General features: G+C 27.4%; 5 protein-coding genes and 1 long non-coding RNA gene across 12 annotated transcripts in view; 4 read left to right on the top strand and 2 right to left on the bottom strand.

Moving 5' to 3' along the window:
• Positions 1–4,401: 4,401 nt before the first annotated feature.
• LOC135922756 (uncharacterized) lies at positions 4,402–26,057 on the bottom strand. Its single transcript, XR_010571025.1, has 6 exons — positions 25,963–26,057; positions 25,821–25,909; positions 25,704–25,764; positions 25,601–25,643; positions 14,855–14,999; positions 4,402–4,662 (listed from the first exon to the last, which is right to left on the bottom strand). It is a non-coding gene; the product is annotated as an uncharacterized LOC135922756 (long non-coding RNA).
• LOC135922754 (p21-activated protein kinase-interacting protein 1-like) lies at positions 16,153–41,772 on the top strand. 4 transcript variants are annotated; one of them, XM_065457209.1, is made up of 9 exons: positions 16,153–16,355; positions 17,354–17,468; positions 37,379–37,497; positions 37,541–37,661; positions 37,707–37,834; positions 37,877–38,022; positions 38,065–38,162; positions 40,464–40,677; positions 41,104–41,770. In XM_065457209.1, the coding sequence occupies exons 2-9, from the start codon at positions 17,437–17,439 to the stop codon at positions 41,302–41,304; spliced, it is 1,059 nt and encodes a 352-aa protein (XP_065313281.1). In that variant the 5' UTR covers positions 16,153–16,355; positions 17,354–17,436; the 3' UTR covers positions 41,305–41,770. The 4 variants fall into 4 exon arrangements, with proteins under 4 accessions (XP_065313281.1, XP_065313282.1, XP_065313280.1 ...); XM_065457208.1 differs by lacking the exons at positions 16,153–16,355; positions 17,354–17,468 and adding an exon at positions 37,158–37,289 and having other exon boundaries at positions 37,332–37,425; positions 37,486–37,497; positions 41,104–41,772; XM_065457210.1 differs by lacking the exon at positions 17,354–17,468 and having other exon boundaries at positions 16,154–16,355; positions 41,104–41,769.
• Positions 41,694–52,080, bottom strand: LOC135922755 (protein arginine N-methyltransferase 1-like). The gene is made up of 10 exons (XM_065457211.1): positions 52,029–52,080; positions 51,844–51,987; positions 51,648–51,803; positions 51,529–51,592; positions 51,286–51,431; positions 49,697–49,784; positions 49,533–49,648; positions 42,780–42,930; positions 42,138–42,256; positions 41,694–41,931 (listed from the first exon to the last, which is right to left on the bottom strand). The coding sequence occupies exons 1-10, from the start codon at positions 52,029–52,031 to the stop codon at positions 41,848–41,850; spliced, it is 1,071 nt and encodes a 356-aa protein (XP_065313283.1). The 5' UTR covers positions 52,032–52,080; the 3' UTR covers positions 41,694–41,847.
• Positions 52,081–58,189: 6,109 nt separating this feature from the next.
• LOC135930862 (uncharacterized) lies at positions 58,190–94,031 on the top strand. 3 transcript variants are annotated; one of them, XM_065467658.1, is made up of 12 exons: positions 58,190–58,419; positions 58,462–58,601; positions 88,106–89,812; positions 89,935–90,936; positions 91,326–91,378; positions 91,454–91,552; positions 91,715–91,865; positions 91,926–92,034; positions 92,508–92,817; positions 92,923–93,001; positions 93,064–93,218; positions 93,913–94,031. In XM_065467658.1, the coding sequence occupies exons 1-12, from the start codon at positions 58,205–58,207 to the stop codon at positions 93,976–93,978; spliced, it is 4,086 nt and encodes a 1,361-aa protein (XP_065323730.1). In that variant the 5' UTR covers positions 58,190–58,204; the 3' UTR covers positions 93,979–94,031. The 3 variants fall into 3 exon arrangements, with proteins under 3 accessions (XP_065323730.1, XP_065323728.1, XP_065323731.1); XM_065467656.1 differs by having other exon boundaries at positions 88,106–89,869; XM_065467659.1 differs by lacking the exon at positions 58,190–58,419 and adding an exon at positions 65,529–65,574 and having other exon boundaries at positions 58,426–58,601; positions 88,106–89,869.
• Positions 94,032–98,625: 4,594 nt separating this feature from the next.
• Positions 98,626–99,956, top strand: LOC135931894 (mediator of RNA polymerase II transcription subunit 30-like). Its single transcript, XM_065469205.1, has 5 exons — positions 98,626–99,215; positions 99,262–99,354; positions 99,398–99,553; positions 99,595–99,720; positions 99,765–99,956. The coding sequence occupies exons 1-5, from the start codon at positions 98,823–98,825 to the stop codon at positions 99,867–99,869; spliced, it is 873 nt and encodes a 290-aa protein (XP_065325277.1). The 5' UTR covers positions 98,626–98,822; the 3' UTR covers positions 99,870–99,956.
• Positions 99,957–109,136: 9,180 nt separating this feature from the next.
• Positions 109,137–109,494, top strand: part of LOC135922166 (uncharacterized) — a 5,211-nt gene continuing 4,853 nt past the window's right edge. Inside the window, exon 1 of one of the 2 annotated variants that reach the window (XM_065456592.1) lies at positions 109,137–109,471. Coding sequence is in view for 1 of the 2 variants with exons in the window: in XM_065456591.1 (XP_065312663.1) it covers positions 109,402–109,476 (75 nt within the window). In the remaining variant the exon portion in view is untranslated. Of the gene's footprint in view, positions 109,477–109,494 lie in introns of both variants that reach the window. The other variant, XM_065456591.1, reaches the window with a different exon arrangement.

Raw genomic sequence — 109,494 nt, 5'->3', positions numbered from 1 at the left:
GCATAATTTCCTTCTTTTTTCTTTTTTTTCTCCTTAGCTTTCACCTTTTCTGGTGGTAAGCTCCTTCAACATCTCTCTCCACTTTATGTTATTCATACAATCTCTTATATCTAATTTATACTTCTTTATATTGGCTCTAACTTTATGGCCCCATTGAAGTTTTGGCCTTCCTCTTTTACGTTTGCTCATCACTTTCAAGCTCTCAACCTTATTTCCTATGTAGTTCATAGGCCTTCTCATTGTGTGCCCATACCACTTAAGTCTGTTTACCATTAACTTAGTCTACCTTTAAACTACTTAGTATTCTTGTACTGCGCACTTTATCCTTTCTTGTTACCCCAGCATCATCCTCAGCATTCTCATCTCCATAGTTTGTAGACTTCTCTCGTCTGATTCCTTGGTTGGCCATGTTTCCGAAATATATAGAATAGTTGGTTGTATTATGGAACTGTAAATTGTTCCCTTTAATTTGTGTGGGATTCTTTTGTCAAATAGCACTTTTAACCACCCATGATTAATTTTACTCTTTATCTCTTTTTGCCACTTGTTTGTATAGTGGAGTCCAAATATTTGCAGCTTTCAATTGCCGATATCTGCCATTTATTTATATCAATACTCTCTGTTTCATCTCCTCCTATCACCATATATTCCGTCATTTCTCTATTTACTTTTATTCCGTGCTTTTTTAGGATATTTATCTAATTCACTAATCTTTCTTTCATTTCATCCTTGGATTCGGCAAGTATCACAATATCATCTGCAAATATCATATTCCACGGGACTGTTTGAGGTATAGATTGTGCTAATACATCTATTACTGTAATGAAGAGAAGTGGGCTGAGAGCCGATCCTTGATGAATTCCTTCGGCTATTATGAAGCCTGCTGAAGTACCAGTTGTGCTACGGACCATTGTTGTATGGCCCATATACATATCCTGTATTATTCTTATATATTTTTCGGGAACCTTTTGTGGCGTAGCGCCCACCAGATAAATTTTCCGGGATTCTATCGAAGGCCTTTTCTAGATCGAGAAATTTTTTGCAGCTTTCTCAACTTATTTTGGCCAGATGAATTATTCTGTTTCACCTAAGCATCCATCCTTAGAATCTGATTCACCGACCTGGATTTTATTTGATTTCAATGAATTAAGAACAAGAAATGTTGGCTATATTATTTCTACAATAAATCAATGTATAAAAATGTAATATAATGAATTAATCAAAACTTAACTTTCACTCTACTCAAACGGAAGCGTTTTTACTTCATTTGAATAAAAGCAAAGAAAAAAACGAGGTAATGATGTATAGCATCAAGCTACGTTACTGGTATTTTATGCATTAAATTATAGTAAACGACATGACAATTGTCAAGGAATGTGATATTCAAATCATAGAGATATCATTAAAAATAAATAAATGATAATAATAAATAATGTGAACATAATAATATATTTTTTTTCTAATCGGCCTCTTTTTTGATATTTTTCTCTGATCGGCCTCAAAAATCGACATTTAACGCGGCCTCGTGGGCAAAATGCCCACCTGGTCTTATGGCCAGTCCGCCCCTGGTTGTGTCTACAAAACAAAATTTTGAGATCAATATTTAAAATTCAAAAATTTTGAAGCATCTCTATTTTTAGCATATACACAAACTAACTAATTACCCCTTCTCATTCTTGACGGGTTATTAGCTAGTATATATATATATGCATGATATTTTGAATTCAGATTATACATCTTTTCCAATATCCTTGGCCTAATTACAATAATTATCTCGATTTTGACTCCAAACAAGTGTCAAAATAATTTATATAAAAATATTATAATAGATTATCGAGCCAATACATATGCATTTTCAATTTTAGAAAGTGAAGATATCATGCATTTGAGCTATTTGACGTTTACAATAATGGCAATACAAATTAAAAAATTACAAGTTTAACTTATTGTCAAGAACTATCAAATGAGATAATATTTGTGATTAATATTACTTAAATTATCATTTTCAAATCAATTATATTTATATTTTAATCTTTCTAGATTTATGCATAGATAAGGGCTTATCCCAAATACTTTATTGGATTAAATCTCTCAATTCCAAACCATAAACTGGGAGCAATTTTTAAATCTGAAAAACCTTATTTGGAAAATAAATTCCAGTATAAATAAAGTAACCAACACTGTAAATTTCAGACAATTTTTCCAAACTTTTAAACTAATCTTAATTTATATTATAGACTTTTTATATGAAAAAAACATATGGCGGAATTGTCTAAAATTAATTATGTGCAGTAATTCAAATCTGAAAAACCTTATTTGGAAAATAAATTCCAGTATAAATAAAGTAACCAACACTGTAAATTTCAGACAATTTTTCCAAACTTTTAAACTAATCTTAATTTATATTATAGACTTTTTATATGAAAAAAACATATGGCGGAATTGTCTAAAATTAATTATGTGCAGTAATTCGTTTCAGTAAGGTCAGGGTTTCTTACGAATTTAAATTGCATTCGGTAATGGTTTAAAATAAGAGGAATCACCAGATGATTCCAGATTATTATAGATTATTTGTATTATAAGTTCTTCTAAAAGTAGAAACAGTTGTTTTAGATATGAAAATTATTATACTATTTTCTCCATAATGCATCCCGATTATATAAACTCTAATATAATATCCTTTGATAAAGATTTCACTTAATGAAATAATTTAAAAAATAACTAGTATCATATTTTGAAAAAATAACCAAGAAATGTCAGTTGCTTCAGAACTGAGAAATATATTTTGAAATAATCTTTTTATCGAAGAATTAGTGGAAAAATTTGGTCGATAATGGTTTATTGAAAATAAATATCCAGAAATATTATTTTTATCTATCATTAAAAAATATTTCAATACCGTCCTCAGAGTGGAAATTCGCAGCAAATTGAGTTTTAATTATTTAAACATTTTTGCATATTGAATCAAAATCTTAAATAACAATTTAATATTAATAGAAATTTTGTTTTAAATTAACTAGTAATATATTTTAAGTCTTAATTTATTGTTCTATAATGTGATTTTAATTTTAACGCATTCATTATGTTCCATTATAAAATGAAAATATTAAATGATTGACTAAATTGGTGTTTTAGATTTTATCATAATTATGCATCATGTTTATAATTAAATATATTTTTTTAGATATGAATGAATGCAAACGAGTTTACGAAATATAGGGCATTCCTCGCAAATAGTTTAAAACAGAAATTTATTCAATTCTTTGCTAATGAGCAACAAACGTGAACGAATTAAAAAATTTTTTAAAGTTTGCAGGCACTCAAACAAGAAATGGCGTTTAGAGAAGTTTTTTGAAAATTTGTGTTGAAGTTTACGCAACTCAACATATATAATAGAAAATCCATGACATTCTTTTTTTGCAACAAAAAAATAATGCCAGATCATATTCAATGAATTTTCCTAATTTATAAATATCTTTATTAAATTAAATACAACACTACCCTCAATTATATTATTATCAGTTATGATCTGTAATTTAGCATAACTGAACCTATATTTAGCAATTACCCCTGTATTAATAAAATAAGTCGTTTATATATCTTTTCTTATTTTATACAAGTCACTAAGGAAATTAATATATTTTGGTTAATGTATCAATTCCAATTTTTTAAAGATATTTTACAAAATATTTTTTATAAAGTAGCGTAAATTAGCGAAAGCTAATTTTCTAATATAATAGCTATTAGCATGCTACTTTTTTAAAAAATTTGTAAAAAATTACTAAACAATGGTTTTTGAGAAAATAACTATATTAAGCGGTGTTATTTTTTTTATAAAGTAGTTGCACCAATAAGGGCTAGGTTTTTTAAAATTAGCACTAAGAGATTGTTGATTCAAACATTTTTATAGTTATATCTCTTACAATTTTGTTATTAATAAATCATAAAAATTAATTCAGAGACAGATTCATCTGGGATTTTTTATAAAATTGTATTGGTGATTAACTATTATTTAAGAAATTAATGATTATTTATATCTGATATTTTGTTCGGGACATATTTCCCACCGATATTTTAATGAAAATATACATATAATAAACAGATATAAAAAAATTAATTATAACTTAATATATTAGTAACTCGCGGACTTGATAAAAAAATGGAAAGACTATTTTATGATTAACTGGCTATTAATATGATCATCTAAAGCAGGAGAATATGATTCTTGATCAGTGTTTTTTATAATAAGTAATAAACCGTTAGTTATTCTATGTTAAAAAGCTATACACACATTTAATATTAATATAAAATGATTGTGAATCTCATTAACTGATCATTATTTTATGAATAATTATTTATTAAATAATTATAAAGTTAAGGAAATATTCTAAGCGTAATAATAGTAGTAGTAACATAAAATTATTGATTATAAAATATCATATAAACTAATATTCTTCGTAATCTATAATATAATTTAAATGCTAACGTCTATTATATCAAAATATATTGTAATTAATTATAATGGAGAAGTTAGAGTTGTTATGCGATAATCAGTGTATTCTTTGACGTTAAATACTTTAGATTTATTTTTTGTATTTATTGCGTTGATTAGGTACCAGGGCGTTTTCTTTATGTATCTTATCTCGTAGTCATTATCAAAATCTTGTCAAAAGATAAAACAAAAAATCAGTGTCTATATCTATATAACGAATCCTAACTCTAGTTAATAATCTTCATATGAGCGAAATAAATATTATTAAAAGCATAAATTTTAAAACCCTAAACTAAATCTAGGCTGAGACGGTCCAACATGAATAAATATCAGTGTTTTTAAGAAATATAAACTACTAGATGAAATATATTAAATTGTATCAATTCACTAGTTGATGAATTTCTTTATAGATTATTTACATTAGTTCGCCGATTAATGTTCTATAATTTCCTTTTTCAAATCATCTACAAAATATAACCAAAAATGATGAATTATAAAAAAACTGAGGGCCCTTAAAATTAACATTTTTAAAACTCGAATTAGCCGCAAGATAATTAAATTTAAAACCCTAGTTTCAAAAAGTTATAAAAAGCTAGCGAGGTCCTGTAAGTCTCCGATTTGGAATAAATCATATATCTATTTTTTTGTAAAGCAAGTGCATATTCCGTAAATTATTAAAAGTCATGAACTGGACCTGCTTTTTGATAAGGATAGAACCAAAGACTGGGCTGAATCGCAATAGTTTATAATATAAATTTTACTTCCAATATCAAATAGAGTATTGTTCGGTTCGCTTTAAATCATTTCTAGCTACAGTACAAGGTTCAAATCCCGCTTTCTTTAAATTTGTTCTTATTTTCGGATCGGCATTTAAATTTTATATAAAAAATTATTTTATTAAATCCATATCTAGGCTGACTATTGCATTTATGAATTATAAAATAACACGTAAAATTGAAGGTCATTTGATTGTAATATATATGTCGTATTGGGATCTTTTTTTAAAAATATTTAAAAAATATTCCGAATCCCCATGATAAAAAATAAAATAATTTATCTTTTTCTTCTCTCTTTTTGCGGCTAGCACCATATAATTAAAAGGCCAAAATAAGGGATTTAAAAAGAGAATTTAAAAAAAAGTAAATAGTATAAAATTAAGGCATATAATGAATGAAAAGGGATGAGGTTAAGACATTTTTGTTTTAAAAAATATTAATAAATATATTTATAAAAAATCCGAATTATTGCAACAATTTTCGTTGAACATTAAAGCAGGGACGGTTACGGTTCAGTATGTAAAAAATTATAATAGTTACGTTTTGGTTACGGTTCTTAAGAAGAAATTTATAAAGGTTCGGTTCGGTTCAACTAATTATAAAGGTTTAGTTCATTAAGGTTAGAAATTTTTTTTTTATTGAAACCATCTTCTAATTTATTTATATTATAAGCATCTATGAATTATATATAAAAAAAATATATAAGATTCAAAATAAACTTATTTTTAAATATATTGAACTTAGCCCTTTCTACAGAAACTTGTGTTGCGGGAACCGCCAGTACTATAAGAGAACGTTTATATAATTCTGTATATTCAAATTATTTCTCTAAAATATAAAAACTGAACCGGTTTAACCGTTTTTTCTAAAGTTTCTTTTTACTCCTTCAAAAAATAATTATTACAAAAATATTTAAGGGGATTCGGAATCTTTTTTTTTAAAAACTATTAAATTATATTTTTTGTCGCCTGGCTGGCACCATAAAATTTTATTTTTTAGAGATATTTAATATGTATTACTTTTATGCTTTAAATCATTAAATACTCGAAAAAATGGATTAGTTTTATAGTAGTTTTAAATTTCAAAAATATATATCTAATACTTTTTTCTGGAATTTTTTTTGGGAACGAGTGAACCCTACCCGGGGACCAGTGGCCCCTACAACGGTGAGGGTCCGAAGCAACTGCTTCTAAAATTTTGAATGGGGGTACTTAAAAATTTTTTTAAAAAATTCTTTTATTGTTTTACTTCCATAACCAAGTGATTTCTGGTTTATGATATAGGACTCGACCTCGTGATTCCGTATACATATTAAATTAAATAATAAATGGGGGTTCTTATTACATTTTAATAAATTTTGGTCGATGTTTAGCAAATTAGGTTGATTTCTTGTCATGAAATTATTTTACCAATTTCAAAATATGCCTAAAAATATTAAACAAAATAGTACAAGCTTATTTAATAATTGCACATGAGCCTTTCCATGTCAAATCGATCAAAAAAGGCACATTTTCGGTCAACCCCTTTTAAAATTGTTAAAAATTTCTGGAATTATTTAGATTTGTATATAAATGAGAAATCCGTTTATTTTAACTAGCTAGCACATCTGGTTCCCGAGATATAGTTGTTCAAAAGTGCAAAAAAGAACCACTTTAGAATCTGTAAAAATTTTAAAATGCTTATATCTCAAAAACTATTTATAGTAAAAAAATGTATAATATATCATATTGTAGGTAAAAAAAGTCTTAAAGGGCTATCAAAAATATAATACAAATTGGCGCCGATTTTAGTCTTTAACCTCCGGTTTAACTATCTTGCTTCACCTGTATTTTTAATCAAAAAGTAGAGTTTGTTTTCGAAATTTTCTTATTGCTTTTTATTTAGACACGTTTGCTAAATATATATATGATATCAAACCCTTGGCGACGCCATCGACTCCTTGATGAAAGAAATAGATGACAAATTACGGATTATGGTTTAAATTTTGCTGCTAACTTATCAATAACCGGATATTTTCACTTTTTATACTAAAAAATTTTGAATTTCTATTAAATATACTAATTAAACTGAGGAGCAGAGTGGGCATATGCCCATTAGACACTTAATAATGTAACAAATTTCCAATAATAAATATCTTTCATATAATTTTTTTAATTTTTAAGATATCTAGAATTTCATCAAATTTTTCATCATTTGATGAAGATAATGGTATAAATTTATTCGTCAAACTTTTTTTGCTCTAGAATTTTTTTTCTTAGAATATTTCTTTTCACATAAGGGTTTTCTTTAATGAGAGATTTCTCATTTGATTGTAGGGATATATTAATGTTATCAATAGTAATGAGAGCAATAAAACAATGGTATCAATATTTAACACAGTTTACTACACTGGTGTTGGAGAGCGGAGGAGACCGACCCTTTACAATAATTCAGTCTAATTAACTCTGAAAAGAGATTCTAAATAAAGGGGGAAGGGGATGTATGAGATGACTATCGACACTAAGACAAAGAATGAGAGCAATAAAATAATGGTATCAATATTAATGGTCGTATTTCGGAGAATTAGTCGTTTAGCTAAAAAGAATGCGTCACAAGAGATCGTTATACGTACAAGTGATCGATGTAGCTAAAAGAAATTCGTTATAAATTTTTATTAAAGATATACGGTTGACTGTTATTTAAGTTGATAATATTTAGCAAAATATCAGGTTGTTGATTAACCAAAAAATCTTCATAAAGAGAAACGGCTTTTCGTCATTAGAAAATTTATGCCGCAATCGAGCTCAATTAGAGATCGGATTTTTTATTTTGGATCAAAAGAGACAAAAAATCATTATTGTATAAGAGATCTTAAGACAAACTTGACAAGCGACTAGGTAGAACAAGTGGTCAAGACCAGGATGCTATCGTTAATCGTTGACAAATTATCGCCAATTGCTTATCAAAACTTTAGTATAGGATAAAAAATCGAACAAGAAGGCGTGGAAACAATCGTTACTCGCAGACAAATTATCGTCAGTGGTTTACCGTCATTAGTTACTAGAAACCGTTAGAAACAAGCAAAGACTAGGATAATGTGGGAGTAAAACGAGATATAATTAAAAGAGCTAGAAGAATGTATCGGGAACCATGATAACAGAAGTGAATCGAGTTCGTCAATGGCCTATACTCGCAGAATGGTGGGACTAATCTAAGTGGAAGGGTGTTGTAATTGTTAAACCAAATTACGAAGCCGAAAGATATTCAAATCTACTCAAGAAAAAAGAATTAAATTTCGAATGCAAATGATTTAAAGAAAGATGAATAAAAAAGAATGATTATTCAAATTAAAGAAAGTTCAAGATTTTTTTCAGTTTGTTTGTAAAACATTATATAAATGAATTATAGAAAAGTATATATATATTCGAGGATATTTGTATAGGGATAGATCATGATTTTACAAACTTAATTATAATTTTTAATTTTAATTTTTGATTATTTTAATTTTTTTTAATTAATTTAGTTTGATTATATTTTATGAAGGGAAGAATCAATATCTACATTGTCATTTGAAGTATAAGGAATGTTTGCTAATTTTTGTAGGCATGAAGAGCATATTAACATATCTAAATTGAATGGTAAATTTTTTTTGGGTCATCCAGGGTAGAATCTTTCTTAGATTCTTGCGATAAGCATGTCTCTGTAGATTAAATGGGTTGCAATATTTTAATATTTGGTACGTCCATCTGTGATATGGAATAAAATTTTAATTGATCTGCACCTATAATATATGTTTTTGCACTCTCCAAATCCAGAATGTTATTGGTAGACAGACGATAAAATAATTAGCTGCAGACGAGTTGAATTATTTAAAATTAATCTGAACGGCAAGTTAAAAATATTATGCAGGAAGAGAGATCGTTTTAAACAGTTTATTTTGTAAAATATAATCGATAATATGCCTAATAAAATATTCGTTTTTACTGCGGCTGTTATACATTATCGAGCTAATAAGTCATTCGTTATAGTAGTAAGTAAAGATCTAAAAAATGTAAAACATTTTAAGAATAATGGGGGGGGGGGGGGCAGAGCTGGAAAATTTTATCCCATTTCTTATAAACGTATTTATATTTTCATGAATAATATTTTTCAACCATTAGCGCCATCTACTTTTTTCTTCAATTTTTGGTAAAAAAATATATTTCGGAAAAGTCGATAGCGTCGCCAAGGTTTTGACATCCTATATATATTTATAAAAAGTGTCTAAATAAATAGCAAAAAAAAAATTTCGAAAACAAACTCCCTTTTTTGCTTAAAAATACAGGTGAAGCAAGATAGGTTAACCAGAAGTTAAAGACTAAAATTGGCGCCAATTTGTATTATATTTTTGATAGCCCTTTAAGATTTTTTTACCTACAATTTGTAATATTATACATTTTTTTACTATAAATAGTTTTTGAGATATAAGCATTTTAAAAATTTTACAGATTCTAAAGTGGCTCTTTTTTTTGAACCTCTATATCTCGGGAACCAGATGTGCTAGCTAGTTAAAATAAACGGATTTCTCATTTATATACAAATCTAAATAATTCCAGAAATTTTTAACAATTTTAAAAGGGGTCGACCGAAAATGTGTCTTTTTTGATCGATTTGACATGGAAAGGCCCATGTGCAATTATTAAATAAGCTTGTACTATCTTGGTTAATATTTTTAGGCATATTTTGAAATTGGTAAAATAATTTTATGACAAGAAATCAACCTAATTTGCTAAACATCGACCAAAATTTATTAAAATGTACTAAGACCTCCCATTTATTATTTAATTTAATATGTATACGGAATCACGAGGTCGAGTCCTATATCATAAACCAGAAATCACTTGGTTATGGAAGTAAAACAATAAAAGAATTTTTTAAAAAAATTTTTAAGTACCCCCATTCAAAATTTTAGAAGCAGTTGCTTCGGACCCTCACCGTTGTAGGGGCCACTGGTCCCCGGGTAGGGTTCACTCGTTCTCAAAAAAAATTCCAGAAAAAATAACATTTTGAAAAAAGTATTAGATATATATTTTTGAAATTTAAAACTACTATAAAACTAATCCATGAGTATTTAATGATTTAAAGCATAAAAGTAATACATATTAAATCTCTAAAAAATAAAATTTTATGGTGCCAGCCAAGCGACAAAATATAATTTAATTGTTTTTTAAAAAAAAGATTCCGAATCGCCATATTTTTTTTAAAAAAATTTATTTTTGTTACTATAATTATTTTTTGAAGGAGTAAAAAGAGCCTTTAGAAAAAACGGTTAAACCGGTTCAGTTTTTATATTTTAGAGATATAATTTGAATATACAGAATTATATAAACGTTCTCTTATAGTACTGGCGGTTCCCGCAACACAAGTTTCTGTAGAAAGGGCTAAGTTCAAATAATATAATTAAAAATGAGTTATTTTGAATCTTAAATATTTTTTTTATATATAATTCATAGATGCTTATAATATAAATAAATTAGAAGATGGTTTCAATAAAAAAAAAATTTCTAACCGTAATGAACTAAACCTTTATAATTAGTTGAACCGAACCTTTATAAATTTCTTCTCAAGAACCGTAACCAAAACGTAACCATTATAATTTTTTACATACTGAACCGTAACCGTCCCTGCTTAAATGCTCAACGAAAATTGTTGCAATAATTCGGATTTTTTATAAATATATTTATTAATATTTTTTAAAACAAAAAAGTCTTCACCTCATCCCTTTTCATTCATTATATGCCTTAATTTTATACTATTTACTTTTTTTTAAATTCTCTTTTTAAATCCCTTATTTTGGCCTTTTAATTATATGGTGCCAGCCGCAAAAAAGAGAAGAAAAATCTATTAAATTATTTTATATTTTTTTCATGGGGATTCGGAATATTTTTTAACCGAATAAAACGTGGTGGAGATTCCGAATCCCACATGATTCCATATCCCAATACGACATATATATATTTTATTTATTTAGTTGGATATCTAACAAAGGTGTCTAAAACCACTGATATGAATAATAAATTGTTTAGATGACTATAATTATTGATTTTTAAGCTATCTGCTCTCATGATGAAGTTGAGAAAAGGATCTGAACGATCTAAGCTAGTATAATCCCAAGCAAGGGGTATACCATTATAACTATTTTTTTTCAATTTTCTGCTTTGGATATATCATTTAATAGCTGAAGTTATTTAGGATAAATTCTATAGATAATTTATTTAACCAAGGTAAAACTATTAAGCTATTTTAATAATAATACTGTTTATTATAATAATAAACTTTCGTTGATATATAACCTATTTCTGAGTATATATGAAATAAATTAAAATTATTCATAGTATTTGTTGCGTTCGGGTTTAAAAAATATTAATAAGTCAATTTATTAATATTATGCTTTTTACAATCCCTTGATTTTTTTGTAAGAAATTCTAGGTACTGTAACTTGAACCTCGTATTTTCTAGTATATATTTTTTTTTATTTTTAAGTTGATTTTTATTTTAACAATTTTTTTTAACAACGACATTATTTTTTTTTACTATTCTTCGTCTGTTAGCTTTAGTTTTCTCTTTGCAATTTATAGAAAAAATTTGATGTTTCAAATTATTTTAACCATTTATAATTGATTATTTTTTATAAAATAAGGTAAAAGTTAATTTTTATTTTTAACAATAGAATATTATTTTATTTTATTACTGTAAGATTTGAATAAAATAAGTTATAGGATGGTTTTAAAAGCATCTTATAAAAGTGTTAAGTTTAAATAAAATTATTTATAGGTCTTTTTGAGACTATATTTTAATAATATTAATTCCACTAGATGGGGTATATGTATTTATAAAATTTTAATAAGTTAAAAAAATTAGTTAATTACTCAAAATCAACATTTAATAAAATAAAAACACTTTGATAAATATGGGTACGTCTGCTATTTATTTTATGATGTATTTAATTATTTCTTTTATATACTAAGTTCGGTTTAAGATTTGCTTATAATTATAATTTTTTTATAAAATGATAGCTCAATCAGACTAATTAGAAAATTAAAGATATTATAAAAAAAAACCCAAAATATCGATAAATAATAAATTTTAAAAAAAATCTTAAAAACATATTCTATTAATAAAAAACTATAAATACTCAGATTAATCAACTAAGTATATACTATCAAGCATATTGACCTAGCGGAGCCAATATTGTCATCAAACACCATACAAAAATGTCTCAGATACAAATTACCCATTTTTTTAACGTTCATCGATTTCAGTGAGGCATTTGACAGCATTAAACACTTTGTCCAATGGAAAATCTTATTGGATAGAGATATTGATAAAAAACATTGTAAAAATGTTGAGTAACTATTATAGCAATCTAAATTCCAGGTTGGCTCCACTAATTCTCTCTTTTTTAACATATGCAAAGGGTTGAGCAGGGTTGCGTTACCTATCCTAAAATTGTAGCCGATACCTTAGGCGCTTTCAACCTATTATACATATCTTCCCATGATAATTAACACATTGTATTATTTCCTATGCAGATGATTTAGTCATGATCATACAATCAATAAAGAAGACTTCTAACTAACATACTAGACATATTGTATATAAAAGTAATTATGCCATCCCCTAGCTTTTGTTGACTCAAACCAATCCCTATCCACGTTAGGAATTAAATTAGTAGAGGAATTTAAATATCTTGGTGTTACTATAAATAATAAAGGACAAATAAAAAACAAAATAGAATTGAGACTGAGACATGTTAAATTTATTTTCTACAAATATTTTAAACTTTGGCACACGAAAGAAATTTTTCTTAAAATCCTACTACAAATTTTTAATTCAATGCATATCCCAATTCTTCTATTTTGGAGTGATACTTGGGATACGAATGAATCTCTAATGATAAAAAAAAGTACAAGTCTTCATAAATATGTGCCTGGGATTAATAAATGACTTCGAGTATCCTAAATTATATTAAATATAGGATTGGGGAAAATATCAAAACACACCGGTCGATACTCTTAAGAAAAGAAGAATTCAACTCTTCGGCCATATTATGAGGAACTCTGAAGAAAATCTAACGTTTGAAGCCCTAAATTGGCTTCCAATGTACAAAAATAAAAACATCTGTAATTACTAAATATATTGGCTAAACAAAACTAAAGATATTCTAAGTTAGAATATAAGCTAGCACAATTTATACCTGTCTAAATAATAATAAATTCGATAAAACTACTTAAAATAAAAATGAACTATATAATAAATCATTAATCCCGTTATCTGAATTCAAAATTCTGGCAATATATTTATTTTCTAAATTGGATTACCAAGTGCATTTATATACTCCCCTATACAAACCTCATTAATACGTCCAACTTATCCAATAATCTTACTAGGTCTTCCTATATCATTTATTTAATATTACCTAATATTAATTTAAATTGTAATTTAACAAATTTATCCTTGCGGTTATTTACATATTTATTAATAAACTATATTTGTATTGCCATAAATTACGATCTAAGTTCTGTTACGGGAACAGGCAACTGAGGCCTGCCTAAAAAATATGGATGGTCCTTCTCATTATTAATCCCTTAAAATCTTGACACCCAATTATATGGGTTTTCCTTTTATTTGAGAGTACCAAGTGTTGCTCTGTTGTACATATACTTGTGTGTGAACAACATTATAGGGGTAGGCGCTTAATTATCACGTATCACGTAAAAAATATTCAATATTTTATCATATAAATATTCAAGTAGTCATTTTAAGGAAATAAATAATTTTTCTATATCTCAATCTTATGGCCTTCAATTTTACATGGTGTTTAACTCTGAATAGTTAGCCTATAGGCTTTATTAATGTTAACGATCCATAAATGTCACTAATATTTCCTTTTTGATATGGGAAATTTATAGATTTATAATATAGTAAATAATTATTATATTGACAATAGAAAAAAATTAATATATTATAGTTTTAAGTTTTTTTAGTTTTAAATAATATCATAGGAGTAGACAAATTTTTATGGAATTTTCCCAAATAAATAGTATTATAGTGCGCACAAATTGAGCCTTTCAAAAGCTGTGTTGCAAATCATGTATTCCATATAGTAACGACAAATTATCACTTGGCGTTAGAAACCATTTTAAAAAACGCAAATAGGCTTGGTTTTTTCGATATTTATTCTTCATTTTAAAATATTTTATAAAATGTTAAAAAAAAATAACTTACTTATCTTTTAAAATGGAATATTGAGATAAGGGCAGACGTTAATAAAATTTACAAAAACCAATTCATTTTTATTTAGTAAAAATTTTGAATTCGACGATACTAATAAAGAGGCAATCTCAATTCAAGGTATGCGTTACGTTTTTTTATTATAAAAGTACAATAAAACAAAGCTCAATTGCACTTTTTATGCCCCATATTGTTTATCTTTGGTCAGGGCATATTTTTCTTATAAATAATTTTGGTTTTGCACTTTCTTTATATTAAAATAAAAATTCTTTTTTTTCTGAAATTTTTCAATTTTAATCATTATTTAAAAAAATAATTAATTATATATTCATACCTAAATTATTAAGGTTTTCGTTATCTAGAGGAATATAGGAGAATTTAATGATTTTCTCCGACTCATTAACATTTATACGAGGAGATAAAACTGTTCTTTTACTTCTTAATTGTTTGAATACTCTCGATCCTGCATAATTGATAAGCTATGAAAAAAATATATATACTATATAATATATGATAAATTTTAATTTTAAACAGAAGGAGAAATATCATCTTTAAATTTTGATTTGTAAATTGGTCAAGAGTCACACGATCTCGCGATCTTTGTCACTCCAAAAGTTTAATCAAATATTCACATTATATTGAATTTTAATATTTTAAAATAAGAAAATGGTGAAAAACGCCTATCGAACTTATTCACGTGATATTTGTTATATCATAACATCACTAACAGAAATTATAGACACCAAAAAGATTTTTTAAACCTATTTTTTGGCTCTACAATTTCATCATAGACCTTCAGATGCCAAAATCTCCCTGCCTGGATTTTAAAAAATTGATTAGATCCTATTTTTTTTCCATGAATTTTTAAAATTAAATTAGTTATTTGGAATAATTTACACTGTATTTTACAAGTTTAAAAGTCAATTAAAAATATGAGCATTAAATGAATATAAAATGCTCCATCAAACATGATTTTCCAACTGATTGATTAATATAATTTAAATTTATAATTATTTAAATCGGCTCTGCACGGATTATTTTTTTTATAAATATATTCTCGGCCTGGATTTTTAAAATCATTTCATCTTTCGGTCCGAGCCTAGTCTAGCCGTATTCCAGTCCGGGACTGCAGGTCACTGAATATAATAGTTCACTTTTAGCTATATTTTTTTTTAAATATTAGCCTGATCAATATTTTATAACATTAATAACCCTATTAATTCATAAATCATCAAAATAATCATAACCATTATTTGTCAAAAATTGTGTAATTATATATAATATTTTTATTTTACTGTTAGGATCAAAATCCATACCAACAAATTTTGATAGATATGAATTCTCATAATTTTCCTTTCTAATATCAATTTAGAATTAAACAAAAAAAGTAAAAAAAAAAATTAACATATATTCTCCATCTAAATCGAATGTGCAATTAAAAAATATTTCGCATATGTAAAAATCATTTTGTAATAAATTTAATAATAATTTAAAATATTTTTATATAACAGAAAGAAAAAAAAACATTTTACGTTAATTAAGAAAAATTTATCTGATTATTAATAAAACTCGGCCTTATTCTTTTATATTTTTATAAAATAATCTGTTTTCAATTTCAATGTAGGAAAATTTTTTAAAAAGGTTTCAACTTCAATGAAATAATTAATTCTACCCTTTCATAAGTTCGAATTTATTGTAAATGACCTTAAAATTAAAATAAGTTTTATTTTGAATGCGTGATTATTTTTTTTAAAAAAACCAAGTGTAAAATTTCGTATTCGTTGGCATATGCCGAAATGAGGAATTCTTTAAAATTATTACAAATTAGAGATAAAGTAATTAATATTAATCTCTTTTTAATTTAACCCATATTAATTTATTAGATAATACATTATTTTATCACATTTTTATCTTATATATTTTCGTTAACTCAACCCTTCAGTACTGAATAAAAAAAAAGGAAGTTCACTCTTGCGGGGTCTGACATACAGACCGCATTTTCAATTTGATACATGAATCTATTCCTATGCAAAATTTTTATTTTGACACACAAATCAAACCTTAAAATTTATAAAACATATTTATTTTATAATTTATTATATTTAGATAAAAAAAAAAATCTTTCCGATATTTATAATTAGACTTAAAATTTTCGTTTAAAAATATTTTTATTAAGAACAAAAAAGTTAATGTTTATTATTTAATATAAAATTATTTTTAAAATAAATTCACTATAATCTATGGGGAAGTCTCATCTAATACTGCTTTCCCGGTTTCCTATAGCAAATGACAACCATTGCTATAGAATTCTTTTTATTTATACATTATAAGTTTCGATATTAATTAAATTTTAGCATTTCATTTATTTGTCTGCTGGTCATAATTTTTAATTTATCACACTCAAGTTAATACAGTGTTGTGATGATTTAATGAAACATATTGACGATTAAATTAAAACCAATCCATATAAAAATATTTGTTTGCAAAAATCAATTAAAATATAGACAAAGCATTATTGAAAATTGTTTTATTCCTCCTTTTGTTATTTTAATTATTTTTGCAAACAAAAATATTTATATGGATGTGTTTAATTTAATCGTCAATATGTCTCATCAAATCATCACAACTGTACTAGGCACACGGACATGGTCGTTTAAATAATTATTAAATAATACATTATGGCCAGTTAATATATAGTATATGGAAAAAAAACTTTTACATAGCCTCATCTAGTTCATAATCAAATTTATTTTACTTATTAATAATTGGGCTACACATTGATATAAAATTTATTTAGTTAAACCCAAATCTTAATATAATATTTTGAAAAAAGCAAAAACATGTCCTTTTATGGCACATCTCCCCTATGACCAATTTGAGGGAGCAAGATGACCTCGAGTATCTAATTGTACACCTATGGATCCAAAATTTTTAAATCCACGTAAGAAGTATGTTGAAATTATCGTGAATCAATTCTGATATAGATTTTAATAGAATAGAATTATAAAATTTTTTATAATAAATAATCTTTTGGTTTAAAAATAAATTGCAATTTCTCAGATTATGAATATCTTAATACATTATGTATATATAATAAAATATACCACTATCTATGATCATATTAATGTCTTTCTAAGCACATACTATAATTCTAAATTACGAAAAAAAAACACAAAATATATAATTATAATTAATCATGCCGATATTCAGCATTTTCAAACCATTTGTTCTAGTTTTCATATAGTTTATGGGCCTTCTCATCGTATGTCCATCAAAGACCTTAATGGGCCCTGCCAGCCCGCGACTTAATATTATATCTTCAAGCGGCCTGCGATAGGATTTTTAAAATCTTTTTAATTGGCCATAAAAATTTAATTTATATTTTATTATATAAAACAGTTGTTAAATTAAAAAAATACTGCAAATTTTTTATTCTATCTAATAACGATAAATTTAAGTCTTGTAAACAAAATTATTGCTTATACACTTAACCCTTTAAAGCTCGACTTTTTAAAATAAAACTAAAAAAAATTTTTTATAAAAAATCTTCATTTATATACCAAGGATGTAAAATTTTTATTTCGACTTTTATTTCATAGTACACACAGGTAAAAAAAAATCATGATACAATTTGGCATCATTGAGCGAAATGCATGTATATAAAAATATATTTATTTATATATTATGGAAAATTTTTTAAAATTTATTTCCTAGTTATAGCATAAATTTTTTCAAACATAGTCCTTAAATATGCGATAACACATAATTTACACCTTTTTAGAGTCTTATAAACTTCTGGCCAATGCCCTAAATTATCATATCTAACGTCAGTTATTATCTGAGGTAACTTAGATCCTTTTTGCATTTTAAGATTTTCATTTGATGGTCTCCCTATTTTTCTTTTACTAATTTTACCTGCCATGGCAGGAACTAATTGAGATTTAAATGTTATAAGTTTTATAAAAGATTTTTCATTTTTTTGAAGTAATGTCTTCGATACAATAACCATGCATTCACAATACAAGTATCTATCAAATGAAATATTATTCAAAGTGATATGGTGTTGAAATATTATTTGGGGAATTAAAAATTTTTTTTAGAAAATGTTGTATCAAATGATTCAATATTTTTTAACACCCAATTACTACTGAGATAAGGAAAACTAGGACCTTCATGAACATTATCAAGCTCCTTGTGGAGTGCATTTATGGGCGAATCTGTTATATCTATATTGTCAATAGTATGATTAAAAGGATTAAAATTATCCTCACTATTATCAATATCTGTTTCCGAAATATCACCTTCAATTAGAATTTATTTGATATCTATAAAAAATAAAATTTATTCAATGTTAATAAAATAACTTATTAAATTCCTAATGAGTTAATTTGTCATCATAATTTTAAAATTATATTTATAAAAATAATTAAAATTCTAAAAAAATATAAATTCATGATAACATATTTGAATATTTTGTCTTCTTTATAAAATAAACAGTTTACAAAATTTTTCAATTAAAATATATTTAAATAATATGTAAAATCAAGTAATTCTAAAAAAATCGAAACGGAAATATAGTCAAAATTTACATGATAATAAAATAAAAATAAAGCATATTTTTTTATTATTGATAAAATACGATTGAATACATTTGTATATTTATTTAAAAATGTTAAATTAAATCATTGAATGGTTTTAAACGTTAAAAAATAACATTCAATATGATGATGTCAGAGTTGGACAGGTCCTCTTGAAAAAGAATCTAAATACAGATACAGATTCTTTGTGAAAAATATCTTTTTCAAAATATCAAAAAGATACAATATAAAAGAAACTTGTATCTTTCACTTAATTATAGTATCTTAAATATAAGATACTTTTAAATTATCATTACCGATTAAATCAGAATAGCTTATAAAATACAGTTTTTACTATTTATTTGTGAAGAACATAACATACACATATAATAAGAATGAATATTTACAATAATTAATAAAAAATTTAATGATGAGTTAATTATAATAATCAGGCATTTTAATATTAGTATTAGCCATTCATAGCATAGATTAAGAAGGGAGACTAGTATTTTTAATGGGAGTTGAAATATTAATTTGTAAAAGAGTATTTAAAATACATTCATTATAAGATAATCAAATTTTCCAAATAATTTATCATTAGACCTTTGTCGTTTCGGCGTATTTAACATTTTTACCAAAACTAAATAACCTTTCAATTAGAGCTGATGAAGGTATTGCAGTATTATATGTATAAAAAATTTCCTTAATAGAAGGATAAAAATTAAGCATTTATAATATATTTCGACTTAATATAATTTAAAATCTCCAGCCATTGTTATTTGTATTATTGAACTCAGCACCATTTGTTTCACCAAAAGAAAAATAATTATCATTTTCTTTATTAGATGTTAATCATTGGTTTTATAGTTTGAACTTTATTATTTATTCTGGTACTACATTTAGGACTTCTTTTATTAATATATTTTGAAATTTTTTTTTATTATCCAACTCAATCCATAAGTTCTTAAAATATGGATGTGATATTGATGTCAAAAAAGCCACATTATATTCAAATCATAGGAAAATATTTTCTTAAAATCTTTTACCCATACCATCTTGGGCAGCTTTTAAAGGTAGCCAATATTGTAAACTTGAATTTTTAAGATAACCTATGCCCCTTTTAACTACACATAAATAATATACTATATGTTTAACAAAATTTGTGTTTAACCCTTTATTATTTTTTTGATTATACAGGTTTTACATTTAGCCTGTAAATTGTCTTTTTTAACTTATATTTAAAAAAAAGTTCCATATAAAATTTTAAGATTATATGATTCAGGGGAACTTATTTCTATAATTTAAATTTCACTACCATGAGTGTTAATTATCCTAAAATTAAAAATATTACATAAAATTGGTAATGATATTCTATCGAGTTACATTTATATATAAAATATAATCTATACATATTTCGTTTTGGTGTTGTTATTTTTTATCTTTCTACCTTAATATGATTTGTAAATTTCCAAATAATTTTGGCTGTCAATATATTAAAATATGGTGGAAAAAATGAAGAAATTAATTCAAGATTCTCGAAGAAAATAAAGTATATACTGTGATATGTAAAATTTTAAACATGAATATTAAAAAGAATCTGTATCTGTATCTTTTGTCAACAATATGAAAATGAAAAAGATACAAGATTATTTTTAGAATAAAGAATCTTAGATACAGATACTAGTATCTTATCAGAAATGTCAAAAAGATACTGAGTACAAGATACAAAAGGATCTTGTATCTTAGATACAAGTATTCGCGGTACTGCCCAACTCTGGATGATGTCAAATTAGCTCACAGGACTTTAAAGACAATGTTTATTTTCATTAAATACAATAAACTAAATTTTTGTATGGGCTTGAGACAACTTGGAAAAATTTTGATACTTATTATGGGCTTAAAATTTTTTCTAACATTAAATATGGCCCGTGCCGGGGTCTAAAAAATTTTTTCACTGCGAATCTGGACAGGGCCTTATAAATTAAGGTCCATGAAGGTCTCTGATGTCCATACCACCTTAGTCTGCTTACAATTATTTATTTATTTTAATGGGTACTTTCCTAGTAATCTATAGCATTTTTCTATATTATCAGTAAAATTATCTCGTCTTATTCTTTGCCTGATTATGTTTCCGAACTATATAAGATAGTTCTCTGTAGTACTAAACTGCATATCTTTCCCTTTAATTTGTGTTTCTTTTGTCAAGGGCACTCCTGATAATTTCCCACCTCAACGATCCTTGATTTATTTTATATTATTTTTTATTTCCTTTTCGATTGCCATTGCTTTGTAAAGTGGAACACAAATATTTGCAACTTTTAATTGCTGATATTTGCCATTCATTTATGTCAATATAATCTGTTTCACCTCCCTATTACCATATATTCTGTTTTTTCCTTGCTTAACTTTTATAGCCATAATTTTCTAGGATTGCATTTCGTTAGTTTTCTTTCATTTCATCGTTTGTTTCGTCAGGTATTACAATATCACCCATATATATATTATCATGAAGTTGATTCTAAGATAGGCTCTGATAGATCTACTACTGCTATGCACAGCAATGGGCTGAGAGCCATCCTTGATAAACCTTATCAGATTGGAAAGCTTGATGGTGTGTCATTTGGGCTATAGATCCATGTCGTATGGTTCTTATACCTGTCCTGGCTTTTAATATATATATCAGATATCATCGGTGTGGCCTAGTGAATAAGATATATGCCTAGTAAAAGGAGGTATCCAGGTTCATAACTCTGAGAGGGCCGTTTAATTTGTAAGATTTTCTTTGATTGATGAGCAAATACGCAATTTATTGACTTATTTATCTTTTTTTCAAATTTTATTTTGTTTTTTCCTAGCTTGGGTAGCTGGGTGCTATGATATATGTGCGAACAACTAAAAAGTTATCTAAAATGTATCATGAATATGCATGCTAGGGCATTTCATACAAGCGACGAGCACTTTGTAGACATACATCCTGTGAAAAGTAAAATTAACGTCAAAACTAAAAAGTCACCATTCTCAAGTTGCAAGTTTAAACATTGATACTCAAGGTAATACAAGAGGATTGGCATCCATATTGCACAAACTAAGAGGTTATAAACTCTACTATAATGAATTAGTGAACAACAAAAATGATGTCAGCATCATCGTTAGCCATGATCTAACCTCGACAGTAGTAGATGTCAGGAATCTCTAATAAAATAATGGCAATAAAACTCCTCATGGCCAATCAATTCTACACATCCTCTCAGAATATTTCTCAAAGCGGTTGAAAAGGCTTAGAGAATGAAAATGATATTCCTAAATAATACTCTGATGAAAACCCCTATAGGTGGCATTTATAAAAGGAAGCGAATTAAATGCGCATGTAGAATAGTAGGAGAAGGCTATTAAAGATACCATGTTGAATATGGAGAAGTAAATGAAGGAGGAGAGTATGTATTGAAATTTACGCAAGCCTTTGATCTTGCCTTAAACACCTTCTTTAAAAAAAGGTATAACCATTAAGTGAGAGCGAAAATCCCAAATAGATTACATTCTCATCTTGCGCAAAAAGTTTAAAGACATAATGAAAAGTCATCCCAGGTAAAGACATTGCAATGGATTTATGCCTTAACAGCAAATCCTCTCAAAACAAGCTAAGGCTAGAACTTAGCATCAAATGAAGGAAATTAAAATCAAAGACAGATGGTTCCGTAATAAATGTCTATATTGACACACTTGAATCTTAGCAGAATAGTGAAAACATCAAGATTAATAGATATTGCTACACTCACCCTCAGTTTTAACAAGGTGATAATAAATTAAGCCATAAAATCTGATGGTGGAATAAGGTTGTACCATTAGCTTTACTAACTAGGTGCAGGGGGTCAAGTCCGCTGAAAAATTTGAAGAGCCTCCTCAAAATTTTGAAATTTTTTTTTGAATGTTAGCTAAAAAAAGTAATTTTGGAAATAATTTTAAAATTTTTTTGAGCCCTCTGAGATTGTAAATTCTAGTGATGCCCATAGATAGGCTGTCATAAAAGGTCATAAAATATGTATAATGTAATTTATATTAACACATTTAGATAAAAGATCAGAAGCCTCGACTGAATCATGAGTGGAAACCTCTGAGTTAAGAGTTCTATTAGAAAAGTAAAATAATACTTCACCAATAGCCTCAAAATTCTTATAGATTGAAACGAGATGTTTAAATGACTAGTACACCTTAGTAAAAGTCTCTTAAGAGCATATGCATAGCCAAGGGAGGGGGCAAGGGGAAACCCCCCCCCCTTTCAGAAATTTATCACTTTTTGTGAATATCATTTTAAGCTAATAAGAAAATTCCCCCTTAGTTCTCCCCCCACTCCCTGACCTTCGAAAATGTATGCCTATATCTTAAACAATAATTTGAAAGAAAGAATGTAAAAGTTGATATTTTTATATAAAACTATTCATCATAATTTATACATTTTTGGAGCATTTATATATATAAAAAGTGAACCAAAAATGTTTTTTAAGAAATGGAATATAAGCCAAAGATAAGTCTTAAGGCAAAAGTGAAATGTATTATAATTATTAATAACAGATCCATAAAATTATTAAATAATCTAATATCAAATATAAATTTTTATAAAGTGAGTAATTTTAATTTATTTATTTTAATAAAAGTAAATTATAATTATAAAACTATAGATAAAATTAAATCATAAATTAAATAAAAAATTAAAGCACAATACAAACATTGGAATATTATATGTCGTAGATTTAAAGTATATCTAATTTTATCAATTATCATAAGACAATCAAATAATTTTTACCAATATAGCGAAATATATATTTTACAGAAAATTATAAAATACTAGCTGATAGCCCGTCAAAAATGACGGGTAATCCTTTATTCAATGATAAAATAATAAATTTTACCTTTATTTAACAATGGATGAAGAGGTGTGATTTAGAAATTTATATTTTTTAGATGAAGGGATATTCTAAAATTCATTATTTATATGAAGTATATGGTTAGTTATTTTCATTTATGTGCACAATAAAAAATCTTTAAAAATATTTCTTATTCATTTGTATTTGTAATTTATAATCTGAAAAATATATCCTTGCTAGATGAGAGCATAACTTATTTTCAAGTAACATTTGAAACAGATATTAAAAATGGACAAAAAAATTAAATAAATTCAATGATTTATTGAATGTATAGATATAGAATTTTATATTTTGCTCTCTAATCAGAACCTTTATAAAAAATTGGAATGTTTCAAATGGATGAAAATTAAAATCTTCTTAAGTCAGATTTAGAAAAGTCTATATAGATAAATGTTTCTTTATATGACTCAAAGTTGTTGAGCCAATTTTGCAACTTTAATTGTTTATTATAAATAAAATTAGACGTGTTGAATATGCAAAACTTGCTCTTCATCAAAAATGGATCTAATTTCTTTTATATCCCAATCTTTCACCAATGTAGTGAACTGCTATTATAGCATGCTTTTTTTTCTATATCAGCTCATAATGCCAACGTTGAAAAAATCTTTTCTTTAATCAATAATAAAATGAGAGGAATATATTATCCATATTTATTCTTCCATGATTTCTATTAATTTTTAGAGAAAAGGTCAAATATATTACGGAAAATATGGAATAAAAAAAATATGATTTGTAAGTTATGATATTTGTAACAAATTTTTTACTCAGATACAATGGTTTTTGTTCTCACTTCTTATAAAATCTGCACTCATTAAGAATCATTTATAAGCTTTTAAAACCTTCCTAAATTAGAAAAGACGCCATCATAGATTAAAATCAATTATAGGGCCAAACTGATTATCTTATAAAACACTGAGTATACGTATCAATTAGGATTTGGAGTTAAGGGAGAAGGCAAAATAGCTTCTCATGCTATTTGTTTATATCGCCGAATTGACGTGGAACCATAAAAATTACTTTTTTAATATGTTCAGAAATTTAAAGAAAAACAAAAATATATAATTGTATTATCACCAGAGGTCTGCAAATGACAACATTTTTAGTCCCATTAAGAATTTAATTAATGCCCATCCCAAGTTTTGCTTAACCTAATTTCAATTTTTTTACTAAAGTTGTCTGACCTTATTTTATATATATATATTTGCTCTGATATTTCATAGAAGTAATAATTCATAAAGTATAGTGTTTATTTAATCACTCTCCAATATTATAAATAGTGTTTATTTTGGTGTACATCAACATATATTTTGGTATAGGCCTTGATTTAAAAAAAAAAGCAAAATGCATGATATAATAATGCATAAAAATTATTTGTTAAAATTTATACTTTTGAAAAATGAAAGATAAATTGGCTAATATTACTAATATCTCAACATCATCTGATATTGATATGGCATCTCTGAATATTGATTAATTAGGTTTTAAAAGGTAAAAAGAAATTTTTTTAAATAAATTTAAAATATAAGAACTTTTAGCTTGGTATTTGTGATCTTATCAAAAATAAAATAATTGAAATTTAACTTTGAAGCCAACTCTCCTTGATTCAGTCCAGATGTCATAGGTTCTAATGAAAGTTTACACATCAAAAATAAAATAATTGAAGATTTTAATAAATATTGTTTACTTTGGTGTTGAGCAAATATTTATTACTAATATCTAAACATCATCTGATATTGATATGGCATCTGAATTTTGATTAATTAGGTAATTTTATATAAATTTAAAATATAAGAACTTTTACCTTGGTATATGTGATTTTATCAAAAATAAAATAATTGAAATTTAACTTTGAAGCCAACTCTCCTTGATTCAACCCAGATGTCATAGACTCTAATGAAAGTTTACACATTAAAAATAAAATAAATGAAGAATATAGTGTTTACTATGGTGTTGAGCAAATATTTCAAAAATATTATCTAGATAAAATTTGTTGAAAAGAATATTTTACATGCAATGGCAAATTTGATATGGATATTGTGTTTCGCCATATTATATATCACATGGGAATTACTAATGGCTTAAAATTTCTATGATGATTATCATTGGATAAATATTTTTTAAAAGAACTCTATTGGTTAAACTTGATTCACGTTTTTTGAGGATTATTATAATAGATTGATAAGGACATCAAATATTTTAAAGACATTGTGAGATAAATAATATGAAGATTATTTTTTAATATCATTTTTTATTTAAAATAAATAGATGGTGTTAAATAATTGAATGCTTATGTTGATATATTTATTATCAAGAGCATTGATTAGTAAATTTTGTAAAATATTAACTGTAATATATTCTCTAACTGTCAAATATGTCTGTATAAGGATAATTTTACTTAGTATTTTGTAAGAAATTCTATATAATAGAGGAATATCAACTATATGTCTATTTACTTTTTATAAATAAATTTTTTATACTTGTTTGGAATAAATTATTACCATGATCTTATATTAATGTATATACAAGTAATTTATTATATTTTATATAAACTAATAAAAATGAATTTCATATTTGTTTTAGGTTTCTTTTTTTATTAAAAATAATCTCCTCTCTTGTAAAAATATTTTATGACTATATATAGACTAAAGTAACCCGGCCGAAGGCCCGCCCTAAATGGGGTCTGGGGGCTTCGCCCCAAGAATTTTTTAATTCTTGATCGTTAATGGTCAATTAAAATTTAATAACTAAATCATTTTTTTTATATTTGGGGGCCAGAAAATATTTGATAGGTCAGGTTGGGAGCCAGGAAATTTTTTTGGGAAAGAGGGAGGGGCTACTCCCAGGCTCTTTTGTGGCTATGGCCCTGGGGTAGAGTGTAATTATTTAGAATATTGTCGTGTTTTGGACTTTTATTTTAATATGCATTTAGGTTTTATTACCAAAAATGTTGTTTTTGTGTCCCCCATCATCTATATTATAATTTTCCGATGTCCTCACTACGTCATCGTGACGTCATGTCATCGCTACGTCATGTCATCGGTACGTACTTATTTTTATTTTTTTATTGATTTTATTTTATAGAAAATATTTTTATAGAACATTCTCTTAATTATCAAGTATAATATTTCTCAAAATTATATTGGGATTTTTTAATGTTAAATGTTAGTCTTAAGTTATTATTTTTATAAAGTAATATATTTTACCTGTAGAATAATTGGTAAATTAGAGATTTCCTCTTCATTAATTATAAATTTAATATCTCTGGGCTTGGTTTCAAAATTATTAGGGAAGGTGGGTTAGAGAAATTCTTTTTAAATATTAAGATCTTGGATGCTTTTTTCTTGAACCTATATTGGGATTTTTTAATGTTAAATGTTAGTCTTGAATGCTTGGATATTTTTTCCATGCTAAATGTTAGTCTTATGTTATTCTTTTTATAAAGTTATATATTTTACCTGTTGACTAATTGGTAAATCAGATATTTCCTCTTCCTTAATTATAAATTTAATATCTCTGGGCTTGATTTCAAAATTATTAGGGAAGGTGGGCTTGAGAAAATCTTTTTAAATATTAAGATCTTGGATGCTTGGATATTTTATCCAGTTTAACCTATATTGGGATTTTTATTATTAAATGTTCGTCTTGGATGCTTGGATATTTTTTCCAGATATTGTAGGGTAGAACCTATATTAGGAATTTTTAATGTTAAATGTTAGTCTTATGTTATAAATTTAATATCTCTGGGCTTGATTTCAAAATTATTAGGAAAGGTGGGCTTAAGAAAATCTTTTTAAATATTAAGATCTTGGATGCTTGGATATTTTATCCAGATATTGTAGGCTTGAACCTATATTGGGATTTTTTAATGTTAGTTAGTCTTGGATGCTTGGATATTTTTTCCAGATATTGTAGGCTTGAACCTATATTGGGATTTTTTAATGTTAAATGTTAGTTTTATTTAATATCTCTGGGCTTGGTTTCAAAATTATTAGGGAAGGTGGGTTAGAGAAATTCTTTTTAAATATTAAGATCTTGGATGCTTTTTTCTTGAACCTATATTGGGATTTTTTAATGTTAAATGTTAGTCTTGAATGCTTGGATATTTTTTCCATGCTAAATGTTAGTCTTATGTTATTCTTTTTATAAAGTTATATATTTTACCTGTTGACTAATTGGTAAATCAGATATTTCCTCTTCCTTAATTATAAATTTAATATCTCTGGGCTTGATTTCAAAATTATTAGGGAAGGTGGGCTTGAGAAAATCTTTTTAAATATTAAGATCTTGGATGCTTGGATATTTTATCCAGTTTAACCTATATTGGGATTTTTATTATTAAATGTTCGTCTTGGATGCTTGGATATTTTTTCCAGATATTGTAGGGTAGAACCTATATTAGGATATTTTAATGTTAAATGTTAGTCTTATGTTATAAATTAAATATCTCTGGGCTTGATTTCAAAATTATTAGGGAAGGTGGGCTTGAAAAAATCTTTTTAAATATTAAGATCTTGGATGCTTGGATATTTTATCCCGATATTGTAGGCTTGAACCTATATTGGGATTTTTTAATGTTAGTTAGTCTTGGATGCTTGGATATTTTTTCCAGATATTGTAGGCTTGAACCTATATTGGGATTTTTTAATGTTCAATGTTAGTTTTATTTAATATCTCTGGGCTTGGTTTCAAAATTATTAGGGAAGGTGGGTTAGAGAAATTCTTTTTAAATATTAAGATCTTGGATGCTTTTTTCTTGAACCTATATTGGGATTTTTTAATGTTAAATGTTAGTCTTGAATGCTTGGATATTTTTTCCATGTTAAATGTTAGTCTTATATTATTCTTTTTATAAAGTAATATATTTTACCTGTTGACTAATTGGTAAATCAGATATTTCCTCTTCATTAATTATAAATTTAGTATCTCTGGGCTTGATTTCAAAATTATTAGGGAAGGTGGGCTTGAGAAAATCTTTTTAAATATTAAGATCTTGGATGCTTGGATATTTTATCCAGTTTAACCTATATTGGGATTTTTATTATTAAATGTTCGTCTTGGATGCTTGGATATTTTTTCCAGATATTGTAGGGTAGAACCTATATTAGGATATTTTAATGTTAAATGTTAGTCTTATGTTATAAATTAAATATCTCTGGGCTTGATTTCAAAATTATTAGGGAAGGTGGGCTTGAGAAAATCTTTTTAAATATTAAGATCTTGGATGCTTGGATATTTTATCCCGATATTGTAGGCTTGAACCTATATTGGAATTTTTTAATGTTAAAGGTTAGTCTTGGATGCTTGGATATTTTTTCCAGATATTGTAGGCTTGAACCTATATTGGGATTTTTTAATAGCTTGCACCTGACTTGGGAATATCTTATACAAATTATTATGGGCCGGGCTAGGAAAAAATTTTCAAAATTATTATGGGTTGAGCTAGGCTTGAGAAATTTTTTTATAAATTATAAGGTCTTGAACGCTTGGAAATTTTTCCCAAATATTATGAGCTTGGACCTGGCTTGAAATTTTTTAATGTTAAATGTTAGTCTTATGTAACCAGTATTATATTTACAAAGAATTTTGGTATTGGGTACAAGCTCATTTAAATATATTTTGACTCAAATAATAGTTTCCACTCTTAGTCCTAATAGGTTGGACTCAATGACATTGCTTGGACTTGACATAAATGGGGAGGGGGGGGGGGTTTAAAAATTATATAAATTGGATATGATTTTTTAATAAAAGTTAACATCTTTCTTAAAAAACGAATAAAATTCTCATTCTCCGTCATTTTTGACGGGCTATCTACTAGTTTTTATAAATTTCTAAAAATATATACGGGTTCTTTTGACTTTTTATTCTATAATTGTTTTTATATTAATTTATTTTAACAAAAGAAACATTCCCATCTAGACAGGTCCCATTCTAGGCCTTAAAAAAATTTGCATCTGCCCCCCCCCTCCCCAACCCCCCAAAAAAACAATCAACAATTTTTTAAAAGTCTTTTGGTTCCTAGAAAATATTTTTAGGATAAAGAGAAATATTGTTCATCTACTATCGGTTAAGAAAAACTATTTGTTCATGTGTGCTGAAATTCCTAATAATGCCAAAGCACGTTATATTGTACTGAGGAAGGGAATGTAAATATAGTTAATTTGGTGGAAGATTAAAAATGATCAAGGTGCCAAGATTCAGAATAAGAAAAATGAGCCTGAGCTTCCAAAAACAAAATGGATAGGTAAGATTTTTTAGTTATTCTTATTGTAAATATTTTACAACTGATTTGATTCAGATTTTGGAAAATAGGCCACCGAGTGGTGTTAAAAAGTTTGATTCGGCCAAAGACATTATGTCATTGGATTCGACTCGATTTTAAAAAAAGGCTCTATCAAAATTATAACGACGATTTTATGTAAGTCTATAAATTTTGCTCATAGATGGTAGAAAGGTTTGGATATCTATTTGCCAAATGACGAGGCTTACATAATGTTATTGTGGCTAAGATCTTAATTGGGCCGTTTTTAAAAATTGACCCAAATCTGGGCTTTAACAACAATATCAATATCACTCAAATCAAAAAGAATGTTACTAATAATGGAAGAAGTTTTTCTTAAAGGTTTTATAAATACGTATAGGTTGAATAATAGCTAGTCCAATTTTTTGCCTTCCATGCAAGATCTATAACTTAAACAATGGTGGATCAATCTATACCAAAACTGGTTTTCCCAACTGAAAGAAATCAGTTTATCATCCACATCGAGTTGTGAGTCAACTTTGTTAGCATTCAAGAGGATTATTAAATCATATAATCGGTTGAGTATGCTATAATAAAGGGTGACTTTTTTATTAGTACATGGAAAAACATAAACCATTAATATTGGAAATTTTTTAAGGTAATTAAAATACATCTCAACCAAAGTTATATTGTAATGATTTATTTTTAGTAGCTTTGCACTGCATTGCTCAATTATTAATCATAATATCAATTGTATTAAAGTTATAAATATTTTCTTATTACATATATTTTATAATTAAATCCCTAACATATTATACAAGCACAATTAAACCCTATCAACTTTATTATATAATATTTGAAAAATTATTAAATCAAATTATTTCTTTTCAGCTATAAGTCAATTCATATCTTCCTAATTTTTATAAACATATTTGTTCATTGTATATTTTTTATGTGGTATTTTTCAAATAAAATCGTATATTTCAATTTTGTGTTAAATAACTTAAATATTTTTTCAATGCTGTTAAAATAATTTTTTAACTGCCCCTCCAAAATTCTTTTCTGTTCTCCTAAATGGGTGTAGAATTGGGGTTACTAGGTTACTTAGTCAATCTGTTGTTATGTTAACATAATACGTTTTGTAAAAATAGTGAGGATAAAAACGAAATTATTCATTATATTTTTGATCTAATTTTTACATGGTATAATTCATTTTATTTGAAAAAGGATGTGAATTCGGTATAAAATAAATTCTTTTTTCATTTTACTAGAAAATAAGTTGTAAATTCTACTAATAAAATAAATTCTCTTTTTATTTTAATTGAAAATTAATTGTAAATATGTTTCGTACTATGACGGTAGATCGGCCCCTTATCCTCCCCTAAATTATATTTAAATGAAAGCCGCACTATTACTACGGTGCGGATAAATCAGCTCTTTTGTTTCCAATTTAACCCTTCAATACTCCGGTGTGGTGTAGGAAACCCCAGGCATGCTGGAAATGATATTGCATAAAAACGGTTAATTATCATGATCTGGATTCTTCAGTAGCTTCATCAAATATATCTTAGAATCTATATTCCAAATTTCACATATTTTGGTTGAGTAGTTTTTAGCATATAAGCATTTTGTGACTGCTTGGGGTTTGTGAGACCCCACCGGAGTAAATTCGTAATTTTTTAAAAAATTTTTTTTTTAAAACTTTTATAATTATAAATATATACCACTATATTATAAAATTTATTAAAACGAAATTTGAATATAACATATTTCAAATGAGATATATGAAATTGAAAACACAAATATTTTTTCTGGTGGAGTTATTTTATGTTTATTTTCTCCAACAAACTCATTTTTTAAATTATTTCTATCATCTACTATGATTTTTGCAGATTCTGAAAATAAATATAAAATATATAAATGTAATATTTTTTTGAGGTGATTTGGATAATATAATTAATAGTGAGGATGAAGATTTTATGTATGATAGTGATCATGATACACAATCTGATGTAGATGAAGAAGAAGATATATTAGCTGAAACAGATAATAAGCTTAAGTATTATTTAGGTAAATATAAAATCATTTATCATAGTATATTTCTCTTTAAAATTAGCTAAAAATAAGGTTACTCAATGGGAAAAGGATTTTCCCAATCAGAGAATAAGAACTCGTCAGCAAAATATAGTTATTGATCAGCCAGGAGTAAACGAATATGGGAAATTAGCTGACACTCCAGAAAAATGTTTTGACTTGTTCATAACACCATAAATGATTGAAGAGATAATTTATCATACCAACCAAAAAATTAAAATTGTAAGTCAAAATTATAATCAATATGAAAGTTCTACAAAAGAAGTTGATATAACTGAATTCAAAGCATTATTGGGAATTTTTTATTTAGCTGGAATTTTTAAATCTAACCATCAAAATATGTCTGATTTATGGAAATCTGATGGGTTTGGAATTGATATATTTAGAGTAACAATGCCTCTTAAAAGATTCAGATTTCTAATTCATGCAATGAGATTTGATGACATACTAACAAGAGAAGAGAGAAAGGTGGTAGACAAAGCAACACACATTAGAAATATTTTTCAAGATTGTTGATAACTGCCACAAATCTTATACAATATCAGAATATGCAACCCTAGATGAAATGCTTCCAGCATTTCGTGGTAAATGCCCATTTAGACAATACATGCCAAACAAACCATCCAAATATGGCATAAAACTATACTCCTTGGTGGATGCCAAAATATATTATACTCTAAATCTTGAAATATATACTGGAAATCAACCAGAGGGACAATATCAAATAAGTAATAAACCAGCAGATGTAGTCAATAGATTAATTCTTCCAATATCAACATTCCATCATATTAATTTTCTCTCTACAAAAATAAATATTTACCCTTATTTATATATTTTGGTTTTCTATTTTTCTATATTTTTTAAAAAAAAATCAAACAACTTTTACTTTTTATTTCCTTTTTTATTTAATCAATAACATATATCGAAAAAAAAAATATAATATAAAAAACATTCTTGTTTGTTTTTCTTTCCACGCTTATATACTTGTTTTTTTTTTACCAATTCATCCTTTATTTATTATTTTTTTTTATTACACGTCAATTATCTTTTTTCTTTGTTTAATATTATTTATTCACGTATTTTTTTTTATATTATTTATTCACGTATGTTACGCTATTATCTTCCTCTCGTGCTAAGTTTAATGCTTGTTCCATTAACACATCATAATAAAAATATTGATAATAATAACCAACAAAAACCTGAAATCATAACTTTTTATAATATGACTAAAGGTGGTGTAGACATGGTTGACCAAATGACAGAAAATTATTCAATTTCAAGAAGGTCATATAGATGGCCCTTAACCATTTTTTATACACTTTTAAACATAACAACCATAAATTCCCATATTATATATACTGCAAACACAAACAAAACAATTACTAGAAGTAGTTTTATTAAAAAATTATCTATGGAACTTATTACTCCCCATTTGGAAATAAGAAAAAATTGCCTCAGATTGCCGCGAATTCTAAAAGAATCTATTTACAATATATTAGGCAAACAACAAAGTGAGAATATTAAGCCTTCAATAGGAAGGTGTGGTGTGTGTCCTAGAAAAAAGGATAAAAAAACTAAATATTTTTGTCAAATATGCAAAATAAATTTATGTTTAGAACATATTAATATTTTATGTAACAAATGTTTTGAATGTCAAATTTAACATATTTCAATGTTCAATATTTTTTTTATATTTGAATTTATCAGAGTAATTTTTTTTAATATTGAAGAATAAAGATCCATGTTATGAATTATCAGGATTATATGATGGATAAGTTATTTTTTTAATTTTTAATTTCCAATTTAAAAAAAGTAAGCTTTTTTTAAAAAATTTTGGCACAAATTATAATTATCCTCACCATCTTTAATCTGAACTTAAGAAATAAAAATAAATAAATATTTTATCAAGTTTAAGGTTAGTTCTATCTTATATTCAAATATTAAATCAAAATAATGAATATAACTGGACATATATACATTTGAAATTGGGGTCTATTAAACCCCACCGGAGTACTAACGTCATTTTTTTCACCGGAGTATTGAAGGGTTAATTTAAAATAAAATCCGCACTCATACTGTGGAACGTCGGTTGCCCTCTCGGTTATAAAATATGGAATCTATTTGCCAATAAAGAATTAACTTTTTTAACAATGTATTGATAATATATTGCTATAATGATTTTAATTTAATTATAGACCTATTATAATATAAATAACTATCAAAATATTATGAATGCAAAAGAGTTATTTAAGCATGAATTGAATCAAAAACCTGTTCATTTCTAAAAATACATTATTATAGTATATATTGTTTGCCATGAATATGAGTTTACTGATAGAATATCTACCCTTTTATATTGATTAATAATCCAGAAATCGTCTTATTTGGAAAATAATGATTATGTATATAATATTGGTCGAAATTTAGCATTCTATTTATATTATAATAGGTCTATAAAAATTATTATAGCAGTATATTATCTATACATCATCAAAGAGGTTAACAGAAAGTTTATATAAACTGAGCCTCGATAGTAGGCTAAACCTACCCCCCGTAAATGACGACCCCCCCCCCCTTAACCTCTTCAAAAAAATTGGATGCAAACTTTTCCTACCCCCTCCTCTCAATACCCTTATTATTAAAAACGTGTTAGTAATAATGTAAAAATAACGTCCCAGAAGGCGATAGATTTTTTATAAGGGAGGGGGGTATTTGGGGAGGGTTTGGTTTCAGTGAATATCCTGTCATGTGGGAAGAGCGATTTAATTCTTATTATTGAAAATGATCCATATAATTGTCAAAATTACAGAAGTATAAACTAATATACTATTGTCCAAAACTTTACTAAACACTGAAAAATAAAAAGTTAAGAGCATACTCGAAATATGAGAGATTCAAATAAGCTTCATGCCTGGAAGATCAGAGATTTACGAATTTCTCACAATTATAAAAATAAGTCAAAAATACTTAGAAATAAACTTGTCTGCTGGATTTTTTAAGCAATAAAAAGATGCCTGAAAATAATAAATTAGAATCAACAGGGACTAAAATTATATAAACTAACAACCAGGGGCGGACTGAAGATACTGCTAACTCGTGGGTATTTTTTCTAACTGCCTCATATTTTTGAAAGGCTTTAATTATATCATTATAAATCTAGAGTCAATGGAACTTTTTCGAAGGAATTAAAAAACTTCTATGGTTTTGTTATATATTTTGTCTATTTAGAAAAGTAATTATCCTAGCATAATTAAATTTAAAGTTTCAGAATATTATATTTAATTTTTATAATATCCTTCATATAATAAACCATTTAATACTCATTTGCTACTTATATTTTTATTTCTCTTTAAAATAATTTCAAAAATGCAACAAAATAATTTTAAAATTATTTAAAATTTTAAAAATCAAGATTTAAGAATCCTGGCTGGCCTTAGAAATAAAGAAAATAGGAATCAAATATGGCTCGAAAATTTTTTGTTTTAAAATCTGGGCAAGTAAAAATGTGTGATCTATATAGATATCTCTGATATTTATGTTGTAATTGTATATATAATAATACACTTGCTTATCCAGCAATCTTTCAAATTTATATTTTTATTAATTATGCGTCCATTTTTTACAGCTAACTATTGCGACAAAACTGAAACCAAAACTAACTACAGCTATAACAATTATCCTTCTATAAACAAAAAGAATTATAACACTGAAATACGATAAAATAATCGTTAAATAAAACTATGATACATCAAAGTCTTAAATGTTTTTTTCAGATATATTATTGTCGATACTTTAATAATTCTGAAATTTTTTGTATTTATCATACTTTATATGTATACGTAATACTTTAATCCGTGAAGTAAACCTATCACTTCCCTCTTTAGAAATTATGATATCATTCTTTAGACCATCATAATTTTAGGAATATTCCAGGTTGTTATACTTTTGATTTACAGGTGAATGTATTCTAAAAAAAATTCGTAGGGTTTCTAAAGTTTTGCTCACATATGAAAATCTCGAGAGCTAAATAGTTTTAATCTTAAAAAAACTTGAACGTAATAATTAGTGGAAATCTTGGTCTTTTGCTATCCGATGAGGAGCTGAGGGTGACCATAAGGCATAGACATGGCTGTAACCTAGTCAATGTAAAGGGTGCGGGAAAGATTTCGATTCTAATGGTGGATATGGTCTAACCTGTTTATATTCTAAAGTACGGTTCAGTTGACATACAGGTATTAACTCTATGATCTCGAACAAATTAGGGTTTACAACTATCCAAACCTCCTGGAAGCAGATGGGCTCACAAATATTCCTTGGTTTAGAGGAAAACTTTTTATTTGGGATTTCACTTGTGTCATCCTATTTTCCTCTAGCCCAGAAGTACTTATGATTTTCACTTTATCCCAAATGTTATTTCTACCAGTGGGTCTTTAGACCCCCTAGGCTAATATTTAAGATTTTATGTAAAAAACAAATTAATGGTGATCAGAGATCCTCTTTTAAATTGTTACAATAAACCCAAATCACCGTGTTCCGAAGCACCTATATTAGTCTTCCTAAGGCTTAATGAAAGCATTTTTTGCCACTCCCTCCCGTTTCTATATTTTCTTTATAATTTACTTATAACTTTCGTCTTTTTAAATGTTTATTTAATTTTTTTTAAATGTTACTTTTGATATTTTTTAATATAAATGAAGAAATAATATTTTTTAAGGAATTGGAAAATAGCAGCACAAAAAAATGCCAGTTTTGCAGTGGCTCATTTTAATATATTATAAATTTTCGAAAAGATCTATTTCATGGAAAATTATTTTTTGAAACCTTCATAAGTTAGGTCAGTGAGTTTTAATCATAATTTTTAAGATGGAAATAATTGTTGGAAGTTATGAAGGTTTATTAATGGGTTATAGTATCAAAAGTGGAACAAAAACCGTACAAGTATATTTAAAAAGGGTTAATATATTTTCATTAATAAATAAGAATTGCCGTTCTATTCCAACTTTTATTGATAAATCTCATTCATATAGTGTGAAATGCATAGATGTGTCTTCAAACAATATTATGGCTACAGGAGGTATTGACGAAGTTATTAACATAGTTGATTTAAATAAAAGAATCTCGATTGGATCTTTAGTAAAACATGAAAGTATCGATTTTAATTGTGCATTAATTTAAAAAAATATTTTTAGGTGAAATAACTTCCTTGAAATTTTTAAACACTTCTTACTTATATGCATGTGGAATGGATGGAAATATATCAATATGGAATTTGAATAATTGGAATTGTGAAAAAGTTCTATTAGCTCATCAGTTATAAATATTATGACCTATTTTTCCATCTTTCTATTTATATAGGGGACCTATATCATCAATTGCGATTCATTATTCTGGTAAACTCATGCTTTCTATAGGCCAAGATAAAAAATTAATAACATGGAATTTAACACAGCAAAAAAAAGCATTTGTAACAAATTTAGACAAAAGTGAAATAACATTATAATAAATTCTATCTCATTATAACTAAGATTATGATCAAGTTATATGGTCAATAGGTGGTTCTTATTATGCTTTGTTTTCCTCACAATACTTACAAATATATCAATTGGAAACTGCTAGTTTGTATTTATCATTAAAGTTTGGTCATAAAGCAACAACTTTATGTTTTATAGAAGTTAGATGCAATTAATAATTCTTTAAAATTAAATCCATATAGGATGATTTATTATTAATTGCTATTGAAAAAGGATTCCTTAAATTATATAATTTGTCCAAAAAATGTACATTGGCCAAATTTAATACCAAACAAAATAGGTAAAAAAAAAATTTATATATGTTTAAGCTAACTTTCTTTAGCACACTTTTATCTTATAAAGTTTTCACTTTATTAAGAGAAAAATCTCAATTTTTAATAAAAGTGTATTTATTTTATAACTCTATTACTTTTAAATAACATAAACCAATAAGATTAATTACCCGATCTATAATAAAATTGTTGAATTTTGATAAAAAAATTGTTCATCTATTAATCTATAGGTAGTTAAAAAGATTACACAAGATTAGTAATAGATTGAAATTTTTTTTTAAACTTTCATCACAAGAGCATCTATTTGATTGCCTGAATGAGAAAAAAAAATTTCCTATTTAAAGAGATAAAATTTTAATTGAGTAACAACCCTTAGAAATTATAAGCCTCATTGGTGAGAGAAAAATTCTTACTCTGCACTGTGTTTCTTAGGGCTAAATTGTCTCAAACTATAGGTATAATTGAAAAATCAATATACCTTGAATCCAAATATTTTTTCTACCATCTTCAAGTTTAAGTTATATTTTATTCAAAAACTTAGAGGCTGAAGTCCTAGTTTTTGTTGGTTTAGCCATTTTTGGAGTTGGCTAAAAAATGGAGCAATTTATCTACACACCTCAAGTATTTTTATCTCAACAAAATATGTCTGAACACCTCCATTGAAAAATTAATATTTTTCTTCCTTAAATAATATTTAACAAAGCCACTGTTACAATTACTCCATTTATTTATCAAACAATATATTATTATAGAACTCCACTTTCAATAATTCAGATACCTGCAGGCCTGGCCTGGGTCCAAGGGCAGTGCCATATTTTATTGCTATCATTAGTTATAGAAATTAATAATAAATATAATATATTTTAAAAAATCTGGGCCAGACCTGAAAATATTGGGTCAGGCTGAAAAATATTTTAAAAAATAATCCGAGCTGGGCCTTGTAAATGGTAACCCTGCAGGTCTCTGCAATAATTTAATTATGAATTATTTTTTAGATACCCAGATAACAAATTACAAAAGTGACAGTGTTAAGGTTAGAGGAGACCGATACCACTTTTTGGAGGTTGATCAGATATCATATCTGATACAAATACTTATGAAATTTGAAATTTTTTTTAAAATTAAGACATCATTTTATTGGATCAGAAAATTATTTAATATAGTCCGACAGGCGATAAAAAGGATTAAATATCGGCCTGATCTGATAAAAAATAACACATCCCTAGTTAAGGTAGTGCATTACTTTTTTTGTAACTTTTGACCTTGTTTGTTCACTAACCTTCTATATTATGCTAAGCTGTGTGCATTTTTATTGAATGATTTTTAAGATATAAACATATTTTGGAGGCAAAGGTACATTAAAAATAAACTGAATAAAATTTTTGCATCTTTTTTATTTTATGGTAAAAATATATGAATTGTAGTATTTTTGTAATTTAATTTATTTTTAACAATATTTTTATTATATAATAAATCTTCAAAATTTTTATAATTATTTAAGATTAACTTAATAAATGTCTAAAATATTGAAACTTAATTTAGAAATTTTAGTGATTTTAAAATAAGGGAACTATATCCAACCTCTCGCGTTATTTTTTCCCCACCTTACCTAGGGTTAATCAAAGAAAAGATATTACAAATAAAATGTTACTTTGGTCATAATTATTAAGTTATTAAAAAGATGTATCAAATTTTAGTTTATTATTTTTGTAAAGTATGTGGTCTGTCCCTGTAACTGGATTCCATGAGCCAATCAACTATTTTATTTTTTTAAACGGCTAAAGGGTACGTTCAAACTCAAAAAAATAAGAAAAGGTTTACATATTGTTACTTTACGTGTCCACTGTACAAATGATGTTAAAACGCGTAAAGCGTTTATTATTTTTTAGTTTAGATATGCCCTAATTTATCTAGTATCAAATTTTATCCGGTTTTTAAAGAAAAGATATCAACTACCATCTCTTTATTTCCTTATCATTTTAAACAACTTTTCCATTGTTGATTGACACCTTTTTATATGCACTAAATTATCTTTATATTCCCTAAGGATTGACTATTGGGTCTCTTTCATATATTTTATACTTATATTTGCCATTTAAAATGTCCTGTATTTCTAAATTTATTTTTCATATTCAGTCATTTTTTCTCCATTATTTTATTCGAATTTATAATATTTTTTGAACTTTGCCAAAATATATATTTTAATAGATTTGCCAGTATCTATATTTTTTATTGATTTGCTAGTTAAACTTTCGTTTGTCCACATATAGACCATGTGAATGGTTTAAATTTAATATATATATTAAAAGGGTCAAACAAATAATACTAGTTAATGAAAATATTATTTCATCCACATCATCGGTGTGTTATCAGCCTTTGACCCCAAGTAACCAATCCCTTGATATATCGAGAAAATATTGCCGAAATTTTGACACAGGACTCAACAATAACATTAAACATAAAATCATAATCACCGCTTCAAGTGATGGTACGATCAAATTATTCGATTTGGATTTATTCAAGGTAAAAAAACGTTAGTCTACAAAAATTTAGTTTTGATTTTGTTAGTATTTACTATCGAGTTTTAAGAAAATGCCATCTATCTTAAATTAGAAAGCAAAATTGAATTAGGGAAAGAATAGAATATTATGTAAGGAAACGATCTAATATTATATTATAAAGATTAAGTTTAACGATCAATTCTATTGGGGAAAAAATTAAAATAAAATATCAGAGTTATGATTAACAGGAGAAGTTTATTGAGATGAATATCAGGTTTTAAATTGGAAAACATATTCTTCCACTAGCATAATAGAAGGTTAAATCTCGGTCTTCATGAAACATAAAACTAGGCTGAGGCTAGTGAATTGTAGAAAGCGTACCAATAATAAGGATTAACAAATTAGAATATAAATATTTTTTTAAAAATTAATTGCAAATAATAAACAGCTAAAATTAGAACAACTATTGGTCATCGACACCTCTTGCAGGATAACGTGCATGGCTATCTCTAATAGTAAAAAACACCATTACGAAGACAATTCATTAATCCGCGAAAATATTGTCAATAACAATATAATCGATTCGGAAGAAAGTATAACTCCTGATGATAAATTGATTGTCAACAAAAAATTAAAGAAAAGTATATAGAACCCCAAAAAGTCATAATTATTTTATATACATAAAAAAATTAAGGTAATAATATCAGAAGTTTCCTAATACCCTTTAAAAACATCCCGTATTTTTTTGTTAAACTTTATATAATGAACGTTTTGTTGGAAAAACAATTATTATTCGCTTATCAGATGATCTATTTATCAAAATTCTTTGGAATTCAAATTTTAGATAATATATTTTTCCAAAATATATGCGATATAAATTAATGTATAGAATTATTATTATTTTTTTTAAAAAAAAAGCTCTTTCTCTTAAATAATATTTAATTAATTCATTCTTTTTTATATGTATTATTAGTAAGTACACAATTTGCAATAATTTTATAATATTTATTTTCAACTTTTTTTATAATAAATGTTTACGTATAAATTTGTAATAATACAAAAAATTTTTAAATTGTGTAAAATATGGTCATAAAATTAGTAAAATAATTGTTTCTTCGGTTAACATGTCGATGTTATTTATTTTACATCTAAAAAAATATGAAAAAGAAGTTTCGTTCTTTTTAAAAATAAATCAATGCATTTTATAAGTCAACGTTTTATCCAATAGGGAATGCTGTCCTTGAAAGTTTAACGATATTTCTATATCCAAATCTCTCTAAATATATGGATTTTTTTTGGTAAGTATTACATTAAATTGAAAACAAAAAAATTTTATGCTAACTAGTTAATATAATTTTTCGAGAGTAAAAATAAAAAGCACTAGGTTTGTTTAAATTTTCTGTCTGAGTATGCTTTAAATGAGCTAATGAGAACTGTGCTAGATTTATTTATAAAATCTACAAAAACAAAAAAAATATATACCTCGTTTTTATCGTTCGCTTTAAGGCTAAAAACCCCATATAATTCTTCACCACGATTTATAGTCAGGTCATCGACGTAGAAAATAGTTTGTTTCCAATGAGTATATTCTTCCTCTGGGGCTTAAAAAAGTTATTTTTTCATATTGAGATTAGTCATCAAATTTAAAAGAGTAAACTTATGTTAACTATTAATCAATCTCAATAAATAACACGAGATATAAACACTAGTGTTTATCATTTTGTGTGTAAATTTTATTTTATTTTTCTAAAAAATTTTACAAGCTAGCCAGGACTTATAAATTTGGAGCTCATTATGTAGGAAAAATCATTTTAAATTTTCTACCGGACAAAAGATAATTAATATCGTTTCCCCCCCAATTTTAATCTTACCCAGCCCCCGGCCATATTTAGCAACTATTTTCTTCGTTATTAATATTAGATCAATATTCGAGCTTTGGTTTATAAAATTAATTCTTATTTTCAATAGGAATATAGGTTCCTATAAATTTTTATATAAATTTAAGATGGTGATTTGAAGCATGGAAAGATTTCTCCCACAGATGAAGAAAAAAAGTAATAATTGTGGATAGATATTCATATAACACTAAAAATCAATATTATATAATTTTTAATAAGAAAAAACCTGTCGATAATATAATTTTTGTATGGGATTTTGAAAATTCCACGGTAAAATAAGTGACAAGCCCATGAATATAGTCGTTTCTTTTAGCCCTAAGGAAAAATGGCGCTGAGAAATTTAAATCTTCAATTTTGATAGTGTACAAATCTATTTCCTAGTTTTTAAATATAAAAATATATTTTTTTTTTCGATTAAATGTATTTAAGAAAATTAATAATTTCAAATATGATAAAGGACAGTGTTGTGGTTTTAAAATTATGTAATTTAGTCATAGTGAAATATAACTTTTTAAAAATTATTTAGTTTAGTTGTAATAAAATATTAACGCGTAGAATTATTATTGTTTTTTTGTTTATTATTAGATATCAATTGTAGGAAAATATTGTTTTTTTAACGCGAAAAAAATATTAGTTTTTTTTGTTTATTATTATGTATTTATTGTAGAAAATATTTATTTATAAGGGAAAAAAAAGAAATAAAATTATTCTTATTCTTACGATTATAGATCAACTCTAAGGCTTAGGGTTTTAATAAGATAAATCAGTCTTTCAGTCTCTTCAATGGTTTTTAATATTACTACAATATCGTCGGTGTATGAAACGATCCTATTAGCAAAGTGAAAATTATCGTTTAACCCAAAGTTTGCCAAGTCAACTGCGGCATTTACTTCTTTTATGACTTTATTTATTATGATGTTGAAAAGAAGCGGTGATAGAGTGCAACCCTGTTTTACTCCTTTTTTTATTTTGAAATAGAGTGATATTTTATCATTTGTTTTAAAGCATGAAATTAATTTGGAATAATGGTTCTTTAAGATGGAGATAATGTTTGGTTCGATGCCGCACTCTGATAGTGCTTCCCATAAGGCGTTATGGTCTACATTATCAAAGGCCCTGCTAAAATCAATGAAAGTGTAATAAGAAGGGATCTTATATTTCCAGCACTTTTGCATAATTATTTTTAGTGATAAATGGGTTCTAAAATGTTTTTATTAGGCCGATATGCGCAGATATATTTAGGGAGAAGGTGGGGCGTTGATGTTAAAATTCTATTTTTGATAAGTGTCATAAAGACTTTTTAGACACAGGAGGTGAGAGCTACTGCCCGATAGTCGGCAAAATTCTTTGGTTCCTTGATTTTCTGGAAGTTGCGCAGAAGGGATTTATTCCATTCTACCGGATTTTCCCACTTTCCCAAATTTTATTAAAGAGAGCTAGGAGGAAAGAAGAGATTGTGTTCGAGGATATTTTTAAATATTCAGCCGCGATGTTGTCTAAACCCGGAGCTCTATTGTCCCGTAATTTCTTTACAATATTTGAAATTTCATTAGAAGAAAAACCAGCCAATGGATACGATTGTGTGAGTATTCATTGTGGTTAGAGGAGTTGCCTTACGGGAGTCGAAGACCGACATATAATGATCAAGCCAAAGTGCCATTTGCTCGTCTTGGTATATTATGATTTTCCCATTCTCTAAGACGATCATAGGGAGTTTCGTGAAGCAACGAGGTTTGCAGAAATACTTCAATTTTTTATATGCATCATAGATTCTGTTCTCTTTCATGTCTTTATCAGTGTCTGCCGCTTTTTTTGCTATAAAAATTATCCTATAATAACCTTTGAATTTCTTTCCACAAATCGCTGTTTGAGCCGTTCTTTGTTCTTAGTTGATATATTTTTTTCAAGGGTCTCACCAGACATCCATTCTTTCCTTGACACAAGATTTACATTTGGTAGTCTTTCATAAGATTCCGCCAGTTCCTTTTTGAAAAGTTCCCAACAATCTTCAACATTTCCATTCTGGTAACAATAATAAAGTTTACTTTTTTCGAAATAAGTGACTGTCCAAAGAGTGTTTTATTTCCCTGCATTAGAAACTTATTTAGTTTACGTGGAAAATTTATGTTAGGAGAGTTTACGTTGGTAGCCATTGAGTTAGGAATGCTATTATTATGATCCCCAAATGTTTTTTATTTTGATATTTGCAGTAACCATCTTATGATCTGATATGTTGACCCTGGTAGATGCTTTAACATCTTCAAACCAACTGTGAATATTAGAGATAAAAAAGTTAATTTGAGATTTCTGCCTACCTCTCACAAAGGTATACTTGTTAATTTCGCGATGGCAAAAATAGGTGTTTTCGACCTTGAAATTTTTATTACTACAATAATCTAGGAATTTTGTACTATCTATATCATTTGATTGTTGGATGGCAGCCTGCCCGATAACCCCTCTACTGATATATTCACTGTCTTTACCAATTTTCATGTTAAGATCCCCCAGGATTATTATGTTATATCTATTAAAGAGTGAGTTTAATATATTTATCATTATGTTTAAAAAAGTTGTCCTCATATTCCTATTTGGTGGAGCGTAGAAGTTCGCAATAATAATAGGTCTAAACTTGGTGTTTAGATATAGAAGTCCGCACCTCTCCGACACGGGTACAAATTATATTATGTATTTATGTAAACGCTTCTTTATCAGGAAAGCGATTCCGGCCCAACCAAAGTGGTCCCCGAGCAAAACATCTTATATTCACTAAAATTCGCCATACTATTATCTGGGCAGTGAGTTTCCTGGATACCTATTATAACTATTCCTTCTGAATAAGTAAAAAGATAGCTGACAGAGTATATTGTTTTAGTCCTAAATTTATTTTAAGGAATGATACTAGTTTAAATTTCTATTCATATTCTGTATCTATATTATTCACGGTTGGTTATATAGGAACTATTCGCAGGCAAGCTACTAATGGCTTCATTAAATATTAATGGAATAAAAAACAAGTTGGCGGTTCATTTAAGATTGCTGAGGACATGTGTCAAGGAAAGAATGGATGTCTGGTGAGACCCTTGAAAAAAATATATCAACTAAGAACAAAGAACGGCTCAAACAGCGATTTGTGGAAAGAAATTCAAAGGTTATTATAGGATAATTTTTATAGCAAAAAAAGCGGCAGACATTGATAAAGACATGAAAGAGAACAGAATCTATGATGCGTATAAAAAATTGAAGTATTTCTGCAAACCTCGTTGCTTCACGAAACTCCCTATGATCGTCTTAGAGAATGGGAAAATCATAATAGATCAAGACGAGCAAATGTCACTTTGGCTTGATCATTATATGTCGGTCTTCGACTCCCGTAAGGCAACTCCTCTAACCACAATGAATACTCACACAATCGTATCCCCCGGCTGGTTTTTCTTCTAATGAAATTTCAAATATTGTAAAGAAATTACGGGACAATAGAGCTCCGGGTTTAGACAACATCACGGCTGAATATTTAAAGATATCCTCGAACACAATCTCTTCTTTCCTCCTAGCTCTCTTTAATAAAATTTGGGAAAGTGGGAAAATCCGGTAGAATGGAATAAATCCCTTCTGCGCAACTTCCAGAAAATCAAGGAACCAAAAAATTTTGCCGACTATCGGGCAGTAGCTCTCACCTCCTGTGTCTAAAAAGTCTTTATGACACTTATCAAAAATAGAATTTTAACATCAACTCCCCACCTTCTCCCTAAATATATCTGCACATATCAGCCAAATAAAAACATTTTAGAACCCATTTTATCACTAAAAATAATTATGCAAAAGTGCTGGAAATATAAGATCCCTTCTTATTACACTCTAATTGATTTTAGCAGGGCCTTTGATAATGTAGACCATAACGCCTTATGGAAAGCACTATCAGAGTGGGGCATCGAACCAAACATTATCTCCATCTTAAAGAACTATTATTCCAAATTAATGTCATGCTTTAAAACAAATGATAAAATATCACCGCATTTCAAAATAAAAAAAGGAGTAAAATAGGGTTACCTCTATCACCGCTTCTTTTTAACATCATAATAAATAAAGTCATAAAAGAGGTAATTGCCGCAGCTGACTTGGCAGACTTTGGGTTAAACGAAAACTTTCACTTTGCTAATAGGATCGTTTCATACGCCGACGATATTGTAGTATTATCATAAAACATTGAAGAGACTGAAAGACTGATTTATCTTATTAAAACCCTAAGCCTTAGAGTTGGTCTAAAGATAAATTTCCAAAAAACTGTTATCATTACCTCGCCTAATACACCACCACTCCAAAATCTTTTGGTAGGTGAAAACGTAATCAAAAAAGTAGACAAAATCAAATACCTGGGTGTGACGATCTACAACAAAGGTGAATGCAAGGAGGAAATGAAGATTAGAATGCAAAAAACGAAAAGGGCGTTCTATATGTACATGAAAATTTGGAAGTCTAAAGAAATATCGGTTTTTATGAGATTGAGGTTATTCAACTCAACGATCATCCCCATTTTATTATACGGAGATGACATATAGGAAGCTAACAAAACTGACTTAAGACGTACCCAATCTTTTATAAACAATTGCCTGAGAACGATTAATGGTATTTTTTACCCCAAAGTCATCTCTAACTCTATCCTCTGGATGAAATCTAGATACACTCCGATAAATATTACATTAAAAAAACGTCGGATACAGTTCCTAGCTCATATAATAAGGAATTCCGATCACAACCTCGCACATGATGCTATTGTCTGGCTATACACACACAAAGGGAAACAGTATACTAAATATAAATCGTTATGGTATTATAAAGCTATCGTAATGGAGCTGAATGTAAACATGAAACAATTTATAAAGCTTAATAATTGCAAAAGGTCAATCAGAAAACTCTTTCGCATCAAAGATAGATATTTCAGATGAAAACGTTCCTGGGGATCTCTCGTTCACACATCTTTTCTTTATTTTCTATTTTGGTTATGTGGATTTATTCCTTTTTGAAAGTATTCTTCTTTAATTTCCCTCAAAAAATAAATAAACTAGCATTAATACAGTAAAACTTTTTAAAATAAATTATCCACCTCCCACCTTTAAAGTAATTAAATTTAAATGCAGTTCTTGGGTATAGGCTCTTTTTTGGTCCCGCTCTTTTCCTCAAAGCCTATAGACGTTTTAACAACATTTCTTAGGAATGTTGTGCGTACAAGTACGTGCTGCCCACAAACGTGTGGAGAGCTCCTCATATTTTTCTTTTCCCCCAAATTAATCAATTCCAATTAGATGGAAATGAGGAAAACCTAGCGTAGCTCTGTTGTGTATTCAACGATAGAGGGCGATGCGCTATATATCACGTATCACGTAAAAAGGAAAAGTGTTTTGAACGGAAAAAATTTATATATAATAAAAAGGAAAAAAGCGCGATTTTATAAGAAAGAAAAATATAAGTTAAAGAAAAATTAAAAATACCAGACTAAGTGGAAACTTGTTAGACAGTACCACTATTTTAGTATTTAATTTTTTTTAAAAAGTTCTCAGCAGGGCTGAGAATCCTATTATTTTACATAAACCCGAATTTTCTTGATTTAAAGGATCACAACCCTGGTTTTGACTTTGAGGTAGCTCAAAAGTGTTAGTAGGTTAACCGTTAAATCTAGTGTTGTTAAACGGCTAGATTTGAGCCGCTTTTTAAAAACGACTAACTCGATATTTTATCCAGAAAAATATTACTCAAGTCTTAAGATATTGCTTATATATGGTACATAGACATCTAAAAGCGAAATCTGGAGCCTTATGCAATATTTCTTTGGCTAAAATATTGAGTTAGCCTATTTTTTAAAATCGGCTCAAAATGAGCCGTTTAATAACACTAATTAAATCCCTACAGGAATGGTTCCTTTATACTATTTTTGAGTGTTTTATATTAACTAAAAAAAATTTAACAAAAGCAACTGTCTTTAACATTTAATGAACAATGGAAAAATATAATTGGACATTCGGGTTAATCTACAGGCAGGTTCGAGAAAATCCGTTTGAGTGTAAATTTTTTAAAAATTTTCAAAAAAACGAGATTTTTTGCAAAACATTTCCTAAACACGCGTTAATTTTATTTAATTCCTAACAAAATATGATAATAATTTACATATTAAAAAGAGGTCGTTATCGTGACATTTTTTTACTTAGTAAAAGTTTGATATTTCACGCACTAAATAAAAATTTTCAAATTCACAAGAAATTTATGTGTATTTAATTTTTTTTAAAAAGTGTTTAATATAAATTGATCTTGAAAACATTTATTTTCTTCTAATATAATTTGGTTTTCGCATCAATAAAATTTCAACTAATTGTAAAAAAACAGAAAAATTTACAATTATTTTGTTGAACATTTGGCGAACATGACTGATTTTTTAATAAACTCGGATAATTTTAGGACCAATTCGGACCCATTTTGGAAAATGGTCACAATTAAATTTTTTGTTAAAATTCTTGCAACAAAGATTTCAAATTTTTAAGCCCGAACCCAGGTACAGAATCTTGAAGAGTTTTTTAAAAAATAACATTTACAGATTTTTTTAAAAAAAACCTTCAAATTAAATATTTCAATTTATAGCTTTTTAGAGCACCCTGGAAGTCACTTCTATAAATCTAATAATATATCTAATTTTATAAATTTAATCTTTAAATCGTCGCCTAAGAATTAGATTGCTCCATCTCCATTAATTTTACAGGAGAACAATTTTATAAATTAAGTTTCTCTTATTTTTCAATATTATGATAAAACTTTATATTGGCTAAAATTTAACTTATTTTATAAATATTTCGATTTTTTTTACGTAATTAGAATAGTATTCTATTATTATAAAAAATAGATTTATTAAAAAATTATTTTTGATAAAAAGTGGATATGGAATAATCTTTCTCAGACGAGAAACGAAAAAAAACATAGTTGTAATTTACATTACTTTGAGTAAATAGGGAATAGTGACCAACTGCCTTGCATCCATGACATCAACAATTGGTTCCATTAATGCTACATCCCTGATACAGCTCATATCAAAACCATAAACATTTTCCCACCCTACAATTTAAACAAAATATTAAAAACTAAGTATTTTTTAAAATATACAATCAATTTTTTGTTCCTTGTATTGTTTGTCCTGAAGTGCTGATATAAAAAGGAATGCTTTATCTGGGAATATAGCACCATCTGGTTTCTTCGATAATTATTTCCAAAAAAATAATGTATATTATAATAAGGGTTTATTTAAATCATTGATTTTTTTTAAAAAAAGTCATATTTAAAAAAATATTTTATTTTATATTATCAAAGCTTTAAATATTGAGGTGAATACAATTTTTATGCCATAATTTATGTAAAATTTTAATTCATATTTAAGAGGAATTAATATTATATAAAATACATGAAAAAAATAAATATTTTACAAATATGAGAAAATAAAACTTAAAATTTGAGAAGATAGTGCTCAAAAACATTTAAAAAGATTTTATTTGCAAAGTTACAATCGTAGTTATGTATGGGTAATGTATAAAATATCTAGTAGCTAAATTGCTATTTGTATATATTATGATTTGAGAAATATTTTCATTTGTAGTTGCGATTCTCAAATATTCAACATAATCTAATAATTTAGAGTTATATCTAAAATCGTTATTTGATTTGATTAGTATTTTACGAATATGAATAACTGGTACAAATAAAGAAATACGTTCCTTGCAGAAATTTGTATATATTTATATTTTATTTCAACATCTATAAATCATGCTTTTTATATTTTGAAAATATTTTTAAGTTTTAACTATGAGCAGGACATTTCAAAGACACTTCAATCATAAAATCCTTAAATGTAATGCAAAAAAATCATTGAATATCAGATTGTGTTGGCACATTTGGTATAATAATTAAATACCAAATCACACATGCATTGCATATAACATGTACATACCAGTAATATATTATTCTTATCGATTAATATTAAGCACCAATTTTTTGTATTATATATTAAAATAGCCTGGTTATAAGTGTGTATATTACGAAAGTGTCATAAGATTGGGTTATTTTTAATAAGTAACCAATTTGGAATGTTAAAAACAAAATATTTTTAAGGAGGGGTTGATAGTTGCAAAATCATTCTATGATGGATTGGCCAAACCAATATAATTTTGAAAATATTTTAAATCAACAAATTCTAAACACTTCCTAAAAATAAGAATAAGTACACCTATAAGCATATTTCAATCATTTCATCTTATCAGGAAATCGATATATGTAAACCTAGTTATTTTTTTAAATTGAATGTTATTTTCAAATTTTTATTCAAATCAAGAACAAAAATTAAAATGCTAGGATGCAGCCTTATTAATTATAATAATGTTGTTATATAGCTAGATTTTTAAAAATAACTAATAGAATATTTTAGCTAAAAAATATGGAAGCCCAAAGATTTTGTTCATAGATAGCAGAAAGGTATGAACATCTATTTATGAAATCTTGAGGCTTAAATAATATTTTTAGCTAAAATATTAATTTTCAGAAATTGAGCCATTTGGCAAAACTAATTAAAAAACCATTTAATATGCTATAGTAGACTCTATTTATATTATTTTTTTAAATATGAGTTTAATTTTTGAAAAAGAAGTTAAGGTAGCAATGAAATAATATTCTTGTTTTAATCAATAAATAAAAAAATTACTCACCAGCCATTTATCCCTAGCAAACAAAACTGTTGGTAACATTGATTCATAGAATAAACAATACCCCATCCATTCACTAATAATAATGTCAACTTTGTCAAGATCAGGAATTTCAACTTCTTCAACTCTGCCTTTTACAACAGTTATAACTGTTTAAAATAAATATTGTATAATAATATATAATAAATTAAATTATTTAATATATAATAAGATAAATAGTAATTTAGGCCATAATATATAATGTACTGTGAGCTAGATTATTATCTTTGGTTATTTGTTCAGCATAATTAACAATACTTGAACAATCAATCTGAAATACGTAATTATTTTCTCATCCAAAATATATTTTAAAAAATAGCACTTACTGCATAAACTTTTTTGGCACCAGCTTGAGCAGCAAACATTGAAAGTATACCAGTTCCACAGCCTACATCCATCACTATTGAATCTTTGAACAGATGTTTATTGTATAATATGGCATCTCTATATGTAAAAGTTCGAACTTCATCCTTTAACATTTCCTAAATAAAAATTTATATAAAAATTAATTTAATAATCTACTTCATGAATACCAAAATGAGCATAGGAATCAAAATAATAATCCTTAGCAGTCATATCACTAGGTTTTTCAAACGTTTTACCGAGTATGTAGGGTAAGTGATTATAATGTGGAGCATTTTTTTTAAATTTAGGAATGCTGTTAGCCTTTGATTTCATATAAATTAGGAATAAATAAACAATTATACCATTAATATAAATTTCTCGATTTGTGCTGAATGAATGTAAATCCCCGGTGATCTTGAATAAATTATGATATTATGCGTCGGACGCTAAACGAGGTTAAATTAGAAATGAATAGGTAAACTAAATATACTTCGAATTTCAAATTTTACTTATTTATGGCCTGTTAATAAATTTAATCTTTAAAAGAAAATTAACAATTTTTTTTCTTATAAAATTTTTCTTAATTAAATATATAAATGGATGAAATCCTTTTTTCCTCCAATGATTTCCGTGCATATGATAGTACGAACACTTCATCGTAAAGTTATCGCAATTCAGTTATTGGTCTATTAAAGCGCGGGAACTATAATACTTAAAAAAAATTTAACATAATTATAGAAATTTATGCGTATTAAAAAAAATTCTTTTTGAGAGAAGAATTAATCCCAGTATAATTTTAAGTAAGCAATTTTGACTCGATTTAAACAATTTTATAATGTAATTCTAGAAAACAGAATTACTCGTGAAAAATTGATAATTAATACACAATTATCCATTGTTTTAATCATATAGAATAGCCTATCCATGGGATAATAAATTCCATATCATATTATTGTTAAAGAAATACTATTTGTTTGGGGCGAGGTATTCACAGTCAGTGTTTTGATTTCATTTAAAAAAGACTATTAAAATCAATTAATGATATAACTCTTAGTTAACCCAGACCCCTAGCCACGGGGAGAAGGGGGGTGGGGGCAAGCTCCAAATTTAAAAATAATTATTTAGATTTCAATTTTAATTCATCATTAGCGATTAAATCTAAATAAAAATACAACAACATTTTTAGAAATATGTTTTTTAATTTATACATATTAATAAACAAGTGGCTACTAATTATATTTTTTGTGGGGAATTATAAGATAATTTAATAGGAATCATTAATTTACAATGTTTTTCCTTTCTGCAGATAGCATTATTAATTGTATTTTAATGTAACTTAATGATTTAAATATTAATTCAGGCATATGATGTGCAAACGTCATGTCTGGCCAAAATGGAGGAGTGCAAACCCTGTTCCAAGGAAAATTAATAATAGGGCTCCTTATATAAACATACCATTTATTAGTTCTAAATTGGTATGATATTGTTATCATTTCTAATTTTTTATTTTATCTATCATTTTTTTAGATATAATAATGTATCCTGTAAATATACAGGTTATTCCTAAGCTGGTCATTTAGAAACATCTCATATCATTTATAAGATTTTGAAGTTATTGGTGAAGTACTATTTTACTTTTTTAAGTAAACTCTTAACTCAGAAATTTCCACTCATGATTCAGCCGAAGTCTTGGATCTTTTATCTCAATGTGTTAATATTATTAAAATATATTGGCTATTTTAATTTATGAGGTATTATAATAATAATGCCACTAAATAGATAACTAAAATCAATAGTTACATAGTAGATTATTGATTCCACAATCATTATATTAAAAAATAAAAGAAGAATTCTTTTGATTTGGAAAGAATTAAAACTTAGAAACTTGTATCAAAATCTTATCTCATTCCTTAAATATTATCAAGGGCACGTAGAACGCCGTCAAATCTTCAAGATTTTTTAGTCAATGCCAAATAACAATTTAATTGTGAATAAGAGTCTTATTCATTAAAAAAGATTATTTTATAGTTATTTAGATCGTTTTAGATAGATTTACACAAGATGATTATAATCTTCTATCAGGTTTTAATAACTTTGACCTTAATTATTTTCAATTAGATAAAATGCCCCCGCTAAAATCATTATTAAACTTAAATTTTTAAACCTTACATTATGAAATAAAAATAACAAAAGGATTTTTAACTGCAAAAGTTAAAGAAACATAATTTTGAAAATATCGTAAATATTATGTATAAAAATTTTTTTATCTTGCATCTAAAGAATTGTATAAATGCTACCTAGCAGCCATCATCACATAGGCGTAGCCAGGGGAGGGGACAAGGGAAAATTCCCCCCCTTCAGAAATTTATCACTTTTTGTAAATATCATTTTTAGCTAATAAAAAATATCCCCCTTAGTCCTCCCCCCACTCTCTGACCCTCAAATATGTATGCATATATCTTAAATAATATTTAAAAGAAAGATTGTAAAAGTTGATATTTTTTTATAAAACTATTCATCATAACTTATAGATTTTGGGGAAAAATAAATTTATAAATATATAAAATGAACCAAAAATGTTTTTTAATAAATGGAATATAAGCCAAAGATAAGTCTTAAGACAGAAGTGAAATGTATTATAATTATTAATAATAGATCCATAAAATTACTAAATAATATAATATATCAAATATATTTTTTTATAAAGTGAGTAATTTTAATTTATTTATCTTTATAAAAGTAAAATATAATTATAAAACTATTGATAAAATTAAATCATAAATTTAAAAAATATTAAAGCACAATACAAACAGTGGAATATTATATGACGTAGATTTACAGTATATCTAATTATCAAATGACAATCAAGTAATTTTTACCAATATAGCGAATTATATATTTTACAGAAAACAATAAAATATTGATAAGGACATCATAAAATATCTTAAGACATTGTGGGATGAATAATATGAAAATTAAATTAAATATCATTTTTACTTAAATTAAATAGATGGCGTTAAATAATTGAATGCAAATTGTTGCTATATTTAATATCAAGAGCATTGATTAGTAAAATTTGTTAAATTATTAACTGTAATATATTCTCTAACTGTCAAATATGTCTGTAAAAGTGGAATTTTACCTAGTATTTTATAACTAATTCTATATAATAGAGAAAAATCAACTATATGTCTTTACTTATTATAAATAAATTTCTTATAATTGTTTGGAATAAATCATTACCATGCTTTTATATTAAGGTATATACAATACAAGTAATTTATTATATTTTTATTTTATATAAACTAATAAAAATATATTTCATATTTGTTCCAAGCTTATTTTTTATTAAAATTTGAATATTTTATAACAATATATAGACTAAAGTAACCCGGCCGAAGGCCTGGGTTAAGCGGGCTGAAGACCCGCCCATAGAGGGTCTGGAAGCGAAGCCCCCAGTAATTTTTTTATTCCCCCCCCCCCCTTATGAAAATCCTAGCTACGCCTATGCATCATCATGTATCAAAGGCTCTTTTCGGGCCTCATTCTCTATACTAGAGAGAGTAGCGAGTATTCGAGAATCCATGAAAGATCGACGTAAACAAAATTTAGCATTAATGACATATAGGAAAAAAATAATACAGAATTTAGCATTAATTCTTTTAGGTTAAAATTTAAAACTAGAATCGTCTACATATTTTTAATATAAATAGCAAAATGGTTATATCAATGCCCAACTATTTATTTTACTTCATAAAAATATCCCCCCCCCCCCCGAGTAAACAGCACCCCCCCCCCTCATTCAGCTGGAAATTCCTGGCTATGGCCCTGCACAAACGCCCCATACAATTATAACTACTTTATAAATTTTTATAAACAATTTAATAATATAATTACTCAATCTCAACTCTTGAATAATTTCTTAATGGTCAAATATAAAACTGACCATAGAACTGATATTGAATTTAAAAAATTCATTACTATAAATATTTTAAAAAATTTATAGTGATTTTAAGAAAATAATCACTATTCGCAATTATCGTGGTATTGCTTTCGCGCTTTTCTATAATATTAACTTCATTAATAAATTCGCCATATATGATTTATGAATTAGTTTTCGCTATAGTCTTCGCGATTTGGGTTTCACCTTCTCTATAATATTTTTATATATATTGGCGATAAAGGTTGGGTTTCACCTTCTCTATAATATTTTTATATATATTGGCGATAAAGGTTTCATTGTTATGTATTCGCTCTAAATACATCTCGATAAAAGTTCTGCTATAAAAAATTCTCGATATGGTATTTTCTAAATATTCTGCGTATATTGATTCAAGAGAAAAGTTTACCTGTAAAATTTAACATTAATAAATATTTGGGATAAAAGATTAATGGGTTTTTATTGTAAAAGTTTCGATGTCTTAAGGGTTTATTAAATTTAAAATCTGCATTGAGTTTTAAATAAATCTTCAGAAATTATTTGAGCATAAATCTTTGGAGTTTAATTTTTAATATAAATTGCGATTCAACTTGAGAGATTTCAATATGTAGAAATTGCAAAATATTTAATTATATAAAAAAAGAACTTTATAAAAACAAGATCGTCTTTATATTCTCTGTTATTTCGGCACAGGCGGCGGTTTTCTGGGTAATTTATTTTCTCCGAAATTTTCCCCTGGGAATTCTTTTTTATGGGAATTTTTTTGTGGGATTTTATTTTTCGAGGAAATTTTTTTTCTGGGGTATTTTCCCAGTGAATTGTTTTTTACTCAAAATGAAAAGAAATAATGACAAATTAAGTCCATATGAAAGATTGAATAACCAATATATTTTTAGGGTTATTATTTACATGTTAAAATTGTAAGCAGAATTCCAATTTTTTCTTTGTTTATCTGCTTTTCCCTTCTTTTCTTCTGCATTCCCCCATTCTTTCCATTCCCCATTTTTCCCCTTTTTTCCATTTCCATTTCCTTTTTTTTCTTTTTCTTTTTCCTTTCCTTGTACTTTCTCTTTCCCTATTTTATTCCCCTTTTCTTTCCACACATTTTCTTTCTCTTTCCCCTTTTTTTCTCTTTCTCATTTTTTCATTTTCTTATTTAATCATTTCCTTTCTCTTTCTCCTTACCTTTCCTTTCCTCCCCTTTTTTCCCCTTTCCTCCCCTTTCTTATTTTCCTTTCTTCTACTTTTACTTTCACATTTTCATAGGTGATCCAAAAGAAGTCTTTTACTTGTGACAAAGAATATCGATCAAAATTTGCCAATTCAACTGTACATCTATACATGAGTCATTAAACCCCACTAACCTAATCGAAATAACAACCCTAAATGATATGAAATTATACATTTTTCCTCTCCAGACGACCGCCCAGATTTATTTTGTCGCCTTTTCCATCAAAAATTAAAATGTTAACAAGGATTTTCTCTTAATTTTATCAAATACACAAAATAATAATTATTACTCATTTATTTTAAAAAAATTAGCCTAAATTTATATGTAAATAAAAAATATTTCCTAAAAAAATATAATAATTTGCATATAAGTTTCATTAGTGTTTAATGACATTTTTGTAATTTAAATAGATAGCAGTTATTTTTTCTTAATATAAAAATATAGACAAATAATTTCGGAAATGCAAGACATACATTAAATTTATCTGAAAAGCAACAATAACCCTATATAATAAATAAACATTTATTTTTTAGATATAATTTTAATTGATCAAAAAGTATAAGAGTCGGTTATTTTTAATTTATTTGTCATGATTCTCTAATAAGTTGCCCAGGTCTTCCCAATTTCCCTTAATACGAAATTCACATGTTTTTTTTTACATCTTAGACTAATTGGTAAATCAGATATTTCCCCTTGATATATCAATTAAAAATTTAACTATCTCCGAGATAGGAAAAAATTTTTAAAATTATATTGGATACCACTGGGCTTATAACCTCAAAATTAACATTAGCTTGCACCTGACTTTGGAATATCTTTTACAAATTATTAAAGGTTGAGCTAGGCTTGATAAACTTTTATATAATTATAAGATCTTAGATGCTTCCTAATATTGTGAGCTTGGACCTGGCATGACATCTATCGTAAAAAAATGAATAAAAATCTCAATATCTGTCATTTTTGACGGGCTTTCTACTATAAATATATATTGAATATATTTTTTATAGATATGTATGTTACTATCTATAATCAAAAAGTTGTCCTATTTTTTAATATTGAATTTGAAAATAGACATAAAATTTATTTAATTTAAGCTAGTAATTCAAATATATTGTATTTTGTAAAGATTTCAAAATGTAGCTTAAAACTTTCAATGAAATATATTTTTATCAAATATTTTTCAACTATGTTATATTATTATAATAAATTATAAAATAAGCTAAATTTATATATCACATTCTCTTTAAATTGAACTGATCATCTTAAATCACACTATAAAATATTACACCTAATGGTCAAAAAAAGCCCTTTTCAATATTATTATTAACGCCATCTGTACACCCTCTATAAACATGGTGTGATAACACATGCTGCAAACTTTGAATAAAAATTTGCAACATCAAATATGCGCCGAAAACTCTATTAACTCATACAATTCTTGTGTATTAAAATTAATTAGGAATTCTTTAGATGCAAAAGCATCAGTATTTCACTTAGATTTAGATCCTTCAAATTTTTATATCAAAATAAAAGATAATGGCATAGGTATAAGTCTTAAAAATTTAGCTAAAGTTGGTGAAAGGTAAAATAATTTTTAAATTGTAAAATATAATAACTCCTTAAGATATTACACAACAAATGAAATACTTAAAAACGTAAATCGTGGGGAAACATTAGCTAATATATCTAGCTTGGCATCAATATTGCAGATAAAAACTCGTGAAAAATCAAATCCCTTGACATATATAAAGATATATTGCCAAGGTTAATTCTTATGCTTAAAAAATTATTTTTTAGTCATTATCAAATTTAAAAAAATCTTATTCATTATTTTCTTTGTTATTGATATTTATCCTTTTTATATAATAAAAAAATGCATTAATGCTTCATTTTTTGCAGTTAACACCAATCTAATACAATTGTATTAATGGTCAATATCTAATGCCAATTTTTTTTTATTAAATATAATACAAAAAAAAACAAATTTATGTGGAAAAATATATCCATCCTTCAAAAATAATTTGTTATTATTTAAGCCATAAAAATGTCTTCCAATATTATTGGAACCTGTACTCATAATTAATTTTTATGCATACTTAGACCAGCAGAGGTACCATTTGCATTGCCTGGCCTGGATTTTTTATAAATAATTTTTTTTAGCCCAACTCAGATTTTTTTTTTTAAAAAATTTTCAGGCCTGCTGACCCAAATTTTAAATAATATTTTATTTATTTTTAATTTTTATAGCTAATAATGGCGATTTAAAGTATTTGGTTTTAAAATATATAGCCTGGTCTGGGTATTTAAAAAAAAATTCAGCCTGGCCTGGGTATATTTAAAAAATATAAAAATATGGCCAGTGTACCTCTGCATAGGTCTCTGATATTTATTCTTCATAATAAGTTAATATTGCAACAAACAAAATTATAAAAGGAAAAAGATATAGAAAAAAAAATTAACAACACTTTCTCTCCTGTTTAGAAATGTATAGATCAAATTTTTTTTTCTTATCAAATCTTGGTTTAGCTCATGTAGTACATTTTTAAAAACCGGTTAACTGTTATTTATTGCTCTGGTATTGAAAAATAATTTGTGCCAATATTTTTCTGATATTAAAAGAAAACTAACTATTATAAATTGTATATAACATCTCAAAATACTGATATTACATTAAACTTGTTATAAAAAAATAATTATAAAGAGATGTCAGAATCAGGCAATCAAAATTTGTTCTGGATTGGATCAGCAAAAAATTGTCAAAAAATGATCTAAAATATATGCTCATTTTATCAATTCTGGCTGACTCTTCCTTAAAAATATTTTTGTTTAATAAATTATTTTAAAGTTTTGTTAACATTCCAAGATGATTATGCACTAAAAATTTACTGCCTATCTTGTGGCAAGTATGCACATTTATAACCATATAAATATTGGTATAGTCCTAGTTAAAATTAAATCAATTCATATTTTAATGTAATATTTTTTTGTATATCAGTTCCATGATTAATTAATTTAAGAAGAAAAAAAATGATTGAATTTACCCATTTTAATATTTAACGCAAGTTTGAGACACTAAATTAATATTTATTTAATCGAAATTATAATATACCACAATGAATAGGCAAAATATAATAAATAAATATTAATTTACTAATATTCTATAATTCAAATATATGGAATATTATTTTGTGAATAACAAAATAAAATAACTTTTGAATAAAATAATGATTACGCACGATAATAAAAAAATATTTGTCCACCAATATATATAAAATATATATCACGCCCTATTAATTGAAATCCAAATATCGCACTCCCATCTTCCTCACTGGCCATTGCCTTTGCTTTCATCCCATAAGACTGTTATTTTTCCATAGTTTTATCCATCATTAGCATTAGTATTGCCCCCTACTTTCGTGAGGTTCCTCATTTTTGCCGTTTGTAGTAACGATTACCTTCCCCTCGTCAGTATCAACTGTGTCGGTGTTGAACATAACTATTCCCATAAATTGCCCCGCGTTGAACTCAGCTACATCCATAGATTGCCACACTGTTGAGCATAACCCTAGTGTTGTTAAACGGCTCGTTTTGAGCCGATTTTTAAAAACAGTTAATTCAATATATTAGCCAGTAAAATATTTTATAAGCCTCGGGTCGTTCCATGACAAATCAACCACGATTCGGCCGACCCCCTTCGATTTTTTTAAAATTTGGTAAGCAAAGAAAGGGTAGTGTAGTTAAGAAATAGCCAAAATTTTAGCCTCGTATCATTTATATTTTTGGAGATATTAGGGTTCAAAGTGGCAAAAATGACATATTTTTACCATTATCTGCCTTCATTCAATTAAGCATATCTTAAAAACTACTTAATTGTAAATAACAAATTTAATATCAAAATTACGTACAAAGATTCTACTTTTAGATAAAAAAAATTTTTTAATTTTTTTTTCAATTTGCGGTCATTTTATTTAATATATAAGGACTAAAAACAATTTTTTGGAAATAATACGACCTTTAATTTTTTAAAAAAATTTAGTAGACATTATTAAACTCTTTCTTTATATTTATAAAAAAAAATTAATCTGGGACGCGGCCATCTTCATTCTCAAAATCGATAAAAATGTTTAGAAAAGTGTATAAATATTATCCCGAAAGGGGGCGTCTTTGTACAAAATTATATATTAATCAGTTTTTAATGGTTTTTTTTGGACTATTTGATATACTTTAAAGGATTATTCATCTTGTAAGTGAAAATAACAATAAATGGGGCTTTCATTCAATTATAGAAATTGTCTATCGATAAAATAAATTCAATTTATTATAAAAATTTTTGCGCATATAACATATATATAATGAATATTAATAAAATATGTTCAATTAAGTTTCGAGTTCTTGAATATATGAATCAGAATCTTGTGCATTTCATATATGGCGCCCTAAATATTAAAAAATTGATATAATTTAAATTTAAAAATCTAATAAACAACTCACTTTTAAAAGATTCTAATTTTTTGGTAGCGCATTTACTTTCTTGTGACAACAATGTATAACTACGGCCAGTAGCAGTTAACAGTGGAACTAATGTTAAGATATGACATTTGGGCAAGTAAAGAGTGTCGTCTATACTTGGAAATGTAAAGGAATTAGAAGGTCCGGATGGTTTAAAAACTTTATATATATTTCTTCCTGCTTTTAATTTTTCACTAAAACAAAGCTAACCACCAATTAGAATCATAAGGATACGTTAGGTATCCTGATATTTCTTCAATAATTATACTTTCATCATTATATGATAACTATTCTATAGTACTCTCTATTGAATTGGAATACATTTTACTTTTAAATTGATGTAGATCTGTTGGAATCAAGGTGTTTATTTTGTGTGTTCCAGGTATAGATCTAGTTTTTGAAAATCTTTCCCTGAGTAATAGATCTTTGTAATCATAATTTATTTTGGTCATCTATTCTAGATATATGACATTAATATTTTCTTTTTTAACTCGTACAATTCATATGATGTGGTTATTTACTTTGAGTAAGGCCTTGTAAACTAGCTCTAGCGGCTAATCTTTTAACAGTGCTACCAATCCCATCACAAACACTTTTCCTGTGTGCTATAGCAGAAAAATGCCATTTCGCCTGTACCCCGAAATCCATCTCATGATGGCAAATATTAATAAAAATTTTTACTTATCATCGGAAAAATAAAAAATTTACCAATGTTTTTTTGAAATTATGTACTGCTATTGTATTGTGTTGCAAAGATTCGGATATCATTACATAATTTAGGCAACAAATATTGGCAAAATTATCTTTATAATATATAACAAAAGGGTGAGCAGTGGATTGAGCCCTATTCCAATGATAATTTTATACTTCATCATGAAGTATAAAGCTTTTCTTAAAAATCACATAAAATAAATATTGGTCTTAATCTAAGTTCAATTTTAGATTGTTTTGATACAACGATTGTTGCGTTAAAATAAAAAAATGGAGTAATAAAGATTCCATTTTTTCAAAAAAGGCATTGATAAATTCACCTACTGTGGTTATTGTTTCAAGAGTGGTTCTATCTACGGATAGCCATTGTTTGTATGTTATAAATTCGATGTCCTTAGAACGAAACAATATTTCTATTTGATCGCGTAAATGTGTTGACCCTGGACAATTATCACATTTGCCCATATAAACTGGATGGTTGAGGCGGATTACAAATTATTAAGTGTAAAATATGTTTGTATGTTTTAAAGGGCAACATATCATTGGTTAAATTTGATCCAATGATCATTAATTTAAAATTTTGGTGTTAGCTGCAATCACATACATGTGTACCACTACCTCCAACGAGTATACAATTTTTGAGCGAATGCTTGCAAATTTTGAAAAACCAATTTTAACATCAGGCCTCATTTCTTTAAAAAATATATAAATTTCTTTCATATTATCTAAAATTAATCTCTTATGTATGGTATTCTTTTTTCCGTCTTTGGTCAAAATCGAAACGCAATCTTTCTTGCCTGGCATGATTCTGCTTATTTCGTCCATACAATAAAATTCTTGTACAATTTTAGCTGTATATTCGTCTATAGTTTTTCCAGGCTTGGGGTTAGGTGTTGATAGAAATCAAAATACCAATAAATTAATTAAAAAATGAATTAATATAGTGAGCATGTATTATTGAATGATTAATCAATTTTAAAATTTTTATTTATTTTATTGATTGAAACACTTATTTATTGTTATTCTAATTTAGTAAGGCTTATGCCGATTTTAGAAAATCCGATCCAATATTTATATTGTTTTGGGTTATTTTATGATAATACTTTTATTTTGTATATAATTTCATAATAATAATAAATTAATATTTGTAATATTTTAAAAATATCAAATTATTTTAAAAAATTGAGTAGAGAAAATTTTGATATTATTTTTTGGCGTCTATGAAATGCACAAGATTCTGATTCATATATTCAAGAACTATAAATTTGGTTAAATATATTTTATTAATATTCATTAAATATATGCTATATGGGCAAAATTTTTATAATAAATTATAAATAAAGTAATAAATTGAATTTATTTTATCGATAGACAATTTCTATAATTGAACGAAAGCCCCATTTATTGTTATTTTCACTTACAAGATGAATAATCCTTTAAATTATATCAAATAGTCCAAGAAAAACCATTAAAAACTGATTAATATATTATTTTATACAAAGACGCTCCCTTTCGGGAAAATATTTATACACTTTAAACATTTTTATCGATTTTGAGAATGAAGATGGCCGCGTCCCAAACCAATTTTTTTATATAAATATAAAGGAAGAGTTTAATAATGTCTACTAAATTTTTTTAAAAAATTGAAGGTCGTATTATTTCCAAAAATTTGTTTTTAGTCTTTATATATTAAATAAAATGGCCGGAAATTGTAAAAAAAATAAAATTTTTTTTATCTAAAAGTAGAATCTTTCTACGTAATTTTGATATTAAATTCGTTATTTACAATTATGTAGTTTTTAAGATATGCTTAATTGAATGAAGGCAGATAATGGTAAAAATACGTCATTTTTGCCACTTTGAACCCTAATATCTTTAAAAATATAAATGTTAGGAGGCTAAAATTTTGGCTATTTCTTAGTTACATTGACCTTTCTTTGCTTACCAAATTTTAAAAAAATCGAAAGGGGTAGGCCTAAAATCTCATTTTTTGCTCATTTGATGTGGAATGACCCCCTCGAGATTTCGCTAATAGATGTTCAAACCTTTGTTCCTTCTATAAACAAAATCTTCAGGCTTGCGTAATACTATTCTGGACGAAATATTGAGTTAGCCGTTTTTAAAAATCGGCTCAAAACGAGTCGTTTAACAACATTACATAACCCAATCCATATCCGATTTGGTTTGGCAATTCAACTTGATCTTTCCCAAATCATTGCTCAAATATAAGATCCAACTCTTAAATAATTATGAAGGTTTTAAACCATTACCCCCTACAATGCCAGGACCCGATCACAATCTTCCGGGCTCTAACCCCTTTCGTATTTGATCCTGCTGTTCAATTATTCTCTTCCGTCGGCGAATTTTACCCGTAATTTGTGTCCAATGTTCTCCATGATCACCCCGGATTCCTATTTTATTTTACTTCCGTATATTCTGGCCCATACGATCTGTCCCTCTAAAATTCAGGCCCCTCATTTATCTCCGCATTCACCGCTGTAGCTGGTTTCAGCTTCAATAAATCCAGTAAAATCCGTGTTCTCCTCCCTGATAGTTTTTCAGCTTGGGAATGTTCTTCTCCCCTTCGAATGTTGTTGTATACGTTACCGCTATCCAAATTCCACCACCACACAATTGACTTTCATAACTAGGTTTTTACAACTGTCACCATTCTTTCCACCTGACCAGCTTGGATGATACGGTGGTGCTATAATATGCTTCACCTTCTTTTTTCTTTATTTTTTTTGAGTATGCAATTTGTGGACAGGTTCCGAATCTGCAATTAGTTTAATAATATCTTTAAAAACCACTATTTCAAAGTTTTTCTTTATATCGTTAAAATTTAGCCCACCATGTCTTTTTCTAATATTATCTGTCCATTTATCATCTCTTATATTAGGCTGTGTGCAATTATTAATTAAGCATTTGTATTTTTTTGGTTAATATTTTTGGGCTTATTTTGAAATTGGAAAAATAATTTATAAGACAAGAAATCTTTATGGATGGGGATGGGTGTGGTAAAACAAAAAATGAAATAATTTTTAAAAAGTACCCTCATTCAAATTAAGAAGCAGTTGCTTCGGACCCCTCCTCTTTGTAGAGACCACTGGGTTCTGTTCAGCTATTTGTAAAAGCTTATTGGTTATAAAAAATAAATTATTTTTATTGAAGCAACACCATCGTTATAATTTTAATTAATAATTAAGAATATTATTTTTTAAGATTTTTCCATCACTTAAGTTAATATATTTTTATTTATAAAATAGATGAAATTAATTTATTTTTTATTTTACGTATCTATGAATCATATATAAAAGATATATAAAAATCATAATAACTCTATACAAGAATTTATTAATGTGAATTTTTTATCCATTTTAATCCTGAACATAAAATTATAGAAATATTATGGCTAAATTTTGATATTGATGGTAAAATTGTTATAAAACGCTTTAATTTTATTATATTTAGGGATTCATGTTTTTAGAAGGATGCCTTTGGACGCCTTTCCAATTAGGTATGGTTGATCACTTTTAAATATGATTTTACACTTATCTATATTATAGGCTGATTTATTTAAGAGAATATTATAAGTAAAAAAGGAATTGACTGGGTTAACTCTAGTGTGGACCATTTTGTTCTAAAGGAAAATAAAATACATTTTTATATATAAATAGTATAAAAAATATGAGGTCAGACAAACAAATATTCTAAGATTATTATATATAAACTAATTAGAATTCCTCATCAATTTCTAAATCCAGATCATATGGATATTATTAAATATTTACAATTCCTAGCCTCTATGAAATAATATAAAAAACATTTGCTAAACTTGCATTGACAACACAAAATTTATTTTTTATAATAGTGGCTATTACTAGTGTTGTTAATCGACTGAATCTAGTCGACTTGAAAACTGAGTCTAAGTTTTGGGTCGAAAAAATCGACCCAAACTGACTTTAGTTATAAACTCGAGTCGCGAACTCAAGTCTATATACTTGAGTCGACTAGAGGACGAATATTTTTATAAACTTGAGTCGTCGATTAGAGGACAAATATTTCAAATAAATTATTAATAATTAAGATTTTTTCTGTTTTTTACATTTTTTTATTTTAGACTTCCACCTTGAGATTTAAATAGGAATTATATACTTTAGTCAACTAGAGGACGAATAGTTCTATGAACTAGATTCGACTAGAGGACGAATATTTCAAATTAGATATTATTAATTAAGATATTTGTTGTTTATTACTTTTTTTTATTTTAGACTTCCAACTTGAGTTGCAAATAGGAATTATATACTTGAGTCGACAAGAGGACAAATAGTTTTCTATGAACTTGAGTCGACTAGAGGACGAATATTTCAAATTAGTTTTTATTTATTAAGATATTTGTTCTGTTTTTTACATTTATTTACTTTAGACTTCCAACTTGAGTTATGAATACAAAATATATACTTGAGTCGACTAGAGGACGAATAGTTATACTTCTATGAACGTGAGTCGACTAGAGGACGAATATTTCAAATTTTATTAATTAAGATATTTGTGATCTATTTTTTACATTTATATACTTTAGACTTTGAACTTGACCATGAATACGAAATATATAATTGAGTCGACTAGAGGACGAATATTTCATATTAGTTATTATTAATTAATTTATTTATTTGTTCTGTTTTTACACAGGATAATTATAATGACCAATATTGTTTGTTAGCTGTTTTAATTTTCCACCTATTAAAATAAGCTTAAAATTTTAATGTAATGTGCAGATACACATGGTATGTGTACCTGGACCACCTGCTAAAACACAGTTTTTAGGTCGTAAGAAAGCAAATCTACTCAGACCTAACTGTATATCGTTATGAGTCTCTCCAAAGTGAATGAAAAGTTCTTTAATATTACATAAAATTAGCCTTTTCTGCACTTGATATTTTCCTATTTACATATAAAATTATTTTTGCCTGCATAAGTAGTGTTGTTAATAGGATGGTTGTGTAGAGCCCAGACCCGGGGTTTGGGTCTAAAATATCGGCAAAACCAGCTCTGAGCACGAACCCCGAGCACAGACCCGGCGTTCAGACCCAAGGTCCAGATCCGGATAGATGGCACAAAGGTTTAGACATCTATTATCGAAAACTCGATGCTTAGACAATTGTTTTCTGGTTAAAATATTGATTTAGCCGTTTTTAAAAATCGGCTCAAAAAGAGCCGTTTAACAACACTAATGGAAATCCTGTTCACATTATTTAGTAAATATATATTTTATTATATCATTGAAAACATAGTCCCTTTTTTGCTTAAAAATACAGGTAAAGCATTATAGGTAAACCGAATGTTAAAGACTCAATTTGGCGCCAATTTTTATTATTTTTTGATAGCCCTTTAGAGAATATTTTTACTTACAATATGATATATAATTATTTTAAAAATTTTACAGATTTGAGCCCCTATATCTTAAGAACCAGGTGTTATAGCGAGCTAAAATAAACGGCTTTCTCATTTATTTACCCTTCTAAATAATTCCAGAAAATAATGAAATAAAGATGTGGATAAAATTTAATTTTAACTATTTTATATAATTATTTTTACTTTTTGCAAAGTCATGTCTGATACATTTTTTATATATTTTATAAACAGACAAAGTTAGATCATGTTTTTTTTCAAATAATATTTTATTTTTTGTTTATAAATTTTTTTATGTACATGATGAGAATTTATTTTTTAGGTATAGAAATTAAAATATAAATCATTTTTGATTGTTGCTATTGTATTATTTTTTTATAATATTTTTTATTTAAAAAAAACTTTTCTATAATTCAAAGATTCAAACATTAATAAATCTAAGAAGTAATTATGGTCTGATCAACAAATTCTTGAATAATATAAGAGATATATAAAATAGTGATGTTTTGGACGGCCTGATTAAGATTTTAGCCAAATTAATATTATGCAAGATTGGAGATTTGGCAAATAGAGGTAAAAACCTTTCTGCCATATATGTGTAAAATCTACAGGCTTACAAAATATAATTATGGTTATAATCTTAATTGGGCCGTTCAACAATGCTAATATAAAATAGCTAAAAATTTATTATTAATACTTTCTAATTTTCGTGAAGAGCTTAAATTCGAGCATAAATTTATTTGATCAAAATTATTCCTCAATAATTTAAAAGAGATATAGAACTTAGCTAAAAAGTTATCTAATATTTTTTAATTTTCAAGAAAAATACGAATCAAATCAAATATTTACATAATTCGTGTTTTCGAATCGAATAATTATATTATTCGTATTAGTACGAATTAAATAATTCCTTATTCGTGTCCGTTCGAATAATGAAAACATTGGATTTGATTCATCGAATATTCGATGCCAAAAATTAAATTCTTCAAAAATATATTCAAAAAGGATATTAAAATTTATTAAGTGATTTATAGATGTTGAAAAAAAAAGTAAAAACTTTTCAAGGAACTTTTAAATACTTAAGAATCATGTCAAATATTTCTGGGTTTGAATATTTCTGAATAATTTCTAATATTTATAAATTATTTCAAATAATAAGAATAATTCGATCGAATAATAAATAGATAAAAAAAAATATTCCACAGATAATAAATATATTTTCTTTATTCGATTCGAATCAAATAATCTTTTTATTCATAAAATACGAATCTTATGAAATAAAATCGAATAGTGAATAATTCGTTTTAGGTATAATTTTATTTTTTGTTAAATTTTACTCAATTTTCTACAAAAGAAAATGATGATATTAAAGTTCGAATCCAATATACTAATAGAGAATTTTATTTAAAAAAAATAGTTTCTCGTTTTAGAATCATAAAGATTTCAAAACCCCAGTATTTTCGTAATTTTTAAAGGAATTAGAACTATCCGGGATCATCGCGGGTTTTAAAGGGATCCCTTTATACAAAGAATTATTTTAAAGAAAATATAATCAAATATCTTCATTTGAACATTATGATATTTTTTTTTGTGAAACCTTAGATAAAAGCTGTTAAAAAGCCTATAATCTTATATTAAATAGATTTTTACCACATATCTTCAAATTATTAATTACACAATATTTATTTATTTTGTAAACATAAAATAACTTTTTAACATAATACAATAAATAAGATACAATATATATAAATAAAATATTTTATATTATATCTCTAACATCCCAATTATTAAGGCACATACAATATTTAACGGTTGTCCCCGACATCCTATTTCGTTTCTTCGTCAAAAAATCAACGGCCTTGCTAAAGACTCTTTCACTAGGAACGCTTGTTGTTTGTTGTGTGAAGAAATCTTTAGCTATGAGCGACAACGTTGGGTAAAAATCACTATTTTTGGCCCACCAATCAAGTATATTGGTTGAAGCTGGTGCAACCGGTTCTTTGATGTAATCTATAACTATAAATTCATCTCTACTGAGATCTGGATATTCATAAGCATCCATAAAAATTATAAATTAATATACCAAACATTTATAATTACTTTCTCATTTAGTTATGCATGCAAACCGAATAGGGTTGTGTTTCCATATCATCTTTAGAGAAGTCATAAACATTCGCTTTTTGCGATGGCCAATCATAGCTTTTATATAATGATTTAAATTTTTCATTATAATCCTCCTTTGCTATAAATTTAGGCATATATTTTATTTTTGGAATCTAATAGTGTAGATACAAAATTGCTAAATGAACCAGCAAATTTTTATATGTTGCACATTTTATCAACATTTTACTAGCCGCATTTTTAAGATCGCTATCGGGATGATTTTTCGAAGTTTCGTCTAAAATCTGCTCTATCTTTGTCATAAATAAAACTGAGGTTCCAATAGTAGAAGTATCTGACGATATTTCAAGTGTTATTTTATAAAAAGGTTTTAAAAAATTTTCAATTTCGTTTAAAGATCTCGCCTCACTATCATTTATATCGAAAGGCGCCATATATTTTTTCCAAAGGTCTTTAATTGTATCTAAATTCTATATAAAATATATTATGAAATGTTATATCTCTAAAATTTAAAATTGTAAAACTATTATCTTTAAATATTATTGAATAAAATAATTATATTATGGTTTAAAAGGTAGGGAAGACTGGGATTTGTAAAAAAATGGTTTGACTAGACCTAGTTCCCTTTATATATAGTCAAAATTTTGTAAAATTAATTACCATTGACCATATATCTTTTAGTAGAATATAAAAGACATTATAAAAAAATTATCTTATAATTTACTTTGTTCACTGTTGATAGCATTATATATTTTGAGTTCCATCTGGTTATCACATCCAACGGAATCCTCGTTCCACCAGATAGCTGCATGTATTTTTGTAAAAGTTTGAGTGAAGAATGTAGCTTCTTTACAACGTCAGTTATTTTAATTAGCTTTTTATCTAGGTATGAAAATCCCTCTTTAACTATCAAATTTATAACATGTGCTAAACATCGGTGGCTGTATCCGCCTGTTTTATATTTTTCCTGATAAATTGTATTCATTTTTTCAACAGCTTTTATTACGTTTAGTGCATTATCATGCGTGATTGAGATAATTTTGTCCTGAATCTCAAAATCATCCAGAGATTCTAATAAACATTGTGATATATCCTCACCACTATGAGGATATGGTAACTCAATTAAATCTAAAAGGAAACTTTCCATTTTTTAATAATATAATGGCATGTTATTGCGCAAAACGATGACGAATTAATTGAGGTCCACATATCAGTGGTGATGGCTATCTTGCTATCAATATTTTTTAACTTAGTGATAAGATTTAATTTGGAACTTTAATATAGTTTTCAATATATTTACAGGCCGTTTGACGAGGCCAAATTTTTTCATTTTTAAATATATAAGATAATATTCCTCTGAAAGAATCACTATTCAGTGAATTGAAAGATATATTATTCTTTATTATATATCTAAGAATTAATTTATTTAAATATATGATCTCCTCGGGTAAGAGTTTCCTTATGCCTACTAGATTTTTTGGCATTTCTGTCTTCTCAATCCGTATCATATCAATATGATCCCTTTTTACATGATTTTTTAAATTCGCTGTTAAAATAAATGAATTTTTACTTTTCTTTATAAAATTAAAACATAATAGTTTTTAACCCTCAGTCGCACCACAAGTGGGAAAAAAATTAGGGGAGACCGAACAACGATAATACTTTTTAACCCTTGAGCACAAAGATTTTAAATTTGTTGTGAAGATGTATAAATATCTTTTGACTCTAAGCATTCATTCTTGGTCTTGATGAGTATGACTTGGTCTGGGGGGTGGGTGAAGGGGGGGGGGGTAAAAAATAAGTTTTTTTGATATGGGTATGAAATAAAAGCTGATTTAAATATCTTTTGACTCTAAGCATTCATTCTTGGTCTTGATGGGTATGAATTGGTCTGGGAGGGGGGGGGGTAAAAAAATAAGTTTTTTTGATATGGGTATCAAATAAAAGCTAATCTAAATATCTTTTGACTCTAAGCATTTATTCTTGGTCTTGATGGGTATGAATTGGTCTGGGGGGGGGTAAAAAAATAAGTTTTTTTGATATGGGTATGAAATAAAAGCTAATCTAAATATCTTTTGACTCTAAGCATTTATTCTTGGTCTTGATGGGTATGAATTGGTCTGGGGGGGGGGTGAAGAGGGGGGGGTAAAAAAATAAGTTTTTTTGATATGGATCAAATAAAAGCTAATCTAAAGATCTTTTGACTCTGAGCATTTATTCTTGGTCTTGATGGGTATGACTTGGTCTGGGGGGTGGGTGAAGGGGGGGGGGTAAAAATAAGTTTTTTTGATATGGGTATTATTCTTGGTCTTGATGGATATGACTTGGTCTGGGGGGGTGGGTGAAGGGGGGGGATAAAAATAAGTTTTTTTGATATGGGTATCAAATAAAAGGTAATTAAAATATTTTTTTTATTGTATTAATGATAATCACTTTAAGCGGGTGGGTCTATGTCTGGGGGTCAGGAATATTTTTATAAATATAAAAATCGATATGGGTATCAAATAGAAGCTAATTTAAATTTCTTTTGACTGAAAGCATTCATTCTTGGTCTTGATGGGTATGACTTGGTCTGGGGGGTGGATGAAGGGGGGGGGAGGGGTAAAAAATAAGTTTTTTTGATATGGGTATCAAATAAAAGGAAATCAGAATATCTTTTTATTATAATAATAATAATCACTTAAAGGGGGCAGGTTTAGGTTTTGAGGGGTCAGGAATATTTTTATCAACATTAAAATATTTTTCTACTAAAATATTAGTATTCACTCTTGGTCTCTTAATGTGTTGGATTAGGTCCGGAGTAGGAAGGGTTAAAAAATAAAAATTTGATATTAAAAAATCAAATATAATATAAATGAAACCTCTTAAGACTATAATATTAAATAACAGTAAATGGTCGGGTCTAGGGCTTAGGCCGTCAGAATTTTTCTAAAATTTCGATAATATATAATAAAGAATAATATATCTTTCAATTCACTGAATAGTGATTCTTTCAGTGGAATATTATCTTATATATTTAAAAATGAAAAAATTTGGACTCGTCAAACGGCCTGTAAATATATTGAAAAGCTATATAAAAGTTCCAAATTAAATCTTATCACTAAGTTAAAAAATATTGATAGCAAGATAGCCATCACCACTGATATGTGGACCTCAATTAATTCGTCATCGTTTTGCGCAATAACATGCCATTATATTATTAAAAAATGGAAAGTTTCCTTTTAGATTTAATTGAGTTACCATATCCTCATAGTGGTGAGGATATATCACAATGTTTATTAGAATCTCTGGATGATTTTGAGATTCAGGACAAAATTATCTCAATCACGCATGATAATGCACTAAACGTAATAAAAGCTGTTGAAAAAATGAATACAATTTATCAGGAAAAATATAAAACAGGCGGATACAGCCACCGATGTTTAGCACATGTTATAAATTTGATAGTTAAAGAGGGATTTTCATACCTAGATAAAAAGCTAATTAAAATAACTGACGTTGTAAAGAAGCTACATTCTTCACTCAAACTTTTACAAAAATACATGCAGCTATCTGGTGGAACGAGGATTCCGTTGGATGTGATAACCAGATGGAACTCAAAATATATAATGCTATCAACAGTGAACAAAGTAAATTATAAGATAATTTTTTTATAATGTCTTTTATATTCTACTAAAAGATATATGGTCAATGGTAAAAAAAATTAAGACTTTATTCGAAATCTAAACTTACACACTAAAAAAAAATCCTAAACACAAACTAAGAGAAAAAACAGAAACAACTCAAACAAACTCTCGAAACTACAAAAATCACAAAGCAGACAAAAATATAACTCACCAATGATCTCTTTATTAATAATTAAATTAAATCAAAATAAAATAAATTCGTCATTTTAATATAAAAAGAAATTAATTTCATAAAAAAAAAAATCCACATATAATATATTACATCTAATTTTTCTATCCAATCAACCTTATTTTAATCGGTTGATTGGCATTTCGCGTAAACATGTACGTATTTACAAATACGACATGCCACTCCTTTATGGGATCAGGGCATGTCGATAAACAAAAAAAAATTTTTTTTTTACATGTATACAAAAAATGTTCATGCTCACCTTCATGTTAAATGAATATTCCTCACCCTAAGCCGACATGGGACTGCTCCAAAAATCCCCTGCACTAGTCGTCGGTAGAACCTCAGTAGCTATAGTAGCCATAGCTCTCTGCAACATATCTACCTCTCGATGTCCGCGAGATTCCCCTAATTGTGGCACTCCATCATTATAACTTGGTCTTTTCGGAGGACGCCTATCAGCAGGTATGGCCGGTCCCATAAGAACAGAAGTTGTCGGCTGCTCCACATTCATCTCGTTATATATCTTTTTTTTTCCTCATATGGTTTTACCCGCGGATTCTCCGATAACACCCCCATAGGTACACGATCCCTGGGTAGTTGCGTGCATTGATGTCTAAGATGACCCTCTCCCTGACAATTATAACATTTTTTCCGTCTAATCCCATACGTCGGTGGTTGATTTTCCTTCCGGCGTCCATCTCCCAGGGTCATACCATCGTGCATCTTGATTAATGTGACCTGGAGATAGAAATCTCCAAGGTCCACAAGTCGTGAGATTGTTTCCATTTCTCGAAGGTGATAAAATATTTGTGGATATCTGGTTCAAGGCTATACGTGGACCCTTTCTTTATTTTGGTTTCCAGAAATTAGTAGTAATGACTTAATTTTTTTGAAAAAAAAACTTTATAACAACAAAAACTTCAATTTAATAAAAAAAAATATAATTTACTGGTTCCAGGATATGCGTTGACCTTTTCTTTATTTTAGTTTACAGAAAATGGTAGTAATAATTTCTTGTAAAAAAAAATTGACTTTATAACAACAAAAACTTCAATTTAATAAAAGAAGTATAATTTAATATTTCGGGGAATTTAATTGAAAAAAAAAATAATTTTATAATTTAAAAAAAAAATCTTTTACAAAAAAAAATTTAAATTAACTAACACTTTTATAATTTAATTTTCCTTAAAAAAAAAATTCACTTCATACACAAAAACAAAATCAATCCATGATTGCGTTCCAAAACACAAACACGTTTTAAACTTTTCCTATTTCCTTTTACGGTATTCCACACATACACAGACCATTAAATTATAAACAAGAGATAAGGGGGGGAAAGGAAAAAAAAAACTCAAACAAAAACTTTTTAATTAATTATATCTTTTTTTATTTAAAAAAAAATATTTTCCCAGTACCAATACCAATGTTCAACAACCGTGATTTATCCTATAAGGCTATGAACAAAAATCCTATAAGGCTATGAACAAAAATGTATTCACAAAATGAATTACAACTTTTCCATTCCTTTTATTTTTTTACACTTTTATTCATTTACAATACATATATTACCACAATTTCAATCTTTTTCCCTTGTTAATTACCGACAGCCGGAACATTAAACTAACATTACATATACATACTTCAATTTCTCGTAATATTACCGAGATAACCTCCTTATTCAATTTCACTTTTTTACATAAACATCTATCAATAAATTCTAATACCATCATATAATAATACATAAACTTAAACAAAAAAGGTTACCGACCGTTCATGTACATTTTACTCCTTCATGCTTTGCATAAATATATATATTTACCACTTTAAGATGAGCCCCTCTCCTATTTGATCCTTTAACTTCCCATTCCCACATACATATGTTACCCAAACCTTCATTTACACATTATATATTTGCTCGGAAACGAGTCTAATCCTTCGGGATGCACCTTCATTTTATTTATACATATATTTTCATATTTATATTATCATATGAGGTACCTCAGATTTACTTCCGCGGTCTTATATGATCATTGTGGCGCATCACTGTGCCGCCCATTTCTAATTGAATCAAATTCAACTTTGAACCTCTGTTTACCCCAACAATGCCCCTGGCCCATTTCTTGCCCTTCCCGTCAAACAAACGAGTCCATACTTTTTCTCCAACTTCAAACCTAATCTTTCGGTCCTCCAAAACTCCCTTCTCGTGACTCTCGGCCCTTAGAAAATCTAGGGGAACCCTAGTCCTCCGACCCAAAAACAATTCAGCAGGTGTCACTCCCTCCTTATTCCTAGAATTGAGGTAATAAAACTGGGCCAAATACACCCCATTCCCCTGATTGCCGGCCTTTCTTATCCAATTCTTAACAATTGCTACCATCCTCTCAGCTTGACCATTTGAGCTGGGATGATAGGGCGGGGTCAAAATGTGTCGAATCCTAGACTCTTTACAGAACTGCTTGAAATTTTCGCTAACAAAGGTAGGTCCTCCATCAGATACAATGGTATCCGGCAATCCAAACCTGGCCATTAATGCCCTCAATTTCCTTACAACAATTTTCGTGGTATATCCATGTACCTCCTCGTACTCTATCCATTTCGAATACGAATCCACTACTAAAAAATACGACCTTTTGTCTAAATCGAAAAAATCAACATGTAAGCGTTCCCACGGTTTTCTCGACCTAGGCCATATCTGACCCACCTCCTTTCGGGGCATCGCCGCACACGAATTACACGGTTCACATGTCCTTGTGATATTTTCAATATCTTTTCCCATACCCGGCCACCAAACATATTCACGGGCCCACGATTTCATCTTCCCTTGACCTTGATGTCCAGCATGTAACAAATTTAAAATTTTATTCCTTAATTTGAACGGAATTACAGCACGATTACCCCTCATTAAACAATCATCTATCACAGACAATTCCTCCTTCACCTTTTTAAAAACTTTACAATCCTCCTCCCAAGTCTTTTTCCCCATTACACATAACTTTATCCTAGTCATTTCTCTATCACTCAATGTACTCAACTTAAGATCCTCCCAATTGGTAGGACCCCCTTTGAGCATATGCGAAAGCGAACAAACCAGGGCTTTTTCACTGTTTCGAACCTTATCCTTGTTCCCTTCATCATTTTCTTCACTTAATCCTAATCGGGACAAACTATCAGGCAAACAATTCTCTTTACCGCAACGATATCGGATCTCCACATTAAAGCTGCCCACCAACAACAACCAACGTTGTAACCGGGGAGACATCATTAACTCCCGATTGTTTTTCCGAAATAAGTGAATTAACGGCTTGTGATCAGTAAAAATTACAAATTTTTTGCCAATCAAATATTCACGACATTTTGTCAACCCGAAAATCACAGCCAGGGCCTCCTGTTCAATCACAGAATACCTGGTTTCCATCTCACGAAAAACACGCGAGAAAAACAATACGGGTCTCTCCAAGCCCTCTATTACCTGTAATAACGCACCACCAACTCCTTTATTTGAGGCATCTACCGCCAAAACAATTTCCAAGTTATTATCAAAACACACCAAAACTGACTCTTTTCCAATTTTTTCCTTTAAAATTTCAAAAGCAATCTGCTGTACATCCTTCCACTCATAATGAATTCCTTTTTTCAATAAATCATATAACGGCGCCGCCACCTTTGCAAAATCTTCCACGAACCTATGGTAATAATTGACCATACCCAAAAAAGACTGCAACTCAGCCTTAGTGTCAGGCCGTTTCATGTTCGATATATTCTTCAAATTTTTATCCAAAGGTTTCACTTCAATTCCATTAATCCGATGACCCAAATATTCAACCTCCATTACCCCCAGAACACTTTTCTCCTTACTAGCTCTCAAGCCTTTATCACGAATTCTCCTAAACACTTCCTCCAAACGTTGATTATGCTGCTCCGGCGTCACTCCAGTGATTAACACATCATCCATATAGTAAAATACTCCTTCCAATCCTTGAAAAACTGACGCCATGGTCCGTTGAAAAATGGGAGCAGATACGCTCAACCCAAATGGTAATCTACAAAACGCAAACAACCCCTTTGGAGTCGTTATCGTCAATAATTTACGGATTTCCTTTCTCAAAGGTAACTGCAAATACGCCGACGAAAAATCCACATTGGAAAAATATTTCGCACCCTTCAACTGAGCCAAAATCTCTTCAATCCTAGGCAATGGATATTTAACCTCCACCACCCATCGATTTACCGTGACCCTGAAATCCGCACAAAGTCTCAATTTACCATTTGCCTTTTTAACAGGTACTAACGGAGTTGCCCAATCACTATATCCCACAGGAATAATAATGCCGTCCTTCACCCATCTATCTAATTCCTCATCGATCTCCTTCCTCCATTCGAAAGGAACTCGCCGACAAGTCAAAAAGATCGGTGAAAAACCCTCCCTAAGTTGAACATCAACTTTATAATCATTTAAACAACTTAATTTTTCATCAAAAATAATGCCATACTGCCTCACTAGAATAGGAATAGCTTGATTAACCTTATTCCAATTCTCTTTTCCCCCGGCCACAATTTGCTTCTCATTTCCCTCATCATTAAAATCCAACTTGCTCGATTTCTCCATCATCTCCTCCGAAATTTCACAAATTTTATTATCGGTATTATCCAAATTTTCACTCTCTCCAACATCCACTATTACATTATCACTAGTATTAAAAATATTCCAATAATTATTAGGAGGACCAAGCTTGGTAATCCAATCCCACCCCATAACAGTCTCAACATTTTCCTTAACTACCCATAAATCAAGGAAAAATATAGTATCATTAAGATTAACCCCCAATTTGGCCTTTCCCAACACAGCGACTTCCGATCCATCAAACTGCCTGACACACATAGTCTCTTTTTCCAGTTTACCCCCAGGCCAATACTTATAAAAATTCTCCTGCGACATTAGAGAAATACTAGCCCCGGTTTCAAATAGCATTTCTATATTCCTATGATCAATCCTCAAACTAACCCTCGGACACAAACATGGTCCATCTAATTTTTCCGTCATTAAAATATCATATGTTTTAATCGGAGAATCAGCGTTTATTTTATCTAAAATAATAATTTCATTGGCATTCTCTTTGCCCCTTAAATTCAACTCGGAATTTAAATTTTTATTACTGACAATTACATTTCTTTTAACAAGATTTGTGGGACATCTTTCCCAAATAAAATTCTTAACATCCCTTCTAAGAGAATAACGGACAATATTCCTCGGATATTGTTCCCACCTAAATCGACTAACCTCCCTCTCAGAGAAATTACGAGAATGATTTCTTATTTTAATTCTATCATTTCCCTCATTTCGACTAATAATATTAAATGTTTTATTATACAAATTTTTCCGAACTCTCGGAGCCCCGACTCCTATATGATTCACTCTGCAATCATATAGTCAACACGAATTTCGTGATACTTCCATGCAGTCCACAGCTACATGTCCCGGCCTTTTACATTTAAAACATAATCTGGCCCCATTTAAACTAACCATTTTTACATTAGCATTTCCTATTTCAGGTCTCTTTAACGGAAATCCATCTTTAAACCTTTGCTCTGGGACTACGCAGGTATCCCTTTTATGTCCTCGCCATCCGCAACGATGGCAAATGATCATTTCCACAAATCTTTTATTTTCCGACAATCCTTTATTTCCCTCGTAATCATTAAATTTCTTATCCATATTTCTATCACTCACCTGGCTCTTAACTGGACCTTTGCTTTCCTTTATCAACGCATTGATTGCTACTTTCATTTCTTTTATTTCCAAGAGGATCCTATCTGACCTCTCCCCAACATTTCCAGCCTTGATTTCCTCTAAAACATCTTTTAGATTACTTTCCAAGTCTGCCTTTTTAACAAAATCAGCCAACACCGCAGTGTCCTTTTTAAAATTACCATACATTTCTGCCATTTCCTTTTTATAAACATCTGACACCGAAGTGTCCTTCCAATTGCAATACATGCCTGCAAGTACCGCAGTACCCCTTTTTACCAACAATTTCAATATAATAATCAATAAATACCTCATTACCAATATTCCCACAGTAATCAACTGTTTACCTAAATCCAATTCATTAAAGTTCTTATACACAACTTTATAGCCCAAATCCTTATAAAAGAGAACCTTATCCCCAAAACTATGCTCCCCAGCCCCACTATGCCTAAAAAAATAAACCATTTGCTCATAAATCTTTTAATCAATATTAATAATCAATTACTAACACTTTAAATATTTGTAGAAAATAAAATATTTGTAGAAAATATTAAAATAGCACCTTAAATTAAACTTCACTAGCAAAATCGTATGATGGTTAGTACAAAGGCGCAGTCAAAAAAAATTAAGAAAATTATATAATTAAAAATTTTTTGTTTTACCTTCTAAACCGAATAACTCCTAAGAAACTATCAGCGTCACAAGGCACCACTAAAAAAAATTAAGACTTTATTCGAAATCTAAACTTACACACTAAAAAAAAAATCCTAAACACAAACTAAGAGAAAAACAGAAACAACTCAAACAAACTCTCGAAACTACAAAAATCACAAAGCAGACAAAAATATAACTCACCAATGATCTCTTTATTAATAATTAAATTAAATCAAAATAAAATAAATTCGTCATTTTAATATAAAAAGAAATTAATTTCATAAAAAAAAAAAATCCACATATAATATATTACATCTAATTTTTCTATCCAATCAACCTTATTTTAATCGGTTGATTGACATTTCGCGTAAACAAAAAAATATAAAATGTACGTATTTACAAATACGACAAATGGTAATTAATTTTACAAAATTTTGACTATATATAAAGGGAACTAGGTCTAGTCGAACCATTTTTTTACAAATCTCAGTCTTCCCTACCTTTTAAACCATAATATAATTATTTTATTCAATAATATTTAAAGATAATAGTTTTACAATTTTAAATTTTAGAGATATAACATTTCATAATATATTTTATATAGAATTTAGATACAATTAAAGACCTTTGGAAAAAATATATGGCGCCTTTCGATATAAATGATAGTGAGGCGAGATCTTTAAACGAAATTGAAAATTTTTTAAAACCTTTTTATAAAATAACACTTGAAATATCGTCAGATACTTCTACTATTGGAACCTCAGTTTTATTTATGACAAAGATAGAGCAGATTTTAGACGAAACTTCGAAAAATCATCCCGATAGCGATCTTAAAAATGCGGCTAGTAAAATGTTGATAAAATGTGCAACATATAAAAATTTGCTGGTTCATTTAGCAATTTTGTATCTACACTATTAGATTCCAAAAATAAAATATATGCCTAAATTTATAGCAAAGGAGGATTATAATGAAAAATTTAAATCATTATATAAAAGCTATGATTGGCCATCGCAAAAAGCGAATGTTTATGACTTCTCTAAAGATGATATGGAAACACAACCCTATTCGGTTTGCATGCATAACTAAATGAGAAAGTAATTATAAATGTTTGGTATATTAATTTATAATTTTTATGGATGCTTATGAATATCCAGATCTCAGTAGAGATGAATTTATAGTTATAGATTACATCAAAGAACCGGTTGCACCAGCTTCAACCAATATACTTGATTGGTGGGCCAAAAATAGTGATTTTTACCCAACGTTGTCGCTCATAGCTAAAGATTTCTTCACACAACAAACAACAAGCGTTCCTAGTGAAAGAGTCTTTAGCAAGGCCGTTGATTTTTTGACGAAGAAACGAAATAGGATGTCGGGGACAACCGTTAAATATTGTATGTGCCTTAATAATTGGGATGTTAGAGATATAATATAAAATATTTTATTTATATATATTGTATCTTATTTATTGTATTATGTTAAAAAGTTATTTTATGTTTACAAAATAAATAAATATTGTGTAATTAATAATTTGAAGATATGTGGTAAAAATCTATTTAATATAAGATTATAGGCTTTTTAACAGCTTTTATCTAAGGTTTCACAAAAAAAAATATCATAATGTTCAAATGAAGATATTTGATTATATTTTCTTTAAAATAATTCTTTGTATAAAGGGATCCCTTTAAAACCCGCGATGATCCCGGATAGTTCTAATTCCTTTAAAAATTACGAAAATACTGGGGTTTTGAAATCTTTATGATTCTAAAACGAGAAACTATTTTTTTTAAATAAAATTCTCTATTAGTATATTGGATTCGAACTTTAATATCATCATTTTCTTTTGTAGAAAATTGAGTAAAATTTAACAAAAAATAAAATTATACCTAAAACGAATTATTCACTATTCGATTTTATTTCATAAGATTCGTATTTTATGAATAAAAAGATTATTTGATTCGAATCGAATAAAGAAAATATATTTATTATCTGTGGAATATTTTTTTTTATCTATTTATTATTCGATCGAATTATTCTTATTATTTGAAATAATTTATAAATATTAGAAATTATTCAGAAATATTCAAACCCAGAAATATTTGACATGATTCTTAAGTATTTAAAAGTTCCTTGAAAAGTTTTTACTTTTTTTTTCAACATCTATAAATCACTTAATAAATTTTAATATCCTTTTTGAATATATTTTTGAAGAATTTAATTTTTGGCATCGAATATTCGATGAATCAAATCCAATGTTTTCATTATTCGAACGGACACGAATAAGGAATTATTTAATTCGTACTAATACGAATAATATAATTATTCGATTCGAAAACACGAATTATGTAAATATTTGATTTGATTCGTATTTTTCTTGAAAATTAAAAAATATTAGATAACTTTTTAGCTAAGTTCTATATCTCTTTTAAATTATTGAGGAATAATTTTGATCAAATAAATTTATGCTCGAATTTAAGCTCTTCACGAAAATTAGAAAGTATTAATAATAAATTTTTAGCTATTTTATATTAGCATTGTTGAACGGCCCAATTAAGATTATAACCATAATTATATTTTGTAAGCCTGTAGATTTTACACATATATGGCAGAAAGGTTTTTACCTCTATTTGCCAAATCTCCAATCTTGCATAATATTAATTTGGCTAAAATCTTAATCAGGCCGTCCAAAACATCACTATTTTATATATCTCTTATATTATTCAAGAATTTGTTGATCAGACCATAATTACTTCTTAGATTTATTAATGTTTGAATCTTTGAATTATAGAAAAGTTTTTTTTAAATAAAAAATATTATAAAAAAATAATACAATAGCAACAATCAAAAATGATTTATATTTTAATTTCTATACCTAAAAAATAAATTCTCATCATGTACATAAAAAAATTTATAAACAAAAAATAAAATATTATTTGAAAAAAAACATGATCTAACTTTGTCTGTTTATAAAATATATAAAAAATGTATCAGACATGACTTTGCAAAAAGTAAAAATAATTATATAAAATAGTTAAAATTAAATTTTATCCACATCTTTATTTCATTATTTTCTGGAATTATTTAGAAGGGTAAATAAATGAGAAAGCCGTTTATTTTAGCTCGCTATAACACCTGGTTCTTAAGATATAGGGGCTCAAATCTGTAAAATCTTTATCTCAAAACTAATTATATATCATATTGTAAGTAAAAATATTCTCTAAAGGGCTATCAAAAAATAATAAAAATTGGCGCCAAATTGAGTCTTTAACATTCGGTTTACCTATAATGCTTTACCTGTATTTTTAAGCAAAAAAGGGACTATGTTTTCAATGATATAATAAAATATATATTTACTAAATAATGTGAACAGGATTTCCATTAGTGTTGTTAAACGGCTCTTTTTGAGCCGATTTTTAAAAACGGCTAAATCAATATTTTAACCAGAAAACAATTGTCTAAGCATCGAGTTTTCGATAATAGATGTCTAAACCTTTGTGCCATCTATCCGGATCTGGACCTTGGGTCTGAACGCCGGGTCTGTGCTCGGGGTTCGTGCTCAGAGCTGGTTTTGCCGATATTTTAGACCCAAACCCCGGGTCTGGGCTCTACACAACCATCCTATTAACAACACTACTTATGCAGGCAAAAATAATTTTATATGTAAATAGGAAAATATCAAGTGCAGAAAAGGCTAATTTTATGTAATATTAAAGAACTTTTCATTCACTTTGGAGAGACTCATAACGATATACAGTTAGGTGAGTAGATTTGCTTTACGACCTAAAAACTGTGTTTTAGCAGGTGGTCCAGGTACACATACCATGTGTATCTGCAACATTAAAATTTTAAGCTTATTTTAATAGGTGGAAAATTAAAACAGCTAACAAACAATATTGGTCATTATAATTATCCTGTGTAAAAACAGAACAAATAAATAAATTAATTAATAATAACTAATATGAAATATTCGTCCTCTAGTCGACTCAATTATATATTTCGTATTCATGGTCAAGTTCAAAGTCTAAAGTATATAAATGTAAAAAATAGATCACAAATATCTTAATTAATAAAATTTGAAATATTCGTCCTCTAGTCGACTCACGTTCATAGAAGTATAACTATTCGTCCTCTAGTCGACTCAAGTATATATTTTGTATTCATAACTCAAGTTGGAAGTCTAAAGTAAATAAATGTAAAAAACAGAACAAATATCTTAATAAATAAAAACTAATTTGAAATATTCGTCCTCTAGTCGACTCAAGTTCATAGAAAACTATTTGTCCTCTTGTCGACTCAAGTATATAATTCCTATTTGCAACTCAAGTTGGAAGTCTAAAATAAAAAAAAGTAATAAACAACAAATATCTTAATTAATAATATCTAATTTGAAATATTCGTCCTCTAGTCGAATCTAGTTCATAGAACTATTCGTCCTCTAGTTGACTAAAGTATATAATTCCTATTTAAATCTCAAGGTGGAAGTCTAAAATAAAAAAATGTAAAAAACAGAAAAAATCTTATTTATTAATAATTAATTTGAAATATTCGTCCTCTAGTCGACGACTCAAGTTTATAAAAATATTCGTCCTCTAGTCGACTCAAGTATATAGACTTGAGTTCACGACTCTTAGACTCAGTTTTCGACTAAGTCGACTCGACTCAGTCGAATAACAACACTAACAATACTAATTCTAAATACTCGTCCTCTAGTTGACTTAAATTCACGACTCAAGTTGAAAACTCATGTTCTCGACTCGAGTTCACGACTAACGAATTCAGACTCTGAGTCGGAGTCGGGTGAACTCGACTTTTTAACAACACTAGCTATAACTGTACTAATGCCTTAAAATATACTCAAATGCCAAAATTTAATAAATAATATATAAAATTAAAATCTTATACATTTGTTCATTTTGAAATATAGGAATAATGGCCTTTCCATCTAACTACTCATGGGTAGGTGGTTATATTTACTTAAATTAATTAAATAAATGCAACTAAATCAAAAATCTACAAATTGGTTATTTAGATATTCTGCATACTAAAATAAAGAAAAAACTTATAATAAAAATAATCACTTTTATTTAAATCATATCTGGAGCATAATCATGAATAAAGATCAAAATATTTTTCATAGCTTAATGGAAATGACTGCTCGCTGAATTTAAGTAATTATGTTATCACTTATGTGTATAAGTTTATGTTAAATGACTTTAATTCATTCTGAGAAAATTCGTGAGGTAATTTACCTAGGACGGGTTATAAAAATTTTTTAAAAACTGGCAAAACCTGTGCAATGAAAAAAGACTTGGAATCGTTATATCCCCTACCTAATGTTAAAAAGCTCTATTTTTGAAAACAGCTTACCCAATATTTTCTTCAAAAAAGATTACGCAAACCTGGAGATTTTGCTCATATATGATAGAAAGTTTTGGGCATTCATTACCGAAATCTCGAGGCGGACGCAATATTATTTTGGCTAAAATCTTAATTTTAAATTGGCTAAATTGAACTTTAACAACTCTACTACTACTCTATGTTTTTTTTCGCTTTGAATAGACGTATTTTTATGGAATGGCTTAACCCTGTACTTACAGTTGGCGCTAATTCGTGGCTAGGTATACAAAATATATTTACTTTTTATAAAGAAATTTCGTATTTTTGTATTAATCGTCGCGAATTCGCGCTAACCATGATTCAGGATAAAGGAGGATATTTAGTTAGACGTATTAATATTGATGAATATTATCTAGATTATGAATAAAAATTATTCAATTGTTTTGAAATAAAATATTATGTATAATTATTTAATTTGAATGATAAAAATTTTAGTCTACATTTTAGACTTAACCCCTGCCCCCCTATAGGTTTTTTTGCTTTGCATTTCTTTAATGATAAAGATCTTGTGAGTTTTTCTTTAATTTTAGTGATTTTATGTTTTATTTTCTATTAATTTCTTTCGGAGTAATTGTATCCATTAATATTTGCCAGGAGATAATTTATCATGAAAATTTTATAGTCTTTTTAAATTTATATTATAATTTTTATTCTTAGATAAAAATATTATTTTAATGTTTACCAATTTTGATATATTACACTGTGTGACAAATTTCGACTTGATTTTTTGGGAGAAAATAAAATAAACATATTTTAAGACAGTTTTTTATGCATATTCTAAATCTGCTGTCAGTTTTTTTTCTAGCACGTCAGATTTTTTATTTATTATAGGTTAAAGTGGCCAAAAAGGTCATTTTAGCACTTTTTGAAGGTTTATAACTTCGGTTTTAATGATCCCTACAACTAAAAAACTATCTTAATTTTTGCAGCAAACCTTCCTTATTATTATTATACATTTTTCTTTATAAAATCCTTACTCAATTTTTTAACAACCTATATTTTTTAAATTTACCTTTAAAATCTTTTTTAATATAGCTTACATTTAATATATATATTTATTGTGGATTTCGTTCTCAAAAAAAAATTATTGAAAGAAATTAAATGTTTATGAAAAATTAAGCGCGCTACTCGTTATTTGGCATTATTATTTATTGCCCATACTACGGGTTTAAGGTACTCCGTTGGAAAATCATATATTTTGATATAAATTGATTAAAAAAACAAATATTCTTAAATACATCTAAAAAAGATAAATATTAATAAAAAATATGAAAAAATTACCAATTATTGCATTTTAAATGAATTTTGCTTCAAAAATGCTCAATTCAAAAAGAGTACAAAATTAAAAAAGTGGGTATAGATATCTGATTTTGGTATAAATTGATCATAAAAGCATAAAATATTACTAAATACAACTAAAAAAGATAAATATTACCTTAACTACAGAGAAAATTTAATAAATTAAAAAGTTCGAAAATATCTGTACCGACTTTTTAAATTTATAGATTTTAGTTGAATTTTCATGGCATAGAGTACTTTTGAAACATAATTAGAATTAATATATAATCTTGAGCATATTTGAAGCAAAATTATATAAAATTTATCTTCTAAAGTTAATAATTTTGATAGTAATTTAAATTGAAAACTTAAGGCCCCAAAACGAAATTCTTTATCATTTTTCTCAAAAACCAATCGATAAAAAATTATAAAAATTAGTAAATTTATAAAGAAATATAAGTTTAACACTATCACCAATTTTCAAGGATTTTTATTCAATACTTTTTAAAATAAAGACCTAAATTTTACCATTTTTGAGATTTTGAAAAGTTGTCTTTATACGGTAATATTTTTAAAACTTCACGTGTAGGGAAAATTTGGAAAGCGGATTCGAACTCAGCGTCAAATTCTGCACCAAAACTTGTTTTTATTTTCTTCTCTCATTTTTCTTGTTACACAGTGTTGTTTTTAATTTTTTTAAAAAAATAAATAATTAGAAAATACTGTTCCTCTAGTCCTTGCTGTCTATTTAATGACAGATTTGATTTTTGTTAATTTTTTTTAGTCCACTTCTAACGCACAGAAAAAAGTATAGAAGTTAGTTAGTTATGTTATTATATATTTGATTTGCTAGTATAAATACAAACCCGAAGATCAATGCGTTAACCATTTTGTATTTTTCATAGTCTGGGTTTAGAGCCTTGCAAGTCGTTCCTAAATCCTGTCTGAAGCCGAGCTCGAGCCTAGCATGTCAGGCTTAAATTTACATTTTAAAATAATTCGGGTCCGGGTTTGGGCTTAAAAAAAATAAACTAGAAAATAATATCTTAGTTGAATTTCTTTTATTAAAAACAAAATGATTACTAAAATATCTATGGGTTTAGGATTATATTTATATTATTGAAATAAGAACTCTAAACTCGCTGCTCGGGGCTTGAATGGATATAATAATTCGAGCTGGCCATACAAATTTTGAACCGGGCTCAAAGATTAATATTTGCAGGGATCGAAATTTTAGGTAACGATAATGTAAAGAACATATATATTTTTAAAGAAATTAAATATCAGTTTCGAAGTCTTACAAGTGTGACTGATGATTTGCATATTTATTTTTAAATTTTTTTAGTAATTTACTCAAAAATTTATCAATAAAAATGGAATACCAATTAAAATGAAACGAATTACAAATTTGATTTATATTATTTATTTTATATAAAACCCTCCGTTCCAGGGCTAGATAGTTTTGGACGCGGCTAGACGCTGCTTATTAATAACAAGTTACAAGATTTATTTTTTTCACGGATACAATCTTTTGTGTTTGTTTGCTTTTATTTTACATTGCATCATTATATATATAAACAGGTCGGGCGCTCGATATTACAACGTCTTCAAAACCGTTATCATCCTCGGGAACCATAATAACTATTAAGAATCTATTCTACAATTTGCCGGTGCGCAAAAAATGGATGACCATTTCGCGGGAAAGATATTTTTTGAATATAAGCGATTTGATCTTCCTCGTAAAAACTGGGCTCATTCCTCACTCCGAACCCTTGACCATTATAATCAGCATTTTCGATAATAAATCAACAAAATTATCATCTCATGTAGCCGTTTTTTCGCGTAAAGAACTAGGTCTAACACCTAAGAAGGTCCGCGGAGGTGAGTCTCTCCTACATTCTCGATACGTCATTTCTAACTTCAAGAATGACACCAATTTTGCCAAACAACAACGATTTAACAGGCCATCAGTTTCGACAGATGTAGAGTCATCCTGTCAGTTAGGTTTACGCTCAAAGGGAGTTCTACATTGTAATATACTAATATCTAATTTTTACTCCCTGTTTCCGCAGTATTCCTCGATTCGATTGAATCATTCGATTCGGGAAGTAAATTATCGAACTTTATTGAACGATAACAACGAATATCAGGTTACGCTCGACGATATCGACAAATTTGTTCCGGGAAAGACTATTTTAACATGCCTGAACGATCGATTTGCTTCTAATAACAAAAAACGCGCTGAACTATGCGATAAGAAAAGATCAAGCCCGCTGAGACGAACAAAAACTGACATTAACATTTCGGTAAACCTTATCATCGGTTGGGACGAAGCATCGTTTTTTAAGGACCTAAAAATTAACGACCTTCATCTCAAGGGTCTATCCTATAAGCAGCATCAGTTTATAATTCTCAACGGGAAGGCACGTTCATTGAGTCACGAAAATCGATATTCGAACGTCGATGCTTTGGAAACGAACCAGATTCGATCTCATATAAACAAGTATTTTATAAACGGTCTACTCGACTCGTTGGGTGACCCAAATGGGTACAAAAATTTATACGCTAATTTCGTGAACAATGGTGGCCATTATTTTTACCCCGTATTCATACTAGACATTAACTACTCTTCGGGTCATCTCTCGAGTCGCACTAGTTATTCGGACTCTCAATTTGAAAACACTCTTTTGAACCATTCCAGCTTCGCGGTATTCCTACAGAGTATGATAAACGAGATCCTGTCGTTATACCATCATACTCGACCTAACAAAACAGTGAATAAGTTACCCTCGTTTTTACCATTCGACTTTAAAAATAATGATGACAATAAATCGAATCAACAGGAATATAAAATGACCGAGAAAGAAAGTGAAATTCCCAGATCGTGCTATGCTTTAAATGTCAATACCCTAGGTTCTGGGCTAACATTACCGAAACCTGATAAGAATATTATTTTAGAGTTATCACATCTACGAGTCAAGGAACCTCTAAGGTGTAAAAGAAAGAAATTTGAAACGGATACGATCCAAAATAAAGTCGCAATTTCGGATAAACTTTTGCGCGAGCCTGTTCTCATAAATTGCAGGAGTAGTCACTTTTGGGCAAAGTATAGATACAACGAGAAATGGTCTAATAAGCCATTTATTTGTAGTGATAAAGGTTATAATTCCCTGAGTGAGATTATTCGCGAAAAAGATTTATTTAGGCTATCAATGTCGGATTCATGTAGTACAAAAACCAGCGTTTACAATACTATTTTAGCTGGCAAATGTGCTGACCATCAGCGAAGTAAAGATAAAATACTGAAGAATTTTAAAGCTAAAAATATATCTTACAAAAACCTAGGTATGTTTCTTTTTTTTTAAAAAAAAATCAATATTTAATTACAAAGACATACTAATTTTATTTAGGATACAATTATCGCAGAAGAGACACGAATGCTCATAAATGTTGTAACTCCGTTAAAATTAAATATAAATCAATGTTAAGTCTCCCTTATTTGTCCAAATACCGAACCCCGCGAAAGGTGATAGAGTCTAATAGATATGAATATGTTAATAATTCGACATGCGGAGAAAACTTTGACGAATATGTGCCTTTAGAAGAAAATGTTACCGCTAAACCGATATGCATTGATAATAATATAACTCCGTTGTTTTTAAACACGTCAACTCATCCCGCACACAGTCATAATACATTCCTCCATTCTGGATCACAAGAAGTTTGCCCCAGAATCGATGATGTACCTTGCCATTCTTCGAATACTCCAACAGCATCTGAGTTTATGTTCAACAGATCGCCTAAGAATTCACATTTCCATCCTAACCGTTATCCTCAAAGGAAAAATGAAGATAAGAAGACACCAAAATTATCGCCAAAAGTGTATGAAAGAAAAGCGCCTCCATTTATAACTACCAATTTTCAAAAATACATAAACCTCGAAGCGGGTTTAGATGGGCACGATTCGAGTAGAAAGGACGCTCATCAAAACCCGATCAAAATAAATTTACCCATATCTTCCCCGATTTTAGCTATAGAAAAAGCTTATAATAATGATGAGCTATCATTTTGTGATATCACTTCAAAACAACGAAATACTCAAGATTCTATTCGTGTTCGTTTAAATTATTCCAAAAAATTGGCTAAAGTTATGAATGATTCCATAAATGTGATTGAGAAGCATCGGGTTGACAATAATAATATTCTTAATGAAGTTGTCAGCACTTCTAAAGACTCTGATTCAAATTATTCGATGATAGAAACTGATAAAACAACAATATTAGAAGAAGCTATCAGCTTTTCTTCATTCGAAAAATCTGATAATTTATTTAAACCAACAAATACATTATTAAGCAAAGCTGAGCGTGTTATATCAAACAATTGGACTCAAAAACATTTTAAAACTTTTAAAAGTAAATTTTGTAGTAATATATATACTATTAAAGTAGTAAGAAAATATGTGTGTCATTTGTTTTAACGAGTGAGAAATTTATTTATTGTTTATTATTATATGATTCGAATAGAAAGGATTATTTATATTATTTGAAAAATTTTTCTTCGCGATCTAGTATATAAAAGGCATTAAAAAAAGTAAGAATATCATCACCTGATCATTTTTATTTTATTTATATACTCTTCTTTCATTTTTTGTGTTAATTTGTGTTTTTTGAGAATTATAATAAACCAATAATAAATTTTAATACAGTGTCTCTCTCGAACTTGCTTTAAATATTAAGGTGGGAAATTAAAATTTAAAGAATTTCATTCCCATCTTAAAAAATATTTTTATAAAAACAAATAGCTTTATTCAAGACTTCGACTCCTTATCAATCAAGCTCTAAACTCCATAACTCAGTTTATTAATATATAATAAATATTTTTCTATATGAACAATATGATAAATAAAAAATACATTTATTATTTTTTTAGAACAAATTTATTGCGAATCTTGTACCAGTCATTCACAATAATCTTTATAAAATTGATATGCCTACAAACACTGATAAAACGATCTTCGACAAAGCTAAGGTTGAAAAAAATGACAGAAAGAAAAAGAAGATAGAAAGAAAGAAAGAAAGAAAGAAAGAAAGAAAGAAAGAAAGAAAGAAAGAAAGAAAAAGAAAGAAAGAATAAATAACATATTTAATATACACTTAGACTGTTTTTTTTTAAAATTTATATCTTTGCAAGGTGATTGGTCAGTTAGACCAGAAATATATTTGTTTTTATGTAAATAATTCACTTGATACAACAATCGGCGAGATTAGTAACGAATTCGATATTTATCTCCTGGATCAACACGCCGCACATGAGAGAATTTTATTAGAATCTCTGTCAAAAAGTAAGTTTAGTTTTTTTTTGCAAAGCATTATAATAAACATTTTATAAAACCTACAAAAAGAATATTTCCCGAGGAACAAAGATATCGATGCTTCGCTGATCGTTCCTTTATCTGTGCCTGTTCTACTTTCCTTGAGTCAAGAAGATACGGAGCTAATTATAGGATATAAGTATAAATTTTAAAAGCATCATTTTAGACTTATTTTACATATATTTAAAGTGGTGCTCGTGAATTTTAATATGATATTCAACGAGGTAAAATGCTATATACTTTTTAGCGTCAACGTGTTTTTTTCCGACGTGTTATTTATTAAATTTTAAATCATTTTTAAATTTAAAAATCTGATTTTACCGGGTCTATTTCATCACGTTTGGAATACCTACTCTATGAATTTCAGGCAATTTTGCATGAACTTTTACACTTTATATGTCTCTTTCTCTTATAAATGATTCAAAGGATAACTACAAAATTGTCTTCAATTCATAAGATAGGTATTCCAAACATGAAGGAATACATTTCCCGTTTTAAATAAAAACGTGCTCTAAAATGATTTAAAGTATTAAAAATAACACATTGCCGGAAAACAGATTGACGCTAACACATATAAAAGCAACTATAAATTCTATTTTTATAAATCATAAGGGAACAATTCTGGAGATTAGGTATACATTTTGAGTGTGATGAATATATTGACAATACTGGTGATTTCGCTATTTTTAAAGATGGACACCGGATTCGAATAAAGAATCTTCCCGAGGCCTTGTTTTTAAATTTTCAATTCTTATTGGGCGATGTTTACAAAAGCCAGAAGTATAGTACTAGTCATAAAAAAAACAAGAAAAATGGCGATAAAAAATTAGCTCTCAAAATGGATGATGATTATAATGCAAATATTGTTTTACCTAATTCTTTTATGGCATTGATTAAAAATTTGATAATCGAAATTATTCAGGTGAAGTTTTTTTTATTAATAAAATATTAAAATTTTTCAAAAAAATTATAAAAATTTTTTCCATCTTATAATTAAATTGATTATTTTTTTTCTATCTATATTTAGGAAATCAAATCAAGCAATGGTATTATAAGGAGGATTCCCAAAACACTTTTCGAAATTTTATGCTCAAAGGCTTGTCATAGTAAACATTTTTTTATAAAAGACAATATATAATATTCAATATTTTCTCAACGTTATCTCAAGACGCCATAAAATTTAACGAGCCACTCACCAATTTACAGTGCGCCGAATTGATTATGCAGCTTAAATTTTGCAATTTACCATTTCAATGCGCCCACGGCAGGCCTAGCTTAATGCCTTTGATCAATTTTCGACAATTATCTTCTTTTTTTAGACGCGTAAGTTTTAATCTTTATTGTATGAAGTTGGTTTTTTTTTTCTTTTTTAACTCGTTTCCCTAAAATATACTTTGAAATTATGATTGTCCGTAATTTATCAAGCATATTATAGGAATGGAGATAATTTACTGGTTTTCCTGATATTAACGTTGTAATAATCACTTTTTGACATTTTTAAAGAGTATTTTTTTATAATAAAATTTAATCCGGTATTCTTATTTTATTATTACATCTTGAATTACTTGTCAGAATTATAGTTGGGCAATGGTTAAATGTCGGCTAATTCGCCTCAATTTTCAAGCGCTTGTCGGAGGAAATCTGTTAACCCATTAATGGTCAAGATTTTTCTAGTGGAATAATGCTCATTTTTTTAAAATTATATTGACTAATACTCAAATATGATATTCTAAAAAAAATCAGCCAATAAAAAATAATCCTAAATAGAAAATCTAGCCTGGTGCATATCTGCACCGTTAACCATATTAGTGTTCTCCAAATTTGAGCTGCTATCTTTTTAAGAAAAACCCCAAGACCAAAGCGATCGTTTTCGGCTAAAAACTGTTATTTAACGGCTAAAAATTTAGTAATTACCCAACTATAGTCGGAACTCTGATTATTACGTTTAAGCACAATTAATCGTTTATCTTAATAGCATTATATATTCTACATTTATTTTTATCAAAAAAAAATATAGGAGATACCAAGTTTTAATATAAAAAGAATATCAAGCATAATGACGACGACGAGCCAAATTAAATAATCCAATTTATTTGTACACAGAGCATTTATTGTTTAAATTTGTATTTTTTTATATAAATTATATTATTATACTTAAATTTTATAAAATATTTGTCTATAAAAATAATTTTTAATAGTATTATTTTAAATAAGATTTTATTCAAATTTTTTTTATTATTTATTTTCTATATTGTTGATACATATTTAATTTTATTTTAGAAAATTATTTTCCATCCATTATTTCCAACTTCCTGCCATGTCCTTTTATATTTTATTTCCTTATGACTAGTTACTGGTCATATTTATTTTAAATATTGAAATTACTATCTATTTATGATATATATTTTTTGCCAAATTAAGAATATTATAAATTTGTCATAATCATATTTTTGAATTTTGTAAAATTTATTGAAATATGCCTCCATATATTTTTGTTGAGTAGGTTTGTAATGGCCAATTATATAGGGTACAGATACTCACGGGTCGTCTCCAAATTAAATTGCCTCATATAGACGGGCGATCCAGGACTCGGAAAAAGGAGATTAGAAAAGAAAATGGCTTGCCTGGTGTTTTAGTTAGGATGATATCAATTTTTTGTGTATGGAATTTCTTGACTTCCTCATGTGCTTTATAGCTTATTGCGCAGAAGGAATAAATAAACTATTCATAAAAGTATCTTGAATCAATATTATTTGGCCAAAGATACAAGTATCTTATACCATTTTAATGATGCTTGTATCTGTATCAAGGTATATTTTTCTATAAAAAATTTTAATATGTATCTAGATTTTTTTTTAAGGTGCCTATCTCTGGTTGTGGGTTAAGTTACCGTTAATGGATAAATGTTACAAATGTTACTCGCGCCTACATCTCCTCTTCATCATTTAGTTACAATTTTCAAAGAATTGTGTGTGACCTAGCAATAATAGTGGAAATTGAGAGATGTATAATCAAACAGAACTACTATGAGGAAATTACCTCAACGAGCTGAAAGATAAATTTTGCCAACGAAATATTTTTAAATTACCTAAAAACTATCAAACACTTGATGCTTCGACCACTATAATAAAATATTCTTACAATATAATTTATATAAATATAATAAGAAACCAAAAGGGACATTATAATGAAAATATTCTTCAAACAAATCGAAATTGAATTTTTTAAACAAAAGTTTTAAAAAGTATTTTAAGAAAATATCTTCGATATAGATATAAGTTTATTCAAGATGTCAAAAAAATATAGAGAGTTCAAGTTGCAAAAGGATCAGGTAACTTAGATGCAACTATTCTTGGTACTGTACGCACAACCAAAAAACGGTATGATTATGAAAATTAAATGTAGGCTTATGAATATTAATCATATTTCTAACCGTTGTGTGACAGAATAAACATTACATTTACCAATATAGTAATTAATGAGTCAGAATAGATTTTGAAATCTCAAAATAAAAACTTATCTTAAATTTCCTCATAAATGTATGACTGTCGATACAATTATGAAAATTGTATGCAGTAACTAAATTTTTAATCTGCAAAATGTCTGATTGGATAATAAAAAAAACTATTTTTAAAGCGAAGAGGATTTTATTTGTAAAAAATTATAACCAGAAGTGTGGTAATTATTATTACAATTTATTGAAAATGTTTAAAAAAACTGAAAATTTTTATATGACAAAAGGCAGGCATGTTCTTTAAAAATTTTCATTGTTTGATTAATGAATATTACAAAATCGATTCAGTTCTTATCAATTTATTAACAGACATGTATTTTTGAAAAATTGTAGAATTTAATCAAAATAACGGAGTTTTAGCCAATCTAGCAGAATTTCGATCAGAGTGTGGTTTTTTGGAATAGGGGAATAAATATGTTCTCTGATATCGTGGAAAGACGTTTGTGTGCACTAAACTAGAAGTTTGATTGCTATAAAACTTATATCGATTCCTCCGACGAATGCATCTTCGGAGAGAATTTGGTCTTATTTTGGAACACCCCATTCCAAAAATCGTGATAGATTTACCAATCGCGTAGAAAAGTTAATTTCCCATAAAATGCAATTTTTTACAACTTATTAATGCAATAACAATCATCTAGTTATTTCATTGAGTTATTTTAATTCCTGAAATTGTACAAAATATCAGGGATGTGAACCCTTCGACAAAAAAAAAGGGTCCGGGTTCGGGATCTTGTAATAAATTTAAAAAGGACCTGGGTACGGGTTCAGAGGAAACATAAAAATAATGACTCAAAATAAGGCTTTTTTTCATTCATTTTTTATTATACTTCAATATATACACATTTATAATTCGAAATGAGATAATTTATATTTTAAATATTTTATTCAATCGCACAATCATGATATCTTCTAAAATATCATCCTTCAGATTTCCACGTAAATTAGTCAACGATGAAAATCCACGTTCTACGCTTACCTAAAATAGATAGTCATTTTTATAATACATAAATTATTGTACTTGTGTCGCCGGTACAGCCATGACGATTCTAGAAAAGGTATATAATTCTGGATATATTGAAGAATTTTCCTCCCAGAATTTTATTGTTTGCATCTCTATTTATTCTCATAACTTCCGAGAACTTTTCTATTATAGATACAATAGATATTTTTTGCTCCTTTCTATGAGATGATAATTTAATTTTTTTTCTCTACCTAATAGTAAAATTTCCAGATCATCAATATCGTTATCATTATCATTGTTCTCTACAACCCGTAGATATTGTTGTAACCACCAATGTATTGTAAATAATAGAGTTTTGGGTATGCCATAAATCTTCAAGATGGTCTATAGCCATTTGTTTTTGCTCACTACTTAATAAAACCTGATATCGCGGGTCTAAATATATAGAAGCATATACAACACTATTTTGTAAATATTGTTGCTCTCTTATTTTCGTATTTTCTAACACTTCATTTGAAAAAGAACTTGTTAATCTCCCTAACTCTAATCGACTTCTTAATCATATGCCATAAAAATCGGATAAACTTAATTGTTCTGCTTGCACTCTTAATGTTGTTATTTTTAAAGGAACGCACACTAGTAAGCTCTTTTACTTGATTCCAATCATCTTCTGACAAAATGATTTCACATGCTCCTATGATAAATCATTAAAGAAATCTTTCAAACTTAATAATCGCTCTAGCATCATACATATAGAGGACCAACGTCTTGTGCAATCTAAAATTGCCATTTACCTTTTCATGGATTTTAATATTCTAACAATTGTGGGAGTTCTTAAATATTTTACAACATCCCTTGCTTTATCAATTATAGTTTTAAAGTGACTATTTTTGGGAGATTCCACGAAAAAAATTAATAAAATTATAAAAATTTTACATTATTTTTTAAAAATTAATAAAATTATAAAAATTTTACATTAATTTTTAAAATTAAAAAATTATAAAAATTTTATATTATTTTTTAAAAATTAAAAAATTATATTTTTTTACAAATTATATTTTTACATTAATTTAAAAAAATTATTTTAAGTTAAAATTTTTAGCACCCTGAACCCTTGGACCCTCCACTTTTTAAAAGGCTCCGGGTCCGGGTTCAGCCAAAATACGAGGGTTTAGGGTCCGGGTTCACATCCCTGCAAAATATCAACATCAACGAGAGATATTATTAGAGAATGAGCAGTTGAACTCCTCATTCTCCAATTAATTTACAGCATATATATTTCAATAATTGTGATTTCAAATATTAAATAAAATTTTTGCATTAAAAATTAATATATTGCAGTTTAAGACTTATCTTTTGGTTTTTACTCTATTTAGTATATCCAATTTATTTGAGTCAAGCATGACTCATTTTAGGTTAATTTTTTTTGATTTTTAACCAATTTGGAACATTTTCACATAAAATTTTCAAAATGTTCCAAATTTTCTAGAAAATTTCCTATATTCCCAAGAAATTCTCATTGGTAGTTGTGACTGGTTTTAATGAAGACATTAAAAATGGAGAATATTTTTTAATAAGTACAACTCAAAATTCAGTATTTAAGGAAAGTAGTTGCGTAATTGTATTAACAACTATTTTATTTTAATAAACTTACAGTATAGAGTTCCTTTTTAATATTGTTAAAAATTGATTACAAATTGAAATACATTGTTATAAGTTGACAATTTCGTGTTTGAAATGGAAGAATCATGAATAAGGATTTTAAGATATTTATGATGCAATTTGTTAAATACATTAATGGTAGCATCTTATAACTATTTACCCCTCTTATTTTAATGATCTTGCATCAACCCTTTTAACCTGGAATAGAGGGTAAATATTGATTGATAAACTGTATTTAAAAATTCACAAATATAATAAGTGACGTGACAGCTAATTTACTTAATACCATACATTATTTTAAAATATTTCCTACTTTTCTTTTAGAGTTCACACTAAACATTAACAAAAGCGAATTTGATATATAAGTGTGTTCATACTCAAGATTACTCATATTGCCTTCCTTACCCCTTTTTATATATAACAATTTTATAACCAAAATTAATGATGGTTAATTTAAAAAAAATTGATTAGTTATTTACCCATGGCTTCTCATCATTTTTCATCCATATTAATAAATAATTTTTACTGTATCAAGTGTCACATCTTATAAATCAATGCCAAGACTACAGAAAATTCTAGGGACAATTAAATTTATAAATAATTATACTTTTTTTAATATACTTTTTCCAATTTTATAATCATAAAAATATTTTATTATTATAATAGAATAAAAATTTATATATAATAATCAAAAAAGAATACGTCGAAATAATATTATATAATATTTGATGGAAATATCAGTTACATGTCAAATATATGTTAATTGAAAATATATAAAAGATTATTAATGAAATCAAACACTCAAGCTCAACCATCACCTCAACAAAGCTTTATTCCTAATCCATCTCCTGTGAGTACTAATATTTATTCCGCCTTTTCCCCTAACATATCACCACATGGCAGTTATAATTATACCGAACCTCTTTCTAACCGAATGTTAAGTCCAATACCAGCATTAGTTTCACCATATAGTAATCAATCGAATCCATACAATGTTAATTATAGTCCTGTCAAAAGTAATCCCTTTATAAACCCAATACAACGCAATATTCATGCAGCATCGCCTATTGTAATATCGTCACAATTACATTCCAATTTTAGTAAAGAAACAATATCTTTAACTGATACATTAAAGGCACAAAATATTGAAAAAGAACAACACGAATTCTCTCTAGATCAAGTAATAATACCTTAATTATTACGATTTTCTAATTTAACACAAAAAGAACATTACAATATTAACACAACTTGGACAAAATTTGGTGCAGGAAATTGTTCATAAAGCATCTGAAGCTTTTCAATGTTTAAAATCAATACAGGCAAAAAGAAAAAAATTAATATTGTTTTAATTTATATTTATAGCTTCCAACCACTATTAATGTAAAAATAACTGCTACGCAGGAAAAGATAAGAAAATGTCAAGAAATTTTGAATAATGTATTATCAATGTTTGTGAAATTGGAAAATTTATATGCAAAATGTTCTCTCGATAGAACTAATTTGAAGTTGGAAATTGATGTATAAATTCTAAAAATTTTGAAATACATTTAATTTAACAGAAAATATTTGTGAAAGATACTAAGATTGAAAATGGAAATAATAATCAAAAATTGTCAAATGCAAATATAGAATATTGTGAAAATTTAAACCAAACAAATTTAAAAGAATATCAAGATCTTAAAAAAGTTGTAGATATTACAACAATTTATATAAAATTATATTATTATAGGAATTAGAAGAAAAAAATGCAGAATTACTAACCAAAATTTCTCAACTTAGATGCTTAATTTATGAAATTAATGGAATAATGTCATTTCAGGATGATATATTATAATTTATTTTTATATGTTATCTCTAATATAAATTATTAGTAATAATTACTTGTTAAATTTAACAATAATTTTTATTTTAGATTATAATCAATAACTATAACATAGCATTTAATTATAAACTGGAATGAGCACATTAAGTTAAATATGTTACCTAAAAAATATTATGGTTTAGTTAGTTAGGTAATTTTGTTAAATAGCTACTTATAAGGCAATTTTAAAAATGGATAATTCAACATTATAGCAGGAAAAATTGCCTATGCCTTGAGATTTGCCAATATATGTTTAAACCTTTGTGCCTTATTTGAAGAAAATCTTCAGGCTAGTGTAATTTTTTATATATATATTTTGTTAGTCATTTTTAAAAATCAGATCAAAGCAAGTTGTTTAAAAACCAGGGCCGTAGCCAGGAATTTTCTCTTAGGGGGGCCAAGTGCTTACTTGGTAGGGGGGCACTATTTTTTTAAAATCAAACAAATAATTATGCATTAATAGAAATTTCCTATTTTTATTAAAAATTTAATAACAAAATAATACTATAATATGAATATACAAAACAAAATATTACTATAATAGAATACGGCGATTTTTATTTTTAAATTTTAATATAAATGAACTAAAAGATAAATTCTGCGTTATTCTTTTTTCATATGCCATTAATACTAAATTTTGTTTACGTTTATTCTTCATAGACTCTCTACTGCTCAATAAAACCATCTTTAATGTAGAGAACAAGGCCTCACAAGAAGCCGTTTATATCCCAATGATTATTGCTGCTGAGTAGCATTTATATAATTCTTTAAATGCATGAGTATATATTTTTTATACATAATATGTAAGATATTTTCAAAATTATGATTTTCTTTAGCTTTCAAAGCTAGCAATCCTTATGCTATCTTCATTTCATGATGCAGTGTTTCCATATTTAAGTTTAATAGGGATTTTAATGGGACCATTTTATCTGATAAAAAATAATCAGGGTCAAGAGGGGGCAATGTATTAAAAGATGAAAAATGATTAAAATCATCTTCTGTAAATCGGTCTAAAAAACGATCCACAAAGTTATCTATAATTTCATAATATATCCTTTTTAAAGAACTCCAATTGGAGTCTTTTTCACAATCGAATTTCTAGTTTGCTATCAACTAAAAAATCTTGGAAATTTTTAGGCGTTTTACGTACCCGTGATGATTTTTGGGGAGTAAGATTAAATTTTGATAAAAGTTTTTCAGCCTTAATCATAATCAAAGCAAAAGAATTATCACTTCTTTTATTTTTTAATATATTGATAGTAGAATCAATACAATTTTTAGCATCCACTAGATTAGTACCTACTGATTAATAATACTTATTTAGTGGATCTATTGTAATTAATATCTCATAAATTATGATGGCTAATATAATGTAATTTATATACATTGAGATAAAAGACCAGAGGCTTCGACTGAATCATGAATTGAAACCTCTGAATTAAGAGTTCTATTAGAAAAGTAAAATAATACTTTACCAATAGCCTCAAAATTCTCATAAATAATGCGAGATGTTTCCAAATGACCAATCCACCTCTGGTCTAAAAGTCTCTTAAGGGTAGTGTTGTTAAACGGCTCGTTTTGAGCCGATTTTTAAAAACGGTTAACTCAATATTTTAGCCAGGAAAAATTATTTAAGACTCGAGATTTCGCTAAGAGATGTCCAAACCTTTGTTCCTTCTACAAACAAAATCTTCAGGCTTGCGTAATACTATCCTGGATGCAATACTGAGTTAGCCGTTTTAAAAATCGGCTCAAAACGAGCCATTTAACAACACTACTTAAGGGTGTGGCCTATATATTTACAGGATACGTTAAAACGCCTGAAAAATTATACAATGAATTTGATAAATTAAAAAATTAGAAATAATAACAATATTATTATACCAATTTTGAACCACAACTTGTGGTTGTAGCAATGTATAAAAGGAACATTTTTATTTATTTTTTTTTGAAGAAGTGTTTGCACTTCTCCATTTCGGCCAGACATAACGTTTGCACCATCATATGCCTGGCTTATTATATTAGCTGAATTAATATTTAGATCATTAAGTTGCTTTAAAATGCGATCTGTATTCTTTCAGCAGAAAGACACTCTAAATTAATGATTCCTATTAAATTTTCTTGAATTTCTCCAGAAAAAATATAGCGAATTATTATGCTCAGGTTTTCACAACCTGAAAAGCATCTTTTGTCTCATCAGCCTTAAGACAAAAAAAAGGCATCTCGCTTTTATTATATTTGTCTGAAATATGTTCAAGCACCATGTCTGCCATAATGGATATTACTTCGTTTTGAATCTGTGATGATGTATACTGGGCATTTTGGGGTAAAAATTTCATAATTTTATTTAATTCAGGGTCTTTTGGATGGTGTAGGAAAACATTGCTATAAATAGCCCAGAAGAATAAATTATGTTTTCATCTTTTGCAGCATCCGTAATATTTGTTGAACCAGTCCCACGGAAAGGTAGCTCTTGTATGCTAAGAAACATCAAATCAAATATTGATTCAATATAATATTGATTACGTAATTTGATAGCTTCCCAACATTTTAGTTATTTCTGTACCTTTGTTTATATTTTGATTTTTATCATGACATATTGTAATTGAATTTAAATGAGCTTTTGAGCTCTCGTGTTTTAGAAGTCCCTTCTTGGCAGCTAACGCATTTTTCCAATTTCTGAATCCCGTTTGTCCAAATCACTTGGATTACACAAGTATTTCCTACATGGAAAACAAAAGGCAGTCAGCTTCTACACTATACTCCAACCAGTCTCGGCCTCTATACCATGATTTTTCAAATGATCTTTGCCTTCCATGGATACCTTTTTTCGCGTAATTGTTTAATTTGATTTATTCTGGCCAAGTTCACCTGGGATTTGAATTGAACCATTAGAGGACTTTTTTTTTGACACTAAAAATATTATAATTAATAAATTGTAAGGGTCATAAATAATAATGGTCATCAGGATGGGCGAAGGAAGGGCATGCTGAAAATGAACAAACACAAAATTTATCTTGTATTTAAGATACAAGTATTTGCTATACTGTAGTGCCTAACCCTGATGAAGATTATCAATAAAGTTGATCAGTAAAATTATAGATATTCAGTATTAAAAAAACTAGAAAAAGGTCATAAACATTATCTTTAAAGATTAACGAAAAAATATAATAATTTTATATTTATAAATCAATTACTAGTTGCCTCTTGACAATGAGAGACTGAGCTGCTAGATGAAGATGATTGAGTCTCTTCTTCGTCTTTATTTGATTTAAAACAAAATGTAATAATGAAACACCATAATCTCCTACTCCTATTGATATTGTCAAAAATATATAAATAGAAAAATTTGGGTTAATTTTAAACTATTTACCATCTTCCTCCTCCTGAGTGTAGTGAGGATCATTTTCTAGATTATTAGCTTCATTCATAACTTGAAATATGAGTGAATATATTTATTTTAATAATTAAAATTATTATACAAAAATGATAATATTAATAATAAATGTCTGTCTCTTATCTTATATAAAATAAATATATATGAAATAATAATATATAGGTATTGCCCTATATCAATATCATATAAGTCATGAAATAATAATATAAATTTATACTAACTATGAGAAGAATCAGTTTCTGAAATTTCTGATGTAGTATTACTAGTAGTTTGTAGAGGTGATGTTGCTTGACATTTTTCTTTAACTTAAAATAAGAGTTAATAACTGATTGTTTCTTCATAATTTTAAAATAAACGCTGTAAAATAAAATAACTAGTTATATATTATAATATAAATGTGATACCTATAGAGAATGTTATACACAACAAAAACAAATGAAAAAAAATGAATGAATGATAATTTAATATTGGGTAAAAATAAAAATAATGCATGATAGAAAAAATTTTACAAACTAGACATGTTTGTAGAATAAATATTCAAAATTTATTTTAAAAATATAAAAATAATCAATTCTAAATAGACATATTTTTTTTAGAATATTTTTGAATAAATATTCAAAATTTATATTAAAAATAGAAAAATAATCAATTCTAAAAAAAATTCCAAATTTGGGAGGGGGGCAGAGAAATTTTTGGGGAAAGATTTATTCTGGAGGCCAGGTTTGGGGGCCAAAAATTTTTTTTTTGGGGGGGGGGAGGGGCTGGGCTCCCCGTGGCTACGGCCCTGTTAACAACACTACTTATAACAGAAAGATATTAGATATTTGGAAAATACATTATGATTAGGCCTTATCTTAATAACAGTTTTATTATTTTAAATTTCTAACACCATACCACAAATATTGCAAGTAAAAATATAAGTTAATATAAAAATGTAAAAAACAACTTTAATCAATATAATATAAGCATTGTTAAATATTTTCTGATCTCTTTTTATATTTAGAATCCCCATCAAATTTGCAGTTGTATATTCAAGCTCAGTCCAAACCAAGCTGGCTGGGCAAATTTTACAAAATATTTTTATGGTATTGGCCAAAGTTTTTTAAAATGCTTCTTTAAAACTAATAATTAATCAAAATTGTCCTTCTTTATAAAAAATCATAATGGGCTAGGCCAAACCACTTTATTTTACAAGTTGGGTTAAAAAAAATGATAAAAAATCCTTGGGCCATCAGGTTGTTAAAAAGCACGGACCCGATTCATTATTTATAATGGTTCAGAGTATGTAAAAATTATAATAAAAAATTTACAAAAATTCGGTTCAGCTAATTATAAAGGTTCATAATGGTTCATTACGGTTAGAAATTTTTTTTTATTGAAGCAACACCAACGTTTAATTTATTTTTATTATAAGCATCTATGAATTATATATAAAAAAAAATATATAAGATTCAAAATAACTCATTTTTAAATATATTATAAGTTATATATTTTCTCATATAAATGAAATCATATTTGTTGTGACGTTAACATAAATTTTGCCCTGGAAAGGCCCTTTCTACAGAAACTTGTGTTGCGGGAACTATCAGTACTATAAGAGCAAGTTTATATAATTCTGGACATTAAAATTCTTTTGATTCCTAAAATATAAAAACTGAACCTGTTTAATCTTTTTTATAAAGGTTCTTTTTACTCCTTCAAAAAATATTTATATCGGTTCAGTTGAGTTTCTGATATTTATAATGGTTTAACGATTCGTTACAGTTCACTCCAGGTCTCTATTAAAAAGTGTGATTTGGGTCGATTGTTAAAAGCCAATCTGATTAAGATTTTATCCAAACTCGTTTTGCCCAAGAATTATTTATTAAATAATTTAGGACATAAATAATTTTAGAAAAGGGTTTAGGTATCTAATATTTTGTAAATTCTGTTATGACAATTAGTTTGGCCCTAACAATTATGATCAAAGGTGCACTGGGTCAATTGTAAGGTCACTTGGTCCTCTCTCTGTGCTGTTAGTAACTTGACTTTTCGGCTTATGCTTCCAGCAGGCATTGTGCAGGGGCCCTTATCCCCTAAGCTACTGACGCGAAATATCTGCCAATCAACTTGATCAAAATGAGACCTTATTTTAAAATCGCTAAATCTTGATATCCCTACCCCCCTTGAACACATGATTAAATTTTTATTGTATACACGAAAATAAAAGAAAATTTTATGATAAAAAATGGAATTATTTAATTTATAAAAATATGTTAAGGGCCCATTTCAAAATGCCATTTTCTCAGTTTAATTTTTTATTTGCATGAGTAATACTGCTGGGAAATAAATGGGATTTTTCTTTCCAATTTAGTTTTCTGGAGATATGGGTCATTGAAAAACTTAAAATTGACAAAATATACTAATTATTAAATTTCAAAGATCTCGGGATAATTCAAACTAGGGCAATTATTTAAATTCTATTATTATATTTTAATAATAAAACCCAGAGATCCAAACCAAAACGAATATCAGTTCAGGTTCGGATAAAAATAACTGTTCAAGGTTCAGATGTTCGTAAAAAATAAAAATATCAGTTCAGTTGGAACCTCTAAAAACCGGTTTGAACACTTTTGTATTCAAACCTACATTCGAATTATGTATAGGGAAGAATATTTTTTACTACATCCTTCATTTTTATTAATTGCATTGCACATATAAAATTATATTTGATTTATATATATAACAAATAAATATCAATGATTAATTTTGAACAATATTTAACTTTATTTACTTAAATTTTTTTTATTAAGCAGCATAATTAATATATTTTCAAAATTCTTCTAACTCAAATTACATCTATAATGAGATATAAATTTAATTGTTGAAAAACATATTTCCACACTAACTTGGGTAGCCGGCAATCCCAGTATGATATCAGATTTGATGTGTCATTTATAATACTATATGTAAATAAAATAATTTATATATTAGATTTTATTTTTCTCTAGGCATTATAATTTATAAGCTTAAAATATTTAATGGCAATGTACTAAAGTTTATAAAAATTATGACTGACGCTTATCAATCAAATGTGATATAAAAATCTTTAAAACAATTCGAATATAATTAAGTTATTTGCAATATACTAGTAATAATTTACACATTATTATATAAGCATAGAATCATGAGGCTGAGGCATTTTAACGATTCCGTTCAGATTAGGCTAGAAATTTTTTAGCGGTTTGGGTTGGATATACAGGTTTTTAGCGGTTTAGGTTCGATAAAAAATACAGGGTTTTAGCGGTTTAGGTTCGATAAAAAATACTGGTTTTTAGCTGTTTAAGGGTTCGGATCAGGTTAAGTTTGGATCCCTGATAAAACCCTTTAATTTAAAAATATTGAAAGTTTAGAAAAGCCACACAAATTTAGTAAAGATATGATAATATAAATAAAAAATTCGTCCAATTGTAGGTATTCGATTTAGAATCATCGTCAATAGAAGCTTAATTATATATTTCGTATTTAATATAAATAATTTTTAAAAATTAACCCTTTCTTAAACATACTATTTATTTTTAGAAATCTAACTCTCTTGATAATTTTCAGGTTTAAATCGTAAGCTACTCCATATCTGTATCTTGAGTTTGACAGTAACATTATTTCTTTTTTTTGCATCTTCGAAAATGAGCTCAAGGGTTATTTCCAAACCCTTTTTTGTCATTTTTAAGAGCGTATATTGTCCCACAAAAAATTGTTTATCATACCCAAATATTTTTTTGGTGATTAGTTCTTGGCACGACACGATGGAATTAAAAAAAGAGGCAAAAAATGTTTTGCTTGTTAAATTTTTGAGAAAATATAATTTTTTAAAAAAAACTACAATAAATTAGTATAAAATATTTTAAAAGTATCTCTTACCCTATCCCGTTTAGATCTCATCGGATCCCCTTGTAGGGGTGATTGACATTACATAATTTTAACATGCAAAAAAATTGAACATGTTAAGCTTTCAAGCTACAATATTTAATAAAAGAAAAAAGTGATATTTTTTTATATTAAAATTTTCATTTTCAAATGTTCTATTTTTTGTATGGAATGGAATAGTTCGTTGCATCGAAAGTCGAGATCAGTTTAATGAATCTGATCCAGGGTCAAATTCAAAATTTAATAAAAAATCAATATTATTAAATTCAATCGGCACCTGAACCTTGAATTATAAGATTTCTAAAATAATAAGTCATTCAAGTATTTCTATTAATATAATAAATATTTGCGAACCTAAATAAATATGTTTTAAAAAATTGGATCCTACTTTAAAATATATTATTCCTAAAAGAGATTCGAATTCTATTAATATTCAATCTACTCTATTCATTTAAATTTCTAATTATATTTTGATTACTTAAGAATGACCTTAAACTTAATATTTAAATTGGTAAGCAAAAAAAAGTACTTTTTCTTTTGAAGTGTTTACACTTCCCAGCATATTGATATAATCTAATTTATATAATTGTAAAAATATATTAAAATTTTGATAGATGAAATATAATTTTACTGGTATATCCATTTTATGGGCCTTAATTGTAGTTACATTTAATAAAGGCATTGGTGAGTGAAATAATTTTAATTCCCATTTATTTTCATGTAAAAATAATTATTTTAAAGATTTCAATATATGCATAATATCTCATAAAATTGTTTTAAATTTATAGGGTAAGTATTTTGCCCACAGCTGATTACATTTCTGTCAAAATCATTTTTTTTTTAAATTTGAAGATCTGATTTTGTCGAAAATATATTTAAATATGTTTAAAATATCATCTATCTTTTAAATTTCAGAGAGTTAGATCATAAATTTTTGGATTTTTTTTGCATTTATTTGCTAAAATTGAGTGTAATCAGAGTGGGGATTCATTCATTAAAATGCAACAGTTTACATACATAGAAGTCCCTAGTTGAAAGGAATTTAACAAAATGTGAGAGGCATTTAAGCGAAATGCTTTTCATAGGGGTCTACTACAGCAAATGGCATTTGAATGCAGCTGATTGTACACTTTTGATAAATGAATCGCAAGTCTTTGGTAGTATTAATATCTTTGGGCAATACGCGGATTGTCTGATTACGCCCATTTCCGCTAACATATTATTATAAAAATTCTATTTAAATTAAAAAAGCAATTCACTATTCTAGTTATTATCTTTTTATATAATATTCTTATCCATAAAATTATGATATTATGCTAATTAAATTCCTAAAGGTTTGAATATCGCAGATGACATATCTTTTTGCAACAATGTAAATTTCTCCTCGGGGATAAACAACAAGACGAATGAGTTAATAAATGATAAAACTTATGTTGGATCAATCATGTAATTAAAGAATTATTTCCTTAAATTATGTAATTGGAATGCTTTTATTAGTTTTCATCAGAAATAATTCACTTAAACATGAGAGCTTTATTTATTTTTAATTGCCACTTATATAAAAAACAAATCAATGACAAAATTAAGTTGTTGAGGGGGGGGGGTAGCCTTCGCAGAAGGCTAATTGAGTATATGCGTAAATCAAGAATGAGCTAATGGCACCATTGAATAATTTTAGTTATAATAAATAATCAAAATTTTATTTAAAAAAAAATTAATCTATTATTGAAATTTACGAAATGCATAACCTTGCGTTCACAGATAATGCAAATTCGCGGCTAAGTGTACAAAATATGAAATATAATAATTTTTTATTAATTTTTGCATCTTTCGCGCCAATTCGCACTAACTGTGAATACATACAGGAATAAATGCGAAAATCATTATTTTTTGAAAATTATTTTGACTTATAATGCACCCTTATTCAATAATTAAAAAAAAAGTTATAATACTTTCTTTAAAATTTTTTTATCATATGCAAATTCATACTGTTAAAACATAACAAGTCACAATATTTCTCTCTGCGCCAAGCTTTATATAGACAAATCAAAAGCCGTGTATTATAGTGTAGATGGTAAGGGTTTATACGAAATAAGATCCGCGAATGTCGGTAAGAAACTATCTTCATTTGGCACGATTGTAGATAAGCAAGAAGAAATATCCAAATTTAGACAAAACAATGAAACATACGACGCGAAAAAAATGCGAAATCTTAAAATTGTTATGACAACTTTGAAGCATCGCTTTCCAAATATATATTATAGGATAGAGAGTAACGTAAATATATTTTTTTAT

Source organism: Gordionus sp. m RMFG-2023, chromosome 1, assembly GCF_954871325.1.
Source record: "Gordionus sp. m RMFG-2023 chromosome 1, tfGorSpeb1-WG-v2, whole genome shotgun sequence".
NCBI classification, from domain to species: Eukaryota; Metazoa; Nematomorpha; class Gordioida; order Chordodea; family Parachordodidae; genus Gordionus; species Gordionus sp. m RMFG-2023.
The sequence above is the reverse complement of the archived record's forward strand: the minus strand, read 5'-3'. Positions and strand labels throughout refer to the sequence as shown.

Bases quoted from the DNA above. Each gene is read 5' to 3' on its own strand.
- LOC135922754 (XM_065457207.1), top strand. From the start codon at position 37,215: ATGGAAATAATTGTTGGAAGTTATGAAGGTTTATTAATGGGTTATAGT. The intron at 37,498-37,540 runs GTATCGATTTTA...AAATATTTTTAG, and splicing joins ATCTTTAGTAAAACATGAAA to GTGAAATAACTTCCTTGAAA. The intron at 37,662-37,706 runs GTTATAAATATT...CTATTTATATAG, and splicing joins AAAGTTCTATTAGCTCATCA to GGGACCTATATCATCAATTG.
- LOC135922755 (XM_065457211.1), bottom strand. The intron at 51,432-51,528 runs GTACATTATATA...TATTTTAAACAG, and splicing joins AGATAATAATCTAGCTCACA to TTATAACTGTTGTAAAAGGC. The intron at 49,649-49,696 runs GTATATTTTAAA...TTTAAATTGTAG, and splicing joins CAAGGAACAAAAAATTGATT to GGTGGGAAAATGTTTATGGT.
- LOC135930862 (XM_065467656.1), top strand. From the start codon at position 58,205: ATGCTGCAAACTTTGAATAAAAATTTGCAACATCAAATATGCGCCGAA. The intron at 91,379-91,453 runs GTTTATTAATAT...TTATTTTTTTAG, and splicing joins GCTCTAAACTCCATAACTCA to AACAAATTTATTGCGAATCT. The intron at 92,035-92,507 runs GTATAAATTTTA...ATAAATCATAAG, and splicing joins GAGCTAATTATAGGATATAA to GGAACAATTCTGGAGATTAG.
- LOC135931894 (XM_065469205.1), top strand. From the start codon at position 98,823: ATGAAATCAAACACTCAAGCTCAACCATCACCTCAACAAAGCTTTATT. The intron at 99,216-99,261 runs GTAATAATACCT...TAACACAAAAAG, and splicing joins ACGAATTCTCTCTAGATCAA to AACATTACAATATTAACACA. The intron at 99,721-99,764 runs GTTGTAGATATT...ATATTATTATAG, and splicing joins AATATCAAGATCTTAAAAAA to GAATTAGAAGAAAAAAATGC.